The 134,503-nt window shown below is 46.0% G+C and overlaps 2 protein-coding genes and 1 non-coding gene across 3 annotated transcripts; 2 read left to right on the forward strand and 1 right to left on the reverse strand.

Annotated features, from left to right (window-relative positions):
• Window positions 1–18,889: 18,889 nt before the first annotated feature.
• On the forward strand, window positions 18,890–72,945 carry Ywhae (tyrosine 3-monooxygenase/tryptophan 5-monooxygenase activation protein epsilon). Its single transcript, XM_004667862.3, has 6 exons — window positions 18,890–19,060; window positions 48,505–48,704; window positions 53,551–53,657; window positions 54,403–54,609; window positions 57,844–57,980; window positions 71,909–72,945. Exons 1-6 carry the CDS (start codon window positions 18,997–18,999, stop codon window positions 71,959–71,961), a joined length of 768 nt encoding a protein of 255 aa, XP_004667919.1. The 5' UTR covers window positions 18,890–18,996; the 3' UTR covers window positions 71,962–72,945.
• LOC123463712 lies at window positions 52,474–52,580 on the forward strand. Its single transcript, XR_006639102.1, has one exon. It is a non-coding gene; the product is annotated as a U6 spliceosomal RNA (small nuclear RNA).
• A 20,496-nt stretch (window positions 72,946–93,441) lies between the features above and the next one.
• Doc2b (double C2 domain beta) lies at window positions 93,442–122,781 on the reverse strand. The gene is made up of 9 exons (XM_004667863.2): window positions 122,373–122,781; window positions 113,342–113,421; window positions 109,293–109,367; window positions 107,742–107,851; window positions 107,518–107,644; window positions 103,596–103,753; window positions 98,149–98,230; window positions 97,331–97,427; window positions 93,442–96,292 (listed from the first exon to the last, which is right to left on the reverse strand). The coding sequence occupies exons 1-9, from the start codon at window positions 122,743–122,745 to the stop codon at window positions 96,156–96,158; spliced, it is 1,239 nt and encodes a 412-aa protein (XP_004667920.1). The 5' UTR covers window positions 122,746–122,781; the 3' UTR covers window positions 93,442–96,155.
• Window positions 122,782–134,503: the final 11,722 nt, after the last annotated feature.

Genomic DNA, 134,503 nt, shown 5'->3' on the forward strand with positions numbered 1-134,503 from the left:
CTAAGGATGTAGAACATGTTTTTTGTTGTTGTTTTTTTCAAGGTAAGGTCTTACTCTAGCTCAGGCTGACCTGGAATTCACTATGTAGTCTCAGGGTGGCCTCGAACTCACAAACTCACAGTGATCCTCCTACCTCTGTCTCCTGAGTGCTGGGATTAAAGGTGTGTGCCACTGTGCCTGGCCTATAACGTGTTTTTAGATGTTTACTGGCCATCTGTATTTCTTCTTTTGAGAACTCTCTATTTAATTCCATAGTATTTCTTCTTTTGAGGACTCTATTTAATTCCATAGCCTTTTTTTTTCAAGGTAGGGTCTCACTCTAGCCCAGGCTGACCTGGAAGTCACTATGGAGTCTCAGGGTGGCCTCAAACTCACAGTGATCCTCCTATCTCTGCCTCCCAAGTGCTGGGATGAAACATGTGTGCCACTATGCCTGGCTACATAGTCCATTTAGAAAAAATATTTTACCAGGCGTGGTGGTGCACACCTTTCATCCCAGCACTCGGGAGGCAGAGGTAGGAGGATCACTGTGAGTTTGAGGCCACCCTGAGACTCCATAGTGACTTCCAGGTCAGCCTGGGCTAGAGTGAGACCCTACCTGGAAAAACCAAAAAAAAAAATTAAAAAAAAAAATATTATTTTTAGGCAGGTATGGTGGTGCATGCCTTTCATCCCAGCACTCAGGAGGCAGAGGTAGGAGGATTGCCATGAGTTAGAGGTCACCCTGAGACTACAGAGTGCATTCCAGGTCAGCCTGGGCTACAGCAAGACCCTACCTTGAAAAAACAAAAAAAAAAATTAGAAAATTAAAAAATTAAAAATATTTATTTTATTTTCATTTATGAGAGAGAGAGAGAAGCAGATAGACAATGGGGGCACACCAGGACCTCTAGCCATTGCAAATGAACTCCAGGCACATGTGGCTTACATGGGTCCTAGAGAATTGAACCTGGGTTCTTTGGCTTTGCAGGCAAGCACCTTAACTGCTAAGCCATCTCTCCAGCCCCATAACACATTTTTTTGATTGAGTTGTTTGATATCTTTTTGTTTGTTTGTTTGTTTTATTTTTTTCAAGGTAGAGAATTGAACCTGGGTCCTTAGGCTTCCAAGACAAATGCCTTAACCTCTATGCCATTTCTCCAGCCCAAGGCTACTGATTTCTATGTGTTTATTTTGTATCCTGCCACATTCCTAAAAAGTGTTTATTGGCTCTAATAGTTTGTTGATAAAGTCTTTAGGTTCCTTTATGTATAGCATCATATCATCTGCAAATAATGATAATTTGATCTCTTCTAGTACTGTATTAAATAAAAGTAGGGACAGTGGACACCTGTCTTGTTCGATTTTAGTGGAAAAGCTTCATGTTTTCCCCTATTTATTATTATGCTTGTCATAAATAGCCTTTATTATGTTGACATATGTTCCTTCGATTCCCAGTTTCTTTTGGACTTTTACCATGAAGGGATGTTAGCTTTTGTGCATCTATTGAAATGATCATATGATTTTTGTCCTTCAGTCCATATATATAGTGTATTACATTTATTGATTTGCATATGTTGAATCACCCCTGGATTTCTGAAATAAAACCTACTTGGTCAGGGTGAATGATTTTTTTTTTTTTTAGGTTTTTTCGAGGTAGGGTCTTACTCTAGTCCAGGCTGACCTGGGATTCATTATGGAGTCTCAGGGTGGCCTCGAACTCATGGCGATCCTCCTACCTCTGCCTCCTGAGTGCTGGCATTAAAGGCATGCGCTACCACGCCTGGCTTGAATGATTTTTTTTTTGATATATTCTTATATTCTGTTTACCAGTATTTTGTTAAGAATTTTTGCATCTATGTTCACGAGGAATATTGGTCTGTAATTTTTCTGTTTTTGTTCTGTCTTTGTCTGATTTTGATATCAGGGTATTGCTGGCTTTACAGGAGTTTGGTAGTATTTATTCCTTTTCTATTTTATGGAAAAGTTTGAAAAGCATTGGTGTTAGTTCTTTCATGAAGGTTAGGTTAAATTCAACTGTGAATCCATATGGGCCTGGACTTTTTTTAGTTTAAAGATTTTTTTTATTTTTGGTTTTTCGAGGTAGGGTCTCACTCTGGTTCAGGCTGACCTGGAATTAACTCTGTCATCTTAGGGTGGCCTTGAACTCATGGTAATTCTCCTACCTCTGCCTCCCAAGTGCTGGAATTAAAGGTGAGCGCCACCACGACCGGTTTTTTTTTTTTTTTTGTTTTGTTTTTTTTTTGAGATAGTGTCTCATTCTCACTCATGCTGACTTAAAATTCACTATGTAGTCTCAGAGTGGCCTTGAACTCATGGTGATCTTCCTCTCCTCCTGAGTCCTTTAAAGTCCTTTAAAGCATATGCCATCATGCCCCAGATAGTTTGGAATTTTTTTATAACTACTTGGATCTCTGTACTTGTTATAGGTCTGTTTAAATGGTGCATGTGATATTGATTTAATTTTAGTAGGTCATATAAATCAAGGAAGTCATCTTTTTCTTTCAGATTTTCAGACTTAGTTGAGTATATGTTCTTAAAGCATGTCCTTATGCTTTTTGGAATTTCCTTCATATCTGTTGTAATGGTGTCTTTTCCATCTCAAATTTTATTAATTTTCAATTAATTTTATTAATTCTTCCTTTCTTTGGGTCAGATTTGCTAAAGTTTTTTTTTTTTTTTTTTGAGATAGGGTCTCACTCTAGTCCAGGGTGACCTGGAACTCACTATGTAGTCACAGGGTGGCCTCGAACTCACAATGATCATCTACCTCTGCCTCCCAAGTGCTGGGATTAAAGGCATGCACCACCATGCCCAGCTTGCTAAGTTGTTGTTTTTTTTTTTTAATAGATTTTATTTCTCCTTTCAAAGAGCCAACTCTTTGTTTCATTGATTCTTTGTATTTATTTATTGTTTTGGTTTCTATTTCATTAATTTCTGCCCTAATATTTATTATTTCTTCCTGTCTTCTCCTTCAGGAGCTGCTCAGCCAGTCCCTGCTGTGCTTTCCTTCAGGTTTCTTGACTTTGCAAGGAGGCTGGTATGAGTGGAAAATTCCTTCACTGTGGCTCTAGTCCTGTGGCTCAGGCATTTGGGTGCATGCACAATTCTACCCAGTTAACCAGGATCACCAGTGCCTTGGTGGAAGCCAATTCTTGCTGGTTGTGTGGTTGCTAGAAGCTCTGGGTCTCTCCTGCATCTCTGCTGTGGTCGATAATTCCTTATATGCCTTCATTTTTCTGTAGAAGAGTATATATTGTGCTGCATTTCTGCTTTGTGTGTGTGTGTGTGTGTGTGTGTGTGTGTGTGGTTTTTCGAGGTAGGGTTTCACTCTAGCCAAGGCTGACCTGGAATTCACTATGGAGTCTCAGGGTGGCCTTGAACTCATGGTGATCCTCCTACCTCTGCCTCCCGAGTGCTGGTATTAAAGGTGTGCACCACCACGCCTAGCTACATTTCTGCTTATTTCTACACCCCCTAGGCTGCTTTGGCATGGCTACAATGCTGCCATCTTCACCAGAAGTCACAATATGCTCATTTCTATTCATATGTTCCACAGAAGTCATCAAAAGTTTTCATGAAGGGGCTGGAGGAATGGCTTACCTACCGGTTAAGGTATTTGCCTACAAAACCAAAGGACCCAGGTTTGATTCCCCAGGACCCATGTAAGCCAGATGCACAAATGGGCACATGTATCTGGAGTTCATTGCTGTGGCTGGAGGCCCTGGTACACCCATTCTCTCTTTTTCTCTATCTGCCTCTTCCTCTCCCTCTCTTTCTTTCTGTGTCTCTCAAACAAAATCATTTTGCTTCCTTGTCATGTATTCCTATCTCATTTCTGTTCATTTAATTTTTTTTGAATAACCTGTATGTGACTCTTTATGATGCATAGATATGTGGAACACTATCTCGCTCAAGCCATATGTTTTTTTTTTTAACTTTTTTTTAAAATTTATTTATTTGAGAGCGACAGACACAGACAGAATGACAGATAGAGGGAGAGAGAGAGAATGGGTGCGCCAGGGCTTCCAGCCTCTGCAAACGAACTCCAGACACGTGCGCCCCCTTGTGCATCTGGCTAACGTGGGACCTGGGGAACCGAGCCTCGAACCGGGGTCCTTAGGCTTCACGGGCAAGCACTTAACCGCTAAGCCATCTCTCCAGCCCCCATATGGTTTTTTGTTTGTTTTGTTTTTTGATATTTTGAGGTGGGGTTTCACTCTCGCCCAGGCTGACCTGGAATTCACTATGTAGTCTCAGGGTGGTCTCGAACTCATGGAGATCCTGCCTCTGCCTCCCAAGTGCTGAGATTAAAGGTGTGTGCCACCATGCCTGGCCATATGTTTTTTTTTTTTAAATTTTTTATTCACATTTATTTATTTGAGAGAGAGATAGACAGAGGAAGAGGCAAATAGACAGAAACAGAATGGGCATGCCTGGGCATCCAGCCACTATAAATGAATTCCAGATGCATGTGCCACCTTGTGCATCTGGCTTACCTGGGTCCTGGGGAATTGAACCTGTGTCCTAAGGCTTCGCAGGCAAGTACCTTCAATGCTAAGCCATCTCTCCAGCCCCGAAGCCATGGTTTCACTGTAGTCCAGGCTGGCCTGAAACTCACGCCTATAGTTCCAGACAGACCTCAAACTCATGGCGATCCTCTTACCTTTGCCTCCTGAATGCTGGGATTAAAAATGTATGCCCTTTAGGGAGGGAATTTCCATGGAATATTTTTTTATAATCCTGGAAAATGCTAATAAAAATTTAAAAAATATATATGCCCTTTAATCCCAGCACTCAGGAGACAGAGGTAGGAGGATCGCTGTGTGTTCGAGGCCAGCCTGAGACTAACATAGTGAATTCCAGGTCAGCCTGGGCTAGAGTGAGACCCTACCTCAAAAAAAAAAAAAAATGTATGCCACCACACCAAGACAATTTTAATAGCTTTTCTATTCATTAATACATTTTATTTGATTAGAAGGCTAATAATTGTTTCATTAAAGGTAGACACTTAAGGATTAGAGAGATGGCTTAGTGGTTAAGCACTTGCCTGTGAAGCCTAAGGTCCCCGGTTCAAGGCTCGATTCCCCAGGACCCACGTAAGCCAGATAAACAAGGTGGTGTATGCATCTAGAGGTCATTTTTAGTGGCTGGAGACCCTGATGCACCCATTCTCTCTCTCTTTCTCTCTCTCTCTGCCTCTTTCTCTCTCTGTCTCAAATAAATAAATAAAAATAACAACAACAACAAAAGGTAGACACTTATTAACCAGGATTAATCTTAATCACTAATATTAACTTTTAGATCATACATTACCCATCACATAGTAAATGTAAGTATAGGTTGCAGGAGGGTCACAAAAGGGTTAAAGAGGCCACAGCTGAGTTCACGAAATTCCAAGAAGCCTCACTGAAGGCGGAGGCGGGTACAGATTCGGATGCACAGAGTCTCTGCTGTGGGTCGATATTAAGGGACCCAGTTAGAGAGCTTCTACAGGCACTCATGGTGATGCTGAGGGCTGAGTTGAGCTGCCAAGGTTAGGTGCATGACCATGGAGGCTGTACAGGTGAGATCCAGCACTGGGTTCTGGACACATGGACTGCAATTCCCATAAACTGCTCAGCAGTGGGGACCCAGCGAAACTGAAGCTGGGACAGTTGCTGGTTCTCTGCCTGTTGGCCCCTCGAGGCCCACACTGAGTAACCGGATGACATGTTGGTGAGGCTGCCCCACTGCAGCATGAGTTGTCCCCCTTTTTACTGGTCCAGGTATTGCACCCTTCCTTGGTCTGGTGTGTTTGATAAGTTCTCAGGCCTTCTTTATCTTTTCTTTTCTTTTTTATCATTTTATCATTTGTTTATTTATTTGACAGAGAGAAAGAGGGAGAGAGAATGGGCACACCAGGGCCTCTAGCCACTGCAAATGAATTCTAGACAAGTGTGTCACCTTGTGCAAATGGTTAATGTGGGTCCTAGGGAATCAAACCTGGGTCCTTTGGTATTGCAGGCAAACGCCTTAACTACTAAGCCATCTCTCCAGCCCAGGCCTTTTTATTATTGTTTTTTTTTATTGACAACTTCCATAATTATGAACACTATCCCATGTTAATTCCCTCCCTCCCCCTACTTACCCTTTTGAAACTCCACTCTCCATCATATCCCCTCCTCCTCTCAGTCTCTTATTTTGATGATGATCTTTTCCTCCTATTATGATCATCTTGTGTAGGTAGTGTCAGGCGCTGTGAGGTCATGGATATTCAGGCCATTTTGTGTCTGGAGGAGCACATTGTAAGGAGTCCTACCCTTCCATTGGCTCTTACATTCTTTCTGTCATCTCTTCTGTATTAGACCCTGAGCCTTGGAAGATGTGATAGATATTTCAGTGCTGAGCTCTCCTCTGTCACTTCTTCTCAGCACCATTGTGCCTTCTGAGTCATCCCAAGGTCACTGCCATCTGAAAAGAGAAGCTTCTCTAACCAAAAGTGAGAGTAGTATTAATGTATGCATATCAGCATTAAGAAAAGTGCTTACTGGGCAGCTTGGTGAACATAGTATATACATTTAGCCAGATAGCAGCAGATGTTACACCCCTAGGGTTCATGACTACCCCTGTTGTAGGTTTTCAGTATCAGGGATATATTCCCTCCCATGGATTGGGCCCCCAGTCCAATTAGAGAGCAGTTGGTTTCCACCATGAAAGACACGCCACTATTGCACCCATTGGCTCATTTGGCCTGGCTGGCCAAATTTAAGGCTTGCAGTGTCCACTGTTGAGTATCTTCACTGGTGATTGCTCTCTCTTCCATTGAAACTCCATGCAGTATAGCTTTTTTCAGCCTACTGTCAGCTGGTCTACATGGAGGTTTTCAGCTCAGATCCAGCAGGGTATCACTTGCAGTCCAAATATGTGGAGTCTTCAGCAATAGGGTTGTGCCAACTATTCCTGGTAGGAAACCAAGGGCCTTGGCAATGGACAGGCCTTCTTTTTCTTTCTTTTTTTTTTTTCTTCTAAATTTTTATTAGCATTTTCCATGATTATAAAAAAATATCCCATGGTAATTCCCTCCCTCCTCCCCCCACACTTCCCCTTTGAAATTCCATTCTCCATCATATTACCTCCCCATCACAATCATTGTACTTACATATATAAAATATCAACCTATTAAGTACGCTCCTCCCTTCCTTTCTCTTCCCTTTATGACTCCTTTTTAACTTACTGGACTCTGCTACTAAGTATTTTCATTCTCACACAGAAACCCAATCATCTGTAGCTAGGATCCACATATGAGAAAGAACATCTGGCGTTTGGCTTTCTGGGCCTGGGTTACCTCATTAGTATAATCATTTCCAGGTCCATCCATTTTTCTGCAAATTTCATAACTTCATTTTTCTTTACTGCTGAGTAGAACTCCATTGTATAAATGTGCCACATCTTCATTATCCACTCATCTGTTGAGGGACATCTAGGCTGGTTCCATTTCCCAGCTATTATAAATTGAGCAGCAATAAACATGGTTGAGCACGTACTTCTAAGGAAATGAGATGATTCCATCGGATATATGCCTAGGAGTGCTATAGCTGGGTCATATGGTAGATCAATCTTTAGCTGTTTTAGGAACCTCTACACTGATTTCCACAATGGCTGGACCAGATTGCATTCCCACCAGCAGTGTAGAAGGGTTCCTCTTTTTCCACATCCTCACCAACATTTATGATCATTTGTTTTCATGAAGGTGGCCAATCTGACAGGAATGAGATGGAATCTCAATGTAGTTTTAATCTGCATTTCCCTGATGACTAGTGATGTAGAACTTTTTTTTTAGATGCTCATATGCCATTCGTACTTCTTCCTTTGAGAATGCTCTATTTAGCTCTATAGCCCATTTTTTGATTGGCTTGTTTGATTCCTTATTATTTAACTTTTTAAGTTCTTTGTATATCCTAGATATTAATCCTCTATCAGATATATAGCTGGCGAAGATTTTTTCCCATTCTGTAGGTTGCCTCTGCTTTTTTCACTGTGTCCTTTGCAGTGCAAAATCTTTGTAATTTCATGAGGTCCCAGTGATTAATCTGTGGTTTTATTGCCTGAGCAATTGGGGTTGTATTCAGAAAGTCTTTGCCAAGACCAATATGTTGAAGGGTTTCCCGTACTTTTTCCTCTAGCAGTTTCAGAGTTTCAGGTCTGATGTTAAGGTCTTTAATCCATTTGGACTTAATTCTTGTGCATGGCGAGAGAGAAGAATCTATTTTCATCCTTCTACAGATATATATCCAGTTTTCCCAACACCATTTGCTGAAGAGGCTGTCTTTTCTCCAATGAGTATTTTTGGCATTTTTATCGAATATCAGGTGGCTATAGCTACTTGGGCTTACATCTGGGTCCTCTATTCTGTTCCACTGATCTACATGTCTGTTTTTGTGCCAGTACCATGCTGTTTTTGTTACTATGGCTCTGTAGTATAGGTTAAAATCAGGTATGGTGATACCACCAGCCTTATTTTTGTTGCTCAGTATTATTTTAGATATTCGAGGTTTTTTGTGATTCCAAATGAATTTTTGGATTGTTTTTTCTATTTCCATGAAGAATGCTTTTGGAATTTTGATAGGGATTGCATTAAATGTATAGATTGCTTTTGGCAAGATTGCCATTTTCACAATATTGATTCTTCCAATCCAGGAACAGGGGATGTTTCTCCACTTTCTAGTGTCTTCTGCAATTTCTCGCTTGAGTGTTTTAATACTCTCATTGTAGAGATTCTTTACTTCCTTGGTTAGGTTTATTCCAAAGTACTTTATTTATTTATTTATTTATTGATGCAATTGTGAATGGGAGTGCTTCTCTGATTTCATCCTCTGTGCGTTTGTTGTTAGCATATATGAAGGCTACTGATTTCTGTGTATTTATTTTGTATCCTGCTACATGGCTGTAGGTTTTGATCAGCTCTAACAGTTTGTTAGTAGAGTCTTTAGGGTCCTTTATGTATAGAATCATGTCATCTGCAAATAATGATAACTTGATCTCTTCCTTTCCAATTTGTATCCCTTTTATGTATGTCTCTTGCCTTATTGCTATGGCTAAGACTTCCAAAACTGTATTAAATAAAAGTGGGGACAGTGGACACCCTTGTCTTGTTCCTGATTTTAGTGGAAAAGCTTCCAGTTTTTCCCCATTTAGTAATATGTTGGCTGTAGGCTTGTCATAAATAGCTTTTATTATATTGATATATGTTCCTTCTATTCCCAGTCTCTGTAGGACTTTTATCATGAAGGGATGTTGGATTTTGTCAAATGCTTTCTCTGCGTCTAATGAGATGATCATGTAATTTTTGTCCTTCAACCCGTTTATATAATGTATTACATTTATAGATTTGCGTATGTTGAACCATCCCTGCATCTCTGGGATAAAGCCTACTTGGTCAGGGTGAATGATCTTTTTGATATACTCTTGTATTCTGTTTGCCAATATTTTGTTAAGAATTTTTGCATCTATGTTCATGAGGGAGATTGGTCCGTAATTTTCTTTTTTTGTTCTAGATTTGCCTGGTTTTGGTATCAGGGTGATGCTGGCCTCATAGAAGGAGTTTGGTAGAATTCCTTCTTTTTCTATTTCCTGGAAAAGCTTAAGAAGCAATGGTGTTAGCTCTTCCTTAAAGGTCTGGTAAAATTCAGCAGTGAATCCATCTGGGCCTGGGCTTTTTTTAGTTGGGAGATTATTGATAACTGTTCGGATCTCCATGTTTGTTATAGGTCTATTTAAGTGATTAATCTCATTTTGATTTAATTTAGGTAGGTCATATAAATCAAGGAAATCATCCATTTCTTTCAGATTTTCATACTTTGTGGAGTATATGCTTTTATAATATGTCCCTATGATTTTTTGAATTTCTCTGAAATCTGTTGTGATGTTACCGTGTTCATCTCTGATTTTATTAACTTGTGTCTCTTCTCTCTTTCTTTTGGTCAGATTTGCTAAGGGTTTATCAACATTGTTTATCCTTTCAAAGAACCAACTCTTTGTTTCATTAATTCTTTGGATTGTTTCATTTTTGTTTGTTTGTTTCTATTTCATTAATTTCTGCCCTAATCTTTATTATTTCTTCCCGTCTACTGATTTTTGGTTTGCCTTGTTCTTTTTCCAAGGCTTTAAGGTGAAGCATTAGTTCATTTACTTGCGACCTTTCTAATTTCTTAATATAGGCACTTAAGGCTATAAATTTACCTCTTAGAATGGCCTTCATTGTGTCCCAGAGATTTTGATATGTTGTGTTCTCATTATCCTTTGACTCTATAAATATTTTGATTTCCTTCTTGATTTCTTCATTGACTCATTCATCATTTAGTAGTGTATTGTTTAGTTTCCATGATTTTGTGTATGCTCTATAGCCTTTCTTGCTACTGATTTGTAGTTTAATTCCATTGTGGTCAGATAGAATGCAAGGAATTATTTCAATTTTCCTGAATTTGTTAAGATTTGCTTTGTGTCCTAATATATGGTTTATTTTAGAGAATGTTCCATGTGCTGCTGAAAAGAATGTATGTTCTGCAGCCTTTGGATGAAATGTCCTGTATATATCTGTTAGGTCCATTCCTTCTATGACCTCATTTAGTCCAGATGCCTCTCTGTTTATTTTTTCCTGGAATGACCTGTCAATTTATGAGAGTGGGGTGTTGAAGTCACCCACCACCACTGTGTTTGGTGTTATCTGTGACCTTAGTTCTAATAGTGTTTGTTTGACGAATTTGGGAGCCCCCATGTTAGGCGCATATATGTTTAGGATTGTAATGTCCTCCTGTTGGAGTGTGCCCTTAATCAATATAAAGCGACCTTCCTTATCTTTCTTGACTAACGTTGGACTAAAGTCTACCTTGTCAGATAATAGGATAGCAATCCCTGCTTGTTCTCTAGGCCCATTTGCTTGAAACACCATCTTCCAAACTTTCACCCTAAGATAATTTCTATCCTCTGTAGAAAGGTGAGTTTCTTGGAGACAACAAATTGTAGGATCCTGCTTTTTAACCCAGTCTGCAAACCTATGTCTTTTCATTGGGGCATTGAGGCTGTTGATATTAAGAGATATTATTGAAAGGTGTGTATTTATGTTTGCCTTTTTTTTTTTTTTTTTTTTTGGTGGTTCCAGTTCTACCTGTGCTCTCTTGTGTTAACTAGTATTTGAGTATTGCTTGTTTTTTCTAGGTTCTTTATATGTGTGCTTTTCCTTTTCTTCAGCATGGAGGATTCTATCAAGTATTTTCTGTAGAGCTGGTTTTGTCTTCAAATAGTCCTTTAACCTGCTTTTGTCATGGAATGTCTTTATTTCTCCGTCTATTTGAATGGATAACTTTGCAGGATAAAGTAACCTTGGTTGACAGTTGTTATCTTTCAGAACTTGGAATATATCACTCCAAGCCCTTCTGGCTTTAAAAGTTTGTGTTGAATAATCTGCTGTAATCCTGATGGGCTTGCTTTTGTAGGTAACTTGATTTTTCTCTCTAACTGCTTTCAATATTTTTTCTTTGGTGTGTGTGTTTGGAAGTTTGATTATAATATGGCGAGGAGAGGTTCTTTCCGGGTTTTGTCTGGCTGGGGTTCTAAAGGCTTCCTTTATCTGCATTGGCACTTCTTTCCCAATTTGGGGGAAATTTTCTTCTGTGATTTTGTTGAAGACGCCTACTATGCCTTTGGAGTGGAATTCTTCTCCTTCTACTATGCCCTGAATTCTTATATTGGATCTTTTCATAGTGTCCTGAATATCTTGAAATTCCCACTTATACTTTTCTATAAGTTTGTCTTTCTCTTTGTTGGACTGTATTAGATCTGCCACCTGGTCTTCTAGCTTAGATATTCTGTCCTCTCCTTCATCCATTCTACTGGTGAGATTTTCTACAGAGTTTTTTATTTCATTAACTGTATTCTTCATTGCTAGTAATTCTGACTGGTTTTTCTTTATTATTTCTATTTCCTTATTTATGTCTTGTATTGCCTTCTTTATTTCATTAAATTGGTGTCCTGTGACTTCTTTGATTCCTTCGATTTCCTCTTTGAGTTCCTCTTTGACTCCTTTGATTTGTTCTCTGACTTCTTTGAACATAATTACAATCTTTCTTTTGAAATCTTTCTCAGGCATTTCCTCTAACTCATTCTCACTGGAGGTAATTTCTGATGCATTAATACTTTTAGGTGGATTTATATAGTCTTGCTTTTTAGTGTTTCTTGTGTTATAATGTATATATCTTTGCATCTTGGATTAAGTTAATGCTTGGATTTTCTAGCTAGCTAGGTATTCTCAGCTGTATCTATTGATTTGATGTTATATCTTTTCAGGGTAGGAGCTTAAAGTGTTAAGTGTGGCTCTTGAGACTCTGAGAGTATCTACAAAGGTGCTCCTAGGGGTTGAGTTTCCCTGCTATGGGAGTATTCAAGTAGGCTGAGTAGAATAAAATACAGGTAGATTCTAAAAGTTAACTAAACACTGTACCCATTCAGTCAAAAACAGCCCCAAGTATGTATGCCAGAGTAGTTATTATAACAACCAGATCCTCTATCAACATAGAGGTTAAAATTTCTCGTCTGTTGAGGGATCCAAGTCAGCTTGTGACCAAGTGAGACCCTTCCCTGGTGCAATCCCAGTTACCTTGGATGGTTTTGGTCTCAAGTCAAGTTGCTGCCTGGTCGTCGGGCTGCTGTTCTGATTTCTGGAGGGGGGCACTGACTTTTCCTGCGGGGCCAACTGAGCCTGGCAAGTGTGGCCCTAAGATCAGCACACCCACTGTTGGAACTGCTGCTGCTAAAGCTGCCTCTGCTGAGTCTGTCACTGCTGCTGCTGAAGCTGTTGCTGCTGGGCCCACCGCTGCTGCTGCTGCTGTAGCTGCCACTGCTGGAGCCATCGCTGCCTCTGAAGCTGCTGCTGCTGGTTCTGCCACTGGTGCTGCTACTGGATCTGCTGCTGCTGGGGCCGCTGTTACCGGTGCCAGAGCCGGTGAAGTTGCTGCCGGGCTCTGCTCCTGCTTGGGTCCTGCTGTCGGCTCAAGTTGGCGTGGCCGGGTCCTGGGATGGCTGCTCTATTGGCTGGAGCTGGGCACAGGCGGTGGGGGAGGGGAGGGAGCCGCAGCTGCTCTGGTTCTCTTGCTGTTCCACGTGTTCTTCTTGCCGCTCTCCCTTCACATTTCCTGAGTTGCGGAGAGCGTGGTGTGAGTGGAAGCTCCTGTGCCTGGCTTTTCCTGCGGCTGGAGCTGAGTCTGGCGGCTTTCTGTTGTGCTGCCGCAGTTGGCGGAGCTGCTGGGGCCGCTTTTGCCAGCCTGTGCGGGCTCTGGATGCTCTGGATCTCTTCTACTTCTCTGCTGCTGCTTCAATTTCCTATACACCTCACTTTTTAGTCAAAGTGTATATTTTGCTGAGTTTTTTTGGTCTTTCCCCCCCCCCAGGCTGCTTTGGCATGGTACCTACGCTGCCATCTTAACTGGAAGTCCAGGCCTTCTTTTTCTAACACGATTTAAATACGTCCATGTGATTACATGTTCCCATTCTATCTTGATATTCTTAGAGTTGGGGTTTTTTTTTGTAATTTTTTTTTTATGAGAGAGAGAGAGAATTCGTGCACCAGGGCCTCTAGCTGCTGCAATTAAACTTCAGATGTGTGCAGCATCTTGTGCACATGTATATATATGAGTATTAGGGATTTGAACCAAGGCCGGCAAACTTTGCAAATAAGGCTTTAACTGCTGAGTGATCTCCTTAGCTTGTACTTTATTTATTTATTTATTGAGGTAAGGTCTTGGCCTAGCCCACTCTGATCTGAAATTCACTATGTAGTCTCAGGCTGGCCTTGAACTCACAGTGATTCTCCTACCTCAGCCTCCCAGGTGCTGGGATTAATGGCTCTATGCCCGGCAACTATTTTTTAAAGTATTTTATTTAATTACTTGTGTGTGTAAGAGAGAGAGGTGTGTGGGGGGGAGAAAATGATCATACCAGGACCTCTAGCCACTGCAAACAAACTCCAGATGCTCACATCACCTTGTACATCTAGCTTTATGTGGGTACTAGGGTATTGAACTCAGGTCCTTAGGTGTTGTAGGCAAGCACTTTAACCATTGAACCATCTCTCCAGTCCAACTTTTTTTTTTTTTTTTTTTGAGGTAGGGTCTCATTCTAGCCCAGGCTGACCTGGAATTCACTGCTCTCAAACTCATGGTAATCTTCCTACCTCTGCCTCCAGAGTGCTGGGATTAAAAATGTGTGCTACCATGCCTGGCTCCAACTTTTTAAAAAATATTTTATTTATTTATTTGACAGAGAAAGAAGGAGAGAGAGAGAATGGGTGCACCAGGGCCTCCAGCCACTGCAAATAAATTCCAGACGCATGTGCCCCTGTGCATCTGGCTTATGTAGGTCCTGGGGAATTGAGCCTTGAATTGGGGTCCTTAGGCTTCACAGGCAAGTGCTTAACTGATAATCCATCTCTCCAGCCCCATTTTCTTGAAATGCCATTTCAGCCAGGCGTGGTGGCACACACCTTTAATCCCAGCACTTGAGAGGCAGAGGTGGGAGAATCGCTATGAGTTCAAGGCCACCCTGAGACTACATAGTGAAGTCCAGGTCAGCCTGGGCTAGAGTGAGACCCTACCTCGAAAACACAAACAAACAATAAAAAAAAAAGGAAAAAAAGAAAGGCCATTTAATTCAGCACCTGGGTCAAACAGACATCTAGAGAACATTCTACCCAAATGCTATAGAATATACATTCTTCTCAACAGCACATAGGACTTTCTAGAAAATAGATAACATATTATGGACAAAGCAAATCTTAACAAATACAGAAAGATTGAATACTTCCTTTTATTCTATATTATCACAACGGAATAAAACTTTTTTTTTTTTGTCTCAAGGTAAGGTCTCACTTTAGCTCGGGCTGACCTGGAATTCACTATGGAGTCTCAGGGTGGCTTTGAACTCACGATGATCCTCCTACCTCTGCCTCCCAAGTGCTGAGATTAAAGGTGAGCACCACCAGACCCAGTTTGGAATAAAAACTAATAATCAGGGCTAAAGAAATGGCTCTGTGGATAAAGTCCTGAGTTCTGAAGCCTGAGTACTTGAGTTCCATCCCGATACTTCACATTAAAAGCCAATTCTCACATGCTGAATGCAAAATGAGAGACAGAGACAGAACTTCCTAGAAGCTCAAGTAAGCATGGCAGAGTAAGATTCAGAGAACTGTGCCTCAAACAAGATAGAATGTCAAAGGCTGACTCAACTCAAAAGTCATTCTCAGCCGGGCGTGGTGGCGCACGCCTTTAGTCACAGCACTCAGGAGGCAGAGGTAGAAGGATCGCCACAAGTTTGAGGCCACCCTGAGACTACATAGTGAATTCCAGGTCAGTCTGAGCTAGAGTGAGACCCTACCTTAAAAACAAACAAACCAAACCAAACCAAAGTCATCCTCTGACCTTCACATGCATGCAATGGCATGCACATGCCCATATGAACACATAAACACATACTTGAACATACACACACACACACACACACACACACACACACATACACACACACACACACACACACGCCCTTAGGGAAATGGAAGGAACACTGCAAAATTCCTTTTCTAAAGTCAGTATCTCCGGGCATGGTGGCGTATGTCTTTAATCCTAGCACTTGGGAAGCAGAGGTAGGTGCATGAATTCAAGGCCACCCTGAGACTCCACAGTGAATTCCAGGTCAGCCTGCCTCACAGAAAAACTCTACTTTGAAAAACAAACAAAAAAAAATTTTTTTTGAAGAAACTAGCAATAGAACATAACTCACCACCATAAATACTACATATGACAAACCTATGGACCTGACCTGGCATGGTGGTGCACACCTTTAATCCCAGCACTTGGGCGCAGGTAGACCTTGGAAAGTGTCAGCTGCTGGCCTAGAAAGAATGTCCAGGTTGCAGGAGCTCAGCAGAATGGTTGTTCCAGGCTACCTGGGACCTGGTACTTCTGTGGCATGCCACCTAGATAGGAATGTTGACAGTCATGTCCTAAGACCTCAGCCTTGCTTGGCCTCTCCTGTGCACCTTGAATGGTCTGTCTTGAGGGTACCTCCGAGGGTGTTGGTGACAGGAGGAAAACTGGAAAGCTAGACCCACCCCAGAGTGACAGCGTGAGTTCTAGAGGATCAGCAAGGGCCATACCCGCAAATGTGACCCAAGATACTCCTGAGGCCTTAGAGATCCCCAAGAAAAGGGACCCTTGTTCTCTCTACAGCCAATTACAGTTTTTCAGACAAATAGGCAGAAGCCTTTGGGCCCCAGACTGGGGACAGCAAAATGACAGCCAGGTGGGTCACCAGCCAGCCTGGCCCCCTGCTTACAGCTCAGTTACAGACAAGGGGAGGTAGGTTTAACTTGGCGATTTTCTCCAGCCCTAGAATACCTTCCTCAAGCTCACCCTGCAGAGCTGTGACAAGGACAGTGTCTTTTTTTTTTTTTTTTTAATTTTTCATTGCTTATCAGTGTCTTTTTTATTTATTTTCTTGAGAGAAAGAGGCTGATAGAGAATGGGTGTGCCAGGGCCTCCAGTCATTGTAAAGGAACTCCAGACATATGGGCCACCTTGTGCATATGGCTTATGTGGGTCATGGAGAATCAAATCTGGGTCCTTTTTGGCTTCACAGGCAAATGCCTTTACCACTAAGCCATCATAGTACTCAAAGCACTTGGCTGGGGCACTGCTAGTCTACATGTAGTCTGTGGGTTTCTTCCCCTGGTTGTCCAGGGCTTAGATGTTGCCTCCAACTCTGTGAGCATTTCAATAAGGCTGACTTTCTCACTGTGGCCTCATGATGAAGAGCTGTCTCATGGAGTTTCACTGCATTTACACTGGACCTTGCATTGAGCAACACTTTTACAGTCTGGGATGCCCACGTGCACAGGCAATGTGCCGAGGAGCCCCAAAATGGCAATCATGTGCCTCCAGATTAGTCCCAACATCAGTAAGAAGTGTGACACATTCGGAACTCAGGCTCATGCAGCAAGGATGCTGTGTACAGAGGACAGCAAGAGCTTCACATACCCAATGCTGCCTGAGGTACAGGCATGGCAGATGGGGTGCTGCCATTGATCCACCCAGGCACCAGCCACCAGCAGAAGTTGCACACACTGCGCCTTGTCACGTGTAGGGGTGTGACCTGGTTGACCCAGGCCAGGCACCACCCTCAATCAGCTGCTGCAGATGCAGGTTGTCACCTCACTGAGCTGCCTCATGCTTAGGGTGCCCTCTACCCAGAAACCTGTCCCCCAGGACTGCATGTGGCTCACAAGGCAGGGCACTTCCACCTCTGGGCACAGACTCCCGCACTGGGACCTGAGCTGGGACCCCAGCCTCGCTCGTTGAGACAGTCTTACCATGGGATCAAGTGACACTCTGCCCTCTTGAATGGTTGGGGCCATAGCAGTGTGTCACCTCTCTCAGCTAGCTTCTTGTCCCTTGTCTTTGGTGTTTTTTTTTTTGAGAGTAGAAAGAGTGACTGAGTATGGACTTCCAAGGGCCTCTTGACACTACAAACAAATTTCATATGCATGGTTTTATGTAGGTATTGGGGAATTGAACCTGGCTTTGTAAGCAAGTGCTGTTAACCACTGCGCCAACTCCCAGGCACAACCACTTTTTTTTTTTTTTTTTTTTTGAGACAGGTGTCATGTAGCCTAGATTAGCCTGGATCCAACTCAGTATATAGCCGGAGATTACCTTGGAACTCCTGATCCTCCTGCCTCAGCCTCTCCAGTGCAGGGATTTGCCAGACCCCTTTCCAACTCGGGTAGACCTGGGTAATGCTTGGGGACTTCAGAACCATCATGTGCTAAATAGAATTTATGTCTTTTTCTGCATTCCATTAACAGCTCTTCTCAGCATTCTTATTCATTCATTTATTTTGAGATAGGGTCTTATTCTCTAACTCAGGCTGGCCTGGAAATCACTGTGGGGCCAAGGCTGGCTTCAAACTCACAGCAATCCTCCTGCCTTTTAGTCCTTAGTCACTAGGATTATAGCCATAAACCATCGCATCTGACTGCCTCTGCTTTTCTTTCTTTTGTCAGTGATACTGCTTACTCTTTCCAGGGAAGATAGGAAGCCAATTTTTGTCTTATTTCCCCTCACAATTCCTCTCCATATCTAATCAGCTACAGACTTGTGGTTTAAGTAGTGCTGTTCCTATTTGTCTTTTCTTTTCTTTCGAGGTAGGGTCTCGCTCTAAGCCCAGGCTGATCTGGAATTCACTATGTAGTCCCAGGGTGGCCTCGAACTCATGGCTCTCCTGCTACCTCTGCCTCCCCAGTGCTGGGATTAACGGCGACCGCCACCACACCCAAGCCTTAAAGGCAAGGCTAAAGAAGAGAAGAAAATGATTACAGTCAATGTGCACGCGAGAGAAGCTAGGTGTGAAAACGAGAGTTGTCATCTGTCAACCCTTGCAAGCACCCCAACTCTCTAACCAATGGTTAAGAGGATTTTAAAAAGGCGCTGGGTTGGGCTGAAAAAAAAATCAGGCACGGCTGGACAGGTCAAATTGATTTCAATAAGGAAGGCCTGCCATTGCCAAAAAAAAGAAAGAAAGAAATCATCACAGCCGCCGGTTCTCCTGCAGGCTAGTGCCCGGCCCTCCTGGTCTCCATTCTGCCCGGCTCCCATCTGGGCGGCTCTCCTGTGCAGCAGTCGCAGTTCCCGCCTCGGTGCGCGGGCGCCCTCGGGGAGCCGACGTAGGAGGGGCGTCTGTCTCTCCAGTTCCAGCCTTTTCTGGCGCCGAACTCCCCGACCCGCCCCCCGCGCCAGTTGCCAGGGAGCGGTTGCCATAGGAGCTGAGCAGTTGTCCGCGTGCGCAGGCGGAAGTCCCGGATTGAGGCGCCGCCATTTTTTGCTGCTCGGACGCGGAGGAGAGGTTGAGCGAGAGTCGGAGACGCTATCCGCTTCCATCCATCGCGCAGACCCTGCCGGAGCCGCTGCCGCTATGGATGATCGGGAGGATCTGGTGTACCAGGCGAAGCTGGCAGAGCAGGCTGAGCGATACGACGGTGAGTTTGGGGAGGACACCGGGGGGCTGGAAATTCTCGGACCCTCTGCCGCCGCCGCCGCCCACAGAGGCCGGGGAACCCGAGACAAAATGGCCGGCCTCGTCTCGGAGCCTGGCCCGGGGACGTGGATTGGGCGAAAAAGCAGGAAATGGCCGGTGTGCTCCCGGGGCGACGGGAGTCTCCGGGCCCAGGAGTTTGACCCCTTCGGTGTCCCGAGCGGCCGACGCTGGCGAGCCGGCAGGCCGAGGTGACAGGGTGGAGGAGTTGGTTGTAAAATGGCGGCTGGGGTGGGGGGAGGGAGGGCGAGTCCCGGGGCGGGGGAGGGGGAGGAGATGGCGGGTGCCGGCTCCCGGCGCGCCGTGCCCAGGGGCGGCTTCGGGGGCAGCGCCGGGGATGTGAGGAACCGTCGGGTGGGGGCTGATGGCAGAAGCAACACCCGCCGCGTTAGGAAGTGGGAAATCAGGAACGGTGGCGCGGGCGCCTTTCGGGGAAATATGGCGGGTGGGGGCGGTGGCTTTTCCCCGGAGGCCCCGTGTGGGGCGGCGGCTGTGCAGTCTCACAAAGGAGAGCCCTGCGGAGCGGAGGGCTTCCTGGGGGGGGACCCTGCCTCGGAGGGAGTGGGAATCACGGCCAGATCGTCCTCAGGTGGAGGCACGCTGAGATGCTGCGATTGGATTTCTTAGCCCGTGGCGCCGGCGCACCTTGGGAGGGTGGTGGTGGTGGGGGATTTTTTTTCCGACCTCGCCTGCTTTCCAGGGTGGTGCTTCAAAACCTTACCCAGGCTCGGTTTCCTGCTGTCTTTTCTCAGGCTTCTGAAACACTGGGTTCTCGTAGGTAGAACCTAGAACGGGAGAGAAGAACCACGATTCCTCGTGTCCTGCTCATTGCAGCGCCCGTGCCTCAGTCCACCCATTACTAAAAATGGGTGGCTTTCCTATTTATTTACACACATCATTGTGACACACAGAAAAGACCTGTTGAAAAAAGAAATACAGTCATTTTCAATAATGCTTGGTAATTTTTTTTTTTTTTTTGGTTGACTATCCAGCTTGGAATGCATGTCCTTTGATTTGAGAATCTTAACCCATTCCAGGCACTCCACTGTGTCTTGGGACAAGATTTTTCATTGTGAATGTAGGTGATGCTGTTCTTTTTCTCTTAACCATTTTTTTTGACTTTAAATGGCTTTATGTACAAGTTAGTTCCTCTTTGTTCCCTGATCCTTCTCTTTCCCTTTTTCCCTTCCCCCTTCACGTTGTGCTGGGGATTGAACCCTGTGCCTAGTAAGTACATGCTAGCCTGATAGTGCTCCATCTCAGTGCTTCCGTCCACATCCCTTTCCCCGACCTACATAATTCGGTTACCTGACATCCATCAAACTAGTATTTAATAATGAAAAATTACATGTGATTTCTTTGGTGTTAATGCTTTTGTGGGATAGGATAGGATGAGACATGGTTGGAATCAAGTGCTTTTGGGCCATAGGTTTTTAATTATTTAAGCCATTTATTTTTCGAAAGTTAGGTAGGGCATTTTCCTTTGTATACTAGGTTGGTCATATGGGTAGCTTTTGGGCTGGTCTTACAGTATCATAAATTAGCATTCAAGGATTTGAAAAGTAGAACAAAAGATTTCAAAATCTCTAATTTAGGAATAATACTAAGCTAAATTTTGTCTTGTAGGTTTTTACTTTTTATTTTATTTATTTGAGAGAGAAGCAGATAGAATGAGCACACTAGGGCCATCAGTCCCTGTGATGAACTCCAGACGCATGTGCCATCTTGTGCATCTATTTGGCTGTCGTGGGTTCTGGGGAATTGAACCTGGTTCCTTTGGTGGTGCAAGCAAGTGCCTTAACTGCTAAGTCATTTCTCCAGACCGCTTGTAGACTTTTAAATTGTTACTTATATAGAACAAGACATTTGGGGGAATAAGTTGGAGTACAGCTCAAGGTCAGCTTTTTTTAAGTTTTAAAAATGTTTTTAAACAACACATATTTTAATTTATTTGAGTGAGAGAAAGGCAGAGAGGGAAGAATGGGTGTGCCATGGTCTCTAGCTGCTGCAAATGAATTCCAGGTGCATGCACTTGCCTTGTGCATCTGGCTTACATGGGGATTCAAACCTGGGTCCTTTCTTTGCATGCAAGTTCCTTAACTGCTAAGCCATCTGTCTCTCCAGCCTTCAGCTTGGTTTTTATTTTGATATGTTCAAAGTTCAAAGCGTATTGCTTGTAATGAAAGTCCCCATACCTCATACTTCCAAATTAAGTTTCCCTCTTAGTCTAGTGTCTTGAGACAAAAACTTGAAATAATATTTGACTGCTTTCTGTTTTGTGGGGATTAGGCTCTGAGTAAACTTACTGTGGTAACTAAAAAAGATTTGGGGTAGCATTTCCTTTTTAAGATAGCTTTTTAAAACCAATTTAGAAGCTTACATGACTGTCGATTCCAAGCAAATAAATGGCAGATTAGTTCTGTTTTTAAATTTTATTTATTTGCAAGCAGAGAGAGAGAGGAGACAGACAGAATGGGTGGGCCAAGGCCTCTAGCCACTGCAAACGAACTTCATATGCATGCACTCCCTTGTGCATCTGTCTTATGTGGATACGAGGGAATCAATCCTGGGTCCTTTGGCTTCGCAGACAAGCACCTTAACTGCCAAGCTATCCCTGGCAGGTTAGTTTTAAGTCATGTTTTGGATTTGAGTGTATTTGAGAAAGGGGGCAGGAAGGGAGAGAGAAGAACGGGTGCACCAGGGCCTTCAGCCACTGCAAATGCATGTGCCACCTTCTAAATCTGGCTTCCGTGGGTTCTGGGCAATTGAGCCTGGGTCCTTAACTAAGCCATCTCTCCAGCTCCCTCCCCCTTTTTGAGGCAGGGTCTCATTCCAGCTAAGGCTCCCTTGGAACCCACTCTAGCAGCCCAGGTTTCAAACTCCTACCTCCACCTCTAGAGTGCCATGATCATAGGCATGTGCCATGGTGCTTGGCTATGTGGGTTTTTTTTTTCCTAAGGTAGGAGGATCTTTCTCTAGCCAAGGCTGACCTGGAATTCATTATGTAGTCTCAGAGTGGCCCTGAACTCACAGCGATCATCTCTGCCTCTTGAGTGTTGAGATGAAAGGTGTGCACCACCACACCTGGCTTGGCTGAGGATTTTTTTTTTTCAATATTTATTTGAAAGCAAGAGTAGTATGTATGAGTATACCAGGGCCTCTGGCCATATATCTCAAACAGACTCCAGACACGTGCCGCTTTGTGCATCTGGCTTCATGTGGAAACTGGGGAGTTGAACCCAGGCAGTTAGGTTTTGCAGGCAATCACTTTTAGCCTCTGCGCCATCTCTGGAGCCCTTGCTGAGGATTTTTGGCCAAAGCCTTTGAGGTTGTTCACAGTACAAGTCACATGCTGACTATTTATTATGATCCCCCTATCAGTATCTAAAGGGGGAAGGAAATAGGATCTACAAGGTTGAAGAACCATCATCCTTTGACGGTGGGGACATAAGGATGGGATTCAGTAGAAGTGGAGTGGAAGCAAATTGACCCCACAAAATCAGTCTGCATCCGTTCCTTTACTAGCGATGATAACTAAGTTTTTTTTTTTTTAAATTTTTTTGTTCATTTTTATTTATTTGAGAGTAACAGAAAGAGGGAGGGAGGGAGGATGAATGAGCGCTCCAGGGCCTCCAGCCACTGCAAGAAACTCCAGACACATGGCCCCCTTGTGCATCTGGCTAATGTGGGTCCTGGAGAATTGAGCTTCGAACCAGGACCCTTAGGCTTCAGGCAAGCGCTTAACCACTAAGCGATCTCTCCAGCCCCTAAGTTGTTTTTAAAAGTATATTTACTTATTTATTGAGATGGAGACAGATAGAGAAAAAGAGAATAGGGCACACTGGGGCCTCCATCCAGCTGCTGCACATGAACTCTAGACACATGTGCCACTTGGTGTATCTGGCTTATGTGGGTCCTGGGGAATTGAACCTGGGTTGTTTGTTTTGGCAGGCACATGCCTTAACTGCTAAGTCATCTCTCCAGCTCCCCCCTTTTTTTGGTTGTTTAAATGAGAGAAAGTTGGCATGCCTGGACCTTCAGCCATTGCAGTTGAACTCCAGACTAGTGTGCCATCTTGTGCACATGTGACCTTGTGCGCTGGCTTCACCTTGTGCATCCGACTTGGATGTGGGATCTGGAGGGTTTAACATGAGTCCTTAGGGTTCACAGGCAAATGCCTTAACTGCTAAGCCATCTCTCCAGCCCCATAAGTATATATGTTTTTTTTGGTAGGGTCTCACTGTGGTCCAAGTTGACCTGGAATTAACTATGTAGTCTCAGGATGGCCTCGTCACAGTGATCCTCTTACCTCTGCCTCCCAAATGCTGGGATTAAAGGCATGTGCCACCATGCCCAGCTTTTTCCAATTTCTTGAGGTAGTGTCTTGCTCTAGTGTAGGCAGAACTGGAATTCACTGTGTAGTCTCAGTGTGGCCTCAAACTCAAGATGATCCTCCTCTGCCTCCTGAGTGCTGGGATTAAAGGCATGTGTCACCATACCATGCCCGGCTGATAACTAAGTTTTTTTTTTTAAAGAAACTATTTGAGAGAAAGGGAGAAAGGACACATCAGGACCTCCGACCACTGCAAATCAACTCCATACACATGTGCCGCCTTGTGCATCTGGCTTTATGTGGGTACTGGGGAATGGAATGTGGGCCTACGGCTTTTCAGGCAGGTACTTTACCTGATAAGCCATCTCTCCACCCTCCATAACTAAGGTGTGTGTATGTGTTGACAAGAAGTGATCACATAGTACTAACTAAAAAGTGTTTTGGGTATGGGGAGTGAAAGAGACGACATTGGAATGATTTGGTTTTGAAGTACTTAGATATAAATGTTGGCCTTTCAGCTGACTTCCTATCCTTCTGTTACTGCCTTAGGCTTGTCTTGTATTTTGCATGCTGTGTGGGACTTAGTGCCTAAACTGTCCTTGGTTAGTTCTACCCTGGAGATGTGAAGTCAATTTATATAGATTATGTAGTGGTCCTGGAAGCAAGTTTAATTTGTGTTCAGGAACAGGTTGTTGTTTGTTTTGTTTTGTTTTGTTTTTTTGAGGTAGGGTCTCACTGTAGCCCAGGCTGTCCTGGAATTCACTATGGAGTCTCAGGGTGGCCTCGAACTCACAATCCTCCTACCTCTGCCTCCCGAGTGCTGGGATTAAAGGCGTGTGCCACCATGCCCGGCGTTTTTTGTTTTTTTGAGATAGGGTCTCATTTTTGGCTCAGGCTGACGTGGAATTCACTCTGTAGTCTCAGGGTGGCCTCGAATTCACAGTGATCCTCCTACCTCTGCCCCCTGAGTGCTGGGATTAATGGCGTGCACCACTATGCCCGGACTGGCAAACAGGTTGGTTTTGAGTTGCAGGTCAGAAATAATTAAAGCTTGAGGCTATGACTATTTATTATACTTAAGTATCAGCTTCATCAGTTGATAAGTCAGTAGTGTAAGAAATAACTTTTGTTTATTTGTAGCCATAAATCAAGTTCTTCATGTCCTCATATAGGGCAACGTCTTACTTTTCCACATATATATATATATATATGCACCATTAGTATAGAATATTAAGGGCTATGAAGGGGAAGAAAAAATTTAGGAAGGTAAGAGATTTAACTTGGACCTCATGCCTGCTAGATCAGTGTCCTACCACTGAACTCTATCTCCAGTTCTTCTTTCCTCTCCCATCCATTCCCTTCCCCTCTACTCCCTTCCATTCCCTTCCTTTCCTCTCCATTCCCTCCCCTCCCCTTCCTTCCTTCCTTCCTGAGGGGGGGAGAGAGAATGGCCACACCAAGGCCTCTAGCCACTGCAAACAAACTCCATATGTGTGCACCACTTTTATGTGGATCCTGGGGAATCAAACCTGGGTCCTTTGGCTTTGGAGGCACACCCCTTAACCAATAAGCCATCTCTCCTGTGCCTCCAGCTCTCTTAATTGAGATAGGGTCCCACTCTAGCCCAGGCTTACTTTTAACTCAACATAATATTCCTACCTTAGGAATGCTGAGATTATAGGCATGAGCCACCATGTTGGTTCAGCCCTCTATTTTGAGACACAGACTCACAAAATTGCTCAGACAGGTCTTGAATTTGCCTCAGCCTCCCAAGTAGCTGGTATTATAAATTTACCACCCTAGACCTTCCAAAAACTGTTCCTCCATCTCCTCCTTTTGAGCACAGTGGTCAACATGTGGGCTTGTATGGCAGTTACTGTTTTTGTCTCTTTCTAATTTTCATACTGTTAAGATGGCTTCATGGGAGGTGAGGTTAATTTTTTCATGGTCACTTTCAGTTTACTCTGAACACATCAATAGCAGAAATACATTTTGAGCCACTGACTCCAGAGCTGTCTTGAAACTCCAAAGTCTCACCTTAATAACTTATTCTGTTAGTGAAAATGGGGAACATGTTTTAAGTTAACTCCTTGTTACGTCTTATGGAAAAGTAGATAATAAAGTAACTTTATTTAATGAGTTTATATCAGCTATCAGTTCTTTTGGACTATAGGCCAGTGATTTTTCCTTTAATGAGTTATATTAAATAAATTGTCTTTCTCGTATTTAACCATAACCATGTAAACAGAATTAGATAATGCAACTTTTTTTTTTTTTAAGTAATTGTTTTTTTTGAGGTAGGGTCTGTCTCTAGCCCAGGCTGTCCTAGAATTCACTATATAATCTCAGGGTGGTCTTGAATTTACGACAATCCTCCTACCTCTGCCTCCCAAGTGCTGGGATTAAAGGTGTGCATCACAACGCCTGGCCTAAAGGAAATTTTAAAAAATTACTATTTTTAATTTTGTTTATTTATTTGTTTGAGAGAGACAGAGAAAGAGGCAGAGAGAATGGTCACACTAGGACCTTCAGCCAGTGCAAATGAATTCCAGATGGCATGCACCACCTTGCGCATCTGGCTTAAGTGGGTGCTGGGGAATTGAGCCTTGAACCAGGGTCCTTAGGCTTCATAGGCAAGCACTTAACCACTAAGCCGTCTCATCAGCCCCTCAAATAATTTTTTTATTTGAGAGTGAGAGAAAGAGGCAGATACAGAGAATGGGCATGCCAGAGCCTCCAGCTGCTGCAAACGAGTTCCAGATACATGTGCCACCTTGAACATCAAGCTTACTTGGGTCATGGGGAATTGAACCAGAGCTTTTCAGGGAAGCGCCTTAATTGCTAAACCATCTCTTCAATGGGGATAATGCAGTTTAAAAAATTCCTTCTACGTGTCTGACACAAGATGCCTATATTCCTAGCACTTGGGAGGGGGACACAGAAAGCTCTTAACCAAACTGTGGTGGCTCATGCCTGAAATCCCAGTACTTGTGAGGCCAGGGCTAGCCAAAGCTACAAATAGTAAATTTGGCTCTCATCTCTTCCCCCCCCCAACACCAAAAAAGGATGCTTATTTGTGTGTATTTCAGATTTTTGTACGTATTTTGTATTTTTTTTTCCAGGTAGGGTCTCACTCTAACCCAGGCTGACCTGGAATTCACTATGGAGTCTTAGGGTGGTCTTGAACTCACAGCAATCCTCCTACCTTTGCCTCCTGAGTGCTGGGATTAAAGGTGTGTACCACCACATCTGGCTCAGTATTGTGTATATTTTATTCTGTTGTCTTACAAGGTTGGGATGTAAGTGAAGTGATGGGGGAGGGCAGTATAGTGATTCTCCTAGCCCCCCTTATGACATTAAATGGTGAAGGTAGAGCTTGACATTTGCTGACCTTCAGACTAGTACACTTCCAGAGCCACTCACAAAGATCTATATATAAGTCAGTAAGGAGGTGCCTTCTAGGGGAGGCACTATGCTCATTTCTGTAGTGGTTACTATCTATTTTGCTTGATTTTTGTTTTAAGATAGTTTTTTTTTTTTTTTTTGAGGTAGGGTCTTACTAGTCCAGGCCAACCTGGAATTCACCATGTAGTCTCAGGGTGGCCTCGAACCCACAGTGATCCTCCTACATCTGCCTCCCAAATGCTGGGATTAATGGCACATACCACCATACCCAGCTTGAGACAGGGTTTTGCTATGTAGCCCAGACTAGCTTTGAATTGGTTGGTGGCTTTCCTGCTTCAGTCTCCTGAGTACTGGGATGTCAGGCAGGCACTAGCATTCCTAGTCCCAGATAGTGTCTTGAGTCCATTGTTGATGTTTATGATTTAACTTGAGATGCCTTTTAAAATTTTTGTTTTGGGCTGGAGAGATGGCTTAGCGGTTAAGCGCTTGCCTGTGAAGCCTAAGGACCCCGGTTCGAGGCTCGGTTCCCCAGGTCCCACGTTAGCCAGATGCACAAGGGGGCGCACGCGTCTGGAGTTCGTTTGCAGAGGCTGGAAGCCCTGGCGTGCCCATTCTCTCTTTCTCTCTCTCCCTCTACCTGTCTTTCTCCCTGTGTCTGTCACTCTCAAATAAATAAATAAAAAATGAACAAAAAAAATATTTAAAAAAATTTTTTTTGTTTTGTCTTGTTTTTTGAGGTCTCCCGCTAGTCCATGCTGACCTGGAATTCATTATGTAGTCCCAGGATGGCCTCGAACTCACCGCCATCCTCCTACATCTTCCTTCAAGTACTGGTATTAAAGGCATGTGCCACCACACCCGGCACTTTTAAACAAACTATTTCTTAGAAAGCATGCCAAGGCCTCTTGCAACTGCAAAGGATCTGCAAGCTGATGTGCCATTTTATGTTTTTCAGGTAGGGTCTCACTGTAGCCCAGGCTGACTTGGAATTCACTGTGTAGTCTCAGGGTGGCCTCAAAGTCACGCTGTTCTTCCTAACCTCTGCCTCCCATGTTTTGAGATTAAAAGTGTGTGCCACCATGTCTGCCTTCCTACTTTGTTAAAAACCATGGTTTATCATTGTCTCTGCTGGGACGTGACTAGACATGCAATTCCACACAGTGCTAAAATACTTTTACTTTCTCATCTTTGTATAAATGAAGGTCCTTAAAGCTGCCTGGTTTCATAAAAAGGTGCCAGTCCTATAATCTTAACCCTGGGAGGCAGAGACAGGAGGATCCCTGAGGCTTGATTTTTTTTTTGGCCAATCAGTCTAGCCTAATTGGCAAGCTCCAGGCCAGTGAGATACCTTGTGTAGCAGTGTCTGGCACAAAACATCTGGCCAGAAGCATCTTATTGAAAGAAAAAATTGATTTTTGTCTTATAGTCTCAGTGGGAAGTTTCGTCACGGCAGGAGTAGACAGCTGGTTGCCACATTTCCACAGTAGCAGGAAGTAGAGGGAGTTAGCTAAGTGGGGCTAAATATCTCTATCTAGCAAGGCTCCACCCCCAAAGGCTTATATCACAAGCACATGAAGCTATGGGGGACATTTTACCTTCAACCAACCATAACACCTTGTGTCAAAGGAGGTGGATGGTATTTCTTAGGATGACACCCAAGGTTTTGTGGCTTCCACATTCAGATGTACACAACACATATGCACCTACACATATACCATCTACGATGTTAAAAGGTTTGAGGGCCAGTAGTTGGCACATGACTTGTAAATGTTTCTGCTAGCCTAGATAGCTGTAAGATATACTTCAGTCATTAAAGGGTAGTGAGGAACACATATACTAATAATTAATCTAAATTGACAAACTGAATTGCCATTATAAGTATGGTTTGAATGCATTCATTAACTAAATGATGGTGCTTAACCAGGCCTTAGGAACAACTTCAGAAGCTCATTAAAGTTTACTAAATAGTGGGCTGGAAAGATGGCTCAGCTTGCCTGCAAAGCCAAAGGTCCCAGGTTCGATTTTCCTGTACCCATGTAAAGCCAGATACAAGTTGGCACTTGTATCTGTTTACAGTGGCTGGAGGCCCTGGTGAGCTGATTGTCTCTATCTGCCCTAACTAACTAACTAACTAAATAAAACAAAAAAGTTGCTAAATGGTGGCAAGTCACAATAAAAGGATCATAATTTCTTATTCAAGTTAGGACCCCTTGACAAAGAGGGTTGAAGTAGTTAGCATAAACTAGGGATTGCCCTTGGCTTACAAACTTTGACCCTAAGATAATCTTACTTAAAGTCTTACTGTTACTTCTTAGTCATTGTGTCTGTTGATTTTGTTGGTAGCCTTGCTATTCGACCAGGCTGGCCTTAAATTCAAAATATTCCTTCTACAAGTGTTTTGAGTGGTGAAATTACAGACATAGTAGCATTTTTTTTTTCCAAAGTAGGGTCTCACTCTGGCCCAGGCTGACCTGGAATTCACTGTGTAGTCTCAGTGTGGCCTTGAACTCACAGTGATCCTCCCTTCTCTGCCTCCTGAGTGCTTGTACCACCGTGCCCGACTCAGGTGTCCCCACACCCTGGGTGCCAACTTGTATCTGGCTTTACATGGGTACAGGAAAATCGAACCTGGGACCTTTGGCTTTGCAGGCAAGCTGAGCCATCTTTCCAGCCTACTCTAGCTCTGGCTGACTTGGAGTTTACTATATAATCTCAGGGTGGCCTAGAACTCATGGTGATCCTCCTACCTCTGCTTCCCGAGTGCTGGGAATAGAGGCCTGTGCCTGGCAGTTTTTTCATTTATGAGAAAGTTTGCTAAGCTTTGCCTGTCTCTCACCCCAGAGATATCTTAAATGTAAGTTCTGAAAAATTTGGTTTTCTTTTTCAGATGAATGTAGCATTTGGCAGAACAGAAGATAGATCAAAGGAAAAGAAATCTTTCTTTGTTCCCTTACCACCCTCCAGAGGGGGAATGGGAAAAGTCTAGGATATATGGTAGTTACTGAAAATAGAGCTAGCTGGCATGCCAACCGGTCTGACTGATAATGTCAAAGCCAGATACACTGGTTTGTTATGTCAGCCCTGTGCTAGTTCTGTGTTTAAAAATGTAATAGATGTTGGCTTTAAGCTCAGAACGTGTCCTCTATATTCATTTTTAGTATCAGCCTTATGACTGTTGTGTTTAGAATACCAAATCCTGTTCAGAAGACATAATGACTTTATTTCCTTGTTTTTTTTCAAGGTAGGGTCTTACAGCCCAGGCTGGCCTCCCACCTTGCCCTCCCAAGTGCTTGGATTAAAGGTGTGCACCACTATGCCTGGCCTGAATTCCTTCTACCCAACTAGTCCCACTTGTGCTTTGATGCTGTTTGTGTGTGTGAGAGTGAGTGAAAGTGTGTGTGTGTGTGTGTGTGTGTGTGTCCCAATAAGTTTAGAGTGGCTTTCTTACAAGAACGTGGGTGAGGGGTATTATTTACTGGAGCAGTTTACCAGTGGCTACACTGCCAAAAGGAGATCTCTCTCTACCCCAGCAATTGTTAACTGCCAATAACTTGTGGTAGAGGTGGTGAGAGTCTCTGTAGTATAGGCTGACCTCAAATTTATGGCAGTCCTGCCTTACCCTCCAAAGTGTTGGGATTATAGGCGAACACGTCACACATGGCCTTGAAATTAGTTTTGACTCTTCACCCATTCAATAGATGGCCAGAGGAACTGAACAAATCTGTTTTTGGTAGTTTTGATTTATGATTAAGACTTAACCAAGCTAAAACAGTATGAAATATGTTTAATTCTTCATTTGTATGTGAAATTAGAAGGAGATATTGTACTACTTCTTAAGAGTTTTAACTTATATTTTGGCAGATGTTGTGTAGTACAAAGACCTTGCAATCATTGGATTCCTCAGCTGTATAGTGTTTATATGCATGGTCTACTACTTTTTTTCTTTGCAAGTTGTTTTTATTAACAACCATGATTATAAAATATATCCCATGATAATGCCCTCCTTCCCCCACTTTCCCCTTTGAAACTCCACTCTCCATCATACCTCTTCCCCCTCTCAATTAGTCTCTCTTTTATTTTGATGTCATGATCTTTTCCTCCTATTATGATCATCTTGTGTAGGTAGTGTCATGCATTGTGAGGTCATGGATATCCAGGCCATTTTGTGTCTGGAGGAGCATGTTGTAAGGAGTCCTACCCTTCCTTTGGTTCTTACATTCTTTCTGCCACCTCTTCTGCAATAGACTGAGCTTTGGAAGGTGTGATATGTCTACTAATTTTTAGAGCTATTTGGTGGTTGTAGAATGTAATACTTAACTTGATAGTATTACTGTGAAACATCCAATGTAAAAGGTCAAATATTTTTGCTACGGATCTGTTGACATCATATTAGGAAATAAGCTTTTTTGATTTTTTTTGAGGTAGGGTTTCACTCGACCCAGGCTGACCTGGAATTCACTATGTAGTCTCAGGGTGGCCTTGAATGCTGGAATTAAAGGCGTGTGCCACCATGCCTGGCTTAAGCTACTTTTTTTTTTTGAGTCTGAACAAATTATGCACTTTTAATCATTGAGCCATCTCCCCAGTCCCTCCAATTTATTTAGACCCCGGACTGTTTTTACACTTCCATCTTCCTGCCTTAACTTGGAATGTTGACAGTACATACTATTCCCCCACATCCAGTCATTTAAACTAAGAAAACCTCCATTCCCAGAAAGTTAAGGTTTAAATTCTTCTTCACAACCTGGTAAGTAGTCACATAGCCACTTTACCGCTGAGTTAAGTCCCCAGCCTTGTTCATTTTGTTTTATTTCCAACCAACACTTTTGAGCTGCTCTGCAACTTTTACTTTTCACATTTCCTTCCTTTCCTTCTCAGTTCTCCCTTTCCTTTCCTCTTTCTTTCTGTTTTTCCTGACAGGCTCTGTCTTGTAGTTGTGGCTGGTTTGCTACTTGTACGTAGCACATACTGACTTCCCATTCACAGCAGTCCCCCTGCCTCAGCTTCCTGCATGCTGGGATTGCAGGCATGTGTTATGCCTGGAATGATAAGCATCCAGTTCTTTTGAGACTAGTAATTATAGATTATCCCTCTTTAACACACACCTTTTACTTAATAGATTTGCAATGAAATTTTCATGTTATGTAAATGATAATCAGTGTTAATATTTCTATGTATGATTATTGACTAGGAATTTAACAGTGTTTACATACCAATTGTGTGGGTAATGAAAGAGTTCTGGTTTAAAAAACTTTTCCAAGCCTGACGTGGTAGCATACTGCCTTTAATCCCAGCAGAGGTAGAGGCAGAGGTAGAAGGATGGCATTGAGTTCAAAATCACCCTGAGACTATGTAGTGAAATCCAGGTCAGCCTGGGCTAGACTGAGACCTTACCTTGAAAAAAAAAAAGTTCTGATTAATAGAAAGCTATCAGTTAAATTATACTTAATTCAGGCCCAGAGTAGGTGCATGCCTTTAATCCCAACACAGGAGGCTGAGGTCAACAGATCATTGTGTGAGGCTAGCCTGAGCTATAATGAGGCCGTGCTTCAAAAGTTTGTTTTTTTTTTTTTTTTTTAACTGGGCTGGGGAGATAGCTCGTAAGTTAAGGTGCTTACTTGCAAAGCCTGTCGGATTGGTTTCAATTTCCTAGTTAGTACTCATGTAAAGCCCCGCACCAAAAGTGGCACATGTGTCTGGAGTTTGCTTGCAGTGGCTAGAGGTCCTGGTGTGCCCATTTGCTCTCTCTTTAATAAAAAAAAGTATTCAAAATATCAAAGCAACTTTCATACTCATTTGTAAATAATACATCATGAGTTCTAACTATGTTCTAGACATTTGAGATACATTAATGAACAAAATAGGCAAAAGGTCTCTTCAGGACTATACTCCAGTTAATGTATGAGTGCTTTTTGGATTTACTCTTATTTAAAATTTTTTTACTGTGACTGGTTCTCCCCATGTAGCACATGGCCTCAACCTAAGATCCCCTGTCTCAGCTCCCTTCCTGTATGCTAGAATTCTAGATGTGCATATCATGTCAGAGAAGAACTACTGCTTTTAATATGTAATAAGTTAATCTGAATTACTAACAGCAGTGCTCTATGCAGGGTTCTCTGTCCCACATCAATGACTGCTTCACTGATTACTTGTATAAAGTGCGTTAACAAAACTTTTTATTGTGTGTGTTTGTGGGGATTAGAGGTTGGGTTCTATCTTAATCACTACCACATTTACTCACATTTACTGTGGTAGGGTTTAATTTGAAATCAGAACTTGGTGATTTGGGTAGTTATCCCCTTGTCCTGAGTATCCTCTTCTCTACCTCCTGAGTGCTGGGATTTCGGGTGTATAGCACCATACCCTAGATTTATGTGGGTACTGGGTATCTGAATTCTGATCCTCAAGCTTGTGTGGTAAGTGTCCTTTATTCCCTGAGCCACCTCTGCAGTTCCATAAAATTGTCATAAAATACTTAATTTTCAGCACTGGGAGATGGCTGGGTGGTTGAAGGTGCTTGCTTTCAAAACCTTCTGGCCCAGGTTCAGTTTCTTGGTACCTATGAAAAGCCAGATGCAAAAAGTGGCACCGCCCCCAAACTTAAATAGAACATACTTCAGATGAACATGGTGGTGCACATGTAAGCCTGGCTCCTTAGGATGGTGAGGCTGAAAAACTCTGCATTGGAAGCTAGTTTGGCTGCACACAGATCCTGTTTCAAACCAATGGAAAGAAAAAACTGTCTGAAAGTAAAACTTACTGTAATAATAAAACTTTGTGATAATTCCATCCACTATTAACTACTATGCCTAGGTGCTTACCATTCTCTTAGTTCTCTAGCTCTGTTCAGAAAATTCCACCCATTTTTACAGTTTTAAACTAGGTGTAGATAGCTCAGGCTGGCTTCACACTCCATTATGTAGCTGAGGCTGGCCTTGAAATCGTTATCCTCCTGCCTCCATTATATAAGTTGTGATTACAGGTTTGGGCCTGGGAGAGTAAAGATATCCGGAACTGATTTTCCAAATTTATGAGAGATAGAAAAGAGCTATGTGGTTGTGTACCTTTTACTAGGAGGGCAAGTCATCACTAAAGACAGACAATTAAATTAAAGTTACCTGCCAGCCTGAGCTACCTGGGACCCTGTTTGAAAACAAAAACAAAAACAAAAACAATTTGGGTATACCACCCATTTGTATGTTTTCTATATTTTTGGTTTTTTAAAGTAGAGGTTCACTCCAGCCCAAGCTGACCCGAAATTCATTGTTTCCCAGGCTGGCCTTCAACTCAGGGCAATCCTTTCTCTGCCTCCTGAGTGCTGGGATTAAAGGAGTGTACCACCATGCCTGGGGCATTTAAAAAAATTATTTGAGAGAGTAAGAGAATGGGCATGCCAGGGCCACCAGCCCCTGCAAACAAATTCCAGATGCATGTGCCACTTTGTGCATCTGGTTTTATATAGGTACTGGGGAATCTTTCCAGACTGCCCCCTTTTGTTTTTTTTTTTCCCCCATGGTATTCCTTCTTAAAATTTTTTTTTAAATTTAATTTTTATTAACAACTTCCATGATCATAAGTGATATCCCATGGTAATGCCCCTCCCCCCCACTTTCCCCTTTGAAACGCCATTCTCCATCATATCCCCTTCCCCTCTCAGTCTCTTATTTTGATGTCATGATCTTTTCCTCCTATTATGGTGTTGTGTAGGTAGTGTCAGTCACTGTGAGATCATGGATATCCAGGTCAACCCTCCATTATTTTTTCAAATTTTTATTAACTTCCATGATTATAAAAAATACCCCATGGTAATACCCTCCTTCCCCCCACTTTCCCCTTTGAAACTCCATTCTCCATCATATCCCCTCCAGTCTCTCTTATTTTGATGTCATGATTTTTTTCCTCCTTTTATGATGATGATCTTGTGTAGGTAGTGTCAGGGATTGTGAGGTCGTGGATATCCAGGCCATTTTGTATCTGGAAGAGCATGTTGTAAGGAGTCTTACCCTTCCTTTGGCTCTTACATTCTTTTGCCACCTCTTTCGCAATGGACCCTGAGCCTTAGAAGGTGTGATAGACATACTGCAGTACTGAGCACTGCGGTCATTTCTTTCTAGCACTATGATACCTTCTGAGTTGTCCCAAGGTCACTGTCATCTGAAAAGAGAAGATTCTCTACCAAAAGTGAGAGTAGCATGAATATAACGGCATGAACATTAAGTGAAGTGCTTATTGGGCAGTTTGATAAACGTATATACATTTATCCAGACATCAGCAGACGTTATACCCCTACCCCTTTGTTTTTGAAGTAGGGTCTTGATGTAGTGCAGGCTAGCCTGGAATTTACTCTGTAGTCTTAGGGTGGCCTTGAACTCACAGCAACCTTCTGCAGCTGCCTCCCGAATGCTGAGATTAAGGGCTAAGGGCGTGCATCAACATACTTGGCTGCCCCCCCCCCATCACTCTAGCCTAGGCTGAACCTGGAATTCACTATGTAGTCTCAGGGCGATCTTCCTGCCTCTGCCTCATGAGTGCTGGGATTAAAGGTGTGCGACACCACTCCAGGTTTTTTTTTTTCTTTTTTTTTCTCAAGGTAGGGTTCCACTCTAGTCCAGGCTGACCTGTAATTTGATATGTAATCTCAGGGTGGCCTTGAACTCATAGTGATTGTCCTACCTCTACCTTCCAAATGCTGGGATTTTGGGATTAAAGGCATGTGCCACCATGTCCAGCTTTTTTTCCCCCCGGTTTTTGAACAAATATTTATTTGAGAGAAAGGTGAGAATGAGTGTGCCAGGGCCTCCACTCACTGCAGATGTGTCACCTTGCACATCTGGCTTATGTGGGTACTGGGGAATTGAACCTGGGTCCTTAGGCTTCACAGGCAAGCACTTTGACTGCTGAGGCATCTATGTAGCCCTTTTTTTGGGGGGGGGGGTTTCGAGATAGGGTCTCACTCTAGCCCAGGCTGACTTGGAATTCACTATGGAGTCTCAGGGTGGCCTCGAACTCACAGCAGTCCTCCTGCCTCTGCCTCCAGAGTGCTGGGATTAAAGGCGTGTGCCACCTTGCCTGGCTCTCTCCAGTCCTTATTTTATTTTATTTACTTTTTTGAGGTAGGGTCTTGCTGTGGCCCCAGGCTGACTTGAAATTCACTATAGTTTGTAGGTTTAAACTGACTTTGAATTCACAGTGATCCTTTTATCTCTGCCTCCTGAGTGCTGGGATTAAAGGTGTGTGCCATCTTGCTTGGCTACCTTTTTTTTTTTTTTTTGAGGTAGGATCTCTAACCCAGGCTGACCTGGAATTCACTGTGTAGTCTCAGGGTGGCCTCGAACTCGATGATCCTCCTACCTCTGCCTCCCGAGTGCTGTGATTAAAGGCGTATGCCGCCATGCCCAGCTCTGGCTACCCTTTTTTAAAAAAATAAATTTTAAAAAATATTTTACTTAGTTGAGAGAATGGGAATACCAGGACCAAAAGCCACTGCAAATGAATTCCAGATTCATGTGCCACCTTGTACATGTTGTTTATGTGGGTACTGGGGCATTTACTCTGAATCTTTAGGCTTTGCAGGCAACAGTGCCTTAATCACTAAACCATCTCTCCAGCCCTTAAAGTTATTTTCATTATTTGCAAGCAGTGGGCAGTGAGGGTGCATGTTCTCTAGCTGTTGCAAATGAACTCCAGATGCACGTGCCACTTTGCATCTGGCTTTATGTGGGTACTGGGGAATTAGGTCATTAGGCTTTGTAGGCAGCTACTGAGCCATCTCTCCAGCCCTTTTTTTTTTTTTTTTTTTTTTTTTTTTTGGTTTCTTGAGGTAGGGTTTCACTCTAGCTCTAGTCTCAGGGTGATCCTCCTACCTCTGTCTTCTGAGTGCTGGGATTAAAGGCATGCACCAGCACACCTGGCTCCTAATTTGTTCTTTTACAACAACGTTTGACTCTGTAGTACAGGTTGGCCTTGTTCACAGTGATCTTTGCATCTCTCAGTCTCCCAATGATAGGGTTAAAGGCATGCCAACCCCAACCCCAAGCCCAGTCTCCCCCTTTCCTCCTCACTTCTGTTCTTCTTCATCTTCTTCCTCCTTCTTCTGAGACAAGGTCTTGCATCCCATGCTAGCCTCCAACTTGGCTGTAGCTGTTGATAACCTTAAAGTTCTGATCCTCCTATCTGAGTCACCCACGTGCTGGGGTTACAGGTATGTTTACACAATGAAAACAGTTTACCTTGGGTGTATAACTGGAGTTTTTAAAAAAAATTTTTTTGGTTTTATGTTTATTTATTTATTTGAAAGTAAGAGGCGGGGGGGGGGGGAGAATGGGCACGTCAGGGCCTCCAGCCACTGCAAATGAACTCCAGACGCATGTGCCCCCTTGTGCATCTGGCTAACGTGGGTCCTGGGGAATCGAGCCTCGAACCAGGGTTTCACAGCCAAGCGCTTAACCACTAAGCCATCTCTCCAGCCCAATAACTGGAGTTTTTAAGGCAAAAGCCCACGTTCTGGCAGCCCCGACAGACTACGTTCAGTCACCCTGTTCCCACTGTGCTGGAGAGGAATTCATTCACTGTGGCCACATTGGTAGGAGAAACAAATAAAGGAATCCAGTGAACACAGGTCCATCTCTGGCCTGATGTGAGTCTTGAGTTTATATAGAGGAAGCATTGAGACAAGGGTTAAGATCTATGCATGTAGTACAACAGTATTGGTTGAGAAGTAGTCTGGTTGATCATTATCTTGGTTCTGGTTTTGCAGGGTGGTCTGACAAGTCCTCATTGTCATCACTGTAGGGAATTAATCTGGTTCAAAGATGATCACTTCTCCTCCAGGGTGCTGCCTTACTGTCATGAGGAAGTCATACATAAATACTCTGATCTTAGGGTTTTCTGTGAGGTTTTGCTCTTCCTGGAATTCAGGGGATTGCCTATACCTGAATCCAAAATAAAAGCGATTGACAGACACAAACACACACAAAGTGAAGGCTTAAGTTTCAGGTACCTTAAGAACCCACAGCAGAAGTTTTTAAGTTTGGTAGGGTCTCACTGGGATTAAAGGTGTGCGCCACCACACCCAACTTGTTTTTTGAAGTAGGGGTCTCAGTCTAGCTCAGGCTGACCTGGAACTTACTACGTAGTCTCAGGGGGGGCCTCATGTTGATCCTCCCATTCTCTGTGTCTCTTCTCTCTCTCTTTCTCTCTGCTTGAAAATAAATAAAAGTTTTAAAAAAGAATTCTGTAAATGCAATACCCCTATAGTTTCACAGTATATATATGGAATAATAATAAATAATTATTTAATAAATAAATAAATAAAATAATAATTTTTTCCCACAATTGACAAATCATGACTACTATAGCCTATTCACATGACACTAAATGTTAGCTTTGATTACCTCTGCCTCCTGAGAGCTGGGATTATTAAAGGCATGAGCCACCACGCCTGGCAATGAGAAGCATTTGTTTTTTTAGCAAAAGTATAATGCCTGTATCACTGTGTGCATCTGGCTTTATGTAGTAGGCACTGGTGAATTGAACCCTGGACTGGCAGGCTTTTCAAGCAAGTACTTATTTTTAACCACTGAGACATCTCTCCAACCCTTTGTTTTTAATTTAAAAAATGTAAGTGGTGGGCTGGAGAGATGGCTTAGCGGTTAAGCGCTTGCCTGTGAAGCCTAAGGACCCCAGTTCGAGGCTCGGCTCCCCAGGTCCCACGTTAGCCAGATGCACAAGGGGGCGCACGCATCTGGAGTTCGTTTGCAGAGGCTGGAAGCCCTGGCGCGCCCATTCTCTCTCTCTCCCTCTATCTGCCTTTCTCTCTGTGTCTGTCGCTCTCAAATAAATAAATAAAAATTTAAAAAAAAAAGAAAAAAAAAATTAAGTGGTGTCGCATGTGGTGGTGAACACCTTTAATCCCAGCACTTGGGAGGCAGAGGTAGGAGGATTGCTGTGAATTTGAGGCCACCCTGAGACTACATAGTGAATTCTAGGTCAGCTTGAGCGAGTGAGACCCTATCTTGAAAACCAGTGTGTGTGTGTGTGTGTGTGTGTGTGTGTGTGTGTGTGTGTGTAGTGGAGGCTCAGAGATGGTTTAGTGGTTAAGGTGTTTGCCTGCAAGGCCTAAGGGCTCATGTTCAACTCTCCAGATTACATGTAAGCCAGATGCACAAAGGTGAGGCAAGCACAGGGTTGCACATGAGCACTTGCAAACATCTAGAATGTGATGGCAGTGGCTGAGGCCCTGTTTTCTCTCTCTCTAAAAAGAAAATTTAAAAATCTCTAAAAAATGTAGGTGCTGGGTATTGACTCAGGTTCATATGCTTACTTAGCAGGTGCTTTTACTAGCAGAGTCATCTTTCCAGCCTGTTCCTGTTCTTGTTTTGTTTCTCTCCCTTTCCCCCCAAGACTAAACTGGAACTTACTATGTAGTCCTGGGTTGATGTAGAACTCAGGTCTGCCTCCCTAGTGCTGCAATTACAGGCATGTGCTGCCACTCCTGTCTTTTACATTCATGTAAGGGGAGGAGGTCCAAAGTTAGGTTTCTTATGCTTGCAGGGCAGGTACTCGGTCAAATGAACTCCCAAAGCATGTGTCACTTTGTTCATCTGGTTTTACATGGGTACTGAAAAATTGAATCCAGGCCAGCAGCTTTGCAAGCAAGGCCATTTTAACTGCCGAGCCATCTCCTCAGGCCCCTTTAACTGATTTTGTTGGGTATTTTGTCCCAGCAATGAGAAGCTGAGTAACACATCCATGACTGAAAGCTAGATTCATGTCAGGTTTCTTTCTCAGTACTTCTCCACTTTTTTTTTTTGAGGTAGATTTTTCACTCTAGTCCAGGCTGACCTAGAATTCAGTCTGTATTCTCAGGGTGGCCTCGAACTCATAGGAATCCTACTACCTTTGTCTCCCAAGTGCTGGGATTAAAGGCATGAGCCGGCATTCTGCATTTTTAAAAAATATTTTGGTTTGCTTGTTTGCAACAAAGAAAGAGAATATGAGTGTACTAGGTACTCTTGGCTCCACTTGCATCTGTCTTTACTTGGGTACTGGGGAACTGATCCTAGGCTGTTGGCAAGCAAGTACCTTTAATTGCTAAGCCATTTCTAGCCCATTCTTCTCCTCCTCTTCCTTTTTCTTTTCTTTTATGTATGTATGTTTTTTCGAGGTAGGGTCTCACTCTGGTCCAGACTGACCTGGAATTAACTCTGTAGTCTCAGGGTGGCCTTGAACTCATGGCTATCCTCCTACATCTGCCTCCCTAGTGCTGGGATTAAAGGCGTGAGCCACCACGCCCGGCATCCTTTTTCTTTTCTTTTCCTCTTGAGGCAAGGTCTCACTTTAGATCAGGCTGATACGGAACTTGTTCTCTTGTTCTGTAGCCCACAGTGGCCTAGAAGTCATGGCCAGACTCCTTCCTTGGCTTACTGAATATTGAGGTGGTAGGTATTTATTTATGCTTGTTTTTTATTTGTTTGTTGTTCATGTATGAGTGCAGGTGCAAGCATCCCACATCACATGCATGTATGGTGGGCAGAGGATAGCTTCAAGTGTCAAGTTTTTTCTTTCTACCTCCTTTGAGGCAGGGTCTCAAATTCTTCACTGCATTCACCAGGGTACCTGACCCCTGGGCTTCTATGGGTTCAACTGTCTTTTGCTTTTCTTTTGGCCCATGGGCATGACTAGGATTACACATGCTTTCCTGTGTCCAGCTTTCTGTGTGATGGGGATCTGAACTCAGGTACTCAAACTTGTATGGCAGGCATTTTATCCACTGGGCCACCTCCCTGGCCCCACACCTGGCCTTTTATGTGGGTGCTGGGCATCCAAACTACTTAGGGAAGCATTTATCCATTAAGATATCTTTCCACCCTTCCTGGAAAACCATTTTATGATGCTATGTCCTTTTCTTCCCTTCCTGTGTTCTTTAGTGTTTGGACAGGGCTTTCTTCTATGAGCACTCTTGGGTGTGGTAGCATATGCCTGTCATCCCAGCAATTGGAAATACAGGCTTTGTCTCCAAAAAAATGATGGGGGGGGGTGAGATGGAGAGATGGCTTAGTGGTAGGCACTTGCCTGTAAATTCTAAGGACCTGAGTTTGATTCCCCAATACCCACATAAAGCCAGATGCACAGAGTGGCACATTTCAGAGGCTGGAAGCCCTGTTTTGCCCACCCTTCCCCCCCTTCCCCCCCACAAATAAATAACAAACTTTTTTTTTTCTAAACAAACTTAATAGTAGTCTGTCAGTTTAGTTGGTAGAAACATGTCCACTTTTAGGTATTTTCTTTTTCTCTGTAAGATTAAAACCTCTATATCCAGGTAGGATGTGCATGGGAGAATCAAGCTTGCTGGGAGGCTGAATACCCTGTTGATAGGAGAGCAAGCCTTTTTTCCCCCCCTTGAGGCAGGATCTCACTGCTAAAGTACTAGGGTAAAAGGCATATGCTTCATTATTGGATTTTTTCTTTTTTGTTGTTTTTTTCAAGGTAGGATCTTTATTTAGCCCCAGGCTGACCTGGAATTCACTATGTAGTCTCAGGCTGACCTTGAAGTCATGGTGATCCTCTTCCTCCCTAGTGCTGGGATTAAAGGCATGTGCCACCACACCCTGCTCAGAGTAAGCCTTTTACATCTTTGTCTTTTTTTCTGGTGTTGGGAATTCCACTCGGTTTATACCTGCTATAAGTGCTATCTGTACCACTGTTTGACACATAGCCCCTCGTTGTTTGCTTGCATGCATGGGACAGCATCTCAATGATACCTGTTTTTTTTCTTTTTGTTTTTTTGAGGTAGGGTCTCACTGTAGTCCAGGCTGACCTGGAATTCACTATGTAGTCTCAGACTGACCTTGAATTCATAGGGATCCTCCTACCTCTGCCTCCTGAGTGCTGGGATTGAAAATGTGCCACCACCATGCCTCCTAGCTTGCCTTTATTGGTTTTTTGAGGTAGGGTCTCATTCTAGCCCAGGCTGACCTGGAATTCACTCTGTAGGCTCCAGATGGCCTTGAACTCACAGGGATTCTCCTACCTCAGCCTCCGAAGTCCTGGGATTAAAGGTGTGCGCCACCACGCCTGCCCCCCTCTTTTATTTTGATGTTAATCATTTTTTCCTCCTATTTTGATGGTCTTATGTCTGGAAGATTGCATTGAAGGAGTCCTACCCTTCCTTTGGCTCTTTCTACCACCTCTTCCGCAATGGATCCTGAGCCTTGGAAGGTGTGATACCTATGTTTCAGGGCTGAGCACTCCTCTTGTTACTTCTTCTCAGTACTATGGGGCCTTTTGAATCATTCCTGAGGTCACTGCCATCTGAAAAGAGAAGCTGCTGTAACCAGAGAGTAGCATTAATATATGGGTATGAACATTAAGAGAATTGCTTACTAGGCAGTGTGGTGAGCATAGTATAGTATATTCATTTAGCCAGACATCAGCAGGCTTTACACCCCAAGGGCTCACAACTTCCCTTGACATAGGTTTTTCAATATCAGGCATGCATTTCCTCCTGTGAAGCAAGCCTCCAGTCCAATTAGAGAGCAGTTGGTTTTTCCCATAACACATGTCACTGTTGCCCCATTGGCTCATTTGGCCTGGCTGGCCAAACATAAGGCTTGCAGTGTCCACTGTTGAGTATCTTCACTGGTGATTTCTCTCTCTCTCTCTCTCTCTCTCTCTCTCTCTCTCTCTCTCTCTCATTGAACTGCATACAGCATAGCTTTTTCCAGCTTTCTGTCAGCTGGTCTATGTGGAGGAGGTTTTCAGCTCAGCTACAGCAAGATTTCTGAGTGAGGCCTTGCAGCCCAAGTATGTGGAATCTTCAATAGTAGGCTTTTATTTACCATCTATTCTTACTGGGAAACCAAGAGCGTTGGCAGTTGTCTGTGTTGTTTTGTGGGCATCAGGGGCCTCCTTGGCCTTAATATATTTATTTATGAGAGAGGAGAACACGTGTTTATATGTGTGTGTATGTTTGTATGTGTACATACATATATATGGGGGGGAGGTTGGGAGGGAGAGAGAATGGGTGCACCAAAGCCTTTAACCACTGCAAATGAACTCTCGACACATGGCTTTATGTGGGTACTGGGGAATCCAACCTGGGTCCTTTGACTTTGAAGGCAAGCGCCTTAACCGCTAAGTCACCTCTCCAGCCCGTTTGATTTTTTTGTATGGTTGTGGTGTGTGGGTGTGTGTGGAAACCAAAGACAGACATTGGTTGCCTTCCTTTTCACCTTACTTACTGAAGCAGGACCTCTCACTTGTACCCATTTCTTGAAATGATAAAAAATGTTCAAAAATTGGGCTGGAGAGGTGGCTTTGTTGGGTTAGTGGTTAAGGCACTTGCCTGCAAAGCCTAAGGATCCATGTTTGGCTCTCTAGATCCCATGTAAGCCAAATACGGCAAAAGTGAGGCAAGCACAAGGTTGGATATACCTGCTAGGTGGCACAAGTGTCTGGAGTTCGATTTTAGTGGCAGCACTCGGGAGGCAGAGGTAGGAGGATCACTGTGAGTTTGAGGCCACCCTGAGACTACATAGTGAATTCCAGGTCAGCCTGGGCTAGAGTGAGACCCTACTTTGAAAAACCAAAAAAAAAAAAAAAAAAAAAAAAAAAAATTGATTTTCTGTTGTCAAACTCTTTGGATATTCTGTGAATGCATTAAATGTATACTTCAAATTTGTAGATTGTTATGGTATTTTTATGTGTCAAAGCTGTTATTTAATAAAAGGACAACTGCTCTTTCTGTAGTTTTTCAGTTTTTTTTGGTGGGGGTTTCACTTTAGCTCAGGCTGACCTAGAATTCAATATGTAGTCTCAGGGTGGCCTCGAACTCAGGGTGATCCTACCTCTGACTCCCAAGTGCTGTGATTAAAGGCATGTGCCACTATGCCTGGCCGTTAGTCTATGTATGCTATCTATTTATTTTTGGTGTTTCTGTAGTTTTATCACAATACAGTTCTTTGTGCATTGCTTCATAGATGTTTAAGTGAAGGTATTAGCAACTTCCATGTTGTAAACAATATCCCATGGTAATACCCTCCCTCCCCCCACTTTGCCATTTGAAACTCCATTCTCCATCATATCCCCTCCCCATCTCAGTCTGTTTTATTTTGATGTCATGATCTTTTCCTCCTATCATGAGGCACTTTGAGGTCATGGCTATCCAGGCCATCTTGGGTCTGGAGGAGCATGTTGTAAGGAGTCCTACCCTTCTTTGGCTCTTACATTCTTTCTACCACCTCTTTCACAATAGACCCTGAGCCTTGGAAGGTGTCATAGTGATATTGCAGTGCTGAGCATTCCTGTCACTTCTTTTTAGCACCATGATGCCTTCTGAGTCATCCCAAGGTCACTGCCATCTGAAAAGAGAAAGGTTCTCTACCCAAAGTGTCCACCCCCTATTTTTGATTGAGTCTTTCTATCTGAAACTAGAACTTGGGACCCCTCCCTCCACAGCCCTCCATTCAAAGTGAAATGCTAGGGTTGTTGGGGGCATGGATCAATGAATAAAAGTTTTTGCTGTGCAAGTGTAAGGACCCAAGTTTGGATCACCAGCACCCACATAAATGCTGAGCATGTTAGCATGTGCCTGTAATCTTAGTGCTGGGGAAGCAGAGATGGGATCCCCTCATACTTTCTGGCTAGCTGAATCATTAAGCTCTGGATTCAGGGAGAGAAAACCTGCCTCAAAAATGAGGTGGAGGGCTGGAGAGATGGCTTAGCGGTTAAGCGCTCGCCTGTGAAGCCTAAGGACCCCGGTTCGAGGCTCGGTTCCCCAGGTCCCACGTTAGCCAGATGCACAAGGGGGCGCACGCGTCTGGAGTTCGTTTGCAGAGGCTGGAAGCCCTGGCGCGTCCATTCTCTCTCTCTCCCTCTATCTGTCTTTCTCTCTGTGTCTGTCGCTCTCAAATAAAATAAATAAATAAATAAACAAATAAATAAATAAAAATGAGGTGGAGAGTCCCAGCACTGAAGCTAGGTTAGGAGAATAGCTGTTGAAGACTAGCGTGGGCTACAGAATGAGTTCCAGGTTTGCCAGGTTAGAGTGATACCTGACCTCTACAAAAACAAACGAATAAAACCTCTGTTGCATGCACACACCCACACACCAGCGAAATCAGAGGACTACAGGTGCTTGCTTGAGGGTTGAGGACAGGAACAAAAAGGGTCAGGCATGAACAGGCACACCTGTTATCTCAGCCCCAAGGTAATGGGGAAATGGAAGCAGGTGGAGTGTTAGTTTAATGCCATCCTTGAACTCACTGCCTTAGCCTACTAATTGCTTAGGTTATAATTATAGACTTGAGCTGTTAAATCCACTTCAACATACCATGAGGTAGTGCTTCATAAAGTCATTGTCTGCTTAACTGTTAAGATGTGCTTATGGGGGCTTAGCGGTTAAGCGCTTGCCTGTGAAGCCTAAGGACCCCAGTTTGAGGCTCGGTTCCCCAGGTCCCATGTTAGCCAGATGCACAAGGGGGCGCACGCGTCTGGAGTTCGTTTGCAGAGGCTGGAAGCCCTGGCATGCCCATTCTCTCTCTCTCTCTCTCTCCCTCTATCTGTCTTTCTCTCTTTGTCTGTCGCTCTCAAATAAATAAAATTAAAAAACAAAAAAAAGTACTAAAAAAAAAAGATGTGCTTATGCATAAGCTATTTTTAAAATATTCTGTTTTTCTTTTTGAGAGAGAGAATGAGAAGCAGATAGAGAGAATGGGTGTGCCAGGGCCTCCATCCACTACAAACAAATTCTAGACGCTTGTCCACTTGTACATCTGGCTTACATGGGTCCTGGCGAATTGAACCTGGGTCCTTTGGCTTTGCAGGCAAGTCCCTTATCTTCAGCCCTGCATAAGCTATTATTGTATGCTAAGAATGCTTGTTAAAATGCAGATGCTATGTCTTGTCACCAGAGAATCTGAATCAGTAAAAGTTGGAGAGCTATTTGGTAATGATGGTATTAAGAGCTTTCTAAAAGCACCATTTCCCTCATTCAGTTAGTATTGGTTGAACTGTTTTAGATTTTCTAAAGCTTTTATATTTCATTGCTTTTTGGTCTTTTTTTGGTTTTTCAATGTAGGGTCTCACTCTAGCCCAGGCTGACCTGGAATTCACTATAGAGTCTCAGGGTGGCCTCAAACTTACAGCGATCCTCCTACCTCTACCTCCTGAGTGCTGGGATTAAAGGCATATACCACCATGCCCGGCTTCATTGCTTTTTGAAATAGGGTCTCACTCTATCCCTGGCTGACCTGGAATTCACTCTGTAGTCTCAGGGTGACCTCAAACTCACTGCAATCTTCCTATCTCTGCCTCCTGGGATTAAAGGCACGCGCCACCACGCCTGGCTTCATATTTCATATTTTTTCTAGGGATAGCCCAAGGATTATCTGGACTCCTTTTTGCTTACCTCACCTAGTGATAACAAATAGTAAAATCATCAAAAATTGTGCCATCAGGCCTGGAGGGATGGCTTAGCTGTTAGGCTGTTATCTGCAAAGCCAAAGGACCCAGGTTCGATTCCCAGGAAACATAAGCCAGATGCGCAAGGTGGAGCATGCCTTTGGAGTTTGTTTGCAGTGGCTGAAGGCCCTGGAATACCCATTGTCCATCTGCTTTTTTCTCTCATGCTCAAATAAATTAAATAAAAGTTATATATTAAAATATTATGGGCTGGAGAGATAGCTTAGTGGTTAAGCACTTGCCTATGAAGCCTAAGGACCCTGGTTCAAGGCTCAATTCCCCAGGACCCACATTAGCCAGATGTACAAGGGGGTGCACACATCTAGAGTTTGTTTGCAGTGGCTGGAGAGACTGGCATGCCCATTCTCTCTCTCCCTCCCTCTTTCTGTCTTTCTCTGCCTCTCTCTGTTGCTCTCAAATAAATAAAAAAAAAACCTTTAAAAATTATATCATCAAGTGAATTCATAAGTGTACTATTTTCTTTGGGAGGGGTTACACAAGGCCTGATATAGTCTAGGCTGTCTTTGAGCTCACTAAAACTCTGGCAGGCTAGGATTATAGGTAAAGCTTGGTTTATTTTAGTAAAGGTCTCCCTGTAGCTTAGGCTGTCTTCTAATTTGAGGTCCTTTTCCTTCACATTCCTGAGTGCTTTGATTACAAACCATCATGCCTACCTTAACTCAATATTAGTTTTGGTGATTATATGAACTTTTTTTGTTGTTAAAATTCCCTTTTTGAGGGATGCAGAAATGGGTTAGGGGTTAAGGCACTTGCCTGCGAAGCCTACAGACCCATGTTTGACTCTCCAGATCTGACATAAACCACATGAACATTTAAATAAAAAAATTGAGTTGGGTGTGGTGGCACTCTTCTTTAATCCCAGCACTGGGGAGGCAGAGGTAGGATCTCTATGAGTTCGAGGCCACGCTGAGACTACAATAGTGAATCCAGGTCAGCCTTAGCCAGAGTGAGGCTGTTGAAGAAACTAAAAAAAACAGTTGTCTTTTTGAAAGCTGGGCATGGTAATGTATACCTTTAATCCCAGCATTCAGGAGGCAGAAGTAGGAGGATCTCTGTGTGAGTTTGAGGCCAGCTTGGGACACTGCAGAGTTCCTAGTTAGCCTGGGCTAAAGTGTGACCCTAGCTTGTAAAAACAAAAATTCTCTATTATACTTGGTGTGGTCAGGCACACCTTTAATCCAGGATTTGGGAGGCAGAAGTAGGAAGATTGCTGTGAGTTTGAGGCCACCCTGAGAGTACATAGTGAATCCAGATCAGCCTGGACTAGAGTAAGACCGTACTTCAAAAAACTTAAAAAAAAAATCTGTTTGCAGTTCTTTGGGTTGGCCCTAGTGTTTTTATGCTCTACTGATAAACTATCTCTTCTGTTCTTCTTTATTTTTTTTAAAATATTTTTAGAGATAGTGGCAAAGGGAGAGAAAGTGAGAATGGGTGTGCCAGGGCCTCCAGCCACCGAAATGAATTCCAGACATATGCACTACCTTGTGCATCTGGCACCTGGCTTTACATGGGTGCTGGGTAAGAACGTGGGTCCTTTTGCTTTGTAGGCAAATTCCTTAACTGCTAAGTCATCTCTCCACACATTCCCCTTTCAAAAAATATTATTTATTAGTGAGAGAGAGAGAGAGAGAGAAAGAATGGGCACACCAGGACCTCCAGCCACTGTAGATGAACTCCAGATACATGTGCCACCTCCATCTTGGCTTACATGGGACCTGGACAGTTAAAACTGGATCCTTTTTGGCTTTGCAGGCAAGTGCCTTAACCACTAAGCCATCTCTCTAGCCACAGACCCCCCTCTTTTAAGACAGCATCTTGCTATGTAGCCTTGGCTGGCCAGGTGCTCATCAGGGTTGACCCAAATTTGGCCCAGTCTTTTTTGCATCAGCTCTGGAGTGCTAGGGTTGTTTTTAAAAATTATGTCATAGGCTGGGCGTGGTGGCACATGCCTTTAATCCCAGCACTCAGGAGACAGAAGTAGGAGAATCGCCCTGTATTCCAGGTCAGCCTGGGCTAGAGTGAGACCCTACCTCGAAAAACAAAAAACAAAACAAAACAAAACAAAAAATTCATGTTTTCTGTTAGCCTGGCCAGAAAAAGATAACGTGTAAAGGGATAGGTTAACAAAATTTTGTAAATTTTAGTCTGATTTTACCTTTTCTATATAGAAATGGTGGAATCAATGAAGAAAGTAGCAGGGATGGATGTGGAGCTGACAGTTGAAGAAAGAAACCTCTTATCTGTTGCGTATAAAAATGTGATTGGAGCCAGAAGAGCGTCCTGGAGAATAATCAGCAGCATTGAACAGAAAGAGGAAAACAAAGGAGGAGAGGACAAGCTGAAAATGATTCGGGAATATCGGCAAATGGTGAGATTGTTACACAGTTACAGATTTTTTTCAGATTCTATTTTGTGTGTGTGTACATGCTTGTATTGGATTTGTGTGGTTTCCAGAGATGGACATCGGTTGTCTTTTAATTTTATTTCTTCATTTGCAAGAGTGGGAAAGAGGCAGACAGTGAGAGAGGGAGGGAGGGAGAATGGGCATCCCAGGGCCTCCAGCCACTGCAAATGAACTCCAAATGCATGCCCCACCTTGTGCATCTGGCTTATATGGGTCCTGGCAAATTTGAACCGAGGTCCTTTGGCTTTGCAGGCAAATGCCTTATCTGCTATACCATGTCTCCAGCCCCCTATACAGCTTTTATGTGGAAGCTGGGGATCCCCACTTTGGTCCACATGGCAAGCACTTTTCTGGTTCCTGTGATTTTACTTTGTTTGTTTAGGCAGGGTATCACTCTAGCTCAGGATCACTTCTATCACAGCCTCTTAAGTGCTGAGATTACAGTCAGGAACCATCATGTACCTGAGAATGTGTGTATATGTATGTATATTTTTATTATTTTATTTATTTATTTGAGAGAGAGAGGAAGAGGCAGAGAAAAAGAATGGGTGCACCTGGTGTCCAGCCACTGCAAATGAACTCCAGGCACATGTGCCCCTTGTACATCTGGGTTATGTGGGTCCTGGGGAATTGAACTTGGGCTTCACAGGCAAACTCCTTAACCACTGAGCAATTTTCCCCAGCCCAAGAGTGTACTTTTTAAAATAGTGCTGTTTTAGAAATAGGTGTGCTAACAAATTAATTTACAATTTTGGTATTGTTCCTTTTTTAAAATATTTATTTGAGAGAGAGAAGCAGAGAGGGAAGGAGAACGGGCACTCCAGGGCTTCTAGCCCCTGCAAATGAACTCCAGACACATGTACCACCTTGTGTCTCTGGCTGAACATGAGTGCTGGGGAACCTGGGTCCTTTGGCTTTTCTGGCAAGCACCTTCACTGCTAAGCCATCTCTCTAGCAACCCTCATTCTGTTTTAATATGGAAAGCTCTCTTTTTATTAATATATGAAAACATTTGTTATTTATTTTGGGGGTTTTTGTTCTAGCCTAGGGTGGCCTTAAAATCATGGTGACCCTCCCATTTCAGTCTCTGGAGTGCTGAGATTAAAGGCATGGTCCATCACATTGGGTGAAAAGGTTTATTTTTAAAAAAATATTTAATTTTATTTATTTGCTATAGACAGTGGGAGGGAGAGGGAAGGAAATAGTGAGTGAGTGAGTGAGAGTGGGTACACCAGGGCCTCTAGACACTGTAAACAAACTCCAGACACATGCACCACCATGTGTACCTGGCCTGTGTGGGACATTGAGAATCTAACCTGGGTCCTTAGGCTTCACAGGCATGTGCCTTAACCACGAAGCCATCTCTCCAGCCTGAAAAGGTTTATTTTTGTTTACAGTTTTAGAGATTCATGTTCATGATTGGCCTGGACTCTAGCTTCTGCATACTGATGACAAGGGTGCATGCTCAACAGCAAAGCTCCTTATATAATGAGCCAGGTAGCAAAGAGAGACATTGGGGGACCTTTATCCAAGCTATAGCAATAGCAGATGTTGCTGTATTTATGACAGAATTGATGGGTATGGTTGTTAGTTCCTAAATGTAAAAATTTTTTATGGGGGGGATGCCAGGGCCCCTTTTAAATAACTTTACATCATGGGTATTGGGCTAGCAGCCTTTGGCTTTGCAAGCGTCCTTTAACCACCAAGCCATCTCACCAGCGTATGTCCTGATTTTGCCTTTTATGTTTATACTTGAAAATATCTGGAAGGAAAAGGAAACTTCTTTCTTGTAAGTATCTGGCTTAAATCTCAGGAGTATAGCTTAAATAATTTGGGTTTAGACTTAGATATTGTATATTTTGGGTTACCACCTAGCATATACTTTTTGTTTATATTTGTAAAGTGCATATTATATTTTAGTGAAAAAAATTTTTTTCAAAGTAAGTTTTCACTCTAGCCCAGGCTGACCTGGAATTCACTGTGTAGTCTCAGAGTGGCCTTGAACTCACAGCAATCATTTTACCTGTGCCTCCTGAGTGTTGGTATTAAAGGCATGTGCCACCACCCCTGACTATAGTGAATTTTTATGTTTACACTCACGTATCAGGGCTTTGGACACTGGGCTTGGTTGCTTAGTTGTAGAACTCTTACCCATCATGCATAAGGCCCTGGGTTTGTTCACTTCTGCCACCAAAAAGTAAATAAATAAAAAGCCTCTGGAAAGGTATCTCAATTTGTAGATGAGAAAACAAGTCTGTGTGACTTAAATCTTAATAGAAGGAGGTAAATTGGGGGCTAGGTGTAGCTCAGTTGGTAGCGAGCTTGTCTAGCTTGCATGAAGTCCTTAGTTCTGCCCTTAGCACGACATAAAAAACAGCTATAGTAAGTTGGAGTCCTGTTCTGGCTACAAGAGACCTTGTCTTGCATATATAAGAATAAATGAAAGAAGTTTTGTTAAAAAAAAAAGTGTTAAGTTGGGATTGCTATTACTATTACAATTCAAATATGCTGGTGCAATGAATATAGCTTGGTGTAGTAACCAAGTGTTGGGGGATGAGTAAAGGAGAAGTGTGCAGGTATTGAAGAAATGTCCATAAGCAGCTAGATTTTGAGAATTTTGTGCTAAGTAAGAAATGGAAGCAAGGTAAATACTGATAATCTGGGACGAGATTGGGTGAAGAGTCTGAGTTCTTAATGAGCCCCTGAAGAATGAGTAAAGAACTAAAAAAGGACATTATAGTTCAAGAACAGACTGTTAATTTTTTTAATTTAAAAATTATTTTATATTTTATTTATTTGAGAGAGAGAGGAAGAGGCAGACAGAAAAGTGAGAATGGGCTTGCCAGGGCCTTCAGCTGCTGGAAACGAACTTCAGACGCATGTGCCACCTTGTGCATCTGGCTTATGTGGGTCCCGGGGAATTCAACCTGGGTTCTTTGGCTTTGCAGGCAAAGCTGAGTCATCTTTCCAGCCCTAGAATGTTAGAATTTAACACTGCTCGTATATGACAAAAGATTAAGGGTATTGAAATGTGAAGGTCATAGAAGTTCACTAGGTAGGTAGATCAGAGAGCTATGATGGATGATACCTTGGTACAGCATCAGATATTGGAGACATAGGCTGTAGTTACTTGGTGAATGAAGGAGAAATGCATAGATACATATTGGTGACAGAAACTCAGTATGAGATTTTTGAGGAGAGGTTTGACTTAGGGAGTGTTCAGTATGTAAGGACCCAGGATCATGGCATAGTTACTCGATCTGTACTTGAAAACATTCAGGAGAAGGGGTAGTTTATTCAGAAAAGAGCTAGTATTACGTAGAATTAGGACAGGGTTATAGAAGAATAAATGGGAGAACCTGTATTTGGTTTTTCAAGGTAGGATATCTCTCTCTAGCCCCACTGGCCTTGAACTCATGGGTATCCTCCTGCCTTGGCCTCCTGGGTGCTGGATTAAAGTGTGTGCCACCATGCCAGGACCTCTAGCTGCTGCAGATGAACTCCAGGTGCACACACCACTTTGTGCATCTGGCTTTACTTGGGTACTGGGGAGTCACTTGGGTACTGGGGAGTCGAACTTGGGTTATTAGGCTTTGCAGGCAAGCCTGCTTTTAACTGCTGAGCCATTTCTCCAGCCATGGGAGAAATTTTTACAATGTACTGGGTAGGTTAAAGCGTATCTGAATTAGCAGAAAATAAAAAGAAAGGTGAATGCATTAAGAAGTACTGTTTAGTGCTCACTTCAGCAGCACATATACTAAAATTGGAATGATACAGAGAGGATTAGCATGGCCCCTGCACAAGGATGACTCGCAAATTCATGAAGTGTTCCATTTATTAAAACAAAAGAAATATGATTTAATTTTGGCATTATAAACCAATATTTACTTTGGCCTAAAGACTTTTTATTGCTATACTGATGATGGATCTCTACCATAAAGTGAGTGGTTGTTGAAACATACTAGAATGTAAGTTCCTGAGACAGTCTGCCTGGGTTCAAACCTTCTAAGCTGGTGGCCTTTGGGGTAAGTGTTTGCATAGTCACTTTGATTTTCTCCCATAGAGTAGAAGTTACAGTTGTTACCTTATAATGGAAATTCGTATGTGCTTGGCTTTCAGAGTTACTCATTGGCAATTGTTTGTTTGTTTATTTTGTTTTTTTTCAAGGAAGGTCTGACTCTAGATGATGCTGACCTGGAATTCACTATGTAGTTTTAGGGTAGCCTCGAACTCAAGGTGATCCCCCTACCTCTGCCTCCTGATCTCAAGGATTAAAGGCCTGTGCCACCATGCCTGCCTTCATTGGCATTTTTATAACATGTGTATGTGTGTTTTAAGAAGACAAAAACAGGTGTTTTTTAATTAGAGATGGACATACTTAGTATGTAAACAATACATGTTGGTACCATCCTTTCCCTCTTCTCTACTCCTTTTCCGAAAAGGCTCTCCTTGTTGGGGATGCAGGTCAAACCCATGGAGATGGTGGGTCATGCCTTGTGGATGCTGGTTTGCTTTTTTGAGGTGGAGTCTTGCTCTAGCCGCAGCTGACCTGGAGTTCACTATGTAGTCTCTGGGTGGCCTTGAACTCATGGTGACCCTCCTAACTCTGCTTCCTTAGAGTTGCAATTAAAGGCGTGCACCATCATGCTCAGCCTAAACACAAGTTTTGTCTGCTTTTAGTCAAGCCAGGAGTGGAGTGGCATGGGGAGGATGTTTGGGAAGAGATAGATGTGTGTTCTGTTTAATGCTCTTTAAAGAGATTTGTATGCATATACTTCATAGAACTTAATTTGGTTTTTTGCCTCTACAGGTTGAGACTGAGCTAAAATTAATCTGTTGTGACATTCTGGATGTACTGGACAAACACCTCATTCCAGCAGCTAACACTGGCGAGTCCAAGGTTTTCTATTATAAAATGTAGGTTCTATACTAGAAAGGAAATGTAAGATTAAAAGTTTGCCATTTAAGATAATTGCTTAATAATAGGTAGAACGTTAGTTACCTGGGAGGAGTGATTCTTAAAAATATTTAGTCATACATGGCTTATGAGTAATTAACATTGTCAGTATATATGTATATATATAATTTGCTTGGTTGGTTTACTTTTTTGCAGTTAGTTTGAAAGTGTGGTGTGGCTATATAGCCCTGGGTGTCCTGAAACTCCCTGCGTACATTAGGCTGCCATCAAGATTTCTGGATCTACTTGTCTGCCTCCAGAGTGCTAAGATTATGGGCATGTGCCACCAGGCTGGGCCTTTCTTGGGTTTTTGTGGCTTTCTTGGTCCTAGCTGTACATTTCACAATCTAATCTTTTATATAGAGAAAAATTGAGGGTTGAAAATAGCTCAGTGATAGCATTTCACATACTTGAAGTCCTAGGTTCAATTCCTGATACTCCCAACAACAAAAATTTATTTTGTGCTTAATAAGTAAGTAGTATTCCTTTTAACTACTTTTCTGTTTTTAGTAGTGGGTGATTTTTTTTTTTGGTTCAGTCAATGTCAGTGTTAATATGAAGTCATTAAAGAAACTGAACTGATCTTTTCTGAAATGGTTTATAAAATTATTACAAACATTTATTAAGTGTATTTGTATTAGAAAAGCATTGATATTTTTAAAGGTATTGTCTCTAATTCTTGTGTTTGGATTTGTTTTATTACAGGAAAGGGGACTACCACAGGTATCTGGCAGAGTTTGCTACAGGAAATGACAGGAAGGAAGCTGCAGAAAACAGCCTTGTGGCTTACAAAGCTGCTAGTGATATTGCAATGACAGAACTTCCACCAACGCATCCTATTCGTTTAGGTCTTGCTCTCAACTTTTCCGTATTCTACTATGAAATTCTTAATTCCCCCGACCGTGCCTGCAGGTAAGTTGTGGAGAACAAAAGCTCTCAAAATAAAGTGTAGGGCTGGAGAGATGGCTTAGCGGTTAAGGCATTTGCCTGCAAAGCCAAAGGATCCCGGTTCGACTCTCCAGGACCCACGTTAGCCAGATGCACAAGAGAGCACACGCATCTGGAGTTCATTTATAGTGGCTGATGCCCTGGCACACCCATATATTCTTTCTCTCTCTCAAATAAATAACTAAAATATATTTTTAAAAAATGAAGTACACAACGTCCCAGAGGAAAAGATATGTCTTTATTTGGATTAGTTTTGTAGGCTGCTCACAATCAGGGTTTTAATACAGAGACCAGACACATCTCAGTGTACTGGAATAACAGGACAGTGGTGTTGATGAGAAAAACTTAATCTTGGTAGATTGAAGAGAATCTGTTACTAATTTATGTTTGTAGGGGCTGGGGCTGTAGATGGAACAAACCTGGTAATCCCAGCACTCTGGAGCCTGAGGCAGGAAGATTGCCTCAAAGTATATTCAGGCTGGGCTACAGAAGTGAGCCCCTCCCCCAACACAAACAAGCAGAATGACAACCTTCAACAATTTAGGAGAAAGAGACTACAGAATTTTAAAATTTTACTGTATTTTCTTTAAATATTAAATATTTTCTTTAAATGAAAAGTATGTAATCATTGACATATAATTGCCCTCATCAAAAAGCCAAACAAGCCACGCTTGGTGGCTCATGCCTTTATCTCAGCACTCACTTGGAAGGCAGAGGTAGGAGGATGACCCATGACTTTGAGGTCACCCTGAGACTACATAGTGAATTCCAGGCCAGCCTGGGCCAGAGTGAGACCCTATCTCAAAAAACAACAACAAAAAAGCAAAACAGATCATCCAAAGAAGCCATCCTAATTGCTTGCCAAAGCCAATGTCCTCTGCTGCTGCTGCTTTTATTCTTTGAGTTTCATATGTTTTGGTCATATTCACATACCCATTAACCTCTTACCCAGTTCCTACTCAACATCTGCCTTAGTTGTCATGAGCTGTGTGTGTGCATGCACGTATAGAGGCCAGAGCTTGCTGTCCATCATACTCTCTCTTTTTTTTTATTGTTCATTTTTATTTATTTAGTTGAGAGCAACAGAGAGAGAGAGAGAGGGAGAGAGGGAGGGAGAGAATGGGCACGCCAGGGCCTCCAGCCACTGCAAACGAACTCCAGATGCATGCGCCCCCTTGTGCATCTGGCTAACGTGGGTCCTGGGGAATGGAGCCTTGAACCGGCGTCCTTAGGCTTCACAGGCAAGCGCTTAACTGCTAAGCCATCTCTCCAGCCCTCATACTCTCTTTTTCTTTTCTTTTCTTTTTTTGGTTTTTCAAGGTAGGGTCTCACTCTAGCCCAGGCTGACCTGGAATTCACTAGGTAATCTCAGGGTGGCCTCGAACTCATGGTGATCCTCCTACCTCTGCCTCCCAAGTGCTGGGATTAAAGGCGTGCGCCACCACACCCGGCTCATACTCTCTTTTTTAAAAGAAAATGCAAGGGGAGAGAGAATGGGTGCACCAGAACAACTTGCCACTGCAAACAAACTCCACATGTACATCTGGCTTACATGTGTACAAGGGAATGGAACCTGGGCCATCAGACTTTTGCAAGCAAGTGCCTTTAACCACAGATCTATCTTCTCTCCATCCCAGTTACCATTGTAGTCTTTTGAGATAGGGTCTCTGAAGCTAAAGCTCACTAATTACTCTAGATTAGCCAACCAGTGAACTCCAGAGTTTCCCTGTCATCTCAGTACTGCAATAAGAGTGCATGCTACTACATCCAGTTCCAGGTTATCTTCTCTCCTCCCACCCCACAGGGTGTCATTATCTAGCCTAGGCTGGGAAACTTTGGTTTTTGGAGGTAGGTCTCTCTGTAGCTCAGGCTGACCTTGAATTCACTATGGAGTCTCAGGCTGTCCTTGAACTCACAACAATCCTTCTGCCTCTGCCCCTCAAAGCTGAGATTAGAATGTGTCATCACAGCTGGCTGTATTTTGAGTATGTGTGCTTCCTTTATATTTGGGATAGAGAGAGAGAGGCAGATAGAGAATGAGCTCACCAGGGCCTTCAGCTGCTGCAAATGAAGCACACACCACCTTGTGCATCTGGCTTACGTGTGTCTTGGGGAATCGAACCTGGGCCCTTCAGTTTTGCAGTCTAGCCCCTTAACTGCTAAGCTTTTCCCCCCAGCCCTGTTTGTGTTTGTTTTCTATTGTATTTGCAAGCAGAGAGAGAGAGAGAATGGGCACGCCAGGGCCTCTAGGCACAGCAAACAAACTCCACAAACGCATGTGCCACTTTGTGCATCTGGCTTTATGTTGGTACTGGGAAATTGAGCTCACATCATTAGGGTTTACACACAAGTGCCTTAATGGCTGAGCTGTCTCCAGTAAGACCTCTGTAGGTCTTACTCTACCTCAGAGTGATGTGGAACTCAGCCTCCTAATTCTAGAATTACAGACATGATTTAGGCATGCTTTTGATAATAACCTTTTAGTAAACATACCTTGTTTGCTATCTGACAAATGTTATAGTATCAGTGGTGTATGGAAACTGTTCTAATTTTACCTTACTTTGTATATATGTTGCAAAGGATCAAACCCAGGGCCATGCCAATTTCAAACAAGGTATTCTTTCACTGAGCTACATTCCCAGCCCATTTTTGAGTTAATTTTTGTATATGTTGTGATATAAGGGAGTAGCTTCATTGGTTGACTAGTGGGCTAGTTGTTGGTTGATTGGTTTTAGACCAGGTTTTATGTAGCCCAGGCTGATTATGAATTCAGTATGCTAGCTCAGGTCCTCCTGCCTCTACTTCAGTGCTAGGATTACAGACATGCATACTGTACCCAGATAGCATTGGGATTTCAAGTAGTGTTGGTTTACAAAAGAGGACTCTGACTTAAAAGACCACCACCAAAAAATCCCAGGTACTCTAAATATTTTAATTCCAACTTTAAGCAATTAATACCTGTTTCATTGCTGTAATTGTAGTCTGGTACCTTTTTTTTTGGTTTTGTTTTTTGTTTTTTGAGGTAGGGTCTCACTCTGATTCAGGCTGACTTGGAATTCACTATGCAGTCTCAAGGTGGCCTCGAACTCTCGGCGATCCTCCTACCTCTGCCTCCCAAGTGCTGGGATTAAAGGCGTGCGCTACCACACCTGGTTTGGTACCTACTTTTCAATTTAATATTTTATGCATTTATTTTAGGTTGGCAAAAGCAGCTTTTGATGATGCAATTGCAGAACTGGATACGCTGAGTGAAGAAAGCTATAAGGACTCTACGCTTATCATGCAGTTGTTACGTGATAATCTGACACTATGGACTTCAGACATGCAGGGTGATGGTAAGCCAACTGTACATTGTGTGTTCCTAGTTGTGTCATTTTATATTTCTTTTTAAAGAAATTTCTTGGTTCTTCAGGGTTTTTTTTGGTACTGGATCTCCCTTTAGCCCAAAATAGCCTGAAATTTATACTATGTAGTTTCTGGTTGTCCTTGAACTCATGGTAATACTCCTACCTCTGCTTCCTAGGTGCTGGGATTAAAAGCATGTGCCACCCACCAATCCTGGCTCTTTATTTATTTATTTTTATAGTATGTTCTAATGGCTGGGGCCATGATGATGGAAAATAGTGGTTTTTTTTCTTTTTGTCTTCATGTTTATTTTGGACAGAAGTTAATTATTTTATTAATTATAGTTACATTTTAAAATCTGGCATGTATGAAGTACCTTCTGCCGAAATTTATTTTCCTCATTGTTGTGGTACTGTGGGCCTTGTGAGTAGTGCCATGTAAGTGTGGTAGCTCTTGCTATATCACCAAACTGTAGAACTCCTTTATCTGCAAAGGAGCTAGATTTCCTTCTGGATTCTATGGAGAAATGAATTGATCTGTTCTTATGTGTTCACTTGCACAGTTATTGCATGCTGCAAAATTTAATTATTGGTGGTGGTGATGTGTTTAATTTTAATTTTATTTGTTTACTTATTTTGGTTTTTTCAATATAGGGTTTCACTCTAGCCCAGACTAACCTGGAATTCTTTGTAGTCTCAGGGTGGCCTTGAACTCACAGCAATCCTACTTCTGCCTCCCGAGTATTAAAGGCATATGCCACCACACCCAGCTTAATTTTAATTTTAAATGTAAAAGTTCACTTTTGTTACATTTGTTGATTTTTGTCCTATCTTTGAAAACTTTTTTTTAATTTGTTTATTAGGGTGGGGAGAGAATGGGCATGCCAGGGCCTTCAGCTACTACATAGGAACTCCAGATACATGCACCCCTTTGTGGGCAGGTGCAGCATTGCACACTTGTGTCATTGTGTCTGGCTTACGTGGGACCTGCAGATTCAAACATGAGTTCTTAGGCTTTGCAGGCAAATGCCTTAACTGCTAAGCCATCTCTCCAGCCCTCTTTCATTTATTTACTAATTTTTTTAAGGTGAAGTCTTGCTCTAGTCCAGGCTGACTTGGAATTAATGTAGCCTCAGGGTGGCTTCAAACTCACAGCAATTCTTCTACCTCTGCCTCCCAAGTGTTGGGGATTAGAGGCATGTGCCACCACACCCAGCACTATTTATTTGAGAGAGAGATTGAAATGAGCAGGTAGAGAGAGAATGGGCATTCTAGGGCCTGCAGCCATTGCAAGCAAACTTGACACATGTGCCACCTTGTGCATCTGGCTTATATTGGTCCTGGGGAATCAAACCTGGGTCCTTTGGCTTTGTAGGCAAATACCTTATCCGCTAAGCCATCTTTCCAGCCTCAAAAAAAAAAAAAACAAACCTTTTTTTTTTGGTTAAACTACTACAACCCTATTAGCCTAAAATCATTTTTATTTCAGGTACATGGCAAAGTAGTGTGATAGTTTCCATTTAGATAACTAGTATTAGTAGTAGGGGATTGAAAACAAAACAGTATCTGTCAATGTTGTGTTGCATGGTATTAACTGTAGTCTGTTGGTCAAATCAGCACATTTTACTGTCTTTGTAAATATACCGTACTTTAAAAATACAGGTTTTGGTGGGTGTGGTGGCACATGCCTTTTAGTCCCAGCACTTGGAAGGCTGACGTGGGAGGATTGTCTAGAGTTGAGGTTTGCCTGAGCTAGCGTGAGACCCTACCTCAAAAATATACAAAAACAAACAAACAAACTTGTGTCCTCCTCTCTCCTCACAAATAAATGAAAATATTTCTTGGGTTGGAGAGATGGCTTAAAAGGACCCTGTTTCGAGGCTTGATTCCCCAAGACCCACCCACGTTAGCCGGATGCACAAGGGGCCACACACATCTGGAGTTCGTTTGCAGTGGCTGGAAACCCTGGTGCGCCCATTCTCTCTCTCTCTCTGTCTCTTTCTCTCTCTGTTACTCTCAAATAAATAAAAATAAACAACAACAACAAAAATGCTTTGTAAAAGATAACTGAAGCTGGGCGTGGTGGTGTGCACACTGAAGAAGCGGGGGGGGGGGGGATTACTGTGCATTCCAGGTCATCCTGGGCTAGAGTGAGACCCTACTTGGGGTGGGGGGAATAATTGAAACCAAGTGTAGTGAGTCACACCTATATAATCTCAGCACTTAAAAGGTAGATGGATTGATTGAGGTGAGTTCTACTGTGAGACTCCCTCAAAAAAACATTTGAAACTGGGATGTAGCTCAGTTAGTGAATGCTTGCCTAGCATGTGCAACATCTTGTGTTAAAATTCAGTTTAATTCCAGCACTTGGGAGGCAGAAGTAGGAGGATCTCTGTGAGTTCAAGGCTACTCAGAATGAATTCCAGGTTTGCCTGAGCTAGAGTGAGACCCTACCTCAAAAAAACAAATAAAAAAATTCAGCAGCACATAAAAATAGGCATGGTTGTACATGCCTGTGAAATCAACATGTGAAAGTTAAGAGGAAGGAAGGTCATAATTTAAGGTCATTTCAAATTGGAGGCCAGCTTTTGTTACATGAGACCCTAGAATATTTGATGCCAGTTATAACAACAACACAGTTTGTAGGATATGAAAATTAAATAGACAAAAAGTTTGTATTTCCAATTCTGTTCTAGGTTGTTTTCATTGATAATTAAAGTTAAAGGTAGAATTTTTATTAACTTACAGGAAGTTACAGTCCATCATAGTGAGGAGGCTTGGGGCAGCTGGCCACATTTAGCACAGTAGGCAGTAGAGTGTGAATGCTCAGACAGTTCTCTCTAAAAAAAAATCCTGAAGAGACTATAGGAGTGCTAGGACCTCTTACTTGAGCAAGCAAACTTTATCTTTAATAAGCTGGGTATGGTGGCGCACACCTTTAATCCCAGCACTCTGGAGGCAGAGGTAGGAGGATTGTAGTAAGTTTCAGGCCAGCCTGAGACTACATAGTGAATTCCAGATCAACCTGGGCTAAAGTGAGACCCTACCCCGAAAAGCAAAAATAAAACAAAACAAAAATAAGTGTGGAGCCTCCATTTCCCTAGCCCCAGCTCATGGAATGGTACAGCACCTAATTAAAGCAGGTCTTCCCACCCAGTTGACGAAATAAGATGATTTTAGGTCTAGTCAGGTTGAAAATAGGTACAAGTCATCACATGGATTATGTGCCATTCTCACTGTTGGTTATTAAGTACAGTTTATGAAATACAGCATCCTGTAATAGGGTACTGTGTTGTTATTGTTAATTAATTCATTCATTAATTTATTCTTGTTTTTTTGAGGTAGGGTTTCACTTTGGTCCAGACTGGCCTGGAATTCACTGTGTAGTCTCAGGGTGGCCTTGAACTCATGGAGATCCTCCTACCTTTCTGCCTCCCGAGTGCTGGGATTAAAAATGTGTGCCATCACACCTGGCACTGTTTTTTTCTTTTCCGAGATAGGGTCTTTCTTTAGTCCTGGCTAACCTGAAACTATGTAGTCTCAGGGTGGCCTCAAATTTAATTAATTTTGGGGAGGGGTTGAGGTTGGGACTTGCTCTAGCTCAGGCTGACCTGGAATTCACTATGTCATCTCAAGGTGGCCTCGAACTCACTGCGATCCTCCTACCTCTGCCTCCCAAGTGCTGGGATTAAAGGTGTGCACCACTGCGCCCGGCTCAAGTTTTGTTTTATTTTATTTTATTTTATTTATTGGTTTTTCGAGGCAGGGTCTCACTCTAACCCAGGCTGACCTGGAATTGGCTATGTAGTCTCAGGATGGCCTTGAACTCATGGCAATACTTCTACCTCTGCCTCCTTAGTGCTGGGATTAAAGGCATGTGCCACCGTATGCCCAGCTTCAAGTTTTATTTTTATGAGTGAGAGAAAATGTACCAGAGAAAGAGAATGCCAGTGCCTCTAGTCACTACAATTGAATTCCAGACACATGTGCTCCCTTGTATGCATGCCTGACCTGTGCACCTGGCTTAATGTGGGTCCTGGGGAGTCAAGCCTGAGTCCTTAGGCTTTGTAGGCAAGTGCCTTAACTACTTAGCCATCTCTCCAACAAGGATACTATATTTATTTATTTATCTTTTTTTAGCTACCAAAAAATAATCACATTTATTTATAAATCATTCAAGACATGGTTTCCAGCTCTAAAGGCAGACAGACTAGGATTTCAGCTCTGGTCCCACTAAAGTTCCTATGTAAACTTTGACAAGTGACTTATCTTCTAGATATGTCATCTATAAAATAACTCTAACAGCAATAGGATTTTATGAATACACAGAGCATCTAAGAAATGCCTTGAAACACACACAAAATATACATAATCTTCTACTCTCCTTCCTCACCCCACAGTACACAAATAGTCTCTCACATATCTAGCAACAATCACTTCACAGCCCATCAGCCACAGCTCTTTAGCAGGAGTTCTCTTACCCCTTGTAGGACATCTACCTGGGTATGTTGTGTGCCTTTTCTCACACCAGACAATCCTTTCACTTGGCCACCCGGTGCAACGTGAGGCTTCATGGTAGAGGGTAACAGAGAGCTCTAACTGTGGCAAGCAGTAGGAAAGTACTTGGGTAGCTGGCTGGAGTCCTCCATACCCCCTGGGCTTAAAAGCTGGTGGGGTGGGGTGTGTAAGGACTAGTAACTCTTGCCTCAGGTGACCTCAAAAGAACAACAAACAGCTGGTTGCTTTCATAGTTACATCCAGGTGGCTGTTGCTGTTTCTCCATTCTCAGGCCTTGTCTATGAACTAGCCCTGCCCCATGCCCTTGCTGACCACTTCTTCAAACACTGTGCCACTGCACACTGGTAGGCTGTGAATTTCTGTGAGTCACAATCTCTCTGAAAGTCTGAATCTTTGCTGAGCAGAGTGGCATGTCTACAATTCCAGACCTTGGAAGTTAGAGGGTGGATGATCAAGAGTTCAAGGCTCTATGAGGCACTGTGTTTAAAAATAAATAGCCGGGTGTGGTGGCACATGCTTTTAATCCCAGCACTCAGGAGGCAGAGGTAGGAGGATTGCTGTGAGTTCAAGGCTACCCTGAGATGACAGAGTGAATTCCGGGTCAGCCTGGACTACTGAGAGACCCTACCTCGAAAAACCAAAGCTAACTAAATAAATAAAATAAAAAGGTCAGTCTGAATCTTCTTTCCACTGGTTTTTATATTTTGGTCAGTAGTGAGGAAAGAGGAGATCTTCAACCTTTAATCTTAATACTGTATACTTGTATTATTCTGACAGTAGTACCTGGGAGAGGGGTCTCTTTATTTTTCCCTCATGCTAATTCTGTATTTCTTAGAATTCTTTTTCATCCTTTTTAGTGCCTACTTCTTACTGAATAATGAGTTGTTGTTGTTTTTTTTTAATTTTATCTATTTGCGAGGAGAGGGAGGGAGAGAATGGGCAAGCCAGGGCCTCTAGTCACTGCAAACGATTTCCAGACACATGTGCCCTTTGTGCATCTGGCTTACATGGGTCCTGGGGAATCAAACCTGGGTCCTTTGGCTTTGTAGGCAAATGCCTTAACTGCTAAGCCATCTCTCCAGCCCTGACTAATGAATTTTTATACTGAATTGTTGCTTCTGAAATCCCTATCTTTTGACTAAATGCAGACTGATAATAGATGCTATGTCTATAGGGAATGAACTTTATAAGGAACCCACTACTTAGTTGCAAGTATATAACTGCAAGTGTTTATCAAATACAAAATTTAGATAGTGGATAATGAGTGGGAAAGTGGAAAGCATCTTAATTGATTGTCACAGTTAATGATATCAGTGAGGAGAAAACAGAATGCATCTCTGTATATGAAATACTAAGAATATGGTACTTTCCTAGTATTTGAACCAAAAACTGTAAAATTTGCTGATCATGGGGAAACAGCCAAAACTGAAGAATGTTCCATAAAAACATCTAGGGATTTTGTTTGATTGTTTTTTTTTTTTGTTTTTTTTGTTTTTTTTTTTGAGGTTGGGGCTCACTCTCACCCAGGCTGACCTGGAACTCACTCTGTAGTTCCAGGTTGACCTTGCACTCACTTTGATCCTCCTGCCTCTGCCTCCTGAGTGTTGGGATTGAAGGCATGCACCATCACACTCAGCTAAATAGCTAGATTATAATCTTTAAAATATTAACAACATATTAATAACAATAATGCCTGTTGTGGTGGCGCATGCCTTTAATCCCAGCACTTGAGAGGCAGAGGTAGGAATATCACTGTGAGTTCAAGGCTACCCTGAGACTACATAGTGAATTCCAGGTCTAGGTCAGCCTAAGCTAGAGTGAAATGCTGCCTCAAAAACCTAAAATAATAATAATAATGAAATACTGAGAGTCTTAGAGTACACTCTAGGATACAAATGCAACATTTAATATATAATTTTGAATTGGAGGAAAGCTATAGACTTCACTATAATTGATAACATTGCCATATTAACAGGATGATATCAAATTATATGAAAGAGGGCTGGAGAGATGGCTTAGCAGTTAAGGCACTTGCCTGTGAAGCCTAAGGACCAAGGTTCAACACCCCAGTACCCACATAAGCCAGATGTACAAGGTGGCACATGAGTCTGGAGTTCATTTGCAATGGCTAGAGGCCACAGTGTGCCCGTTCTTTCCCTATCTGCCTCTCTCTCTCTTTCACAACTAAATAATAAAAATATTTAAAGTTACATGAAAAACTATTTCAATGTTAAATTTCCTAAATCTGAAAACCCCTATATAAGAAAATATCCTTGTTCTTATAAAATATTCCCAAGGCAGTGATGGGTCAAGGAACATGATATGTGCAAATCACTTCCAAATTGATTCCAATTTTTTAAACATTAATAAATTGATATTGGGGCAACAGTACAATGGTGGGTAAGGTGACAAGTGGCAACAGTTCCTGAATGTAGGATGGAGGCACCAGGTTGTCTTTGTCTTAGTCCTTCAGCTTCTCTGTAAGGTGAAGCGTCCCCACTAAGATCAGAAGACAAGGGTGTTCACTTTTCCACTCTTCTTCAACACAGTCTTACCATGCTCCTGGATTAGAAGAAGTAGTACCATGAAAATGGCTGAAGCACCAAAAGTAATCTACAGATTCCATGCAGTCCCCAGTAAAATCCAGTGTGATTCTCCACTCTTTGTCTCTGCTTCAGCTCCTGCTGTGCAGACTTCTGCTTCGCCTTCTCCCCGCGGCTGACAGGCTCCTTAACTTTGGGTTTTTGTTTATGGGCCAGCGGGTCCATGGCTCGGTGAGGCGTCAGAATCCTCCTCGGCGAGCTCCGACCTCAGACTTCCGGCCTCCGCCGGTAGGGTCCGCACACCAGGCCTTGCTTTGGGTTCACCCCAGCCTCGACTCCCCCTTCCGAACCGCCCCCAGCGCCCACTACTGGGCACCAGCGCTGGCGGAGCAAGGATACTATATTTAAAACTTTTTAAAAGTATTTGTCAGAGAAAATGAAAGTGAATATGGGCATAAAAAGGAACTCCAGTTGCCCGTGCCACTTTGTGCATCTTTCTTTACGTGGCTTCTGGGCAATCAAACTCTGGTTCTTAGGCTTTCAGGCAAATGCCTTAATTGCTGAGCCATTTCTCCAACCCCAGGATACTGTCTTTAAACCTCTTATAATTCCATAGTGAGAAAAAAATATTTGATAGGCAAAGATAATGTTACATTTTACTGGGGTAGTACTGGAGATTGAATTTAGGGCTTGTAGCATGCTGGGCGAACAGTCTACCCTTGAACTGTTATTACTCCCACTTCTTTTTTTTGCTTTCTTTCAAGTTAGGGTTTCACTTTAGCCCAGAATGACCTGGAACCCACTGTCATCCCCAGCCTGGCCTTGAACCCACAGCTATCCTGTGATCTTAGCCTACCAGGTGCTGGGATTAAAGACATATGCCACCATGCCCAGGTTCCCCCCCTCCCCCATAGTGTAAGCACTGATGTAGTGCCTTGTGTATTCAGCTGCTGTGGGCTGCTCATGTTGTCCAGCGCTGTTGCTTTTTTGTCCGTTCTTATTTAAAGCAAGATGTCTTTTTAATTATTATTATTTTTTATCAGTGAGAGAGGCAGGTAGAATGGGTGCACTAGGGCTACTACAAATGAACTCCAGACACATGTACCAGTCACCTTGTACATCTGGCTTACGTGGGTACCTAACCTGGGTCCTTATATCTTTAGCCCTGATGACAGTGTTGTATTAAGTTGTTCATGCTGCTTTCTAGCTCATGTAACCCATGTGGTCTGTGAATTTATGGTCATCCTGCCATAGTCACCTGTATGACTAATTATAGGCCTTTGCCACCAGGCGCAACTTTATTTTTTCATTTATTTGCAAGGAGGGAGAAAAAATATGGGTGGGCATGCCAGGGCAGAAGAACTCCAGATGCACATGCTGCCATGTGCGTCTGGCTTACATAGGTTCTGGGGAATCAAAATGGGTTATTTAGACTTCACAGGCAAGCACCTTAACTGCTAAGCCCTCTCCACCCCTTTTTATTTATTTATATGTATGTGTATGTTTGCATATGGGTCTATGTGTGTGTGTAGGGGCCAGAGGTGAACATTGGGTATCTTCCTTCCTTAATTGCTTCCCACCTTATTTTTTGACACAGTGTCTTTCGCTGAATCTGGAGCTCAGTGATTAGGCTGTCCAGAGCTGCTCCTGTCTCAGTCTCCGTTATGCTGGGATTACACGTGTGCTGTGCCTGGCTTTTACACAGGTTCTGAGGATCCAAATTCAGTTCCTCATGCTTCTGCAGCAAGTGTTTTACCAACTGAGTCATCTCTTCTGTCCCATCTCATATATGTGTTTGTTTATTTTAATGTGCTGTACTGTGCATTGAACCTAGGGCCTTGGGAATGCTAGGCGTGTGCTCTACCAATGAGATACACCTGTCTGTTTTTTAATCTAAAGAAGTCTAGTTGTTTTAGTCCCTATTCAATCTAAATCAAACAGTTGATTAACCTTGATGGAACAGAGCAGAACACTCAGGAAGCAGAGGTAGGAAGGTCACTGTGAGTTTGAGACTAGCCTGGGAGAGAGTGAGACCTGACCTCGAAAAAAATGTGTTAGAATAGGCTTAATTTTCATCTGTCTACCTTTCTAATTTGAGACTGCCTATATATCTTTGGCTGACCTGACTCACCATGTAGACCAAACTAGCCTCAAACTATCTGCTTCTGATACTCAAAGCTGGACAGATTACAGGCATTTGCCCCCAAACCCAGCCTAATATAACATTTACTTTTTAAAAAGATTTTATTTTTATATATTTATTATAGAGAAGGAGAGAGTGACAGTGGGCATGCCAGGGCTTCTAGCCACTACAAACAAACCCCAGACACATGTAACACCATGTGCATCTGGCTTAAATGGGTCCTGGAGAACTGAACCTGTGTCCATAGGCTTTGCAGGCATGTGCCTTAACCACTAAGCCATCTCTCCAGCCCTCATGATTATGTTTAGTTTTACAAGTGGTTGTATTCAAGAAGTCTGGTATTTTACCAGTGCAAAAACACAGAAATTTAGCTGAATTTACATACCAGGAAACTCATTGGTTTTACTGAAATAGAACTACACCTTGTGTTAATTGGTTTTTTGGTAGGTCTAGTGCTACACGTGGGAGAATTCGTCATGGAATTGTTGGTTTTCCAAAATGTTATTTGCATTTAGTTTAAGGATAATTTAGAACACTTTCTCCTTTAAAAAAATACTATGGAAATACCCTTAAACATTTCAATTGACAACTTTTTAAAAATAAATAGTTTTTTCTTTGTTTATTTGAGAGAGAAATGGGAGGGGTAGAGAGAAAATGGGCTGCCATGGCCTCCAGCTGCTGCAAATGAACTCCAGATACATGTACCCCTTGTGCACCTGGCTTACATGAGTCCTGGGGAATCATACCTGGGTCCTTTGGCTTTGCAGGCATATGCCCTTTCTTCAGCCCGAGAACTTTTTGTTGTTGTTTACTTTTTTTTATTTATTTGAGAGTGACAGAGAAAGAGGCAGGCAGAGAGAGAATGGGTGTGCCAGGGCCTCCAGCCATTGCAAGCAAACTCCAGATGTATGTGCTACCTTGTGCATCTGGCTTATGTGGGTCCAGGGGAATTGTGCCTCTAACTGGGAACTGGGGTCCTTAGGCTTCACAGGCACGTGCTTAACTGCTAAGCCATCTCTTCAGCCCAAACTTTTGTTTGTTTGTTTGTTGTTTTTTGTTTTTCGAGGTGGGGTTTCGCTCTGGCCCAGGCTGACGTGGAATTAACTATGTAGTCTCAGGTGGCCTCGAACTCAACGGCAATCATCCTACCTCTGCCTCCCGAGTGCTGGGATTAAAGGGGCGCACCACCATGCCTGGCTTTTTTTTTTTTTAATTTTTATTTATTTATTTATTTATTTGAGAGCGACAGACACAGAGAGAAAGACAGATAGAGGGAGAGAGAGAATGGGCGCACCAGGGCCTCCAGCCTCTGCAAACGAACTCCAGACGCGTGCGCCCCCTTGTGCATCTGGCTTATGTGGGACCTGGGGAACCGAGCCTCGAACCAAGGTCCTTAGGCTTCACAGGCAAGCGCTTAGCCGCTAAGCCATTTCTCCAGCCCATGGCTTTTTTTTTTAATGCAAGAGAGAGAATATATATGAGTGTGTCAGGGCCTCTAGCCATTGTAACTGAACTCCGGACACATGTGCAACATTATGCACTTGTATCACTGTGCATCTGGCTTACATGGGACCTGGATAGTTGGACATTTTGAGTACTTAGGCTTTGCAGGCAAGCACCTTAACCCACTAAGCCATCTCCCCAGCCCTCATTTGTTTGTTTTTATTGAGAGTGACACACAGAGAAAGAGGCAGAGAGAATGGGTACATCAGGGCCTTCAGCCACTACAAACAAACCCCAGACGCATGTGCCACCTTGTGCATCTGGCTTATGTGGGTCCTAGGGAATCGAGCCTTGAACCAGGTCCTTAGGCTTCACAGGCAAGTGTTTAACCGCCAAGCCTTCTCTCCAACCCCTGGTTTTGTTTTTTTGAGGCAGGGTCTCACAGCCCAGACTAACCTGAAACTCACTCTGTAGTCCAGGCTAGCCTCCCAACTCTTAAAGTGTCAGGGTGGCCCGAACTCATGGCTATTCTCCTACCTTTGCCTCCCATGTGCTGGGATTAAAGGTGTGTACCACTGTGCCCATCTCAAGGAGTGATTTTTCCCTCTTATTCTCTAACCTAGGAAGTAATTGTTTTATACACAAGTTGCTTGAAAGGAAATTTGTGCATTCTCCCTGAAGCCCATAAAAGTGGGCAAAGGAACATGCATTGGGATTGGAGATTTAGCTCAGTGGTAGAACAGCTTAGACTCTGGGTACAGTCTCTAGCACCTGGGGGTGTGGTGTGGAGATCTGGGAACAAAACCAAAATGTATCTAGGGAATGCTTCTGTATACCACCATTCTTCAGGGGAAGGGAGGAATGGCACAGATATTTTTTTATTTATACAATCAGAAGGACCAAGATCTGGTTCCCTCATATCATTGATGTTTTCCTTTGTCCTGCTCTTGGTTTATTTTTCTTGTAATGTTGCTTTCATTTGATTGTTCTCCCTCCCTTTCTCCTTGATAGATTCCTAAAGGAAAATCCAACTCTTCCTTTCCTAAACTCTACTTTGTAAGTCATTCTTGTGGCACAGTGAATTCTGCTTTCAGTTTTGGTTCTTCACTAATCATGCCTGCATATTACCATCCTGTTGCTTACAAAATTGCTTGTTGTACATTCCAAGGTGTTAGATCGTCTTAAGATATTTATGGCCTGCTTTCCCTGCCCTCTTGTCTGGTTGGGTGTGCCTTTTATGATGAAGTGACTTATATGACTTGTATGCCAAAGTTACTTGGAACTTTTGGCATGCCTTATGGTTGCTTAGATGGGTTTGTGTGTGTTGTATGTTAACTGTATTTTGCTAGTGTGGTCCTGTTATAAATAAAAGTTAATGTGAATTTTCTTGAGTTGAATATTGAATGAATTACTCTTTGGGAAACAGTTGAATATATCTTAGATTTTCATTTGATAGACGGTTATTTTTGTCTTTGCATGTCTTTTTCTATCTTACAAGTTAAAAGTCTTCATGTGCTTTAAATTAGCATTTTGTTTTGGAAGGGGCTCACTCTGGCTCAGGCTGACATAGAACTTACCCTGTAGCTCAGGCTGGCCTTATACTCAGAGGTCCTCCTGCCTCAGCATCCCAAGTGCTGGGACTAAAGGTACCATGTCCCACTTTTAAGTAACTTTTTTTTTTTGTTTTTTTTTTTTGAGGTAGGGTCTCACTCTAGCCCAGGCTGACCTGGAATTCACTGGAGAGTCTCAGGGTGGCCTCGAACTCACAGCAATCCTCCTACCTCTGCCTTCTGAGTGCTGGGATTAAAGGCGTGTGCCACCATGCCCGGCCTTAAGGAACTTTTTAATCACATATCAAATATTCTTCCCTCAAGAGATTTTTATAACATCTTTATTTGATGCTTGCTACTATGACAAACATTTATCGTTTTATACGCCCTGAAGTGTTCAAGCTATTTACACGTTGCCCTCAGTATAAATGCTACATGCCTTAAGGATCATGAGTGTGTGAGGTGTTATCTGAACTGTTTTTGTTGGTGTTCGGTTAATCTAATAATGTTTTTGGTTTTTAGAAAGTTTATTTATTTATTTATTTTTATTATTTGCAAGCAGAAATACAGGCAGACAGACAAATAATGATATGTCAGGACCTCTAGCTGCTTCAAACAAACTTCAGGTGCATGCTCTCCTTTGTGCATCTGGCTTTACATGTACACTGGGGAGTTGAACCTAGGCTAGCAGCCTTTGCTATCAAGTGCCTTTAACTGCTGAGCCATCTCTCCAGCCCCATAATGGTGTACATAGCACCTATTTGTATATGTGTGTGGAAGGATGTGGGTGTGGATAACTTATACATGGTGCTAGGGATTGATCTTGTGCACTATCACTGAGCTACACCCCTACCCTCTGGTAAATAGACTTTAAACTAGTAAATTCTCAGAGTTATAGCTACAAAATAATGCATTCTTTACTTGTTTCATCTTTTGTTAAGCAAAAGCCCTTGCATGCTTCTTTACTATGGCTGACTGGGTTGATGCTTGTTACTAGGGAGATGACCCTTCAGTGAATAGACCTGGCTTTCCGCTGCATGTCATAGTGCAGTTCAAACCCCCTAGGCTAATTGTCATGTTCAAAGATAAGAAATAGCATGAGAAATGGCTGGCCCAAATGCACTTCTTTAATAACCTCAGTGGTCTGGTTTACTTTGAGCATGCTGTTCCATTCTGAAGTAAACAGTCTGGTCAGTTTGGTATATCTGACCAAGGCACAAAGTGCTAAATCTTCATTTCCAATTGCACACGCCCTCCCCCTATAAAATGCCAGAAAACTCCTTTGGAGCTTTTTACTTCATTGAATTATTTTTGATGTTAACATTGTGGGTAAATTAGCTCTCTCCCCACCCCCCAGGGGCAAAATACTGTTGATTGTTGAAGAGGTGAGGTTATTGAGAAAGAGTATTTGACCCAAGATATACATGAAAGCTTGAAGGGCATTTTCAAAATGTTACTTGGCTGCGTGCTTTAAGAGTTTGTTTAGCATAAAACCATTAGACTATGTGCTTTGGTTGTTTCATTTTGACTATTGCCCATTTCAGGATGGTGATCAGCAGCTACTTGGTTTAGACATCTCAGGTTTGGAGATTGAAGAAATCCTTTGCCTGTCTGTTAACATTGTTGCATTGTTACTAGGAATCTTTATGATTGGAATAACATCTTTGTTACTGTTGTAACCTGGTATAGTCAGTATGGAATAATTGGTTTTTCTTCTTATAGGGGAAGAGCAGAATAAAGAAGCGCTGCAGGATGTGGAGGATGAAAATCAATGAGATACAACACAAGCCAACAAGAGAAACCATCTCTGACCGCCCTCCTCCTCCCTGCCCCACCCTTGGAAGTTCCCCATTGTCACTGAGAACCACCAAATCTGACTTTTACATTTGGTCTCAGAATTTAGGTTCCTGCCCTGTTGGTTTTTTCCCCTCCCTTTTTTCTTTTCTTTCTTTTTTTTTTTTTTAATTTTTAAAAAAAAACACCCAGTTTTCAAAAGTTCTTAAAGGCAAGAGTGAATTTCTGTGGATTTACTGGTCCCAGCTTTTAGGTTCTTTAAGACACTAACAGGACTGTGTAGAGGCTTTTTCAGCATTACTGTATTGTCTCCGGGCCAGATGTGGCAAGATCATTATTAGAATTGGAAATTACATTTGCAAGCCATTAGACTTCTAGGTGATGCGTCAAAGAGATTAATCACACTATAATGTGCTATCATTTTTCTTTTTTAATTGTTTAAATCAAATTTTATACCAATGTTTAAACTTAATTGGGTGTTAGCTTGAGGTGGTTAAAAGTTGTTTGGGGGGAGTTTCTTGTAATGGTTTTGCTATAAAAAGTGTTGGAACTCTGCTGAAGTGTTGCTGAAAAGCATGGTGCTGGTAACAGTTCAACAATCCGTGGCTGCTCATTCTTGCCTACTTCACTCTCCCTCGGAAGCAGGTTAGCATTGAAGGTGGTGTGGAAAAGCCTGCATGCGCGTTCAACTCTGTTTCTTCTCCTGCCCCTTCCCCTCTCCCCTTCCCACCCCATCCTTCTCCTTCGCTCGCTCAACCTCTTTTGTTCAGTATGTGTAACTTGAAGCTAATTTGTACTACTGGATATCTGACTGGAGCCACAGATACAGAATCTGTATTGTTCTTACTGAAACACAGCATGGAATTAACATTAAACTTAAATAAAACAAACCTAAATTAAAAATGCCAAATATATTGCGCTTCCATCCTTTATACTTCTAAAATAAAGTCTCTAGTCCAAACACACTTTGACAGTATTATTTGTCTGAATATGAAAAGATCCCCTACTTTTTTCTCCCGTAAATCATCTGTTTCCCAAAAATGTATTTTGAAAAAAAAATACTGCTTGTATTCTGGTTGTGAATAGCACTAATCTGAATTATTTGATAAAACATGTCCTGTCTTCCAGACCAGTTAGCAACACAGTATTTGTTAATCATTAAAGTACAACATGTGGATTTAAAACAGGTGTAATTATGGATCATTTTCTACCATGTCATTTGGGGTTTTACAACCAAAAAGGCTGGCTGTGTAAACCCTGGGATGAGGTAAAGCTCTTCTCCCTGAAATGGTCAGTACAGGAGCAGAGCAAGTCCCTCGTCAACATAATCTCTTGCGAAAAACATTGTGTATGTAGGTTTTTCCAAAGGAAGTTTGTTTCTGTGTAAGATTTTCTTTATGTCTTATTTTATAGTTTGCTTCAAGTTGTTTCATTTTAACATTAATGCATGCCTGAAATTTTAAAAACCATTTTTCTACTTTTGGACAAGTTGTATCCAACTTTGCTATTATAAAAGGTGCCCAAGTTTAAAAAGAAACCCTACAATGTTGTCTTAAGTATTTTCATGTATACTTGTAAAGTGCATTTCTAGATTTCCTGTGTCATCAAACAATGTTTTACAGTACTGAGGATTGAAAAAACACTTAATCGGGGTGATGCCAAAATAAGAGGTCTCTGCCAGGCATTGTTTCACACACTAATCTCAGCACTCTTGAGGCACAGGTAGGAGGATCATTGTGAGTTCAAGGCCATCCTGAGACTCCAGGTCAGCCTGGGCTAGAGGGAAACCCTCCCTCAAAAAAACAGTAATAATTAAGAGACCTCCATTTTTATCTGTTGTGAGGACACAAAAACATTCTATGGAGTCTCAGGGTGGCCTTGAACTCATGGTGATCTACCTCTGCCTCCTAAATGCTGGGATTAAAGTCGTGTGCCAGCATGCACAGATTATTTATTTATTTATTTATTAGAGAGACAGAATGGGCATATCAGGGCCTACAGCCATTGCAAACGAACTCCAGATATATGTGCCACTTTGTGCATCTGGCTTACATGGGTCCTGGGGAATCAAACCTGTGTTCTTAGGATTCGCAGGCAAGCACCTTAACCACTAAACCATCTCTCCAGCCCTGTTTAGAGATGGATCTTATTGTGTAGTACAGGCTAACCTTGGACTTGCGATCTTCCTCCTCTGCACCCTAAGTGCTGGGATTATAAATGTGCTACCATTACTGGCAATCTTCTGAGATTATGATTATAATTGTATTTATGAATCAATTTGGGGAGAATTAAAGTGTTTATACAATTACCTTTAGTACATGAAAAGGGTATTTCATTTACTTTGATCACCATGTTTTGTGTGTGCATGCATGTGTAGTGGTCAACCTCAGTATGTTAGGGATGCACTATGTCAGTGAAGTACGTCCCAAGCTGTGACAGTTACCTTCTTATTTGGGGACAAAACAACGGTCCAGAAGCAATGTGGGTGAAAGGGCTTGCTTAGGCTTACGGTTTCTGTGGGGAGGTTTATCATGGCAGAACAGACAGCCAGGGTGTCATATAGACATCACATTTGTCCCTTTAGCTGGGAGGAAGCAGCAGGAATGAGCTAGTAAAGTTCCACTTCCCAAAGGTTCCACCACTGCTGACTAGGTATGAAGTTTACTTTTTTTACAAACACCAGGACATTCTTACATCCAGCCCACCACACCAGTCTTACTTGGTTCGCTGTGTAGATGTCTACTCTCTCTTGTGGACTTCATTTCTGTCTTTGAATTTTTTTTTTTTTTTTAGGCAGGGTGAACTCATTCTAGTCCAGGCTGTCCTCAAGCTCATGGTGATCCTCCTATCTTATCCACCCTAGTACTGGCATTATAGGTGTGAGCCACCATGCCTGGCAACTATTTTTGTTTGTTTATTCATTTATTTATTTAGGGGGAGAGAGAGAATGGACATTCTAAGGACTCAAGCCATTGCAGATGAACTCCAGACATGTGAGCCACCTTATGCATCTGGCTTTACGTGAGTACTGGGGAACCGAACCCATGTAGTTAGGCTTTTAGTCAAGCACCTAGGTGCTGAGCCATCCCTCCAGCCTTTTTTTTTTTTCCTGGTTTTCAAGGTAGGGTCTCACTGTAGCTCAGGATGACCTGGAATTCACTACATAATCGGGGTGGTCTCGAATTCATGGCGGTCCTTTGCGTCCCAAGTGCTGGGATTAAAGGCATCTGACACCCCTCCCCTTCTTTTTTTCTTTTTAAGAGTCCTATTAGGTTGCTCTGATGTTTACTATGCAGACCATCTGATTCTCTTGTAGACTTATTGAATTTTCATTTTCAAGATCTTGCTACTTACAGAAATACTGATTTGTGGGGGCTGGAGAGATGGTTTAATGGTTAAAGGCACTTGTTACAAAAGCCAGATGGCCTGGGATTGATTCTTCAGTATTTAAAGCCAGATGCACAAAGTGGCACATGTGTCTGGAGTTCATTTGCAGTGGCAGGAGGTCCTGGTGTGCCCACTCCCCTCTGCAAATAAATTAAAATTATTGAGGCTGGGTATGGTGGCACATGTTTTTAATCCCAGCACTTGGGAGGTAGAGATAGGAGAGTCACTGTGAGTTCAAGGCAAGCCTGAGCTAGAATGAAACGCTTCCTCAAAAACAACAAAAGCAAAAAACACAGGTTGGTTTAGCAATCAAGGCACTTGTCTGTGAAGCCTAAGGACCCAGGTTTGATTCCCCAGAATCTACAAAAACCAGATGCATATGGTAGGACATACACCTGGAGTTCATTTGCAGTGGCTAGAGGCCCTGGTGTGCCTGTTGTTCTTTCTCACAAATAAGTAAGCAAATAATATTGTCAGGAGTGGTGGCACATGCCTTTAATCCCAGCACTCAGGAGGGAGAGGAAGGAAGTTTGCTGTGAGTTGGAGACCAACCTGAGACTACAGAATAAATTCCAGATCAGCCTGGGCTAGAGCGAGAGACCCTGCCTAAAAAAAAAAAAAGCTGGGCATGGTGGTGCATGCCTTTAATCCCAGGGTAGTGTGGGCTAGGCTGAGACACTACCTCGAACCCCCCTCAAAAAACAAAAAGAAACAAGAAAAAGAAATATTTATTATTATATATTCAGTGGCTCTGTACAATTCTAATAGATGATTTTTTTTTTTTTAAAGACAGGATTTTGTGTAGCCTGGGTTCACCTGAAACTCACTATGTCCCTGACGACAACCGTGAATTTTCCCTGTACCTTCTGAGTGCCAAGATTACGGCGTGTGCCACACCTTATTTAAGGAGGTATTAGGGATTGAACTCGGGACTAAGGGCATGGGTGGCTGGCATTCTATCCTCTAAGCCACAGCCCAGTTCTTTATTCCTTGTTTTTTCGTTTGTTTTCAAGGTAGGGTGTCACTGTAACCCAGCCTGAGCTGGATACTCACTGTAGTTCCAGGCTGCCCTCAAGCTCCCAGTGACCCTCCTACCTCTGCCTCGCTGGGATTAAAAGCATGCACCCCTATGCCCGCTTCCTTATTTCCTTTTTAGACAGACTCTGCATTGGCTTGTCTGATCCTCTGCTTTAGCCTGAAATAACAGGTGGGTGTCACACACCTAGTTTAACAGTTTGCTATAGATTCTAAGGCAATTTGTTTAGAGGACTTCACAATATAAGGTTATTTTGTTCTTTTGTTGCTGAGACAGAGTTTCATTCTGTGGCCCAGGCTACTTGAGATTCACAGAAAATATCTAGGAAAAGAGTAAAGCTGAATACACTTTATTGCTATTTTATCTTTTTAAGGTATTTTTGTTTGTTTGTTTGTTTGATTGATTTTTCAAGGTAGGGTCTCACTCTAGCTCAGGCTGACCTGGAATTTACTATGTAATCTCAGGGTGGCCTCGAACTCACAGTGATCCTTCTGCCTCCACCTCCCATGCGCTGGGATTAAAGGTGTGCGCCACCATGCCCAGCTATTTTTGATTTTCAAGGTAGGGTCTTGCTCTAGGCCAGGCTGAGCTAGAATTCACTATGTAGTCTATACAGTCTCAGGCTGGCTTTGAACTCATGGCCATCCTTCTACCTCTGCCTCCTGAGTGCTGGGATTAAAGGCATATGCCACCACGAGAGGTTTATTTTATTTTGAGAGAGAGAGACAGGGAGAGAGAATTGGTGCTTCAGGACCTCAGTGGTTGAAATCCAATGCCAGGTGCTTGTGCTACCTAGTGGGCATGTGTGACCTGGTTCTTGCCTCACTGTGCATCTGACTTATGTCTGATTTACATGGGCTGTGGAGAGAAATGTGGGTCCTTAGGCTTCACAGACAAGTGCCTTAACTGCTAAGCCATCTCTCCAGCACTATTGCTATTTTAATATTCTTTTTTAAAAGTATTATTTATTTATTTGACAGAGAAAGAAGGAGAGAGAGAGAGAGAGAGAGAGAATGGGTGTTCCAGGGCCTCCAGCCACTGCAAACAAACTCCAGATGCATATGGATCCTTGTGCATCTGGCTTACCTGGGTCCTCGGGAATCGAACCAGGGTCCTTTGGCTTTGCAGGTGAGCACCTTAACCACTAAACTATCTTCTCCAGCCCCCCTTTTTCAAAATTCCAGCCCCCCCCACTTTTTGAGGCAAGATCTCACTGTAGCCTAGTCTGACCTGGAACTCATGGCAATCCTCCTATCTCAAGCTTCTGTGAGCTGGGATTAAAGGAAGGAGCCACAATGCCCAGATCATGTTTAATTTTTTTTTTTAACGATTCCTAGGTGTAAGTGGCCTCATCTTTAAGATGCTCTTAAGGGGCTGGTTAAAGATGGCTCAGCATTTAAAGACACTTGCTTGCAAAGCCTGGCAGCCTGGGGTTTGATTCCCCAATGCCCACATAAACCAGATGCACAAAGTGATGCATGCATCTACAGTTCATTTGCAGGAGGCCCTGACATACCTGTACTTCTCTACTCCTTCTCTCTCTCTCAAATAAATATATAAATATTTATTTATATATTGTTTTGTTTTTTGAGGTAGCGTCTTGCTCTAGTCCAGGCTAACCTGGAATTTACTCTGTCTCAGGGTGGCCTCGAACTCACAGAGATCCTTCTACCTCTGCCTCCCAAGTGCTGGGATTAAAGGCGTGCATACCACGCCTGGCTAAAAATATTTATTTTTAAAAAAGATGCTCTTAAAGCTATGGAATCTCCTAAAGGAAAGGTTCAGCACGTCATAAATGTCTCTTATGATTGCAAAGGAAGATCAGTGGTGGCAGGCAGAAGTCATAGCAGCTCTTTGCTACTGTCTCTAGCAGTCTGAGGAGTTTTTTACAAGAGTCTTCAACTCAGGTGAAGCCAGGATGCTTGAGTTTGCCACAGAAAATTCCAGGATAAATGTTATGTAAGTTTTAAGTGCACAAATCCTTTTCTTGTGTATGTGTGCTGGAAAGTATTTTCAAAATATGTTCATTTCAACATCTAGCAAACTAGAAATAACTGAAATGTCTAGCAATCATAGTACATAGTTGCTATTTTTTTAAAAAATGATGAAAGCTGGGTATGGTGGCGCACACCTTTAATCCCAGCACTTGGGAGGCAGAGGTAGGAGGATCGCCATGAGTTCGAGGCCACCCTGAGACTGAGGCTACAGTGAGACCCTACCTCAAAAACAAAAATAAATAAATAAAAAGAGGTGAGACAGAGGAGATAAATCAGTGGATAAAACGCTTGTTGTGCAAGCTTGAGTTCCTGAGTTGGGATCCCCGGAACCATTAGGAAGACAGATGTAGTAGGCAAGTGCCTGTCATTTCAGGGTGCCTCCAGGAAGATGAAGACAGGAGAACCCCCAGAAGCTTGCAGGCCAGCTAGCCTGGAGAGCTCAGCATATGTGAACAAGGTGGAAGATGAGGACTGACACAGAGAATGTCCTCTGAACTTCACCTGCAGGCTGTGGCGTACATGGGCCTGAATCCACATATGCACACAGACGCACAAAGTGAGGTGGGAGAGGGTAGAGCCGGGTTTGGCACACACCTTTAATCCCAGCACTGAGGATGCTGAGGCAGGAGAATCAAGACTTCAAAGCTAGTCTGGCCTATAAAGCAAGATTTCATCCCTAACTCCCTTGCAAAACACAATACAACACAGGACCTATGGGCTGGGTTGTAGCTCAGTGCCAGAAAGTTCAACTGGCATGCATAAGCCCTGGCTTCTACCTACAGCTCTATAAAATGTAAAATAGGGTAGTTAAGCTCTTGCCTGTAAAGCCAAGGGACCCGGGTTCAATTCCCCAGGACCCACGTAGAGCTAGATGCAAAAGGTGATGCATGCATCTTGAGTTTGTTTACAGTGGCTAGAGACCCTGGTGTACCCATTCTCTCTCTCTGCCTCTTCCTCTCTCTCTCTCATGTAAAATAGTAAATAAATAAAACATATAACATAATCATATAACAAAATGAGGTAAGAGACTGAATGGGGCTAAGTAATCAAGCACTTGCCAGCACCCTCAATGTCCTGTTTGATCCTCAACACTGCAAGGAGTTAAAACACCTTCTTTGGGCTGAATCAGATATAGTTCAGTGGTAAAGTGCTTGACTAGTGTATATGAGGCCCTGAATTTGATTTCCAGCACTGCAAAAAACAAAGGGAAAAAAAAAAACAGTTAAGAGCCAGGCGAGGCGGCACACACATTTAATCCCAGCACTCCGGAGGCAGAGGTAGGAGGATTGCCATGAGTTCAAGGCCACCCTGAGACTCCATAGTGAATTTCAGGCAGCCTGAGCTAGAGGGAAACCTACCTTCAAAAACAAAAACAAAAGAAGTATTTCTGATAATATGGAAAGCTGTCTGTCTTTAATATTTAATGAGAAAATTAAGATACATGTGTGTAAAACAGAAAAAAGACTTTTTGTATGTACTTGATGGCCTTAGAATTTGCACAGGTACACATGTAATTTTTTTTTCATGTTGTAAAAATTGTTTCATTGGAGATAGTACCTGTTTGGCTAAATGGATATGTTGTGTTATAGTCAGCTCCACATTACTGGCATGAACATCCAAAACAGGCACAGTTTATGGGAGGAAGGGGTTTATTTCAAGCTTCCAGATCCAAGGGGCGTTCCGTCAGGGGTGGGAGAATGGGCTTCATACATGCAAGCAGAGAGAGACTGCAGCCAGCAAACAGCAGCGCACACACCACAAACGCGCCAGACCTCGGACCTCTCTGCATACCTTTGGCTGGAAATCAGATTTGTTTCCCTTTGGATGGGACCCCAGAATTCACCCCCAGTGACGCCACCTTCTCCAGCCAGGGCACTGGAGACCCAAGTTACAAGCTTTAATGGAACATTTGAGCCTATGGGAGACAAATGTTCAAACCACCACACGTACCCACGGAAAGAAGTGCTCTCTAAACAGTTATGTTTGTTAGAGCATCACCTTTGCTCCGAGAAATTTTGTTTTTGTTTTTGTTTTTTGAGGTAGGGCCTCGCTCTAGCCCAAGCTCTCCTGGAATTCACATGTAGTCTCTGGGTGGCCTTAGCATGCGCCACCACGCCTGGCTCAGAGAAGCTTTTGGCAATGGGTGGCAACTACTGGGGAGACCCAAAGCTCACCAAAGTGCTGAGAACAGTGACTGGTGGGTGCTCAGCACTGAATGGGACGTCTCTATTACTCTGCACAAGGCTCAGGGAACAGCAGGAGGAGTGCTGTGGAACGGCGTCTTCCTGAGACGACATGGCTATTGCCTTCACAAGCTCTCCGTGGTGGTGGTTACCTGCACAAGACAAATGCAAGCTTGTCCACATTGCATCATGGACGGGAGAGAAGCTCATGTGGCTCTGTCCTCCCTGAGGAGCTAATGACAGTCAACGGTTGCTGGGGAAAGGTCAGCATATCCTTCATCTTCAAAGATTTCCTCATTTCCTGTTCTGTAATTTCTCCCACCACCTGACTATCTCTGGTTAGCACCCACTAGTGCAGTCTCTTATTTTCCACCAGTTTGTGTTTTCTAGAGTTTTCTATGGAACCATCCTTGCTGTGGTAAGGACTTTGGGCCTCTATAGTTCTTTTCTGTGGTCCATAAGTGTGGCTGGATCCAATATCTCATCCCTTTTGGTGCCTAGAAGTAAATACTCATTGTGTGACACACCACAGTGCATTTATCAACTTGTTGATGGACTTTAGTTTTTAGGTTTTTTTTTTCCCTAAAAACAAACCTTTTATGAATTTTATCTTCAAGTTTATTTCTTTATTTTGAGAGGGAGGGAGAGAGAATGGGTGCTCCAGGGCCACTGGCCACTGCCAGCGAACTCCACATGCCACCTAGTGCATCTGGCTTTACATGGGTACTGGGGAATCAAACCTGGGTCCCTTGGTTTTACTGGCAAGCACAAGCACCTTAACTGCTAAGCCATCTTTCCAGTTCTCAAGTTTTGTTTGTTTGTTTTTTCAAGGTAGAGTTTCATTCTAGCTCAGACTGACCTGGAATTCACTATGTAGTCAGGGTGGTCTTGAACTCATGGTGATCCTCCTACCTCTGCCTCCCACGTGCTGGGATTAAAGGCGTGCGCCACCACATCTGGCTTCAAGTCCCCACCCCCTTTGCTTTTTTGAAGTCGGGTCTTGCTCTAACCCATGCTGACCTGAAATTTACTATGTAGTCTCAGGGTGGTCTCAAAGTCATAGAAATCCTCCTACCTCTGCTTCCCATGTTCTGGGATTAAAGGAGTGTACCACCAGGCCTGGCTTCTTAAATTGTTTTTTTTTTTTTTAATATTTTATTGATTTATTTGTGAGAGAGAGAGAGAAGAGAGAGAGAGAGGGAGAGAGAGAATGGGTGTACCAGGGTCTCTAGCCACTGCAAACAAGCTCTAGATGCAGGCACCTCTTTGTGCATCTGGTTTTACGTGGCACTGGGGAATCAAACTGGGGTCATCAGGCTTTACAGGCAAGTGTCTTAACTGAAAGCCATCTTCTAGCCTCCAGTCTTCTATTCTTTTTCTATTTTAGAGAGAGGAAGAGAGAGCAAGAGACAGACAGGGACAGAGAGAATGCGCCAGGGCCTCAGCTACTACAATCAAATTTAAGATGCTTGCGCTACCTCGTGGGCATGTGTGACCTTGCACTTGCCTCATCTTTGTGTGTCTGATTTACATGGGATCTGGAGAGTTGAACATGGGTCCTTAGGCTTTGCAGGCAAGCTCCTTAACTGCTAAGCCATCTCTCTAGCCACCCAGTCTTCTAATTTCACACAAGGTCTTGCTATGTTGCTCTGTCCTGGTACTTGCTGTATAGCTTGACTCAATCTCAAAATAGTCTTCCTGCTTTATCTTCCTGTGTGCTAAGATTACAGGTATGAACCACCATGCGAACTTAGTTTTGTTAATGAATAACATTAATACTTAGAGGGAAGTAAGCCAGGCATTGTGGCACACACCTTTAATCCCAGCATTCAGGAGGCAGAGGTAGGAGGATCATTTTAAATTCGAGGCCACCCTGAGACTACATAGTGAATTCCAAGTCAGCCTGGGCTAGAGTGAGGCCCTGCTTGAAAAGAGAGAGGGAATGAATGGGCACACCAGGGATTCCAGCCACTGCAAATGAACTCCATACACATGTGCCACCTTGTGCATATGGCTTACGGGGGGTCCTGGGGAATTGAACTGATGTCCTTTGTCTTAACCACTAAATCATCTCTCCAGTCCCACATTTCTTTTTTTCTTTCTTTGGCATTATTATGGCTCTCATTTTTACATATATTATAAGCCCCAAAGTATACTATAATTTTTGTTTAAATGGCTTGTTATGAGTACATAAAATATATGAAAATTAAATATTTACCTGTGTGGATACCTTTTCTGTAGTCTTCATTCTTTTCTCATACGTGTATTTGGATATATATGCGTGTCAGGGCCTCTAGCCCTCAAACGAACACCAAAGGCATGCACTAGCGTGTGCATCTGACTTGTGAGGGTCCTGGAAAATTGAACCTGGGTCCTTTGGCTTTGCAGGCAAGTGCCTTAACCACTAAGCCATCTTTACAGCTCCTGTCACTTTTTCCCCTCCATCCCTCTTTCATTGAGCCCTTCTTCTTTCCAACTAGTCTCTGCTCTTTATATATTCATTTATTTGCAAGCCTTTTGCCATCACTGAAAGTGAATTCCAGACATATGTGCCACCTTGTACAGGTGGCTTTTTGTGGCTACGGGGGAATCAAACCCTAGGCCAAGAGGCTTTACAAGCCAGCATCTTTAACCACTTAGCCATGTCCCCTGTTTTTGACACAAGGTTTCACGCTGTAGCTCTGACTAACCCAGTTCATGCTATATGGCTCAGGCTGGCCTCAAACTCGTGGCCACCCTCCTGCCACCGTCCTCTGAGTGCTGGTATTTCAATTGTGTGCCGCACACCAACCTCCCAGTTCCTTCCTTTTTTTTTTTTTTTTTACTTTTAAATTTCTATTAACATTTTGCATGATTATAAAAAAATATCCCATGGTAATTCTCCCTCCCCCCCCCCCAATTTCCCCTTTGAAATTCCATTCTCCATCATATTACCTCCCCATCTCAATCATTGTACTTACATATATACAATATCAACCTATTAAGTACCCTCCTCCCTTCCTTTCTCTTCCCTTTATGTCTCCTTTTTGACTTACTGGACTCTGCTACTAAGTATTTTCCTTCTCACACAGAAGCCCAGTCATCTGTAGCTAGGATCCACATATGAGGGAGAACATGTGGCATTTGGCTTTCTGGGCCTGGGTTACCTCACTTAGTATAATCCTTTCCAGGTCCATCCATTTTTCTGCAAATTTCATAACTTAATTTTTCTTTACCGCTGAGTAGAACTCCATTGTATAAATGTGCCACATCTTCATTATCCACTCATCAGTTGAGGGACATCTAGGCTGGTTCCATTTCCCAGCTATTATAAATTGAGCAGCAATAAACATGGTTGAGCATGTACTTCTAAGGAAATGAGATGATTCCTTCGGATATATGCCTAGGAGTGCTATAGCTGGGTCATATGGTATATCAATCTCTAGCTGCTTTAGGAACCTCCACACTGTTTTCCACAACGGCTGGACCAGATTGCATTCCCACCAGCAGTGTAGAAGGGTTCCTCTTTTTCCACATCTCCGTCAACATTTATGATCATTTGTTTTCATGATGGTGGCCAATCTGACAGGAGTGAGATGGAATCTCAATGTAGTTTTAATCTGCATTTCCCTGATGACTAGTGATATAGAACATTTTTTTAGATGCTTATATGCCATTCATATTTCTTCCTTTGAGAATGCTCTATTTAGCTCCATAGCCTCTGTTCTTTTTTTTAATTAAAATTTTTTTATTAACAACTTCCATGATTGTAAACAATATCCCATGGTAATGCCTTCCCTCCCCCCACTTTCCCCTTTGAAACTCCATCCTGCATCGTATCTCCTCCTTTTCTCAATCAGTCTTTTATTTTGATGTCATGATCTTTTCCTCCTATTGTGATGGTCTTGTGTAGATAGTGGCAGGCACTGTGAGGTCATGGATATCCAGGCTACTTTGTGTGTGGAGGAGCACGTTGGAATGAGTCCTACCCTTCCTTTGGCTCTTACATTCTTTCCACCACCTCTTCTGCAATAGACCCTGAGCCTTGGAAGGTGTGATTGAGATATTGCAGTACTGAGCACTCCTGTCACTTCTTTCCAGCACCATTGTTGCAGTCCAGTTCGCATTGCTGGTAGAAATCACCCAACTAGGAGTAGCTTCTGGGAAAAAGAGGTTTATTTTGGCTTACAGGCTCAAGGGGAAGCTTCACAATGGCAGGGGGAAACGATGGCATGAGCAGAGGGTGGACATCACCCCCTGGCCAACATAAGAAGGAACACAGCAACAGGAGGGTGTGCCAAACATTGGCATGGGGAAACTGGCTATAAAGCCCATAAGCCCGCCCCCAACAATACACTCCCTCCAGGAGGCATTAATTCCCAAATCTCCATCAGCTGGGAACCTAGCATTCAGAACACCTAAGTTTATGGGGGACACCTGAATCAAACCACCACAACCATGATGCCTACTGAGTAATCCCAAGGTCACTGCCATCTGAAAAGTGAAGATTCTTTACCAAAAGTGATAGTAGCATTAACATATGGGTATGAACATTAAGAGAAGTGCTTACTGGGCAGTTTGATAAGCATAGTATATACATTTAGCCAGACAGCAGCAGACATTACACCTCTAGGGCTCTATGACTACCCCTGTTTTAAGGTTTCAGTATCAGAGATATATTCGCTCCCATGGAGTGGGCCTCTAGTCCAATTAGAGGGCAGTTCGTTTCCACCATGAAAGGTGTGCCACTATTGCACCCATTGGCTCATTTGGTCTGGCTGGCAAATATAAGGCTTGCAGTGTCCACTGTTGAGTATCTTCACTGGTGATTTCTCTCTCTCCCATTGAACTGCATGCAGAATGGCTTCTTCCAGCTTTCTGTCAGCTGGTCTACATGGAGGAGGTTATCAGCTCAGTTCCAGCAGGATTTCTCAGTGGCCTTGCAGCCCAAGTATGTGGAGTCCTCAACAATAGGGTCTTACCATCTTTTCCTGGTGGGAAACCAAGGGTTTCAGCAAAGGCCTGTAATGTTTTGGGGGCATCAGGGACCTCCCTGGCCAACAACTCACTGGAAGGTATCCCATCCCTGGCACTGAAAACTTTCTAACAACAATCTCCTGAGTGTTCCATTGTCCAAAAAAGTAGGTTTCCATATGATTTATTTATATCCTCTTAGATTTTGATTAGCTCTCCCTCCACCTTTCCTTTACTCAATGTCTTCCCCTGACCTCACTTTGGGCCTTTTCACCCCCATTAATCTATTCTTCTACTTATATATATAAATACTATCCTATTAAGTACCCGCCTCCCTTCCTTTCTCTTTCCTTTATATCCCTTTTCTAGGTTACTGGCCTCTGCTACTGAGTTTTCTTCCTACTCACAAGGAAGTCCAATCATCTGTAGCTAGGATCCACATACGAGAGAGAACATGCAATGCTTGGCTTTCTGGGCCTGGGTTACCTCACTTAGTATAATCCTTTCCAGATCCATCCATTTTCCTGCAAATTTCATAACTCCATTTTCTTTCCTGCTGAGTAGAAATCCATTGTATAAATGTGCCATATCTTCATTATCCACTCATCAGTTGAGGGATATCTAGGCTGGTTCCATTTCCTAGCTATTGTGAATTGAGTGGCAGTAAACATTGTTGAGCAAATATCTCTAAGGTAATGAGATGAGTCCTTAGGATATATGCCTAGGAGTGCTACAGCTGGGCCATATGGTAGATCTATTTTTAGCTGTCTTAGGGAACTTCACACTGATTTCCAAAATGGCTGGACCAGATTGCATTCCCACCAACAGTGTAGAAGGGTTCCTCTTTTTCCACATCCTCGCCAGCATTTATGGTCATTTGTTTTCATGATGGTAGCCAATCTGACAGGAGTGAGATGGAATCTCAAGGTAGTTTAATCTGCATTTCCCTGATGACTAGGAATGTAAAACATTTTCTTACTTATATGCCATCCATATTTCTTCTTTTGAGAACTCTCTACTTAGTTCCATAGCCCATTTTTTTCTCAATTGTTATTAACATTTTCCATGATTATAAAAAATATCCCATGGTAATACCCTCCTTCTTCCCCCTACTTTCCTCTTTGAAATTCCATTCCATCCCCTCCCCATCTCAATCCGTCTCTCGTTTGTTTTGATGTCATAATCTTTTCCTTCTCTTTTTTAAAATTTTATTTATTTAATTTTTATTAACATTTTCCATGATTATTAAAAAAAATCCCATGGTAATACCCTTCTCCCCCGCACTTTCCCCTTTGAAATTCCATTCTCCATCATATTACCTCCCCATCTCAATCATTGTACTTACATATATACAATACCAACCTATAAAGTACCCTCCTTCCTTCCTTTCTCTTCCCTTTATATCTCCTTTTTAACTTACTGGACTCTGCTACTAAGTATTTTCCTTCTCACGCAGAAGCCCAATCATCTGTAGTTAGGATCCACATATGAGGGAGAACATGTGGCATTTGGCTTTCTGGGCCTGGGTTACCTCACTTAGTATAATCCTTTCCAGGTCCATCCATTTTTCTGCAAATTTCATAATTTCATTTTTCTTTACCGCTGAGTAGAACTCCATTGTATAAATGTGCCACATCTTCATTATCCACTCATCAGTTGAGGGACATCTAGGCTGGTTCCATTTCCCAGCTATTATAAGTTGAGCAGCAATAAACATGGTTGAGCATGTACTTCTAAGGAAATGAGATGATTCCTTCGGATATATGCCTAGGAGTGCTATAGCTGGGTCATATGGTAGATCAATCTTTAGCTGTTTTAGGAACCTCCACACTGTTTTCCACAATGGCTGGACCAGATTGCATTCCCACCAGCAGTGCAGAAGGGTTCCTTTTTTTCCACATCCCCGCCAACATTTATGATCATTTGTTTTCATGATGGTGGCCAATCTGACAGGAGTGAGATGGAATCTCAATGTAGTTTTAATCTGCATTTCCCTGATGACTAGTGATATAGAACATTTTTTTAGATGCTTATATGCCATTCATATTTCTTCTTTGAGAATGCTCTATTTAGCTCCAAAGCCCATTTTTTTAAAATTCTTTTTTTCTTGTTCATTTTTTAAAATTTATTTATTTGAGAGCAACAGACACAGAGAGAAAGACAGATATAGGGAGAGAGAGAGAATGGGCGTGCCAGGGCTTTCAGCCTCTGCAAAGGAACTCCAGACGCGTGCACCCCCTTGTGCATCTGGCTAACGTGGGACCTGGGGAACCGAGCCTCGAACCGGGGTCCTTAGGCTTCACAGGCAAGCGCTTAACTGCTAAGCCATCTCTCCAGCCCCAAAGCCCATTTTTTGATTGGCTTGTTTGATTCCTTATTTAACTTTTTGAGTTCTTTGTATATCCTAGATATTAATCCTCTATCAGATATATAGCTGGCGAATATTTTTTCCCATTCTGTAGGTTGCCTCTTTGCTTTTTTCACTCTTTTCCTCCTCTTATGATGGTCTTGTGTAGGTAGTGTCAGGCACTATGAGGTCATGGATATCCAGGCCGCTTTATGTCTAGAGGGAGCACGTTATAAGGAGTCCTACCCTTCCTTTGGCTCTTACATTCTTTCTCCCACCTCTTCCACTTTAGACCCTGAGCCTTGGAAGGTGTGATCGAGATGTCAGTCAGTACTCCAGTCACTTCTTTCCAGCACCATGATACCTTCTGAGTCATCCCAAGGTCACTGCCATCTGAAAAGAGAAGATTCTGTACCCAAAGTGAGAATAGCGTTAATATAAGGGTATAAATATTAAGAGAAGTGCTTACTACATAGCCCATTTTTTAATTGGCTTTTGTGATTTCTTATTATTTAATTTCTTGAGTTCTTTGTATATCCTAGATATTAATCCTCTATCAGATGTCTAACTGGCAAAGATTTTTTCCCCATTCTGTAGGTTGCTTCTTTGCTTTATTCACAGTGTCCTTTGCCATACAAAATATTTTAATTTCACGAGGTCCCAGTGGTTAATCTGAGGTTTTATTGCCTGAGTAATTTGGGTTACATTCAGAAAGTCATTGCCAAGACCAATATTTTGAAGGGTATCCCCTACTTTTTCCTCTAGCAGTTTCAGAGTTCCAGGTCTGATGTTAAGGTCTTTAATCCATTTGAACTTAACTTTTGTGCATGGAGAGAGAGAAGAATCTACTTTCATCCTTGTACAGATATATATCCAGTTTTCCCAGCACCTTTGCTGAAGAGGCAATGAGTATTTTTGGCATTTTTATTGAATATCAGGTGGCTATAGTTACCTGGATTTACATCTGGGTCCTCTGTTCTATTCCATTGATCTACATGTCTGCTTTTGTGCCAGTACCATGCTGTTTTTGTGTTGGGAGCCATGAACCAAACCTCGGCCATGTTCACAGACTGCCATATAGCAAGTTAAAGTTTCTACTTCCTCACCTAATACTCAATTACCAGAAACAAAGGCTGCCATATAGCAAAGTTAAGTTTCTACTTCCTCACCTAATATTCAACTACCAGAAACAATGGGATCGTACACCTGGCCAAACATTCCCCCATCCTGCCGGTAGCTAATGAAGAAACAAAGGCATTGCGGTTTAACCAGTAACTCTGTGATCTTTGCCCTAACTATGTCCCCTTCCCTATATAACTCCTTGCTCTGACCACATCCCCTTCCCCCTACAACCCTATATAAACCTACATGTAAGAATAAACTCTCGAGGCCATGACAAATGTCTAGCATGGTCTCCTTCTTGTGTCTGTCTTTCACCAAGGTTAGCTTCTCCTTGAATCCTTGTTCAACTCCCCGCTGGCTGGGGCATTTTTGTTAGTATGGCTCTGTAGTATAGGTTAAAATCAGGTATGGTGATAACCACCAGCCTTGTTTTTGTTGCTCAGTGTTGTTTTAGAGATCCTTTACTTCCTTGGTTTGGTTTATACCAAGGTACTTTATTTTCTTTGATGCAATTGGGAATGGGAGTGATTCTTTGATTTCATCCTCTGTGCGTTTGTTGTTAACATATAGGTAGGCTACTGATTTCTGTGTATTTATGTTGTATCTTGCTACATGGCTGTAGATGTTTATCAGCTCTAACAGTTTGTTGGTAGAGTCTTTAGGGTCCATTATATATAGAATCATGTCATCTGCAAATAATGATAACTTGATTTCTTCCTTTCCAATTTGTATCCCTTTTATGAGCATCTCTTGCCTTATTGCTATGGCTAAGACTTCCGGTACTATGTTAAATAAAAGTGGGGACAGTGGACACACTTGTCTTCTTCCTGATTTTAATGGAAAAGCTTCCAGTTTCCCCCCATTTAGTAATATGTTGGCTGTAGGCTTGTCATAAATAGCCTTTACTATACTGAGATATGTTCCTTCTATTTCTAGCCTCTATAGGATTTTTATCATGAAGGATGTTGAATTTTGTCAAACACCTTCTCTGAATCTAATGAGATGATCATGTGATTTTTGTCCTTCAGTCCATTGATATAATATATTTATCGATTTGCATGTGTTGAACCATCCCTGCATCTCTGGGATAAAGGCTACTTGGTCGGGTGAATGATCTTTCTGATATATTCTTGTATTCTGTTTGCCAATATTTTGTTGAGAATTTTTGCATCTATGTTTGTGAGGAAAATTGGTCTATAATTTTCTTTTTGTGTTCTATCTTTGCTTTTGGTATCAGAATGATTCTGGCTTTATAGGAGGAGTTTGGTAGGACTCCTTTTTTTATTTTATGGAAAAGCTTAGTGTGCACCACCATGCCAGGCTCAGTTCTTTTTTTTGATTTAAATTTTATTTTATTTATTTGAGCAAGAGACAAAGAGGGGGAGAGAGAGAGAGAATGAGAATGGGTACACCAGGATCTTTAGCCTCTGCAGATGAACTCCAGACACATGTGCCATCTTGTGCATCTGGCTTATGGGGGTCCTGGGGAATTGAACATGGGTCCTTTGGCTTTTCAGGCAAACACCTTAACTGCTAAGCCATTCCCCGAGCCTTACAGTTCTTCTTTTTAAAAATTATTTATTTGCAAGCAGAGAAAGAAGAGACAGAGAGAATGAGTGTGCTAGGGTCTCCAGTGGCTGCAAACAGACTTCAAATGCATGCCCCACTTTATGCACCTGGCTTTAGGTGGGTACTGGGGAACTGAAATGGAGTTGTTAGGCTTTGCAGGCAAGCACCTTAATTGCCGAGCCACCTCCCCAGGCCCTTCCTACAGTTCTTAAGGACCTCCCCTCCTTTCTGATGAAACAACATAGGAACTAATTTCTGGCACCAAGTTGTCTTTCTCTTTTTATGCTCTCTTGTGCTCAGGGTATGGGGACCAAGGAGTGTCACCTTTGTTTGGAATATCTGGGATGCTGAGCACATAGAGGAGATGCCCCACCTCTCCACCTTGGCTGATGCTGGAACACTCTAGATAGTTCCAGGATGTCCTCATGAGCAAGTAGTGCTCTGGGCCAGTGCCCACAGAGGGCTCTAAGACCATGTCCTGCTCCTCGCCTGTGCCTGCCTCTCAGCGCGCACCCAGCTCAGCCTTCTGACAGTCCTGCCTCCCTGCTGCGCACCCGCCAGCCCTCTGCAGACCTGATGCTCTGTCCAGGTGTCTTGGCTGGGCGTGGTGCAGGCAGCACTCCTCAGGATGAGTCCAGCACAGCCAGACGTGGTGGCATACGCTTGTTACCCCGGCACTTGGGAGGCAGAGGCAGGAGGAGTGTGGTCAGTTTGAGACTACCCTGAGACTACCTTGAAAAACAAGCAACAACAAAAAGTCAGCCAGACAGGGTGGCGCATGCCATGAATCCCAGCACTTGGGAGGTACAGATAGGGATTGCCTTGAGTTTGAGGCCACCCTGAAACTGCATAATGAATTCCAGGTCAGCCTGGTTAGAGCAAGACCCTACCTCAAAACAACAAACAAACAAGTCAGGGATTGAGGATATAGCTTAGCAGTAGAGCCTTTGTGTAGCAAATACAAGGCCTTGGGTTCGATCTCCAGTATGGCAAGAAAAAAATAAAGCATATTCAGATGAATTTTGCTAGGGAGCTGGCTCCATGGCATGTACGAGGCTGGTCCCCAGCACTGAGCCTGTTTACAAGCCACAGACTTTAGTGACTGGGGCTCCAACAGCCCCCACTTCACTCCAGGGTCTCCTTGCTCTCATTGCAGCTGGTTGTGTATATGTGGGGACAGACTGCTCCGGGTACGATTGTTTCTACACCTCTTTTGGCCCCTGCTTAGGGACTGGACGCTAGCCTCTCCTGAGCTGCTCTTGCCCTTGGCTCTGGCTGGGCAGTTGGCTAGGCACTGCCTTCCTACTTCCCTGTCCACTGTCCTTGCTCTTTCTGGCCGATTCTTGCCTTCCTTCACTTTGCTTTATTCCCGAGACCCCTCAACCGTCCTTCACCTCTCTCTCTTTCTCACTCCACTCTCTCCCTTTAGGATAAATCAGCGGTCAAATAATATGTGTTAGTGACCGCTGGTTTCATCCTTTGTTCAGGAAATACTTAGGAAGGGTTGGAGTGATGGTTTAACAGTTAAGGTGCTTGCCTATAAAGCCAAAGAACTCAGGTTCGATTCCCCAGGACCCACGTAAGCCAGATGTACAAGGTGGTGCACGTGTCTGGAGTTTATTTGCTGTCCAGGTACTCGGGAGGCAGAGGTAGGAGGATCACCATGAGTTCCAGGCCACCCTGAGAGACACACAGTGAATTCCAGGTCAGCCTGAGCTAGAGTGAGACCCTACCTCAAACAAACAAACAAACAAAGTAGCATTTTTTTAAAAAAAGAAATACTGAGGTTGGGTTGGAGAGATGGCTTAGTGGTTAAAGCATTTTCTTGGGAAGTCTAAGGACCCAGGTTCAATTCCACAGTACCCATGTAAGCCAGATGCACAAGGTGGCACATGGGTCTGGAATTCACTTGCAGCAGCTAGAGGCCCTGGCGTGCCCGTTCCCTCTCTCTGTCTGTCTGCCTCTCTTACTCTCTCTCAAATGAACAAACAAAAATGTTTTTAAAAAGACAGAAATACTGAGGTCTACGTGGGGCCCCGGGGTCACTGAGACAAACAGGACACATGTGGCCCTGCTGTCACGAAGAGGAGCAGAGACAGGAGGGAGCCGAGGCACAGGATGACTGTGGGTGACAAGCACTGTGAAGGGCAGCGGAGCAGGGTGACATGGGAGGATGTGACAGCAGTTGTCACGGTGGTTCTCACAAAGTGGTGGCGCTGGAGTGGAGACCCAGCTGCTCAGACTGCATCAGAGCAGCCGCGGGGTTCTGTCAAAACAGCAGACCTCACTGTGCTTAAAGCCAGCGGGCAGGGGCCGGAGGAGCGGTGGGTGAGTGGGCTGCAGGCGGGAAGCGCGGCAGGAGGATGGCAGCCAGGGCTCCACCAAAGGCAAGTGGCTGCGGTGCGGGTTAGGGCCTGGCTACCACACTGGCCTGTTCCCAACACAGGGATCGGCCCTTTGGGCCCAATGGGTGACAGGTTCTGTCTCTACCGGGTGGCCCATCAGAGCTCAAAACTGATGTAGAGAGAAGGGCAGCCTTTAGTTTTTGGTTTTTTTTTTTTTTGGTTTTTCGAGGTAGGGTCTCACTCTAGCCCAGGCTGACCTGGAATTCACTATGGAGTCTCAGGGTAGCCTCGAACTCATGGTGATCCTCCTACCTCTGCCTCCCGACTACGTGGTGTGTGCCACCACGGCAAACAAACTCCAGACACGTGCACCACCTTGCCTCCCGAGTGCTGGGATTAAAGGCGTGAGCCACCACAAACGCACACAAACCAGACAACCAACCAACAACAAAAGACCCAGCACTTCCCCCTGATGCCATCTTCTCACCCCTCCAAAAGTGTTCAAAGGAGTCTGCCAAGCCATTATGATCGCATTATGACGTTTCCATTTACTTTGGATTATATGTCGTTATAAATATTAACAGAGAAGACTTAAAAAGGACACCTTCGGGAAAGTCAGACGAAAGTACAAAAGTTGTATTGTGGGGCTGCAGTTTGAGGGTTGCTTCTGCAGCCGTCACGTGGTAGCAAAAACGGTGGTAAGCAGTGCACGAGTCTGCGTCGACGACAGCCGGAGTCCATGCATCCGAGGTTCACCCGGTGGAGGATGGAAGGGACATGCACGGCCCGGGCTCGGCGGGCGGGGGAGGTGCACTTCCTCGTTCTTGCCACTAGAGGTCAGGAGGTTACCGCCTCAAGGCTGGAAGACGGGCCTGTCCGGGAAACCAGGGCGAACCCCTGGGTACTGACACCTGATTTTTGATTTTTTTGGGGGGGCGGGCACCAAATTTCCTGGACCAGAACAAGATGCCCTGTTGGGGTCAAAAGCAGAGCCGATTCTGCAGTTATTTTTCTTTAATTGAGATGTAATATTCACAGGGCTAGAATAGCCCCAGGATCCTGGGGAAGATCCCATCATTTTCTAGTGAGTTCTTGCCCAGTCACGTGCACCTGAGCTAGATGGCCCTAAAGTCCATCTTTCTCCCTGACTGTCCCTGGAGTTGGCAAGGTTCATCTGTTAGGCCCAAACCCTCTTCTGCACAACCTGGGGAAGCAGAGGACCCTAAGACTGGGTGCCAAAAATCTAGGTTTCTTGTCCCAGCTGGGTCCCGTCACCTTGCTGGGCCTCACTTTCCCCAGTTCCAAGACGCACTTCCACATCTTCAAGAGAGCAACGAGTGCGCTCTCAAGGGCTCCTCTCCACAAGCCATTACAAAGAGCTGAGCTGAGATGCTCAGAGCTCAGTAGGCCCCTTAACACAGGCCAACCCCCTCAGAGCCTCTCTATTGTGTGGAGTTAAGAAGGGCTGTCACCTTTGGTCCCCTGACCACAGGCTAGGGACCGGGAGGAAGCAGGTGAGTTCCAGGGCCTGTCTGTGGGTTTTGGGGTGCCTTGGGACAATCCTAAATCCTGCTTTGCCCCCTCCCTGCTGCGTGGCCATGCGTGATGCGGCTTCTCTGAAACGGTTTCATGTGTAAAGCAGAGCTAGCCACCCCATGTAGACAGGGCCTGTTGACCCAGGCAAAAGCTTCCTTTAGAAGGAAACCCAGATGCTGTGAACAGGGACATGAATAGGTCTGTGGGGCTGGAGACCTGCTTTCCATGCTGACCCAGGAAGGGCTAGCAGGCACTTGGGATTTGAACCATGAGCCGTCCTGGTACAGCTGTGCCAGGGTACCAGACCTCATGTGGGCCACCTTCCCTCTTAGGACCTCAGTGCCCTGTCGTGCATTGATGGGTTGAATGCAGCAGGGTTTGGGGTGGGGGTGATGGTGAAGCTTCTTGTTCCAAATACGTTCATCATGTGTTCCCGAAGCCATAAGTAACCAGGAGGCATTGGAGGTGGGGCTTCCGGCCTGAGCCCCAAGACTGAGATGGTCCCCGACCCTTTCCTGAAGAGAAAGCCTGGGCTGGGCCTCTTATCCCTTGAAGGCAGAGCTGGTACACCCAGGCCACTCTGGAAATAAGGCCCTGGATGGCCACTGACGGTCTCGAAAATGACATGGCTGCCTGTACTGGGCTAGGGTGCCATGGGTAGCTGACAGGGGCCTGAAACCCAGCTGGAGCCCGGAGAGGACAGGGAGGCAGGAGGAGTGCTCGCTTCTTTTCCCTCCCAAAGAACCAACTTCTCTTCTCCTCACAGCCGGTCACTTAAGCAAGGAAGAGAGGGGGCAACATCTGTCCTCGAGGTCCCTCAGGAGCAGAAAGAGGTCACACGAGAGGTCTCAGTGTGAGCACTCAGCCTGTCTCTCCATGGTGCTTCCACATGCCTCCAAGCCCGGCTCTTGCTTAACCTACAACCAGTCCCAGGATGACCCCAGCTTACTCTCCACCTCTTCTCCAGGCCTTTGTGGGTCTGCCCATTGCCTGGATTTTGCTTCCCCTTTGCCTACAGCCCCCCTCTGGCTCTTCAAGGACACGCAGCGCCTTACCTCCTCAGGGAAGCCTTTTCTGCTCTCAGCAGTCAGCAGTACCTACAGCCCCCAAAGGCATCTGGCGTGGTGTCCCCTTATAACCCCATGTGTCCAGTTTCCTCACTAGATGGGACAATCCCAAAGGACAGGCCCACAGCTCATCACGCCCAGGGCTTGCAGACTGCTGTCCACCGGAGCCTTGCTTGGCTCACTTCTTCCACCTGCCTAGCAGTGCCGAGTGAGCGGGATAGGACTCTCCTGTTGAAGACAGCTGGAGCCCCGGGCTCTGCTTGCCCACAGTCCTGCCCCGCTCTCCCTGGCGCTGGCCGGGGCACTCGTGTTTCTGCGCTCTCCCAGGCACTCTCCCACGGACCTCAAGCCCTCGCCCTGGACGGCCTTGGCTCTTCTCCCGGGCGGTTCTGAGATTATGCCTTCTCCCACCTCCTGCCCTCCTGGGCCCCAGCGGGCTGAAACGGGCCTGGTGCTGTGCCTTCCTGTCCCCTGAGTGGCTGAGTGCTCCTAGTCCCTCCACGCCGGGGTCTGCAGTGGCTCTGAGTCTGAGCAGCCATCCTGGACCCCTCCCATCCTAGGGGCTATAGCCCTTGGTGGCAGCTGAGAAAGCCCAGGGCCACGTGGCAGGGGCTGGTGGCAGTGGTGGGGCAGTCAGTCACTGAGCACTGCCCCTGGGAGCTCGTTGGTGAGTGTGTGCCAGCGCTCGATCCGCTTGTCCTTGTTCTTCAGGCAGTCGAACCAGTGCTTCAGGCGCTCGCCCTTGGCATTAATGCCCAGAACCACGCCACCTGCAGGAAGGGACAAGAACTCTGTGACTTTGGTGCTTCCGCCAGCCCCCTGCCGTTCAGGCTGTGCATGGTCTGTGTCTTCCACCCTTGGTCCTGTCCTTCAGTCTACCGGGAACAGTGATGAGCACGGTGTGGCGGCACACACCAGGGGTCGGAAAAGGGGAGGAGAGCCAGGCGCGGGGGCGCACGCCTTTGATCCCAGCACTGGGGAAGCAGAGGTAGTTCAAGGCCACCTGAGACTCCATAGCGAATTCCAGGTCAGCCTGGGCTAGAGTGAGACCCTACCTTGAAAAGTACAAAAAAAAAAAATAAAAAAATAAGAGAGAGAGAAAAAGAAAGAAAGAAGGAAGGAAGGAAAGAAAGAGAGAAGAAAAATAAAAGGTAAGGAATGCCAGGCATGGTGGCACACGCCTTTGGGAGGCAGGCAGAAGTAGCGGGATTGTTGTAAGCATGAGGCCACCCTGAGACTACATAGTGAATTCCAGATCAGCCTGTGCTAGAGTGAAACCCTGCCTCAAAAAAAACAAAAAACACAAAAAGACAAACAAACAAAAACAAAACAAAACATAAAAAAGCTGGGCATGGTGGTGTACCACCTTTAATTCCAACACTTGGGAGGCAGAGGTAGGAGGATCACCATGCATGTGAGGCCACCCTGACACTGCATAGTGAATTCCAGGTCAGCCTGGGCTAGAATGAGACCCCTACCTTGAAAAACCAAAAAGAGAAAGAAAGGAGGGAAGGAAGGAAGGAAGGCAGGCAAGGCCAGAACACAGGGCACGTCTGTCATGCCCACCGGGAACTTGGGGCCACATGCGCTCCAAGTGCAGCCCTAGACACTGATCATTGTTTCAGCTCCCCCCAGACCTCTGCATATCCTCCAGGCTTCCTTCCTTGGGCTTATACTGTTGCCAGAGGCAGGGTGGACATTGTTCAAGGTCCCTTATATTAGGGACATGTGGTCTGAATGAGGGACACTACTGCTGGTCCAACCCAGGACAGGCATGTGGCTAAAAGCGCATGTACTGTATCGCTTACCAATGAAATCATTGGATTTTCCAATGTCGTAATCCCAGACAGTGACCTCCAGAGTCTTCTTGGCCAAGTCCCCGTGCTTGATCTCATAACAGAACTCCTGCTGGCCAGAAGGGGGTTATTGGGGCTAAGGCCAGGCAGCCAGGAAGCGTCTATAGTGTGGTGAGGGATGGTTAGAATGTGGGCAGATTCTCACATCCTAATCACTTCTGCCCGAGGACTAACCAGGGCCCCCTTCTCAGCCCACCTGCCCCTCTGTCCCAGAAGCTGCTCTCTCTCTCCAGATGTCTATGAATCCCTGCTTGTAATCAGTCCTTGTCATACTGACCCGTCCACTTTGGATTGACCTTGCTGGCCACACCCTTCTCTGTGGGACCCTCCACTGTCTGCTGCCCCCGCCTGCTCTGCCTAGAAATGCCTGGTGTTGGACCCAAGAGCCCTCCCTTCTTGCTCTCTGGGGGATGTCTAGGTCTGTGCCCTGTGCCCCTGCTGAGGAGCTGGGTGTCCATTCGGCCAACCCTTACAGAGGCCCTATGGCTTCTTGAATCCTCACTCAGAGCCTCCCCATCTTCTTCCCCATGCTGTCCCTGGTGAGGACCCTGGGAGTCCCTCATTGCACTCCGTCAGTGGGAAATTTCCCTGAACTCCCATGGGCAGGCACCCTGTGGCCTGGTGGAACCTCAACTATCTCTTTGGTTCAGAGCTGCTCCCCAACCTTTCTCACCACCTCCAGCTCTACTGTGACCCTTTGAAAACCGGGTCCCTCTGGGCCCCCATTCGCCCCAGGGGGGACTGAGGGTTCCTCCTGAAAGCCTTTGTACCTCGTTGAACTCCGGGTTCAGGGTTTTCTTCTTCACCGCTGTCTTATGTTTGGATTTCTTGTCCACATCTGGCTTCAGGTATCTGCAATGATAACAGGGTCAGAGGTGGGCAGAGCTGTGGGGCAGAGCCAGTGGGGCCCAGCGAGGCTCCCTCGCCCTTCTGACTCCTACCCGTGAGATTCTGGGCATGAGTGAGGAATCTGCATCAGAACAGACGCAGGCCAGACAGCATCCATGCCTCCTCCGTCCCTCAAGGGGAATGTGCCTTCTTTCCGGAAGTCTGATTTCCAAAGTGCTAATTTCCCCCAATTTTTTTCGAGGTAGGGCCTAGGTTGACCTAGAATTCACTATGTATTCTCAGGCTGACCTAGAACTGACAGAGATACTTCTACCTCTGCCTCCCCATAGCTGGGATTAAAGGTGTGTGTCACTACGCCCAGCTCTTCATCGTTACTCTTAGATAATACAGTATAGCAAACATTTACATTGCCCCAAAGGAGACCCTGGGGTGGTAGACAGGTCCTGTTGGCTGCTTGCCTGTGGAAATTAACACCAAGGGAGACCCTGCATTTTGGATAACCCAGCACATGATCTAGAATTTGGGTTCCCCCCTGGCAGACAGGCAGAACCCAATTTAAAATGTTCATATCACTTTGGCTCCAGATTGGATTCCTGTCTAAAGGTCTGAAGAGAAACTTTTTTTTTTTTTTTTTTGAGATAGGGTCTTGCTTTTAGCCCAAACTGACCCAGAGTTCACTCTGCAGTCTTAAGCTGGCCTCAAATTCACAGCAATCTTCCTACCTCTGCCTCCCAAGTGCTGGCATGCACCACCACACCTGGCTTCTGAGAAGCAACTTAACATGGCAGGTGAAGGTGACACATCACTCCGGATCCTCCAGTCCTGTTGCCCTTCCTCTCTCAAGAGGCCGACTCTCAGAAATGGTTGAGAAAGCGCAGTGGATCTTGCTGCCCGTGGGGCTGGGCTCCAGGACGCGCTCAGCTACTACAGCGTGGAGGAGGCGCCATGTACGCCCTACGTCACATGACCTGGGATTTGCATAGACCCTGCACACAGCCTGCTGTGAAATTTAGTCATCTCTAGATTATGTAGAATATGTAGTGCAGAGAAAATGTTGTGCCAATAGTTTATGCTGGTTCTTTCCTCCCTCCCTCTCTTTCTTCTTTTATTTTATTTGCAAGGAGAGAGACAGAGAGAGAGAGAAAGAGAATGAGAATGAGAATGGGTGCACCAGGGACTCAAGCTGCTGCAAATGAACTCCAGATGCATGCACCACTTTGTGCATGTGGCTTTACAAGGGTACTGGGGAATCAAACCGGGTTTGTTAGGTTTCGCAGGCAAGCACCTTTATTGCTGAGCCATCTCTCCAGCCCCTACACTGCATCCTTTTTGTTTTGTTTTGTTTTGTTTTCTGAGATAGGGTCTTACTCTAGCCCAGGCTGACCTGGAATTCACTATGTAGTCTCAGGGTGGCCTCGAACTCATGGCAATCCTCCTACCTCTGTCTCCCGAGTACTGGAATTAAAGGTGTGCACCACCACGCCCAGCTTACACTATATTCTTTTTTTGTAAAGATTTTTTAAATTTTTATTTATTTATTTACTTATTTTTTTGGTTTTTCGAGGTAAGGTCTCACTCTAGCCCAGGCTGACCTGGAATTCACTATGGAGTCTCAGGGTGGCCTCGAACTCACGGCGATCCTCCTACCTCTGCCTCCCGAGTGCTGGGATTAAAGGCGTGTGCCACCACGCCCGGGTTTTATTTATTTATTAGAGACAGGGAGAGGGGGAGAGAGAATGAGCATACCAGGGCTTCTAGCCACTGCAAACGAACTCCAGACACATGCGCCACCATGTGCATCTGGCTTACATGGTTCCTGGAGAATCAAACTAGGGTCCTTAGGCTTCACAGGCATGTGCCTTAACCACTAAGCTGTCTCTCCAGCCCTACACTATATTCTTTACAGAATAATGGTCTATACATGCTCAGTAAAGATGCAATATTTTTCAAGTAGTAGTATTTTTAAAATATTTTATTTTTATTTATTTATTTGAGAGAGAGGAAGAGGAAGAAGGAGAAACACACACAAAGAGTGAGAAAAAAAGAGTAGTTGCACCAGAGCCTCCAGCCACTGCAAACGAACTCCAGATATATGTGACACCTTGTGCATTTGGCTTACATGGGTCCTGGGGAATTGAACCTGGGTCCTTAGGCTTTGTAGGCAAGCACTTTAACCACTTAGCAAGCTCTCCAGGCCTCAAGTAGTATCTTTTGTCCCTCTCTTTCTCTCTTTTGTCCATCTGTCTTCATCCTTCCATCCCTCTTGCCTGCTTCCCTTCCCCTGTGACAAGTTCTCATTATGTTGTCCTGAAGCTTGCTATGTAGGCCAGACTGGCCTTGAACTTGTGACAATCTTCCTGAGCCTTGGCTTCCTAAGTGCTGGTTTATGGCTGCGTGCCCCCATGCCCATGCCGGTGGGAGCAGTGTTTTCAGTTCTACGGTTCATGTACTCCATGAGTGCACAGCCTTAGGTACCGAGGTCCAGCTGCATGTTTTCTTTGTGTGAGTGTGTGTGGTGGTCAGAGGACAACCTCAGGGTGTTGGTCCTTACTTTCAATCTTGTTTTGAGATAGGCTCTCTCTTACTTTTTGCTGTTGCAACTACCAGACTAGCTGGCCTGAGAGCTTCTGGGGTCTGCTTCCGCCTCCCACTGGGTGTTGGGTGACAGGTGCGTGTGCCGCTTGCGTCTGCTCCATGCGCTGCGTGCATGTTCTGGGGATTCTATCGCCGGTGTCGGGCTTGCCCAGCAGGTATATTTATTTTAATCTTCCATCTTTCCCACCCTTGAAGTACTCAAACCCACCCAATGGTATGTGTGTACAATGTAAGCAGTAACACATGTCTACAGCTTGCTTTTTGGCTCAGTTTTGGGTGGCTGTCCATGTTAATTCATCTAGCTCTAATTTATTCATTTTAGCAACACAGTGCTCCATTCTCTACATATGCCAAGCTTTATTAATCTTTTCTGTGCTGATGAATGTCTAGCCACTTCCAGTTTGTCACTATCACCAGCAATTCTACGTAACGGCCTTCCACCTGCACATGGGTTTCTAGGAGACAGATCTGGAGAGAAAGAGGGGCCGCCACGCAGTGTCCAGCTTCCCGAGACTGCCAGTGCTCTTTAGGAGCCGGCCATGAGCGCCTCACATTCGTAATTTCTTCTCAAACCTGGTCTCTAATCTACTGGATTATTATTATTTTTTTTTAAGGTATGGTCTCACTCTGGCCCAGGCTGGCCTGGAATTCACTGTGTAGTCTCAGGGTGGCCTTGAACTCATGGCAATCCTCTTACCTCTGCCTCTGAGTGCTGGGATTAAAGATGTGCACTGCTATGCCTGGCTCTAGTTTTTTTTTTTTTTTCCTTTGAGGTAGAGTCTAGCCCAGGCTGACCTGGACTTCACTATGGAGACTCAAGGTGGCCTTGAACTCATGGAGGCATACAGCACCACACCCAGCTTGATGGCTCTAGTTTTTAAAATATTTTATTTATTTATGAGAGAGAAAGAGAGAAAATAAGCATGCGAGGACCTCTGGCCATTGCAAATGAATTCCAGATGCATGCTTCAGCTGGTGTATCTGGCTAACGTGGTACTAGGGAATTGAACCTGAGTCCTTAGGCTTTGCAGGCAAGTGCCTTAGCTGCTGAGCCATTTCTCCAGCCTTCCACTGAATTATTTTTTGGGATGGTGCTATGAACTTACTAGTGGACTTTTTTATTTTTTTGCATTGGTGGGGATCGAACCCAAGGCCTTATTCATGCTAAGCAAATGCTCTGTCACAGAGCTACAGCTGCAGCCTTTCGTCACTGGATTAACCCATTGATGAGGTGAGTGCCCGCGTGGTCCACCCAGCTCTCTAACACCACCAGCTAGGGACTATGCCTTCAACAGCTGAGCTCTTGGTAGCATTTTATATCCGCACCATAATAAGGTGTGTATATGAGTCATAGATGCATTTTATATTTAGACTTGGATCCCATCAATAAGATAGCTTGTTATTTGTATCCAATATTCCAAAATTTTAAAAAGAAGTTGGAAAAAAAAAGCAAAAAAAAAAAAATTGGAGAATATTTCTGGTTCCCAGTATTTCAAATAAGAGTTAGTCTCCAGCACTGGCCTCCCTGAGAGATCAAAATGCCCACATGGCCTCAGTGACTTGGGCCTCTTCCATGTCCTCTTAGGCAAGGGCCATTTTGGCTCCTTTATTGTGATTCCCTCCCCCCCCCCTCTCTCTATATATAATTTTTTTATTTTGTTTAGTTGAGAGAAAGGGAGAAAGAGGCAGATAGACAGAAAGAGAGAATGGGCATGCCAGGGTCTTCAGTAGCAGCAACTCCAGATGCATGTGTCACCTTGTGCCGCTGACTTATGTGGGTCCTGGGGAATTGGACCTGGGTCCTTTGGCTTTGCAGGCAAGTGCCTTAACTGCTAAGCCATCTCTCTAGCCCCAATACTGTAATTTCTATGTCCCCTGCCTCAGTATCTCTCATCTTTCATTTTGCTGAGCCAACTCCCCTCTCAGATGACACCCACTCCATTAATGACAAGCTTCAACCCTGAGGGCACCGTGGCACCTGCCCCTCTCTCTGTAGCAGGCCATCAGCTCTCACTTGCTCTCTGGAGCTCTCAGTGCATCCTATCCTTCCCAGGTCTTCTTCCCTGGGGCCTAGCCAGTGCCTCTCCTTGGTGCTGCTGTGAGTGCTGGGGCTAGGCACACATGGGCAGACATGCTACAGGTTCTTTGCCAGGTCTCTCAGTCTCTTGGGTCCTCCTGGTACTGGTCCTGCCTCCTCCTGGCTCCTCCTTCAACCTGCCTCTGACCCTGTGTCCCAGGGTGGTAGAGAAGCCTGTCTGTGGCATCAGGAGATAATTATTCCCAGAGCTAGGGATGTACTTCGGTTGGCAGGGTGTTTCCCTGGCATGCATGAAGCCCCGGGTTCCATCCCAAGCATTACATGAACCAGACGTGGTGGCACATGCCTGTAATACCAGCACTCTGGAAGTGGAGGGAGAATTAGGAGTTCAAGGTTATCCTTGGCTACAACAGTGACTTCAAGGCCAGTCTGTGTGGCACGAGGCCCTGTCCTACAATACCCCCCAAAGGAGATATTCTATCTCTATCCAGGTGACCCAAGAAACCCGTGCTGCTTGTGTAGGCCTCAGTTTCCTCATCCGTGAAATGGGCTGACGGAGCTTACACCACCCCAGCTTAGAGTCCGCAAAAGAGTACACGGAAAGCATCAACCTTGGATGCAGACCCTGCTGCCCTTTGGCATCCTCCCTACTACTCGCTGGGCTCTGTTCATGTGGGACTCAGGTCCCCCGAGGTGAGCAGGGGAAGCACTCACGGGCTCGGGCCACAGACTCACGTTTTTACGTAGGGGTCCGAGTAGCCGTTGGCATCCATGGCGGCCAGGTGTGCACAGCGCACGATGCCCACTAGCAGGCCCTGCTTCTGCGAGCTGTACTTGAGCGAGATGAGGATGCGGCCTCGCTCCTCCAGGGACTTGTCCTCTGTCTTGTCCACCTGTAGGGCAGGGCAGTCACTTGGAGATCCTTGCCTGATCCCATCCTTGTGGCTGAGCAGCCTCCTAGGCTTTCTACGGCCTCACCTCCCACGGGTCCACCGGCCACTGTAAAGACCATGTGAGACTCAGGGCCTAGGGGTGCCACCCAGCTGTACAGCACTTGCCTAGTAACAGTAAAGCCCTGGACCCATTTCCAGTACAGAAAAAGAAAGAGAAAAAGAAAAAGAGGGGGCTGGAGAGATGCCTTAGCGGTTAAGACGTTTGCCTGCAAAGCTAAAGGACCTCGGTTCGATTCCCCAGTATCCATGTGAGCCAGATGCAAAAGGTGGCAATGCGTCTGGAGTTTGTTTGCAGTGGCCGGAGACCCTGGTGCACCCATCACCCCCTCAAATAAATAAAATATTTCAAAAAAGAAAAATTTAATTTGTGTGCACTTCAGGAAAGTTTTACCAGGGCACAGCCTGGACCTTTCATCGACATCTTGTCTGTCTGCTTTTGTCGACAGCAGCAGAAATGAATGGCGATGACAGAGGGGGATGGCCCGAACACCCTGACACATTTACCCTCTGGCCCTTTGCAGAAAGTCTTTCCACCCCTGCTCTGTCCCTCTTCATCCTAAACTGGGCTTATTTTTGAGCACTTTGGCTCTAAGGCAGGTCCACTCCCCCATGCCTTTGCTTGGCTCTGTCCACTAGCAGCATGCACGCAGGGTGCTGGGGAGCGTGTGTACTTGGGGAGAGCTCAGAAGATAGACCTTCGTCTTCTTCCCAGTCCCGAGGCCGCTGGGAGCAAGCAGGAAGCTGCCCAGCCCCTCCTATGCCTCACAGGGCTCAGCCTCACTCCAGGCCCCGCATCTCCTTCGCTCTTCCCTCCGTCCTAAGTAGCTGGCATCTCCCCCATTTTGTCTTCCTGAGACCACAGACTCCTTCTTTTTGGCTAGTGCTCCCTTGGCGTTCCCTCTCTTCCACCTTCTGGCTATCTGGACACATTCAGCTAGAGCCCTGGTTCCTCGAGGGACTCTGCCAGGCTCCTTTGCCTGTGGCTATGCTTTGCCTGGCACTGACCTGACTCCCCACGTGGCCACATCCAAACCTTCCTGGAGTCCTGTGAGATGAGGAAGGGACATCTAGGAGGAGGTCATACCTATGACTTACAAGCCTTTCCCCAACTTCTACCCCCAGAGCCAACCCAGCTGACGGATCACACCGTGAGCTCAGACGCAGCCCCAGTGTCCTCTCACCGCAGAGCCCAGGCGGCTGTGATCAACAGAGCGGGCCAGGCACGTGTGAGTTAACAAGCTGATGTGTGTGCTCCGGGCTCTGCATGCAGAATATACGAACAGGGGTATTTTCAGCGGTCTTCTTGGTGGAGGGAGCATTACACTTTTGGTTGTGTCATATGAAGACCATCGAATTGGGCAGTGTTCAGTATTAACTTAGAACAAACAATATGCACAGGCTATGAAATCAGAAATGTACCACCAAACATGTCCTAATGGCCAGGGGTTATCCCAAACTGCACTCCTGTGCTTACCATGTAACCCCAAGTGGGCCCACAAGTAATAGCAAACTCAAGCGGGGCTCAGCAATGCCTGAATCATGCCCCAGGTACACTGTCAAAACATTCTTGTGAACTACATTCACATGCACACTAACCTACACACTCACGCATAATGCACACGTATGCATGCAGAGTCCACACATATCATGAACTCATGTCCACACCCACGTGAATTGTTTGCTTATGTCCGTGATGGGAGGAGCACGGGGACCCAGCACCATGGGAGCAGACGCATCTTCTTGAGTGGTGTAGGCCATTTGGAAAATCTGGGTCACCTGTGGACAGTGACTAATAACATGAGAAAAGGATCTATCCATCACCCACGTGCCTAAGAGTGGGAGAAGACATGACATGGGCATTCAGCACAAGCAAATCACATAACCAAGACACTGCTGTGGGATCCTAGGGCTTGACTTGGGCCCAGCTCACTGAGCATCCTTTTCCTGGAGGACTTGGCCCCGCCCAAATCCTCACGCAGGGGGATGGCTACTGGGCTCTGGTCCTCCTCCAGGCCCTTCTCTTGGCTCAGGCCTTGCTGGGGGTTGTCCATGTCTTGAATACTGGCTCTCTGGGTCTCTCGGTCCTGGGCCCTGGGGCCTCCCACCCCTCCTGTACTAGCTGAGGGTGAGGTGAAGAGACAGAGGAACGGAGACGAACATAGATGAAGACCCTGGGGGCAGGTTCTGCTGCTGAAGTTGGCCAGAGGCAAGTGTGTCCTGACATCACTTCTAAACGATGGCAATTTCTAGGAAAAGCATCATGTGCTGTCTCCTCTGGGCACCTCACGGGCACTTCCAGTCTAATATGTTCCAATTGAGCACCAGTGTGGCTGTGGTCCAGCTGTCCCTAGTTAACGGCTCCTGGAACTACCGTGTGCCATCCTGGAAGCCCTGACTGCTGGTACTCTCCATCTGGAACTAGCGCGGCCCCCACCACCCGGGCCCCTCTCCTTCCTGCCTCCAGCCCTCACCTCTGCTCCCTCTGCTAACTGCCATTCTGGCCCAGGAGTCTGCAAGCAGCCAAGATGCCACCATGCCTGGCCCAACTGTGCAACCCTATAATGTCAGCTACTGAGGAATCTGAGACAGACAGAAGGAGGCAAGCTCAAGGCCAGCCTGGGTTAGAGAGCAAGCTCTGACCCTATATCAGATAAAAAAAAAACAAAAAACAAAAAACACCTTGTGGCTGGAGATTCAGCTCAGTGGTTAAAGGTGCTTGCTTGCAAAGCCTGATAGCTCAGGTTCAATTCACCAGCACCCACATAAAGCCAGATGCACAAAGTGGCACGTGTGTCTGGAGTTTACTTGCAGTGGCAGGAAGCCCTGGAATGCCCATTACCCCTCATTCTCTCTCTTCTCTATCTGTCTGCAAATAAGTAAACAAATACTTTTTAAAAAGAAAAAAAAATTGGGCTGGAGAGATGGCTTAGTGGTTAAGCGCTTGCCTGTGAAGCCTAAGGACCCCGGTTTGAGGCTCGGTTCCCCAGAACCCACGTTAGCCAGATGCACAAGGGGGCACAAGCGTCTGGGGTTTGTCTGCAGTGGCTGGAGGTCCTGCGGTGCCCAGTCTCTCTCTCTCTCTCTCTCTCTGCCTCTTTCTCTGTCTGTCACTTTCAAATAAATAAACATAAAACAAAAAAATTTAAAAAAAGAAAAAACTTGCCGGGCGTGGTGGCGCACGCCTTTAATCCCAGCACTGGGAGGCAGAGGTAGGAGGATCGCCGAGAGTTCGAGGCCACCCTGAGACTACATAGTGAATCCCAGGTCAGCCTGAGCCAGAGTGAGACCCTACCTCGAAAAAACAAAAAAAAGAAAAGAAAAAACTTAATGTAGCTCAGTGGATTGCTTAGCATTCCTTTGGCTTTAGGTTTAATCCCTAGTACTGGGGGAAAAAAGATGTCCCCAGATTTATCAGATACGCTACCCTGGTTTGGCACTCTTTGATGCCCAGTGTTACTCAGGGAGAGATGACCCCTACCACTGCTGTGACATCATCCCCTCCTGGGACTGCCACCTTCCCTGGTGTCCTGTGTTAGCTTGCCTTTGCACCTCTCGAAGGCAGCCAGGTCCAGTCAGTTCCTTGACCCATAATTGTGCCTGGAGCCCAGATGCTCAGCAAGCCCCTCTGCCCGGAGTCCTCCGTGCCTGGGCTGCAGAGCCGCTGGCTGTGTAGCCCAAGGCCTCTGCACGCTCGCTCCACTCACCGGCAGCTGCTTCTCCAGGCAGATGCTGAACGTCTTGGTGTGGTTGGGCTTCAGCTTTTTCAGGGGTACCCGCGTCTCCCCGATGAACTCATTGTGGCGGAATTTGTCCTCATCACACACAGAGATCCTGGGGGTGATTGGCTCCCAGAGTTAGTGGGGATTCACAAATGGTGGGGCACAGGGCAGGGGTAGCTCTGCCAACAGGTGGGGGGGGGCTCACCCACCTCAGGGTCTTGCGGATCATGTCCTCGTCCGTGATCCCGTAGTACGTAAGCGTCTCATTCCACGTGGGGTTCAGCGTGTTCCGCAGAGTTTTTGTTCTGAGCTTATTTGCCTGGAGAAGAGGCAAGTGATCGCATCACCCTTGAATGAGTGCTGTGGCAGAGTGGCTCCTAACGCTGGCCAGCTCTCGCCCCTGGGCCTCCGGGGGCCGCTATCTGACACCGCAGAGGGGCCCTGAGGCTGCAGGTGGAACTGACTAGTACAGCAAGTTATTGTAGATGTGGGGAGAGGCCCTGGTCACAGGGGAGTCATAATGTAGAAGTGGGGGCCAGGGGTGGAGTCAGGGGAGATGGCGGCTCCAGACCGGGGAGAACGGGGTGGCTTCCAGAAGCCAGGAAGGGCCCATTGTATCAGGGCACTAGAAGGAAGGCAGCCTTGCTGACACCCTGACTTCCAGTTCAGTGAGACCTGCCAGACTTGGGACCTGCAGAGCACGGAGATAATAAACATGTTTTGAGCCACTAAGTTTGTGCAATTTGCTGAGGTAGCCACAGAATCCTGATCTGAGAGCTCATTTGGAGGTTCTAGCAGGAGAGTGCAGCTACTCAGATACCCTTGACCCAAGTTCCGTCCCCCTTTACTTAGGGCAGGTCGTCCTCTGTGACCTAGTGTACAGCTTCCGGAGGGACGCACATGGAGCGGAGAGGGAGGAAGGGGACACCGCCCAGCCAGCCAGATCAACGCTAGTGATCAATGGGGTGACAGATGTCATAGCCAGATCACCCTCCCATCTAGAATCCTAATTTGAAGAGGATCCATGCCCCAGCACTGGGCAGTAGGGAATGGGGTGTCTGCAGCAGGTGGGGAAGATGCCATTGACTTATTCCCATTGAAGAGTAACTCCCCAACTTAACAAGCATTAGACTAATTCGACTTGCCTTCCCATTATAAGAGAGTCCCATGTCACAGCCAGCTGTGGGTCCCCAGTTAGTGAAAGCTAACAGTGCAACTAGATCCACCTTCCCACGCTGCCTCTTTCCTGGGGCACCCCTTGTTTTCTCAGGGTTCCTTCTGCCTGGAAACTATATTTTCCTAGAGAATGCCCAAACTGGTCTCTTGGCTCTAACCCTCCTTCTGGGCAGATGCCTACTAGTCATCCAGGATGGGAACAGGGCTGCTGTGAACTAAATTGGGCAAATGTTGCCCACTCAGTCCCTCTGTTGGAGAGTCACAGAACAGCCCCTCAACGCATTAAAGGAATAGGTTCTGTGGTAAGACACCTGTTCAACAGTGTTTCCCAGTGTTATTTGACCACAGTCTTTTTTTTTTTTTTTGCATATACTATTAGCCTCCAGCTAAGGTGGTGTCTTATACAATGCGGGCTTGGAAATTCTCAGGGGACAATTTACCCACTTAGCACACATATAACTGTCTTATGAGACCCCTGGGAGGCCAGTGGTGGTGGGGCTGACTTGGTGCTCTGGGGGCTGTGGGGGTGCGGGCCTCTCTCGGTGCCTGGGTCACAGCACAGTGTCTGGGATGAAGCCCCTCACCTTGCTGGCTCCGGGCAGCAGGTGCAGTTTGACGTAGGGGTCCGCCAGTCCATTGTGGTCCATTGGCTTCAGGCCCTGAGTAGATCAGAAAGGGCGTGAGTTGGAGCAAGGACCCAGAGGCTCTCCGGGCTTGCCCTCTCGACGCTTGCTCTGCAGCCTTGCTGACTGCAGCAGCCGGGTGACGCACCTCGCTATGAAGAGGCCTCCCTCTTCCCGACCCTCTTTCTCACTTTCCAGACCTGGCTCCTTGGCTCTTCTTGGAACTTTCCTCCCTGACTCCAAGTGACACCCTCATCGCCACGCTCCCCATGGCACCCGTGGGAAGGTGCTTTAGGTCCCAGGAGGCTGGCTTGCCTGAGTCTGGGCTCAACTTCCCTCTGGATTTGCCCAGTACCCATAGGTTGGTGTTTCCAGAGGTCGCCACGGAGGACCATGGGAAGTCCCTCCACAAGATGGCACCCCTCACTAACTTTGCTTTCAGTCCCTTTGATAAACTCCTGTCCGGTGACAGAACTGGGCTTAGATGAGGGGCAGGCACTTGCTCCTGGACAGCGACACTGTACTTAGAACCTTCTGGGCTGGGGCCCAGGGGCGGGAGGCAGAGGGGCTGCACGAGCTTCAGACAGACTGCAAGTCTGGGGTCGTGGGGGCTTGCTCCCAATAAGGTGCTCGGACTCCTCTTCCCCGGCCTGGATCCCTGTGTATCCGGGAGAAGGCTTCCTGGAGGGGCTCCCAGGCCCAGGCTTGGGACTGGGCACTTGCTAGCTGGGTAGGTCGATGAGGTACTTTGCGTCCTCAGCTTCCTTTGTAAAGAGCTGGTAATTCCAACTTCCTAGGTGGCACAGAGCCAAGTAGGAATGTGACGGCAGGGTTGGTGGGTAAGCCTTCAATTTCTTCTCTCCACACCCCTCAGAAGTTGCCAGGGAAGTAGCTGGGGCCTGGGTGGAGCATCTGAGCTGAAGTCCTAAACTGTCTCAGCTCTGTCCAATGGCTCCGGAGTAGGGTTTAGCCTGGAGGCCCTGTGTGCACCAACCTGGGCCCCCTCACCCTTTCCCGTGAAGTGTCTAAAGGGCAATGCAGTTGTCTTAGGGAATCTGGTGGTCCAGTCTGAGCGACGAGACAGCTGAAGGCTCGAGCTTTATTGCTACAATTCATTTTTGGTTTGTTTTGTTTTTAAGGTAGGGTCTCACTGTAGTCAGCCAGCCCAGGCTGACCTGGAATCCACTATGTAGTCAGAGGGTGGCCTCCAACTCACGGTGAACCTCCTACCTCTGCCTCCCGAGTGTTAGGACCAATGGCATGTGCCACCATGCCTGGTTTTTATGGCTAAAACTATTTTATTTATTTATTTGAGAGAGTTAGAGCGACAGTGGGGTGGAGAAAGAATGAGAACAGGCCCAGTCACGCCAGGGCCTCTAGACCTGCAATTGAACTCCGATGCGCGGGCCGCCTTGCCACTGCTACAATTCTTGCGCCTGTTTGTTATGGTTTGAAATGTTTCCACTGGGTCAAGTTTCTTGGCTCTTCCTCGCAGATCTTTGGGCTGTCAGCGGCTCTGGTGATCCCACCCCTGAGGCCTGGGGCAACAAGAGGGCTCTCTAGGTCAGTGGAGTAGTTGCCACCCTGGGGTGGCAATGATGCCTGCTCTGCCCTCGGACCCCCTAGTCTGCAATGGGACCCCTGCCGCCACTTGTACAGCCTTCCACTCCGGGGGGTCCACACACCTGACTAGAAGTAGGAAAGGCCAGAGGCTGTGTCACTGTTCTCACTACGTCTCCCCAGCTCAGGTGACCTCCTTGGCCCTGACCTGGGACCCCAGCTGCAGCAGGGCACAGCATCCCTAGGCCTCAGGCCTGTACACATGCTCACCTCCCACCCCCGGGAGCCTGACCCGGTCACAGACAAGAGGGCAAGAGCCTATGTTCAGGTCACGGGTAGGAAGGCATGTATCTCAGGCAGACATTGCCATTTCAGTGTGTCTGTAAAAGACAAACGATGTCACCCTCTTACAGAGGTGGCCAAGGAGGTGCCGGGCAGGGGAGGGCTGCTATTGGCACTGAAGTGACAGGTGGGGCCCAGGTGAGAGAGGAGAGTCTCCTCCCAAATCCAGGTCAGGAGAGTTCTGCATGGTCAAAGCAGGGCCTCCCCAGGGCTGAGCCTGAAGAAGGGGTCCAACATATGCCACGCTGGTCAGGTTCACGGGGACAGAGGTAGCATGATAGGCACGGTGAGGTCTGGAGGCAGAGTGGCTGGGGTGGCTGGGGCTAGGTGTAGGGGCTGGAGGGAGATGGGCTGCTGGTGGGTGGACGTAGCGTTTCGGTCTTGCAAGATAAAGTGGCTCTGGGATGGACAGTGGGGACGTGGCTTACCCACGAGAGCGGGCTTAGCACTGCGCCGTGCTCTTAGGGCTGGAACTGATGGTAAACGCCACATTTATGATATTTTACAGCTGAAAACTAACACCGAGTCTCCCAGCATTGTGGCTGTCGGGGTTGGCCCCGTCCCTACTTGGGGGTGGGTGCCCCATGTTTGCCTGTGGGTGCGTAAGGGCTACCAGGCATCGTCCTGCAGGACAGTACCTGGCCCTTAGGAGTGCCAGGTGCTCTGAGTTTGTTCATCTACAGTTCACAGCCGCCACATGGGATGGGGAGGTGGCAAAGAGAGGGTGCAGTATGGGGTTATCTGCTTCTCCTCCCCATGGAGGGGTTCTAAGTATGAGCCCTGCTTCAGCACCCACTCTACGACTGCCCTTTTGGAGCCCCAGCCTTTCCCAGGCTGGTACTCCTTCCTGTAGAGATTTAGAGAAGATTGAGACCACCATGGCTCAGAGTCTCATGTCCTCTACCTCTGGTGCCTTCAGAGATGTGCCCAAGAGGATATACATGTGTGTGTGTACACTGGTCCTCACATAGACCTGTGCATGCGGGCACAGAGACACACACATGCCCGTCCTTTCATACCCAGAGCTGGAGCAGCAGCAGCCTGTGCTCTGGGGTGAAAAGAGGGTAGGCTGGGCCTGAATGGCCTCACGGCTATTCCCCAAGCCTACACAAGCTCTGCCTGGCCCAGGAGCCGGACTCCTCCATCCTTGAGGACAGGGGTCACTAGGCACCCAGCTCTGTTCCCAAAGGGCAGGTTGGGCCACACCCTGGGGAACAGGCCCAACATGGACAGTCCTCATGGGATGGCTCAGGCAGCCTGTCCCTTCAGTTGGGCACAGAGCCAAGGCATCTCCTTAGCAGTAAGGTAGGAGGGAGGGATGGAGGGAGACAGGCAGAGAGGAAGGCTCTGAGGGTAACCTACAGGTTCAGGATGCTGGGGGGCATCTGGGTCAGGCAGCTCTTGGAAGTCCCTCTATGTGTGCTGGGCAGGCCCAGGCTCTTCCATAGCTCTACTGGGTGGGGAGCTCTATTGGCCACACAGGCCCTTACCTTGCGGGAGAACATCAACTTGGGCACCTTCCTCCCAGAGGGAACCATGTGGTGGGGGGGATGAAGGGAACAGTATGGTTGAGAATACAAAGCAGGCACATGCTGGATCAAGGGTAGAACCACAGGGGAGCGTGATGTGTGTGGGGGTGCTGGCCAGGCAACAATGGGGACCACGTGTATTCATGACCCCTGACAGCAAGGCTCAGATGGCCTCTGGGGATCAGGTCCAAAGGCTAACGTCTTGCCTACAGTGTCAGCCTCTTCCCGTGGCACATGGAGCATTCAGAGAAGAGTGGAGCTGACTGCTGCTCAGAGCTTCTGGGGAGCCCAGAGGCTGGGGTTTTGTGGGGAGGAGATTCAGTGGCATGCAGTGCCTATCTCTCTGGGGCAGTACAGGCCTCTCCACCCCTTCCAGTCTTCACCAGCACGTCCCATGCCTGAGCCCTATGTGCCATTCTCTTCATTTTCCCTCTCTTTCCCCTAAGCGCCTTACTGGGTAGGGTTGATCTGGGTGGGGGGTGAGAGCTGGACCCCACACAACAAGGACCCCGGGAAGCCTGGGCAGCAGGACTGACCTCCCCAGCCTCACCTCGCGCTGGGGCCGGATGCGGGACCTACCTTGGCCTTGCTGACGGTGCAGTGCAGGGCGTTGTTCTCCTGGTCATAGAGCAGGCTGAAGTCCAGTGTGCCCAGGGCGGCTAGGGGACAGGAAGGTACTGGTCACACGTTGGCTGCATCCGGTGGAACGTCACCCTCTCAATTAGCTTCAGCAGCTCCATTAAATTTTTTTTTTTTTTAAGATTAAAAGGTTTATTTGGTAGAATCAGAACAGGGCAAAGATATCCTTAATAATCCTCAGAATATGCAAGCTTGCACATCTGCACAAAATGCAGGCAAAAAGAGTCCATTTCCTGGCACACCCATGATGTGCCCGGGAGAAACTCTCACGACACACAGCCCGGTGCGACTGTCTCTCTGCCCCCACAGACACTAGCTGTCACCAGCTTTTGTCTTCAGGCTGTGGCACAAACTCGGAGGCAGAGTCAGTTCTGTTTTGAAATGAAGCGGTGCAGGCACAGCAAAGCGAAGGCACTGACGACGTTTTAATTTATCCAGATGATTTTGACATTGAGATTAAGGAATACGGACTTGCTCTTCTGTGGCCAGTTGATGAGGGCAGAGGCATAAGCTCACATGCACAACCGTCAGCATCACCAGGCCAAGTGCAAAACTCATAGGTGAAGCCAAGACCGGGGTCAGAGTGGGGCTCAGGGGCACAGCATTGGCTCAGTATGTGCCCAGCACTGGGTTCCACCCCCAGCACCACACAGCAAAAACAAACACCTCGAATTCTACAGAAGAAATATTTCTTCCTTTTCTTCCCTTCCCCCCCCCCCCAAGGCTGACCTGAAACTCACTCTGTAGCCCCCAGGTTGACCTAAAACTCACAGCAATCCTCCTATCCCAGTCTCCCTAGTGCTGGGACTAAAAGCATGCACCACCACTTATGAGAGAAAGATTTCAGGTCTGCATATATGAACAACAAAATTGTTCCTTTCTTGGAGAGGTGACTCAGCGGTTAAAGGTACTTGCTTGTAATGCCTGACTGCCTGGGTTCAATTCGACAGTTCCCACATAGAGCCACACGTGCAGAGTGGCGCACTCATCTGAAATTCCTTTGCAGTGGCAGGAGGCCCCGGCGTGCCCATACTTTGTCTCTGTCAGTAAGTTAAAAAAAATCTATTAAAAAATTGTTCCTCCCAGATGACTGGTAAAAGTTAAAAGGTGGGCTGGAGAGATGGTTTAGCAGTTAAGGTGCTTGCTTCTGAAACCTAATGACCCAGGTTTGATTCCTCAGTACCCACGTATTCCAGATGCACAGATGGTGCATGCATCTGGAGTTTGTTTGAAGTGGCTAGAGGCCCTGGTGTGCTCATTCTCTCTCCCCCCTCTCTATTTGCCTCTTTCTCTCAAATAAATAAATAATTTTTTTTAAAAAAGCTGGGCGTGGTGACACATGCCTTTAATTCCCAGCACTTGGGAAGAAGAGGTAGGAGGATCATTGTGAGTGTGAGGCCACCCTGAGATTACATAGTTGATTCCAGGTTAGCCTGGGCTAGAGTGAAACCTTACCTTGAAAACCAAAAAACAAAACAAACAAACAAACAAACAAAAAGTTGAAAGGCATAACAATCACTAGCTTTTGGACTGGGGATGTAGCTCAGTGGTAGGGTTCTAGCCTGCATGAGACTCTATTCAGTTCTGAACACTATTAGAGAAAAAATTACTAGTATTTTTTTTTCCCAGTCAGGAATCAAAGAATGTCACAATGCCCAGAGCAATGGCCATCAATTGACCAACCACCTTCTTGTAACCCCTTCCCTCACCACTGTCACACTCAATCTTGGGGAGTGACAGTGTCCTGTTACTGTACAGATGTAGAATCAACACTCAGAAAGGCCGGGCTAGTCACCTCAGTCCCCAGGAGTTTTAGCCTGGGTCACACCTGGGTGGTGGGCCCAGAACCTTTCGCCCAGCCCCTGCTCTGCGCCGCCTGTCCTAGCTGTGTGGCGGTCATATGACTCGGCACCCTGAGCCTAGGGCTGTTTCTCCCATTGGGCACTGGAACAGGATGGTGTAAAAAGGCAGAGGAGGGCTGGAGAGATGGCTTAGTGGCAAAGGTGCATGCCTGAGAAACCTAAGGACCCAGGTTTGATGCCCCAGGACCCATGTAAGCCAGATGCACAAGATGGCTCATGCGTCTGGAGTTCGTTTGCAGTGGCTGGAGGCCCTGACATGCCCATTCTTTCCCTCCCTCCCTCGCTAATAAATAAATAAAGCCTTTTTTAAAAGGCAGAGGAAAGACTGTGAGAGGCTGTGACCCTGGCCAGGCTGACTGCTCACTGGACCCTGGCAACACGTGGACTTTGCCAATGCTCCCCGATCTTTCTGGCCCTCGGGGATCCTGGGCAGTGAGGAGCTGGCTGTGTCCTCGCGCTGCTGCCTCAAGTCTCTGAGCAGAGGCAGGTCCCAAGGGCCAGGCAGAGGGTGCAGCAATAACTGGGTGCAGCTGCCACCTTCAGGGGCTGCCACTTGCTGCAGCTGTGGCCTTCCAAAGCTCTAGGGGGTTCCCAGCAGGAAGGCCAGGGCCTGGGTAGGGGAGACCTCTGCAATATCCAGATAGCTACATACACGTCCTCAAATGATTCTGAAGCCCCAATCCTGCCCCACACTGTTGGACTGGTCACAATCAGGTCTGGTGAGTCAAGAACCATGGAAGCCCCAGGAGGATACCGGGTCTCGGTGACGGCTTCTTGACGGGTGGTATTTCACCTGAGCTGGGAGTGACCGATCGATGGGAGTTGGCCAGATGCAGAGGGGACATTCTAATCACAGGCACAGAGCTGGGGGCTGGAGGGATGCTGGGTGAGGAAAGGACAGGACTGGGGACTTCATCCTCAGGCAGGGGCTTAGGTCGGGTGGCCAGCCTGGGTCTAGGTGAACTCCAGCAACACCTGCACGTGTCTCAGCTGAGGCCACATTCCCATGACAGAGGTGAGGCCGAGGACACACTGTACAGACAGAGTGGCCTGCAGGGCCCCATGTACTTGTATTAAATATTTCTATTTATTTATTCTTTAAAATATTTTACTTATTTGAGAGATGAGAGGAGGGGGGAGAGATCGGGTGTGCCAAGGCCTCTGGCTACTGCAAACAAACTCCAGATGCATGTAGCACCTTGTGCATATTGAAGAATCGAACTTGGGTCCTTTGGCTTTGCTGGCAAGCACCTTAACCACTAAGCCATCTACCCAGCCACTCCCAACCCCCTGCCACCATGTACTTCTTATGTGACCTTTGCAAAGCCTACAGATCAGGGCCCAGCCCGATGGTTCTTTAGGTCTGCAGAGAAATGGGCACAGAAAGGGCTGCATGTGCAGCTGCACTTTGTCCTAAGGGACACGTGAAGGTGAATTAGTTGTGCTCCCCCATTCCCAGCAAAGTGACGCCTCTGTCCCTGCCTGCAACACAGTATGAAGGCTGATGTCGTCTCCCAGACTCTCTGGGTTCAAATCCCAGCTCAGCACTTCCTTGGCATGTGGCCTCTGGCAGCTTTCTTACTTCTTCGTGCCTCAGTTTTCTCACCTGCAAGCTGCAGACAGTTGTACCCACCTCCCAGCAAGCAAAGCTCAGAGCCGATTATAGGAGCAGCAAACCCTCTTTGGTGACATTTCTAGCTCACTGTTAGAGGGACAGCTCTACACGGAATCACTCCCTCCCTGCCTTTGGGAACAGGATACACAGATAAGTTACTTTTGCTTTTCCCAGTGTCTGGCGTCATGGCTGTGACTCTAATGGCATGTCTTCAGGCCACAGTCACTGACAGACAGACACGGGGGGCGGTGACAATCTGTCCACTGAGGATTCTGGGTGGCCCCTGCTTTCCAGGCTCCCTGCACTCACTTCTGGGGACACACGCAGCTTCCTCTCCCATTTGGTGATAACACTGGTTACAGCTGTGTCCACGTGACCAGTCACCAGGTCTGTGGTGAGCCCGAGTGAGGAGTGCGTGTGTTAGGGGTGTCGCACTGGGCCCCTGCTGCCTCACGCTCACTCCCACCCACCCAGGTGAAGCGCCATCTCCTTTCCCATAGCCGCCCAGCTGCGGTTTCTGCAGAACATTCTCCAGAATGGTTGGTTCTGTGTGTGACGGTCAGTGTGCTGCGTAACTCAGGTACCTGCTGCTCCAAGACCTGCAGAGGGCAGAGCCCTTCCTCAGCCACATGGACAGACCAGCCTAGAGCGGATGCAAATGCCCTGATCTCCAGTCACTTCAGGAACAGGGATTTGGTGTGACATCTGGCTGTACCCCAATCCCAGAAGACAAGTCAGGGACAAAGGAAGGCCACACTGAGGAATGCCAACACCTGTTATCACCCCCCCCGGAAAGGAACGGTGTACCTAATGTGTGCCCAGGAAGGGACTGATGAAAGTCTGAATCCTACTGAAGTTCTGTAAAAATACGAGTCTATAAGCGGAAGCTCTGTCCCCGTTTTAAAAGACCTGTGCTGGGAAGGTGGCTTAGTTGGGAGAGTGCCTGCCTGGTCGGCATGAAGCCTTGGGTTTGCTCTCCAACACTGCACCAACTCTGTGCGCTGGCAATGCCTGTAATCCCAGCATTCAGGAAGTGGAACCAGAAGGCTCAGAGTTCAAAGTTCAACTACATATAGAGTCCAATGTGGAAGGATTGCTGTGAGTTCAAGACCAGCCTGGGCTACAGCGTGAGTTCCAGGTTAGCCTGGGTTACGGTAAGATCCTGCCTCACAAGAAAGAAAGGAAGAGGGAGGGATGGAGGAAAGAAGAGAGAGAGAGAGAGAGAGAGAGAGAGAGAGAGAGAAATACTTGCAGGAGTTGGGGAAGGAGCTATCTTAGGGAACATAGAGAAACGAGGCTCAGAGAGGCAAGGTCAGGTTGGCCTAGCTGGTTTCTGCCTTAAAGCTTAGTGGTTTCCTGAAAAGAATTTCCTTGCCACTTTGAACTAAGCCCTCAGAAAACAAACAACAGAAAAGCAAGGAGCCAGGGGCATGGCTCCGAGGTGTTGGCCTCTCCTAGCGCTCGGCTCATGCGCGACCTTGGGTTCCAGGCCCAGTACCGAGGCGAGGGAAAGCTGGACCGGCGCCGTCCTGCAGTGCCTGATCCGGAGACCCTGGCGGTGGTCACAGTGGCAGCAGAGAGCAGGGCTGGCTGGATGGGGAGAGCGCCTCCGCGCCCCTGCCCTCCCGGCCACTCGGATCATGTGCCCCCATGAAAGTTTACATCTCTGGAAACATTATTAAGGTTGGTCACTAATGGGCCTTTGAGAGTTGTCACTGGTGTGTTGATAATTATAGAGCTTTAATGGGGCTAATTCAGAGAAAATCAAGCTCAATCCCCTGTTGGTTCCTCTAAGGCAGAGTGTCCCCTGGCAGGGCTAGGGCAGAGAGGTAGCCTGACCATGACCTTGGTTGGCACCTGAACCCGCCTGACCTACACGCCCTGGGGAATCAGAAATCTGCCCTGATTTTTTTGTTTTGTTTTGTTTTCTTGGAAGAAAAAAAAAATGTCAGTTTGTAAAATAGTTTAGGAGGAAAAAATAAACTGTGTCGAGAATCATAGAAAGATATCATGCCTTTTGAAAGCATTTCATAGTTGGGGAAACGGAGGCATGGAGCCAGGCAGGACCCTGCAGGGGAACAAAGGAATGGGCTAGATACCCTTGCTTCCCAGGAACCTAGAGGCAGAGTGAGGACTTGAGTCCCCTGCTTTAAGCTGGGACACTTAGTTCCCTGTAGCCTCCCGAGTCGGCTCAAACCCCCTTCAGTGGTGTGACTGCTCTGGCCTCATCGTGCGCCCCTCTTCCCTTGCTTCCGCCACTTGGCTCTGCTTCTGTGTCCCCACCGGGCTGTTTCTGACACTTCAGAGCCTGTACTGTCCCCTTTCCTTCTTCCATTCTGGCAAGCTGCTTCTCTTCCCCACTCCTCTCAATCTGAGCAAGCCAGGGCTCCTGTGGGTTCCTGCCACTGAGCCTCCCTGCTGGGCCCCTTGCTGGGTTTCTGTGAATACGCTGTCATCAACAGCTGTGTTCTAGGTCACGCCTGCTCTCTGTGCCCAGCATAGTGCCTAGCAGCTCAGGCGGTGCTGTGCTGTTGCAGGTATGAAAGCATGATGACAGGTCTGGGCAGGACAGCTGAGGCCTATAGAGGTTCTGGGTATGAAGTGAGGGGACCCACATCCAGCAGGATCTGGGACTCATCCTCTCCCAGGAGAGTTTTTTGGGGCAGAACCGACACAGATTCCTCTCCACTTCGCTGTTGCTCCAGACCCTCATGGGCATCTGTCCTGACCTGGCTGGCAGAGTCATGCGGGGTACTGGTGGTGTTAGGTCGAAGCTTGGGTATGTGATGCAATTTTGACGAGTGAGATTTTAAAAGGATTGGGAGAGAATTCCTTGATCCCAAAGGTGGGGGAGGAAACTGGTCCTTATCAAATGATGGCTGGAGGGCTTCTTCAAGCACCCTGGTGTCTTCCTTGAGCCACTCTGAGTTCGTTCTCTGGTATTGGCTATTCAAAGCCTCCCAGTCATTCTATCTTGGAGGGATGAGAGGTGGGCTTCCTTCCACAGGTGGAACGGACTGCAGTTCCGAAGGGGCGGCATGAGCAGTGTGGGCAGTGAGTGGCTCTGGAAGGGGGCAGGCAGCAGGCAAGCTGGGACACCTCACCTGGGAGGCGAGGGGTTTTTGTTTCTCTACCCCTACTGCTGTCCCTTGCAGCTCTGCAGGGGACCCCGTGAGGCCGTGTGTGTTCTTTGGAGTGACCAACGAGGAGCGTTAAAAAAGGGTGGCGGGATCGGGCAAGCAGGCAGCCCTTTGCCCTGTGCTTGGACAACAGATCAGCTGCCCTCAATTCTTTTTGTCAGAACAGATAATCCAATAATTAGAGCAGCGAATAGCACAACCCTGGCTAAAGCCGTAATGAACCATCTGGCTTGAATCATTCAGGCTTATGCTAGGGATCTGGTAGTCAGAGCTCAGAGGGAGCACAGCCTGGTGTGCCGGGTACAGGGTGGTCCTGCCCAGGAATCTGTTCTCCCACCCACAGGAACCAAGATTTCCACGCTCCCAGTCACAGTGGGATCCGTGCCACCCTGCATGGCCACATACCCGCCGCCTTAGCTCCCAAACCTTCAGGCTTCTGCGTGGCATCTCCAGTGTGTCCTGGTGATAGGTGTGGCCAGCTGCCAGTCCAAGGTGGCAACGCTGTGTGTAGGACTGCCTGGTAACACTGGCCCCATGTGAGTCTGTCCCCAGTTAGGACCTGTGTGCTTCGAACCCAGGGACCCAGTTCTGTTCCCCTGGCCCCACCCCTGCGGTTAGGACAAGGCTCTATGCATGACCACTGAGTTCACAAACTGGAGTTGGGGCTGCTGGCTTGAGTTTAGGCCTTTCGGGTGGGCTTAGAGACAGCCAAAAGCAATGACCAAGTTGAATGACCACTTGGCCTTATGTCATCTTCAGGGCTGCTGTGGTACCTGGAGGGTGGCTTGAAGCTCAGGCCCAAACCCCGCCCATTTGGTCACTCCCTGATACAGGCAGGATGCTGGAAACAGCAACTTCTTACCCCTTCTTCTGGGAGTACCTCTATATCCCCCAGTGGACTCTGGTCCCAGTTAGCTCTCCCCCCCCCCCGCCCTCTCCCCTCCCCCGCCCCAATGCCAGCCTGCCCGCAGAAGCCTTGTACAAGGTACCAGGAACTGGGTTGTAGGCAGTACACGTCGCCGACCCAATTTCTTCCAGTAAACAGAGAGGTAGGCCTGGTCTCTGACCCCCAGACCCCTACCCCCTTCCTGCCCAGGGCAAGGCCTCATTAAGTCCAGGGGCAAGAGGGCTGTGGTCCAGGACTGAGAAAATGCATACCAAGCCTGTCCACACAGAGGAGACTCTGACCCACCTTAGCTGATGGCCTCTCCTAGTCTGTGGCCCTGGTGGCACTGTGAACCCCTACTTTCAGCTTCCAGAGCCACATGTTATGCTAGGAGGAGCGCCCAGGACAGGCATCACCATCAATGCTGCAAAGGGGGAGGGGCTGCACACGCCCTGGGGACCTTCACTTGCTGTCAAGGTCCCTATCCTTGCCAGGGCTGGATTCCGAACCTAGCTTTCCAGCTGGGCGGGGGGGGGGGGGGGGGAAGGTTCCCGCAGCGAGTCGCCTTCCCCATCCGAGCCCCGCGAAAAACGACTGGGCACGGGTCTGTTCTAGCCTCAGTTTCCCCTATGGTCCCAGGTCGAGAGAGACAAGTACCCTCAGGGACGCAAAAGGCTCCAGGAGCGCCGGGTTGGCCCGGCCTCCGCCTCGGGGGACCAGCTCGCTCCCTGGGGTTGAGTCGCGGAGGAGGGGGCGCGGCTGGGGACCTCCTGTTCCACTGGGGGGCGGGGGGACGGGCGTTAACAGGTGGGCGAAGGTCGGCGGCCCGGGCCAGCGCTGCGCAGCGGTCCGCGAACGCGAGGAGGAGGAACGTCCAAGGTTTTTCCAAAGGACAAGCGGCCCCGCGCTCCTGCACCAGCAAAGCCAACGGCGCCGTGCGGGCCCACCCGGGAAGCCGAGTCCGCCCCGGGCCGCGGCCCCGACCCTAGCTCGTCCTGTGCCGACCTCGGGCTGCCCGGCCGCCGGGGACGGGCTCCAGGGCCGGGAACGACCGCGCGGCCCGCAGCAACTGGTGTCTTCCCGGGGCGCAGCTCCGCCCTTCCCCGGAACAAAAGCCGCCGCCGCCTGCGCTGAAGCTCGGGGAGCGCGGGCCGAGAGGGGGCGCGGCGCGGGCTCCGGAACTGGGACGCTCCCAGAGGGCGCCCCCAAACTTGCCGCCTCTCTCTCGCTCTCTCTCTCTCTCTCTTGCGCGCGCGTGCGGGCTGGGGGAGGTGCGGGGCGCCGGGCGAGGGCACCGAGCGGGCACCGGGGCCGCGACCCTGCGGGCGGGCGGAGGTGGATGTCCAGGGGGTAGCGAGCGCTGCGCGCCGGCCCAGAGCGCAACCAGGTCGGGCCGCGCGGGTGCCGCCGCTCGGGGAGGGTCTCGGTGGGCGGGGGTGGGGGAGGGTCCGGCGACTTGGAAACTTACTGCAGTCGTCCGATTCGTAGCCGTCGGCGTCCGCTTCGTCCTCCGGTGGCTTGGCGGGCGGCCGCACCGAGCTGGGTCCGGGGCTGGGGCCCGGGCTGGCGCCGTAGGCTCCGAAGAGCTGGTCCACATCCTCGTCGTCGTCGCGGGCGCCGTCGGAGGGGCTGCGGTGACCGGCGCTGGCCGCGGCTGGGCTCGCGGGGGCGTCCGGGGGCGCCTCGGCTCGGGGCCCGGCGGCGGGGGGCAGGCCCCGCGGGAAGCGGGGGAAGTAATCGGAGATCTGCTTGATGGGCCGGATGGGGCCGGGACACACGTCGATGGCCATATGCTCCTGGATGCTGATGGTCGCCTTCTCCCCGCGCCGCCGGAGGGTCATGCAGGCAGCGCCGCCCCGCCCCGCCCGGGGCGCGACCCCGGCACGGCGCGACCCCCGGCCCGGGGTTGGAGTGTGGGTGGGGGAACGGCTCCGCAGGCCCGGCGGGGCGCGGCGGGCTTCGCCGGCGTGGCCCCCCGGACGGCCCTGACGCGGCGGCTGCAGCCGGCTCCGCGGCGGCCGGAGCGAGTGAGTGCCGGGGGCCGGCAGGCAGGCGGGCAGGCAGGGGGCGGGCCCAGCCCGCGTCACCCGGTAGCAACCAAGCAGTGCGAGTGTGCGGGCGGGCGCCGAGCGAGCGAGCGAGCCGAGCCAGCCGAGCGCCGCCGCCGCGCTCCCTCGCGCTCTCACCGCGCGCGCAGCGGCCCGGGACCCGGCGCGCGCGCACTCACGCAGCCGGGTGGGCAGGGCAGGGCCGGGCCGGGCCGCCGGGCGCCTTTCCTCGCTCACACTCGCACTCACAGTTCCAGCGCTGAGGCAGCCCCACGGGGACCCTCAGGACTCGAGTGTCACCCGTCCCCCCCGGCGTGCCGGCCAAGACACACCGCTACCGTACACAAATGGATGCAGACGGCGGAAGCGACCACCCCACGAGAATGCACACACACACACACACACACACACACACACACACACACACACAGAGCTGCTGGCAAAGGCTGTGGCACAACACACCTCCCGAGGCGCGCGCGCGCGCACACGCACACCTAAGAGGACACATGAAAGAGGATCAAGGATGCTCACAGCACATCTAACGACCCAAACCCAGAGAAGCCACTGGGGGATGTGGACACGACCTCCTCTAGATGTGGACCTGGCGGGACTACCAGCCAGCAGGATGCATGGCCACGCTCCTAGGATTGCGGGGTCAGGCTGCTCACACCCTAGCAGGACAGGACATGTGCACCCTGAGCTGCCCCAGAACCCTGCTGGCACAGTCTGTGCACTTCCTTTCAGGACACTGTGCAACAAACGAACAACAACAAACAAAAAATGAGCCCTCTGTGACTTCAACTCAGTCCCCACAGGGACAAGCTGGGAGAGGACTTGGACCGGAGCTTGGTCAAGAGGAAAAAGGGCGGCAGGGCCTGGGTAGGGGGAGACCCTCTCTGAGGTGATGAGTGAAACAGAGGTGGAAAGGCAGGGTGCCACCTGTTCCCACACCCAGGCCCCTGGTGGTCAGGTAACTAAGCAAATCCCTGACTGCCGCTGCCTGCCGCTGCTGGGAACAACTCCGCTGGGAAGCGGCTGCGGCTTGCACAGGTGTGTCCGGGGAAAGCCCTGGCGTGGATGGAATCCGTCCTGTGTACACTCTGGTTTCCACTGATGTATCTGAGACGCTTATCTTCTTGGCTGGGGCTGGGCTCTCCTGGAAATCCGAATGAGGGGTTCAACCCTAAACCCAATGAAGGGTGAGGAGCTGAGACAAGAGAGGAGGAATTTCCCTTGTTGCTCCTGGCAGGTTGAGTTCTTCATACCTCAGTTTCCCCAACTGTGAAGTGGGGCTAATTTCAACCTCACAGCGGTGTGATGAGAGACCCCACCTAGCACTGAACAGGACAGGTAGACAGGCTTTGCCTTCTCCCCTACCTTACAGTAGACTCACTGACAAGAAATGGTGGAGACTTACATGACTTTATGCTTCTTTCTTTTGTGGTACTGTATATTCTATAGCTGAGCCACACCTTTATGCCTTTCTCAACATTTCATTTTGAGACAGGCTCTCTGTAAGTTTCCCAGGCAGGCCTTGACCTCAAGTTCCTCCTGCCTTGGCCTTCTGGGTGCTGGAGTGCAGGCCTGGACCACCAGGCCCAGCTTCAGTGTTAAGTTCAGAGCTGGGTGGTGCTGATCACTAGTGACTTTGGTCACCACATCCCACTGTTCCAGGAATGGTCACCACCTTCATTCACTACCCAGCAAGGAGGCAGAGTGTTCTTGTTCCTATTTTTAAGGAAATGAATGCTCAGGCACAGGGAACGGCCTAAGATGACTGCTTTCTGGTGGGGAGCTGCGATGAAAACCTAAGTGAGGGGCTGGAGAGATGGCTTATCACTTAAGGCACTTGCCTGTGGAGCCTAAGGACTCATGTTCAACTCTCTAGGTCCCATGTAAGCCGGACGCACCAAGTGATGCAAGGGCACAAGGTCGCACATGTGCAAAGGGGGCCCATGCATCTGGAATTCCACTGCAGTAACTAAAGGCCCTGGCATGCTAATACCCTCTCTCTCTCTCACACACTCTTGCATAAAAAGAACTTAAAAAGGAAAGAAACAAAAAAGAAGTAAAGAAAGGAAGGAAGGAAGGAAGAGGGAAAGAAAGAAAGAAAACCCAAGTGAGGGCTAGGTCTGACAGCATGTGTCTATAATCTCAGCACTTGGGAAGCTAAGGCAGGAAGATTACTGTAAGTTAGAGGTCATCTTGGACTCCATAACCAGACCCTGTCTCAGCTAAACAATAAAACAAGCACATATCACATAGATGAAAAAACAAAATCCTGGATTGGGGAGATGGCTTCGTGGTTAAAGTGCTTGCCTACAAAGCCAATCAATGGATCTAGGTTTAATTCCCTAGGACCCCTGGTAAGCCAGCTTCACAAGGTGGCACATGCATCTGGAGTTCATTTGCAGTGGCTGGAGGCCCTGGAGTGTCCATTCTCTATTTCTCTCTCTCTCTGTCCTTCTCTGTCTCTCAAAAATTCCCGTGAGTTCTCCTTTTCTGGTGTTTTCACTCTCCTTCTCACCCCTACAGAGCTAGAGAGGCTCAGAGTGCGGGTGGAGTCACAGGTAAAGCCGGCCTTCCCATGTTTCTGGGGTGGCTTCTTGGGCAGGGACAGCTAACCTGGGTGGGGTAAGGGAGAACAGGGCTTCAGGATTCCAGGGGAATGGCGCCTGGCACTCCGGGTGCTGGTGCAGCGCTGTCAGCCTTCTGAGAGTCAAAGGCCTTGGGAAGACAGAGGTGCCTAGACTCAGGGGACTCCTGGTCCAGGACTGCTGAAGGAGATTTTTTTTTTTTTTAAATGAGAGAGAGAGAGTTGGAATGTCAGAGCCTCCAGCCACCACAATCAAATTCTAGACACGTGCGCCACCTTGCGTGCATGTGCAACCTTGTGCGCTTGTGTCACCTTGCACAGCTGGCTTATATGGGACCTGGGGAGTTGAACGTGGGTTCTTAGGCTTTGCAGGCAAGGGCCTTAACTGCTGAGCCATTTCTTTAGCTGGAGATTGGCTCTTAAACAGGCACACCAAGACTTCAGTGCCAGAGATATCTGCATCGTGAGATAATTAGGGCATTACACAGGCATCAAAATACAGACATAGAACAGTCTCTTCACAGTTCCTCCACTGAGGAGCAACAGGATGTAATGGTCACCTTGACGATGAGGAAACTGAAGCTTCAGGGGTCGAGTCAGTAGCACTAGTAACAGGAACTTGGATACACTGACCTCTGGCCTTGTGCCCTTTTTTTTTTTTTAAGCAATTTTATAAAAATTTATATTTATTTTCAAGGAGAGAGAGAGAGAGTGAGAGAGCTCACCAGGAACTCCATCAGCTGCAAACTAACTCCAGATGCACGCGCCACTCTGTGCACCTGGCTTTACGTGAGCACTGGTGAACAAGTGCCGTAACTGCTGAGCCATCTCTCCAGCGCCCCCCCCCCCCCAGCCCTGTGCCCCTTTAACAGAAAGTTCCCAGCCCTGTGCTCACTGGGATTGGGACAGAGGAGCGGCTGACCGATTTCTCTGGCTGTTTAACCGCCTATGTAACTGGCTTTCTGGAGGCTCAGCTTACAGCTCTTGCCTTTGTAGGAGCTGGCTCTTGGGGAAGATCTAGGAGGAGTGGTGTGGAGGGCCCAGCTTGCAAAGTGTTGAGCTAGGGAACCCCAGATGCCCACTGGAGAAACACATAGCACGAGGGGGCAAGGCCTGGTAACTAGTCAGAACTTGAATGCCAATTGTGAGTTTCAGTTTGAACATCCATGAACTCAGAAGACATGGGATGGGACCCCAGATTGTGGAAGTAGTGTTACCTGGAGAGATGTCCAGCTTTATTTTATTTTATTTTATCTTTAGTTTTTAAAGGGTAGGGTCTCACTCTAACACAGGCTGACCTGGAACTTACTATGTAGTCTCAAAGTGGCCTTGAAGTCATGCTGATCCTTTTACTTCTGCTTCCTAAGTGCTGGGATTAAAGGCATGTGCCACCACTCCCAGCTTCAGTTTTAAGTTTTTTAAATTTATTTTTATTTTATTTATTTATGAAAGCGAGAGAGAGGAGACTTGCCAGGGTCTCTAGCCACTGCAAATGAACTCCAGATGCATGCGCCACCTTGTGCATCTGACTTACATGGGTCCTGGGGAATTGAACCTGGATCTTTAGGCTTCTCAGGCAAGCACCTTAACCACTAAGCAATCTCTCTAGTCCCCTGTTTTTTAAAATTTAATTAATTAATTTATTTGATAGAGAGAAAGAGAGAGGGAGAGAATGGGCACGCCAGGGCCTTCAGCCACTGCAAATGAACTCCATATGCATGCACCCCCTTGTGCATCTGGCTTACATGGGTCCTGGGGAGTTGAACTAGGATCCTTTGGCATTGCAGGCAAATGCCTTAACCGCTAAGCCATCCTCTAGCCCCCTGTTTTTTGTTTGTTTGTTTTGTTTTTGTTTTTTTAAGGTAGGGTCTAGCTCTAGCCCAAGCAGATTATTGTTTTTAAAATTTTGGATGTGTATGTGTGAGATGCACATGTATGTATGTCTGTTCATATGTGTGTTGACACATGTATGTCTGTGGGTACACATATGAATGTATGAAGGCCTGAGGTTGACATCAGGTGTCCTCCTCAATCACTTTCCACTTCATTTTTTTTTTTACTCCCCGAGGTAGGGTCTCACTCTAGCCCAGGCTGACCTGGAATTCACTATGTAGTCTCAGGGTGGCCTTGAACTCAGGCGATCCTCCTACCTTTGCCTCCCGAGTGCTGGGATTAAAGGCATGCGCCACCATGCCCGGCTTCCACTTCATTTTTTTTTTTTTAATAATTTGAAAGTGACAGACAGAGAGAAAAAGAGGCAGAGAGAGAGAGAATGGGCCCACCAGGGCCTCCAGCCACTGCAAACAAACTACAGATGCATGCGCCCACTTGTGCATCTGGCTTACGTGGGTCCTGGGGAATCGATCCTCGAACTGGGGTCGTTAGGCTTCACAGGCGAGCGCTTAACCACTAAGCCATCTCTCCAGCCCTTCCACTGCATTTTTAAAAATACATTTACTTATTTGAGAAAGAGAGATTGAGAAAGAGGCAAGCAGAGAGAAAATGGGCATGCCAGGGTCTCCTGTCTTTGCAAACAAACTTCAGATATGTGTGCTGCTTTGTGCATCTGACTTTATGTGGGTACCAGGGAATTGAACCCAGGCCATCAGGCTTTGCAAGCAGACACATTTAACTGCTGAGCAACCTCTCCACACCCCCACTTCATTTTCTTTTCTTTGTTGTTGTTGTTTATTTTCACTTATTTGAGAGCAACAGAGAGAGAGAGAGAGAGGCAGATAGAGAGAGAGAATGGGCGCACCAGGGCCTCCAGCCACTGCAAACCGAACTCCAGATGCATGTGCCCCCTTGTGCATCTGGCTAACGTGAGTCCTGGAGAATCGAGCCTCAAACCGGGGTTCTCAGGCTTCACAGGTAAGCGCTTAACCGCTAAGCCATCTCTCCAGCCCCCACTTCACTTTTGTAAAGATAAGATCTTTTACTGAACTTGGAGCTCACCAATTTGGCTAAACAACCTAGCTACTAAGACCCAGAGACCTTCACATCTTCATCTTACCAGTGCTGGGATTACAGGCATGTGCCACACATCTAGCCTTAAAAAAAATTGTGAGACTGTCGTACCATTTATACATATATTTTTTTAATTTTTTATTTATTTATTTGAGAGCGGTAGACACAGAGAGAAAGACAGATAGAGGGAGAGAGAGAGAATGGGTGCGCCAGGGCTTCCAGCCTCTGCAAACGAACTCCAGACGCGTGCGCCCCCTTGTGCATCTGGCTAACATGGGACCTGGGGAACTGAGCCTCGAACCGGGGTCCTTAGGCTTCACAGGCAAGCGCTTAACTGCTAAGCCATCTCTCCAGCCCTGTCGTAGCATTTAAAGGCATCAACTAACATGGTCTCTTGATAACCTTCTTAAATTTTTTTTTTATATTTCACTTAATTATTTATTTGAGAGAAAGAGAGGCAAATATATATATATATACATATATATATACATATATATATATATATATATATATATATATATATATATATATATATATAATGTATGTTTACACATGGAGAGAGAGACAGAGAATGGGTACATCAGGGTCTACAGCCATTGCAAACGAACTCCAGATGCATGCGCCACCTTGTGCATCTGGCCTACGTGGGCCCTGGGGCATTGAACTCAGGTCTTTAGGCTTTGCAGGCAAGCACCTTAACTGCTGAGCCATCTCTCTAGTCCACACCTAGCATTTTTATGTGGATGCTGGATATTCAAACTCAGATCCTAATGCTTGCGTGGCAAGCACTTCACCCACTGGGCCATCTCCCCAGCCCATGCCCAGTTTCTAGAAAGAGCATGAATCTGGGTCTGAGACAGATTTAGGAAAGGAGAAAGCCCACGTCTACCTCCCCACAACTGTGTCTGCCTCCGTGTGAGTTGCTTCTCTCAAGCCTTCCCTCTCACCGTGGAGAGCTGAAGGGAGGCAGGACAAAACCCACCTAACGCACTGCCTGGCATGGAGTGGACACTCACCAGACAGTATTTCTCTTGCTTCTGTCTTCCTGGCACAAATTTTGCCCTCTGCCATGTGCCTGCCTCAGTTTCTCTACCAGCAAGTACAGATGGCTGCTCTCTCAGTCTGCTGCCAGGACCAGGTGAGGGTACAGAGAGCAAGCATGTTGAGAAATGATTGTTCTTGCCAAGCTGTGTGCCAGCTGAGATGAGGCAAGCTGTAAGCAGCTGGGCACATCCAAGCCCCATCAATCATGCTGCTGGGGAGGGCCGTTCTTCAGCAGGACTGGTCCCTGGGAAGGTGCTGCGGGCAGAGTCTGCGCTTAGTCCCAGCCCTGAGAACCTTGAGCCTGCTTCTCTCTCACTGGCTTCTCCCAGCAGGCTTCTGACTCTCCCCGCACTGAGACTCTCTCAAAGGCCCTATCCAAACACGATAGGGACAGCTCCCACAAAGGAGGGTCAGGACATCTGTCCCACTTCAGTGACTGCTTGCTAATAATGCGGATTCCAGGGCCCCACCTCACTGACTGACCCAGAACAGGTTGGTGCAGCTCCAGATGTGTCTCTCTCTCTCTCCGGATTATTTTTATGCACAGTGAAGGTTGAGAATTGCCAGGTTAGAAGGTGCTAATGGTTTGACACAAGTGACTCTCAACCTTCAGGCAGCCACACACTGTTCACATATGTCACACCATTGATAGCATTTCTCAGTACTTAGCAGTTCTCACCTGGGGAGGTGTGTGCCTAAGGGGAGTTGTGTGTGTGTGTGTGTGTGTGTGTGTGTGGTGGTAATTTCTATAAGGGTTTGGAAAAATCAGAGTGGGGAGTCTGATACACTTTATCTTGAGTATTGGATGTTATAACCTATGACCTTTGTCCTGGCCCAGAATAAGCAGTGAATGCTTTTAAAAGACAAACAATTTTTATTTATTTATTTTTCAAGCAGAGAGAGAGGGAGAGAGAAAGAAAGAGAGGGAAAGAATGGCCAGAGCCTCCAGCTGCTGCAAATGAACTCCAGATGCATGCACCACCTTGTGCATCTGGCTTTATGTGGGTCCTGGGGATTCAAACTTGAGTTTTCAGGCTTTGCCAGCAAGCGCCCTAACCACTGAACCATCTCTCCAGCCCTTTTATTATTATTATTTTTATGTTTGTTTGTTTATTTATTTATTTATTTATTTATTTTTGTGAAAGTGTCTCACTCTAGCCCAGGTTGACTTGGAACTTACTCTGTAGCCCAGACTGACCTTGAACTCACTGTGACCTTTCTACCTCAGTCTCTCCAATGCTGGGATTAAAGATGCGTACCACCATGCCCAGCTAAATGCTTTTGAGTAGGTGACAACCTTTTATTGTTTTGTTTTGAGATAGGTTTTCATGTAGCCGAGACTGACCTTGAACTCTATGTTGTTGATGCTGGTCTTGAACTGCTGACCCTCTTGCCTGTGCCTCTTGAGTGCTGAGATTACAGGTGACATGTCCTTTTTGAAGAAGTGGCCTTTAGGAAGTGCTTGCCTACATGGCATATCTAGCTAGTGTTTGCATGCCTGGGAGGAAGGCTCCCCCCCTGCGCCCCAGTTTAACAAGCACTCTCTGCTTGTCCCTCGTTCCCTGATTCTTGGAAGAGCCCTTGTCAGGCGGGGCTGGTACAACCTTCTTTGTATTAATAGGAATTTTTCACCCGAAGGAGAGGCTGGTGGAGGAATTCTGAACACCGGTGCTGGTTGGTGGAGAGGAGCCTTCCAGGGGTTCTTGTCGGTTCATTTATTCATGAACCCTCATTTCAACAAATGTTTACCAAGAGCCTCCTTTGTAACAGGCCCCCTGCTGAGGTCTGCAGGGGACCTAGGGAGGAACGAAGCCCCATTTTTCTTTAGGTTCTGAATGATGAAGGGTAAATCAGTTTGGCATGTGGGAGCCATCCACTCTGGGGACCCCTGCCTTCCTTGCACCTTTGCACACCGTGGCCAGAGCATGTGGTGCATGGCCGAGTACCTGTGCCAGCAAGTCGGTTTCAGCATCTGCAGTACCGTTTGTGTTGGCTTCAGGGCAAACAATGTACTAAGCAATATTAAAAATGCAGCTCTTTCTGATAATTTATTACGCATAGTCTCATAAACACATTACGCTCGTCACAGTACATTGACAAGCACTAGGTCTAGCAGTGGGGACAAGTTGTCGCTGACCTAATGAGTTTTGCAGATGTCCCCTGCTCAGGAGCTTCAGTGATGGGCTCAATGACCCAAAGAGGAGCGCGTCTTCTTTCTCTCCCGGGACACCTGACGAAGCTCGCATCTTGGAGCTCCTCACCTTACCCGCCCTCTAGAACCTGAGGCCTGGAGAGAGAGATGGCCTGGTCTGATGTCCCATGAGGAAGACTTGGGACCCACAGCTGAGTTTCTTGACATATGGCCTCCATACGCCTGGGGAGAACTCTGTCTACACTGGGCCGTCTAGGCTGTCATGTTGGACAGAGATCCAGAGGAGAGGCTCAGCTACCATGAGAAACTTAGCCTGCTTCTGATAGGAGATGGGATGCCACAGAAGGGACAGTGCTGTGTTTTCCAGGGACCTCTGAAAATGTCCTCTGGGGTTCGAAGTGGGGGGCCAGAGGCTGAGGTTAGAACATCAATAAATCAAGACTCCCCACAGATTGGAAGCTACTGGAGCTGAGGGTTTCGGTGCAAATGGTCTTCAGAACAGGAATGAACACCATAGCATTATAAGTGGATTAGAACAGCAGGCACTTGGGGCTGGAGGATGGCCCAGTGGTAGGATGCTTGCCTAGAATGTGTGAGGTCCCAAGTTCAATTCCCAGCACTGAAGAAAAAACTCGCAGTTTTGAAACCCAGGGCAAATGGCTTTGAATTAATGATATGACTCAAAGGTATTAACAATGCAAGTGGTAGCTTCCAATTATAGCTTGTTCTACTTCTGTAATTTATAAAATGTTTCACTGTTTAAAAAAAAAGGCCTAGAGTATAATATAAAGAATGACTGTACCCATCAGTTACCTTAAAATAAATCATCCCAATCCCTCAAAAAGCTAAACACAGGAGCTGGGCACGATGATGCACACCTATAGTCTCAGCTGCTCTAGAGGCCAGAGGATCACTTGAAGGCCAGCCTGGATGACATAGTGAGACTGTCTTTAATAACAGCAGTGCCGGATGTGGTGGCACACATCTGTGATTTTAGCACTAGGGACGTGGAGGCTGGAGGATCCTGAGTTCAAGGTCATTCTTACCTACAAACTGAGTTGGAGGCCAGCCTGGACTACATGAGGCCTTGTCTCAAAACAAATGTTAAATACAGAATTATCATATGATCCAGCAATTTCACTGGTAGGTATAAACCCACAAGAACTGAAAGGACTCAACCAGATCACAGATCTATGCGGGTGCATCAGTGTTCACAGTATTATTTATTTATTTATTTATTTATTTATTTATTTATTTATTTTTGAGGTAGGGTCTCACTGTAGCTCAGGCTGACCTGGAATTCACTCTGTAGCCTCAGGGTGGTCTTGAACTCACAGTGATCCTCCTACCTCTGCCTCCTGAGTGTGGTATTAAAGGCGTGCGCCACCACGCCCAGCCCACAGCATTATTCTCAATAGCTGAAAGGTAGACACAACCAAGTTTCTCACAACATGTGGAATGTAGCCAAACAATGAAATATTATCTAGTCATAAAACAAAATAAAGTGCTAATATATTCTACAACATGGATGAACCCTGAAAACATGCTATCTTTTGAGATAGGGTTTCATATAGCCCAGGCTGGTCTTAAACTTGCTGTGTAGCTGAGGATGACCTTGAACTTCTGATCTTCCTGTCTCCACCTCCAAGTTCTGAGATTATAGGTGGATGACACCATGCCCAGGCCCAAAGCCCAAATATTATGTCTCTACTTATATGAACTACCCAAAATAGCCTATTCATAGAGACAGGAAGTTGTCAGAGATTCCTTAATCTAGAGTTGGGGATGTAGCTCAGAGGAAGGAGTACTTGCCTAGCATGCATGAGGCCCTCTGTTCAATCCTGATCACTGCCAGGAAATAAATAAATAAATAACCCTTAATCTGAGGCGAGGAAGGAATTTGCATTAATGTTTATGGGTACAGAGTTTTTGAGATGATGAAAAAGTTTCAGAATAGCAGTGATAATTGTATAGTATTGTGATATTTTGAATGTAATTAATGTTACTGAACTAGACACTAAAAATGGTTAAGATGGGGGCTGGGATGTGGCTCAGTGGTAGAGGACATGCTCAGCATTTAGGAGGCTCTGGGTTTGATCCCCAGCATGCCACTGAAATGATTAAAATGGAAAACTTTCAGAGCCAGGCATGGTGGCACATGCCTTTAGTACCAGCACTTGGAAGCCAGAGTTCAAGGCTATCCTGAGACTACAGGGTGAATTCCTGGTCAGCCTGAGCTAGAGTGAGACCCTACCTTGAAAAACAAACAAACAAAAAAGGGCAAACTCTCTTTTCTATATTTTACTAAAAATTAAAAAAATTACAAATAATCTGGGCACGGTGGTGCATGCCTTTAATCCCAGCACTGGGGAGGCAGAGGTAGGCAGATCCCTGTGAGTTTGAGGCCAGTTTGGGACTACAGAATGAGTGTCAGGTCAGCCAAAGTGAGATCCTACCTCCAAAGAAACAAAAAAAATTTACAAATATATTTTATTAAAAAGTATTTATTTATTTGCAAGCAGAGAGAGAGAGAGAGAGAGAGAGAGAGAGAGAGAGAGAGGGAGAGAATTGGCATGCTAGGGCCTCCGGCCACTGCAATCAAACTCCAGATGCATACGCCATCTTGTGCGCATGTGTGGCCTTGGGCGCTTGTGTCACTTTGTGCCTCTGGCTAACATGGGATCTGGAGAGTCAAACATGAGTCTTTAGGCTTCACAGGCAACTGCCTTAACTGCTAAGCCATCTCTCCAGCCCTTGTTATTATTATTATGGTTTGTTTGTTTTGTTTTTTC

Source organism: Jaculus jaculus, chromosome 9 (assembly GCF_020740685.1).
Source record: "Jaculus jaculus isolate mJacJac1 chromosome 9, mJacJac1.mat.Y.cur, whole genome shotgun sequence".
NCBI classification, from domain to species: Eukaryota; Metazoa; Chordata; class Mammalia; order Rodentia; family Dipodidae; genus Jaculus; species Jaculus jaculus.

Bases quoted from the DNA above. Each gene is read 5' to 3' on its own strand.
- Ywhae (XM_004667862.3), top strand. From the start codon at position 18,997: ATGGATGATCGGGAGGATCTGGTGTACCAGGCGAAGCTGGCAGAGCAG. The intron at 48,705-53,550 runs GTGAGATTGTTA...TTGCCTCTACAG, and splicing joins TTCGGGAATATCGGCAAATG to GTTGAGACTGAGCTAAAATT. The intron at 53,658-54,402 runs GTAGGTTCTATA...GTTTTATTACAG, and splicing joins AAGGTTTTCTATTATAAAAT to GAAAGGGGACTACCACAGGT.
- Doc2b (XM_004667863.2), bottom strand. From the start codon at position 122,745: ATGACCCTCCGGCGGCGCGGGGAGAAGGCGACCATCAGCATCCAGGAG. The intron at 107,852-109,292 runs GTGAGGGGCTTC...CCTCTTCTCCAG, and splicing joins TGCTGCCCGGAGCCAGCAAG to GCAAATAAGCTCAGAACAAA. The intron at 103,754-107,517 runs GTGAGTGGAGCG...CCTGCCCTACAG, and splicing joins GCCTGGAGAAGCAGCTGCCG to GTGGACAAGACAGAGGACAA.